Source organism: Melozone crissalis, unplaced genomic scaffold, assembly GCF_028551555.1.
Source record: "Melozone crissalis strain CALT ecotype California unplaced genomic scaffold, PUWL_Pcris_2 ptg000002l_1, whole genome shotgun sequence".
In the NCBI taxonomy this organism is placed as follows: Eukaryota; Metazoa; Chordata; class Aves; order Passeriformes; family Passerellidae; genus Melozone; species Melozone crissalis.
In genome coordinates, this window is record NW_026535780.1 from 7,906,240 (window position 1) to 8,050,418 (window position 144,179).

General features: G+C 38.8%; 1 protein-coding gene across 7 annotated transcripts; it reads right to left on the reverse strand.

Annotated features, from left to right (window-relative positions):
- Window positions 1-997: 997 nt before the first annotated feature.
- Window positions 998-76,067, reverse strand: EFR3A (EFR3 homolog A). 7 transcript variants are annotated; one of them, XM_054272896.1, is made up of 25 exons: window positions 75,976-76,067; window positions 71,540-71,593; window positions 65,848-65,928; window positions 53,315-53,391; window positions 51,379-51,506; window positions 49,898-50,048; window positions 41,395-41,516; window positions 39,562-39,711; window positions 35,009-35,146; window positions 30,340-30,418; window positions 29,193-29,328; window positions 27,850-28,014; window positions 26,252-26,366; window positions 24,379-24,430; window positions 21,496-21,668; window positions 20,932-21,007; window positions 18,125-18,286; window positions 16,807-16,938; window positions 16,260-16,327; window positions 14,913-15,040; window positions 10,320-10,408; window positions 6,952-7,000; window positions 5,906-6,009; window positions 5,244-5,293; window positions 998-2,204 (listed from the first exon to the last, which is right to left on the reverse strand). In XM_054272896.1, the coding sequence occupies exons 3-25, from the start codon at window positions 65,858-65,860 to the stop codon at window positions 2,087-2,089; spliced, it is 2,475 nt and encodes an 824-aa protein (XP_054128871.1). In that variant the 5' UTR covers window positions 65,861-65,928; window positions 71,540-71,593; window positions 75,976-76,067; the 3' UTR covers window positions 998-2,086. The 7 variants fall into 7 exon arrangements, with proteins under 7 accessions (XP_054128871.1, XP_054128952.1, XP_054129117.1 ...); XM_054272977.1 differs by lacking the exon at window positions 65,848-65,928; XM_054273142.1 differs by lacking the exons at window positions 65,848-65,928; window positions 75,976-76,067 and adding an exon at window positions 71,718-71,939.
- Between the last annotated feature and the right edge of the window lie 68,112 nt (window positions 76,068-144,179).

Genomic DNA, 144,179 nt, shown 5'->3' on the forward strand with positions numbered 1-144,179 from the left:
CCAAAAGCAGACAACTAATTTATTAACAACTAATCTACAAATATTTCCTACTTCAATATTTTAACTTTTTAATCATTGAATTCTTTGCCTGCCCCATGGGCACCGACACCTTTCATTAGACCAGGTTGCTCAAAGCCCCTTCTAACCTGGCCATGAACACTTTCAGGGATGTGGCAGCCACAGCTTCTGTGGGCAGCCTGTTCCAGTGCCTCACCTCCCTCACAGGAAAGAACTTTCTAACATCTAAAGTTAGATCTAAACACACTCTTTCAATCTGGAGCCATTCTTTCTTGTCTTATCTGCATGCCCTTGCCCAAAGTCCTCTTCAGCTCTCCTGAATCCCCTTTAGGAACTACAAAGTGCTATAAGGTCTCCCCAGAGCCAGGGGAAATCATGTTCCTCCAGGATTAACAGCCCCAACTCTGTCTCCACAGCAGAGATGCTCCAGCCCCTTGATCAACTTTGTGGCCTCCTCTGGAGAAGTGAACATCTTTCTTGTTTTGGGGGCTCCAGAGTGGGATGCAGGAGCTCAGGTGGGGTGTCCCAAGGGCAGAGCAGAGGGGACAATCCCCTCTCCTGCCCTGCTGCCCATGGGGCACTGGGTGCAGCCCAGGACACATTTGGTTTCTGGGCTGCATCCAGAGCTTGTGGCTGGGACTTGCTGAGCTTCTCACCCACCAACATCCCCAAGTCCTCCCCAGGGCTGCTCTCTCTCCATTTTCCTCCCAGCCTGTGTCTGTGCTTGGGATTGCCCTGTCCCCAGGAGCAGGACCCTGCACTTGGCCTTGCTGAACCCCATGAGATTCTCACAGCCCCATCTCTCAAGCCTGTGCAGGTTTAATAGTAAATAAATGTAGCAGTTTAATAATGATGCAATGCTGTAAAATCTGCAAAAAACAAATGGGTGTGCAAACTGAGAGCTATTTTAAATGCTAAAAAATTAGTAATTGACATATAAATTGTGAGCAATAAAAATTAACTGACACCTTAGAAAATATTAATTTTTAAATTTTGGTTTATTTTATTGCTTAAATATAGATTGCACAGTGTGTTCTTACATTTATTGAAACTGGTTCATTACATACAGTACAGAATATATTACCATTGGAACAACAGACAAATTAGCCCTACTCTGGTTTTGGACAACAGGCTATTTCTACCTTTTAGTATGACCATGAATTTATCTTAAAGTGACTCACTACCAAAAGCTATATTTTTTTCAAGATGACAAAATAGGAAAGAGAACCCCAAGCAACAGCTGGAATACATTTAAACTGGGTACCAATTATATCCATTAAGACAGAGTGCTCAGTGTGTTGCAGATAACACAGGGCCAGTTTGCATAAGGAGCTTTTAAGTTCTGCAGCTTGTCTGAAGAACTTAAAGAGAAGTGAAACAAAGCAGCTTTGTACTGTACAACAAACAGCATTCTTAATTCTTTTGGCTTCATTCATTGGCTCATATAACAGTAACTACCAAACCAATACATTTTACAGTCACTCCCATCTCCCATGTGTCTAAAAAGGCCAGAGTGAACCAATTCTCAACTTACAGACTCCTCAGTGAACCAATTCTCAACTTACAGACTCCCTGAATTTCCATAAAGGAAGAAATGAAATACCATGTGAGCACACAGAGTGTTACAAACTCTTCACTCCCTGCACTACACCTGAACAACACCTGCATTTCCCAAACTGAACACTGGAAACACAGAAACCTACCATTACCATAAAGGAAAAATACTTCATTAACAGAACAGAAAATGAAATGCTGAATCTAGTTTTTTCACATGCAGCATTCATGCAACAGAATTCAATCACAGAAACAATCCTGTATTTACAGCACAGTCTCCATACTGCACAAGTGCAAACAGAAGTACATTCTGTATTACTTAAGACTCCTTCTTTTTGTACAAAAGTGCCAAGTGTTATTCTTAAAAAAATGACAGAGTGGGTAGGTTTTTTACATTGTATCCCTATGTTGGATTTACTTTTTAAAAAATTACAGTCTTTATACAGGCCAAAAACTCTTAGTCTTACCTTAAAAAAAAGGAAAAAAAAGTGAAAACTAAAAGCTAGAGTCCTATTTATGTGTAGACTGTGGTCTGATCAGGCTGACACGCTGCAGCAGTAAAAATCACAACGGAATGCTGTAGATAAGGGGTTGTTTCGTCATCCACTAACAGCTGTGATTGCACTGTTAAACTGAAAAGAAGGTCTCAATTACCTTTTGAGCTTTGTGAATGCTTTCTGAAACTCAGCATGTCATCTCATAGGTTTAAGTAGCTGATATTTCTCTATGTCATGCCACATCAGGCCTTTAAACATCGTCCACTACAATACTGGACTACTGTTAAAAAAATTTAAAATCCTTTTTACAATGGGTTTGCAAATGCTCCAGTCAGCAAATTAGCAGGGCCAATAATCCTTCAGAACATGAGTTATGCAATCAAAGATTAATTTAGGTTGGGACTTCTGAAAGTCATCTAAACCAAGTCCCTGCTCAAAGCAGGCCTAACTGAGGTTCAGTTACTTTCTTCATGTTCACTGTTCATCCAAAACACTCAATTAAATGTCTACATTTATTATAGATATTTGAGAGCATTCATTCATGTTTACACTGCCCAGTCAGATTCAGATAAATTAAGGGACTTCAGATTTAATGTTCATGGCATCAATGAATGCTGTTTATCTTTTTTTGCTGGCAGGATTTAGTGAGTCATTAAGACAGCCTTGATGATTATCATCAAATGTCCATGATTTACTTTATCAGTTTTACTTTATTTACATTTGAATAGTATATGCTCAGATACATAAACCTATGAAATTTACCTTAAAGGTTTGAGAAATGAAACAAAAACAAACACAGAGATGCGTCTCTAAAAATGCTTTTGCTTGAAAATATATGTAATAAATTCTTGATCTTTTAATGGTTTCATTGAGTTTACTTTCAATTTCTAAAATATCACTAAAAAGCTGTTATAAACTACAGAGAAATGTCTCACAGAATATAGTTTTAGTATTTATGATTTAAAATGCCCTCAGTTTATTTTCTGCTATACTAAATATATCTCTCCTGTATTTATACTAAAGCAGACAGTAAAATACTACAGTGTTTTCAAAAGTACAGTCTGTAAACCATACATCTTAAGACATGAAATATATTGCACAATTCCGTGCTTCAAGAGGAGATTTCTCCTCTCTTATGCAAAGCTTAAGATTTAACTTTTAGCAAGAAACACAGTACATATACTGGATGTAGCTATCTAAAAAGCATGTTATGTGATGCATCAAAATATACTTAATAAGTGCTCATTAACTCATTCACTGTATTTGAACACATGTAAGGTATTGGTTTTTCCAACCATTCCAAACCAAACAAGTTGAGCAGCTGTGACAGCAGGAACAAGAGGGAGCTCAGGCTGGGCTCCCCTGGTTACACTGAATGAGATGAAGCAAGCCAAAAGCATTCTAGTTTGACAGAGAATTGAGGAGGAGAGGAGTAAAAAAACAAACAAACAAACAACAAAACAACCAACCAAAAAAAAACCAACCAAAAAAAACCAAAAAACCAAACCAAACAAAGGCTTTAATAGGTTTTTCAGTTACAATATCTCAAATTAAAGGAATTTGAAGCAATACAAATTCCTAGAGTAACTGAAATATTTACCTATATGGCAAGACAAGTTTTAAATCTTTTACATGTACTCAAATACGAAAATGAAGAAACATGGTCTGTGAAAAACCTAACTCAAAATATATTACAGAATAAAACAATTCAAGACAGTTTCATGAATTTGGCTAAAATAATCTGTATTTGGCTCATGTCCATCATTATATTAAAGTTAGATACAATAAACAATAAAATTTGAAAACTCATCTTGTTCTTTCTATTGTACTCTACTCTAAATAATGTCCAGCAGACTTCAGAAGACACTTAATACACACAAAGATCTGGAAACTTCATCTCATAGACTGGAACAGAATGGTAATGAGGATGTCCAGCAGTCATGGTCATCGTTCCTGAGGGGCTGGGTGGAGGACTGTGTGAGAAGCACAACCAATATACAGAATTTACACTTACATGGATTGCTTTTATATAAATTTACACACTTACAGGAGAGAAACAAGATTAAACTACCCTCCATATATATACCAACAGTATATAATAAAATAATAAAATACCAACAGCATTTTATCCTAGTCCTCAAATTCTAATTAAATTATCATGCCCTGAGGATTTTTATATTCTTGTCTGCATCATCAATTTCACTGATGTTACAGAACTATCAAAATGCATCTTACTGCTAATAAATGCTATTTATTCTGCATAATGATGTGCACAACTCTCTATAATAACACCATGTACTGCTTGGGGTGGTCAATATCTAATTATTTTCTCAACCAGATGCAGCATTGAGAAAACAACAGCATCCTGCCATACTACTGATGGACACAGAGATACTGTAAGACACAATGACATGGTTTCTGGATATTATCCACTATCAAGAAGATTCAAAGAAGTAAGAAAATCAAAAAGTACTCTTTTTCAGTGTGCTTGTTTTGACTTGGATAATTATTTTTTTACAGTAGCTGATATAGGGCTGTGTTTTGGATTTGTGCTGGCAACAGTGTTGATAACACAGAGATGTTTGTGTTACTGCTGAGCAGAGCTTACACAGAGTCAAGGTCTTTTCTGCTCCTCACACTGCTGGGCCAGGGCATGGGCTGCAGGTGTGCAGGAAGTTGGGGGGGGGACACAAATGGGACAGCTGACCCCAACTGATCCATGGGATACCCCATGTCATATGGTGCCATGCTCAGCAGTAACAGCTTCAAGGAAAGAAGTAGGAAAAAAGGGACATTCAGAGTGATGGCATTTGCCTTCCCAAAGAGATTAGCTGGAAATGGCTGAACACCCGCCTGCCCATGGGAAGTGAATGAATTTCTTATTTTGCTTTGCTAGCATGTGTGACTTTTGCTTTTCCTATTAAATTGTTCTTATCTCAACCATGGTTTTTCTTCTTTTACCCTTCCAATTCTCTTTCTCATCCTGCTGAGGGAAGTGAAGCCAGTGGCTACATGGGGCCTATCAGGGCTAAACCACAGCATTCAGTTACAGCAATTATTTTCTTCCTATTACATGTGTTTGAGAACACTATGACATAACCATCTGAAAACAGCCACAATTCTTTAACAATGATAATTTTTCAGGTATGATGTTCTTCTTGCATAAAGCCTTACCGGATGGTGAGTTCCAGTATCTGTGCCAGTCTATCATGAAGCAAGTTTGCCTAGGGGAAAAAAAAAAGTTAAAAATGCATTAATTACTCCTAGATAATGAACTGGGCTACAATGAGTGTGCCAGGCCACACTCAGGTGAGTGTGTTCCACACTGCCACATGTAAATCTAGGTCACATTTCTTAATTTCCTTTCTCACTGCTGCAAGGATTCTGAGCCTTAAAGATGTATTTGAGATTGGGTGAGCCTGTCCTGGAGTGCCAAGAATTATGGAGCAAATTCTGCTGTTGCAGACAGGAGTTTAACAAACCTGAAATACATTTAGTTATTTAAAATACATAGTGGGTTAAATGCTGTTCCAGTTATCCCAGAATGAAATAGGAATGGACTGTGAACCTGGATTTCAAACAGAGCAAGGAAGAGGAATTAAGGTGGAGAATGTACAAGTTACCCATTACCTTCCAAATGGTCTGGGAACAAACAAAAACACACTTAAAATTACTGGAATCTCCCACCATTGATAGCAGTGGAGACAAACCAAAGAACTGAACTTCTAAGCAAGTAACAGCAGCAGTGACACAACAACTCAAATCACCTTCAGTCAGCACATGCCCACTAATGCCTACACTGATATCCTCAGTGCTAACATTTTGCAGAAACTCACTTTGGTTTCACATTGAGCTGCAATTTCTTCAAATGGTGCTTTTTGGAACTTCTCAATCACAAGACGCCTCTTTTCCTTTTCCTGTTCTTCAAGTCCATTGTTATCTTAAAAGAATAATGAAAAAAAAATAAAGACAAATGCAGTCTTTACCTATGAAGTACAAGAAATATCAAATGTGCACTGCAGAAGGAATAAGGAATGTGCATGAAGTGCAACCATTCTTAAGTGATCAGTCATCTGGCATTGCTCCTAAAGCAAAACACAGATAAAGTTTCAGGGAGATGGTTTGAGGACCCAATTTTTCCCCTTTCTTACTAAGTCTTTAATTAAAAGTAACATCCAGGCTCTATTTTGCTTTATTGCCTGCACTTCTCACTTACTGCACACAGGTTCGGATTCAAGAGGAAACAAGAATCTCCCAGTATCATGCTGACAGGTGGCCAGACTTTTCTTACTGTTCAGAAAATATCTCCTATTCTTAACATCAATGTTTAATCCAGATTTTAAACAGGATTTTGGTAGACTGAAAAGCATTAATTAGCAATTACTTACAGTAATATGAAATAAGGAATTTGGATAATTCTGTGTTCGCACAGCCATGTCACTTGTCAGAAAAATAATCTTTTAAAAAATCTTAGTACTTTAAAATCCACAATGTGTTATTTACAACCTAGGTTTTGAATGCATTGAAGACCCAAAAATATTAATACAGAAAAAATACTTATAAGTTACCTCATAAGTAATCACTCAATGTAAATTGAATATCTTACATTTATAGCTTTGTCTGTACTGCAAATGTAATAGATGACAGACATTTCCAGATGCTTTTCATTCAGCCCCATTAATTTCAGAAAATGAATTCACTAACATTATCAAGGTATCATTTCAGAGATTTAGAAATAAGTAACTGGGGTTCTTAATAAATTTATTAGCTGCAAAGAAAAAAAAAGTAATATTTTATGTTATTCTGGCCTCTCCCTTTTCTTCAGCAATTCCATAGTAATAGTGAACTATGCTGCACAAACACAACTGTAAAAAAGTCTTACCAATGGCTTTCTTCAAAGCTTCAAAGGTGATTTCTTCAGTATTATCAACCTAAACACACAGAAACAAAACTCCTTAATCATCACATATAACATACAAGCTTCTAAAAAATGAAGAATATGATAAACACAGAAGGCCAAAACAGCCAGAACTTTTCTGCCTTACAAGTCTCCAATAACTTCATTTGGACTTTCTGTGACAGGCAACAGAACACTAATTCACATTTTTAGGCCACTGCAGTTAGTGAGGAGATTTTTATCAATTGAGATCACGGAAAACTTTCCAAATTGTACTCAAGATGCTCTATGGCAACATCCTTTATAAATGGATTTGGATTTAGGCAGAGGAGTCCTTTAGGTCAGGAATAAGCTGTAGTGTTTCAGTACTGTAAAATCTCAGTACTGGTTCTTAGGCAGCTGTTGCCAATAACATCAGCTGCTTCCTGAGGCTCGCTGAGTGTTGTCTTGGTTCAGGGCAAATTTGGGAGAGAACCCCCAAAGGGGTTCCTCTAGGAAAGCAGATTCAATTGGCCCAACTCAGCTACCAGAATATGATGCTAAAATGGGAGCTGACAGTGGAGTGCAGAGCAGAGAATGGTTCCTGCTTTAGGTTAACTTGGTACCACGATGGATCCAAATCATTTGGTGCTTACACCATAAACTCCGGAGTTAAAGGGCTCTTCATAATGAGCTATGGCTGATGCACTGAGAAAATCTGTTCATCTGCTGATAGGAATATCCATTTGCTGCTGCAGATGCACTTCACCAGGAATTGCTTGAGGATGCAAAACTACTGAAGTGTTTCAATTTGCTATAGACCTAGTCTCTATACCAGTAAATACAGTTATAGTGAAGCCACCCTCTTGGCATTAGGGGAGAATGTTTAGATGGCAGAACAGTCTTCACCTGAACATAACATGGTTTCTTGGCTTGAATTTCCCCACTTCAATCCTTCCAACATGTGAACAGGCAGCAATTTTATTCTTCCTGATAAACACTAACTCTTTAGAATGGTCAATTATGATTTAAGATAAGGGGTAAGGCAGCAAAAAGTTCCTTTATTTCATTAGGAAGATTATGGTTCTTTCAATTTTTTAATTTATTGGCTTGAACTGCTGTTAAGGGAAAAGGAAGTAGCTGTTTCCTTTTTACATGAGTTATTTCATGAGCTGCAGCTGTAAATTATATTTTTCTAACAGGTTTTAATTAATAAGCATGTATTCTCTACCACTAAAGAAATAAAAATTAATAAATAATTTTTTGACAAATATTTGTGGATATGGCTACAGATCCAGAGTATCCAGGTTCTGAAATCATCTTTTATACAACTCACATTTGGTAAATGTTAGCTGTTTATGGCTGCCTTTCATAGTGCTAGTTAACCTCCACATTAGTTGCTGATATTACCCAGAATTATACTTGGTTAATTAATACCCCAGAAGCACAACCTGCATTTACAAGTGCTTTCACCTTATGAATGGAGATAACTATGGAATAACTCACCTTCCTGAACAAGATTCACTAACAGACTTGGCACCACAAAAAAACTTTGAGTCTCCTGACAGAAGAATTGCATTTGCATTTTATAAAATAACAGCTATTTTATGCATAAACAGTCTTCTATCTCAGTGCAGAAATGATATCATACATCATTATGTCCTAAAACTTCCATTAATGAAGTAGCTAATCCTCTCAATCATAAAGATTTATACTTGGGTTTTTTTTTCAATTGAGTTCTGCTGATGGTTATGGATTGCTATACTGACTAATCTACACAGCAAGAAAACCAAATTTCATATACAGATATGAAGGTGCAGTCAGCTAACTGGAAAATTCTGTTTTATCCACTGCCTTGTAAACAAAGCTCATAAAGCAAGTAAAGGAGGAATACTTTGCTTCCTCTGTTCCTGATGAATAAAATTCACATTTTTAAGAGATAAAAAGGAATTCACTATCTAAGACACTGGACTACATTAAGATCACATTAAGCTGAGAATCCATAAAAAGATTTTATCTACAACCACTACATCCACTTCAAAATAGTCTATGTATCAGTGCTTGACATAACATCAGCACAACTTGAAATCTGAAATGGAAACTTCTTTCATTTAACTCTACTTACAAGGGAGTTGTTCAATCACACATAAACACATTTAATGAGTGATTTTAAAAAAGAATACTTATGTCAAACAGCCTCAGTCCTGTGAGGAGCATTTACTAGCTTCAAAAAGTTAGAGATCTGATTGTCTCATTTTTCAAATACCTTTTTATTCTTTCTACTTTTATCTGTATCCTTGCTAAAGCACAAAAGCAAGAAGTGAACACAAAAGATCATCTGAGGTATACTGAGCACAAAGCAGAAAGGAATAATAATAGTAATAACAGTAATAATAACAATAATAATGTTAACATATCACTTCTGTCTAAAGTAAAGCTTGCTCCTTTGCTATAGCTTAATACTGAATTTTTAACTAACACTCAGGTTGATTCAGTCCACACATTTTGCTTTGTGTCTCCAGGCAAGTTGTGCTTGAAGATGTCAAAAGTAGGAACCATCTGTACCTCATCTGAGGTACACACACCTCCATTTCAACAGCTCATCTCCACTGCAGTAGAAATCTACTTAATAAAAATCGGCAGAACCTTGAAAAATATCCAGTAGAAGTAGAAATTTATTTTAAGAAATATTTCAAATGAAGTGTCAAACGATGGGGGATAATTTTAATTATAATATGGTCTTCCTAAGGGATAATTAATATCAGCTCCTGTACCCTACATATGAACTTTTTGTTGCTACTTTATACTTCCTGTGCTGCATGTCAAACTCCTCTGGAGAGGAACAGTGACACAGGTGCACACAGCCTGCCCAGTCCTCACTCAGAGACTGCAGGTCTCCACCAGGCTTCTGTTTCTCTAGGCTTGTATCTCACAGCCCCAGGCTGCTGAACAAGTCTCTCAAATACTTCAAATGATACAGGGATACAGATGCTGAAATTTATTGTATCCCTCAAAAGGCAAAGAAAACATTTTAGAATATCTACTCATAAAATGCCAGTTGTTCAGCATGTAAATAAATGTGTTGCTACGCCATAATCTGTAAAAACTGTAGTGACAAATACTCGAACCTTTTAAACAATAAGATCTTTACTTTTATGTTTAATTTTTATTTATTTATATTTTCTATTTATTTATTCAATAAGAGTGTCTTTGACAACACATTTCTGCAAATTCACAACTTAAAAAAACAAATCCCCCAAAATGTTTAACATTGCTAGAATAATCAGGTACTTGACTTCCTGGGAATACTTCAATTACATTCCCCCCTCCCTCCAGTCAGGATGCTGCTGTAAAATAATCTGTGATTTTCATACCTTATCCTCTACGCCGCAGCCAGACAGAATATCCACCTGAAGAGACACTGTGTCCACAATACTCTTCCTCCTGGAGAGTCTGTCCTCATCTAGCATAAGGAGAAATTATTTCACTTTTTGCATAACACTCTTGAAACAGGTTCGGTCAAATTTCTACCCATTAGATGCAGATTTATTTCCATATGCCTGTTTAACCCAAATCATCTATTTTATCATTTGAACTGTGAAAAATGATACATTTAGAGTTACTGCTCTAAATTACTAAATATGAAGAAAAATAACCTTTTCATAGTCCCTCCCTCCTCTTATTACAGATCTTTTCAACTTTCCCTTGAAAGTCCAGAATTTTAAAAACTGATGTCTTATTCAAATGCATAATAATAATAGAGCACATGATGATACACAGCTCTAAAATCCTTTACAAAAGCCTGCCTTTTTTTTTAATTGTGAAATTGAAATATTAATGTCTTAATTTTAAGGTATTCTGAAACAGAAAAGGGCTTATGGAATACGATTCATTGACAGAAGAAACAAAGATTTCTGAATCGAAATGAACAACAATCCTTCCTTATTCTTGTTGCTACAAGTACCATATTCAGCAAGTCTAAAAATCTACTGGGTGAAAAAAAATTCTCTCCATTTCTCACTTCCTACAAATATTATAGCAGGTCCAGCTGGCCTAAAAAGTTGTCAGAATAAGACCAACTGTGCTGATACTAAAAGAAGCAAAACAATTTAATTAATGCATAAGGAGATTATGATCAAATGATCCATCATGATGGAATCTCCTTCTGTGACTGCAGTCCTAGGACATTGCACCACTAGTGTTTTCTCATTTTTGACATTTAAAATATTAACAAAAGATTCTCATGAACAGTAAAAATACATTTTAAGACTTGTCACAAAGATCCTCTGACAAACAGACACTTGAGTGGCCTGACTTCTGTGTGTGTCATTTCCAAAATCATGAATTGCAATGTCACATTTTAGATCTTAGCAAAGATCAAGCCATTTGGACCTTGATATTATTATCTGGTGACTTGCACTGCACAGTTAGAAGCAGCTACAGGCACTTGATACTAAAAAAAAAGAGAAGAACTGCAAAACACCCCCATGACAAGGCAATTTATGCTGGTTCTTCTGCAACCTTTGTTTAAACCACTTCTAGCCAAGCAAAGTGCTTTTGCAGTGCAAATATTGAGCATGAACAAACAGAATTCATTCCAGCAGAGCTGAACATGCTTAGCTTTTAAAAACCAAGAAATAACTTTCAGAAGTCACATAAATGAAATGTCATTTTAAGATCAAGAGGCAGTGAAAGAACAAGATTAGTGAAAAACACCTGAATTCTACCAATATTTGCCAGGTTCTCAGACACCCTAAGCATTTGAAATGGCATTCTGAAGGATTTACTGAATTTTTAATTCCTGATGGCTCACTGGTACATGACCCAATACACTCCAAATCTGAGGAAGGCACCTCAGCCTGCAAGAGAAAACACCCAACAAAACCACATCTCTGCTGCCATCTTGCTGCTCTCTCTAGAACTGACACACAAACACCAGGAGATACATTTCAGGAACTATTTTGGACAGAATTCATTTTTGTAATGGATGCCTCACTAAACTTGCATATGAAATATGCCTATTTATCTCTAATTTCAACATATTAAGTGGGTAAAAAATTGTGACAATTACCATTTTTTTCTGTTATAAAATACAGTGTTCATCCACACACATGAAGGAGCCCAGGGGCTCAAGGACAGTGATGGAGCCCCACTGGCCCAGCCCCTGCCAAGGCTGTCCCAGAAGCCATGGCCCCATTGCCTGGGCAATGGGAGCAGCTCTGTGTGTCACCTCACTGACCAAGGTGGGCTCCATCACTTCTGACAAGGGACAATGGCTTTAAACTGAAAGAGGGTAGATTTAGATTAAATATTAGGAAGAAATTCTTTCCCATGAGGGTGCTGAGGCACTGGCACAGGCTGCCCAGAGAAGCTGTGGCTGCCCCATCCCTGGCAGTGTCCAAGGCCAGGTTTGATGAAGCTTTGAACAATCTGGGATAGTGAAGGTGTCCCCTGCCCATGGCAAGGGCTTGGAACAAGATGACCTTTAAGGTGCCTCTTTTCCTGGGTGAGGGACTCTGTTCTTTGTGCAGTCATTATCTTGAATGGCCAGTGATTAAGATGAATCATCATTCTTTGAACAACTGAGAGCTTCTTCCAACTTTCTACAGGTTTTGTAATGTCACTCAAAGAGGTAATTAGTACCATCACAAAAATGATACCTATGATTCTAGTACCTGCTCAGGAAAACAAAACAGGAAACTACTTTTTGGTAGAGTACAAAATCATGAGCAAACACAACAGCAAACCCCACAGCAGCTAACATTGCTACAGGCAGGTCAAAGGGAGACACAAAAAAAAGCATAAGGAAACACTAAATCCACTAAGTACAACACAATTTCTGGCCTAAAGCTCTTTAGGCCTTCTAAAGCATTTTTTGACTGCACATCCTATAGGGACACACCACAGGGCAGGAGAGCAGGCTGACCTACAGCTCATTTTTACCTTTTGACTTGTGTTTGCATTTATGAGGTTTTTTGCCTGATGGAAATAGAGTCAAATTAAATATATATATATATATATATATATATGTAAGTATATGTAGACAAAAAATGACTGAAGACTTTTAAATTAGTTTTCTCCCTCAAGTAAGAAAGAGAAACAGGTATAAAAATTTGCAAATACGAAAGTGTTTCTAGTTGTTAAGAAGTATCAAGACATGAAACAAAGACAAGATGAGAAAATTATGTTCTATAAGTCATTGTTAGGCATCATAACACTGATATTTGGAAATAGAAATAATTAGGATGAAATATTGCCTGGCATTTTGGTTCAACCCTAGGTTTCACAGGAATATACAAAAAAAGGGATTGTTTCTTTATTAAGATTAATGATCTCTTTTGAAACACTACATTCTAGCTAATCTTAATAGCAGAAATGTAACATTTCATTGCTGTAAAAAAAGAAAAGCTTAGGAATTACAAAATATTCACTTGGTCCTGATTCAGTTAAATGAAAAGCTTGGGAAGCTCAATATTCCACAGGATCAGAGATTGATGAACTTAACTGGCTACGGCAACAGTCAAGAAACAAGTTTTGGTTGCTGCTCTTTATAAAAAAATGACAAAATCCCTGAACCCATCTGATTCACATTTACTAAGGATTAAATATGGCAATTTCTCATCACCTGCAGAGGCAGTTAATCACACTTGCAGCTAAACTCAATTAATGTTGATGTCAGAACTTGCGTCTCTTCCTGTGTGGGAACGCATTTTTAGCAAAGTGTACAAGAAAATCTTACTAAGGTCATTTGGGTACAAATATATCTGAGCTTCTAGAAGAGGCTTAACATAAATTTCAAACCAGGCTATCTTCCTCACTCCATTCTCATTCACTCCAAGCCTGTAACATTTCCTCACTTGCTGCCCACCTCTTCTGCCCATACTAAAATATAATGTTAACTGGTTTTAGGTGCCAGAAGAAATAAGCATAGGAACATTTTTTTTCTCAGTAGACAGCCAGCAACAGAAAACAGACACTGTGGCTGTGCTGGAACATATCACTAATGTGCCTGCTTGCATTTTTGGGACAAAACCACATCTGCTGTCTGGAGAGCCCAATTCCTCCCACAGTAACTATCCAAAAGAGAGATTCAAGAGCAGGCAGCAGTGTCTCTGAATCAGACTCAAGAGAACACATCTGGCACTCACTATCTGTATGTACTGTGGTTCTTTCTATGTGTGAGCTACAGAATACAGAAATCACATTTTATTGCCAGGTACTTTAAAAAGGCCATGCTTTGGGCTGGGATATCCCCGAGTCTATTACAATAGCAACCCATTTATATACAGTCACCAAACACATGTGTTTAAGAACAAATTCTTCAATCACATAGTTTTCAATAATTTGCTCAATTGGCTGTTAAAAACATATTAAAAGCCAAAACCACACAAATGTCCCATACTAGCTAGTCCTTGTCACATTATTCACTCAGCCTGTGCAGCACCAACTCCCACAAACCTTCCTCAGGCAACTTTATTTCCACTGTTACACTAAGCTTGCATAGGTACCTGATATAGGAAAATATCTCATTCTTGCTTAAATTAACATCTGCTCATTGACAGTTTAACTAAGACAAATAAATCAGCACAAGACCATATAGCAAAAGGATGGAGTATCTTTCATCCAATGTTAACATGAAAAGCTGACTTGTATATTCTTTTCTCATTTTCTAGATAAGTCAGTACAGGTATTCTTTTGAAGCAGAGACTTCATTAAAAAGAGTCAAAATGTGTTCTAGGACCTTCTGCCTCACTTCCATTCCTTAAGGAAAAAAAAAAAATCTTTGAAACTTCTTAGCAATAATACAGTAGCTCATGAGAAAAAAAAAAAACCACCTTGAGAAGACAAAATGATCTGATTAGGTTTTGTTGGCAAACAGTCACATTACATTTCACTGGCACACAACACATTAGGAAAACATTCTTAATAATTGCTACTAAGTGGTGTTGCTATTAATTACCACTTACCTGTTACCTGGGGCACATATGGAACTGACAGTCTTTCCACATTGTATCCACTGCCTCCTAATGATTCTGCAATCTTGTTGGTCAGGAAAAACAGATCTGTTTCATCCTTCTCTAAGGATTTTGGAAGACTGTCAAAACATATGTTTGAAGTTATTGTCTACCAATAGATATTTGCTGGTTAAGTACAATATTTTTCTAACGTCTGTGAGCAACCAAGAAGGGTCAATGGTAATGATTTGATGGAAATAAAGCTTGTTCAGTTTTTTAGGAATGAATACACACCTAAAATTAGTCCACTGAAAACCTCTGCAGTATTTTAGATTACTTTAACACTTCTTGTTTATCTGAAATATGTTCTTCACCTGTTCTGCTACATCTTGAGAGAATATGATCTCTGTTAAATTTTAAAAAAATGCCAAACCTGCACAGCAACACTAATATTAATAGTAATTAATTAACTCTAATAATTGTCATTTGTCAGTATTGTGCTCTTGTGGCAAAAAAGACTGAGGGTATCCTGGGCTGCATCAGGAGGTGGAGGGAGGAGATCCTTGCCCTTTCTTGAACTGTGGTAAGGCCACACCAGGAGTGCTGAGTCAGGAGCTGGGCTAGCCAGGACATGTAGGGAGACCATCACAGGGCTCCACAGGGTCACAGAGGTGGATTATGGGGCTGGAGCATCTCTCCAGTGAAGACAGAGAGAGCTGGGCCAGTTCAGCATGGAGAGAATAAGGTGGATCTCATAAAGTGTACAGCTCCCCTAAGGGAGGGAGGGTGGAAAGGCCTCAGAACTAGGCACCTCTCAGTGCTGCTCTGTGACAGAACCAGAGGCAATGGCCACAAACTGACACACAGGAGGTTCTGTCTAAACATCAGGAAACACTTTTTTGTGTGAAGGTGAGGGTGACCAAGCACTGGCACAGGTTACCCAGAGAGGCTGTGGAGTCTCCATCCCTGGAGATATTCCAAAGCATCTGGATGTGGTCCTGCACAGTCTGCTCCAGGTGACCCTGTTAAGCATGGGGCTTGGACCAGATGACCTTGAGATCCCTTCCAGCTTCACCCATTCTGTGATTCAGTAAAAATTTATTTTGCTGTTATTTTTTATTTTGCTGTGTTAGCATACTGTGTACAAATGCCGCTGACTACTATAAAAAAGTCTGAAGCCCACTTTTTTTTTTCCCTATAAGTGTACATGCTTTTAATCCTTGGGATTCTTCTGCCTGTCCAGAACATGATAAAACCTCTGATTTTTTTCACATATGGAATATTTCTCAATGATGTATGATTTTTAATAGCAAAATAGGGGCTTCACTGTCCACTAATTCCCATTTTGTATCAACTTACTTGGATTTGTCTTTGAAAATTGTTTCTGGTAGAAAATAAGCTGCTTCCACACTTCTGGTTTCAATGACCTGAAAAAAAACCCCATGTCAAATAGTACAAATGGAATAGTTCCATAGCTGTTTTCTTCAACACCTAACCTTCACTAATATCAACCACAACACAAATGAGACATTTGGAATTTCTTTTAACCAGAGAAAGAGACTCTCACCCTTTAGACTAAAAATATGATTCTCATGATCTTGTGCATGTCAATACTATTTTAGCAAAGACAGTGGGGCCATCAAGTATTATACCAGATAGAATTTGGCCCTTTATATATGGCACCATAAGCAAAATAAAATGCTGAATCTTGAGAGAAGATTATTTTGTTTATTATCTTAAGAGTCAGCAAGTAATGCCACGAGAGACTGAAGATCAAGAACAATGTCAGTGGACACAAAGAGGGGAGATCAACACAACAAGGAAGCACCTGACACAAGTTATTTACTGATTTTACAGCAGACTGTGTATTGTTCTAAATGACCTGCAGTATTTAATCATGTCTTACCTTGCTGACATGCTGACAGAAGGCAGGCACTGCAATCATCTGACTCAGGAAGTTTAGATACGCTGCAACCAATGCCATGACACCACAGCGATTAAACATTGGCAGATTATCCTCATTGATGATGGCAATGTCCTGAAATAGAAGGGGTAGCATCATGTTTACAAAGTTAGCAGGCTGTCCTGAATACATGGAAGTCAAATTATCATTGGTAACACTATCTGACATATGATGTTTATCTGATATTACTTAACATTTGGTATCTCTCATCTTAAAATTCTAGTCTTTCAGCTCACTTGTGAAGTAGGAATATATTGATCTGAAATTATAGAGCTTAAAGATTCAACCATTATGAAAGAAAATAAATTTACTCAAAATTTTGTTTCTCAGACAGGAAGTACAGGTTAATGACTGGTAGTCTCTTGTCCTTACCACCTGTTGATCATAATATTTTCTCAGGAAAATTACAAACAGCAGTTTGATAATAAAGATCACCAGTGTGAATCACAGATACAGCACAATAGAAGGAATTATTTAATGCATATTGGCACTTCTGTGTTTATTCAGATTGCATTATTTTTGCTCTAGTAAAACTCCTAATGTCATTTCCACCAAGTAAGGATTTGGTTCAATTACATATTTTAAAATTAAGGATGCAAACTACATTTCAGATATTTTATAATACAGCTGTACATTTAGGAATAAGGTTAATGACAGAATATACTGCAAATACAGGGCCTGATTTCATCAAATTCCCAGGGCACATGTTAGCAGTACTTTATTTTTGATTTCAACACAGATAATAAGTTATCCAGTTTTCCTGAGGACTGTATGCAAGCATGGGTTAATATTTGAACCTATTAAGGAAATGTTAAGGAATAAAGCCTAAAACACTGACAGAATATTACTCTAAGGTAAGATTTAATAGCGTGGTTTAGCAACTATTCCCAACCAATCAATTAATTATACAGAAGTGCAGACAGTCCATACATTTTATACAGAACACAAGATCATAGGTTGAGAGAACACCTTGTCAATCTGTTAATGAGTATCAGTGATTCTATTAAATGTTTCAAAAAAATTTCACATCTGTTGTATTTCCTGAAGAGCTCATGCTGTGGAAGTTTGTTACAAAACTAATTAGATGAAGTTTCCCCATCAGTAAGTGGTACATACAAAGTGCACTTCCTTAGTGACCAATCAAGTCCAGACCAAATTATGGGATTTCCAATTTGAAGATCAATACACAAAACCCCCCAGTTCTTCACTTTTCCAATCACACACTGAATTGTCAGTCAATGAACCCAACACAGAGCCATACCTGCAAGGCAATCGCTAATCGAATGAGGTCAATCACCACTTCTTCATTGGCCAGTTCTATTGTGGTAAGAGCTAGGGATGTAAACAGGAGTTCAAAGTTCTTCTGGACATTGTCTTCTTCTTTGCAGCCTAGGTAGATGTGTCTGTACAACTGCTGACCATGCTATGAAAGACATAAAAGGGAAAATGAGTATTAATAATAGAGTAATTTAGGTTAGAAAGGGTATTTGAAGGTCTTCGGGTCCATCTATGTACTCCAAACAGGGCCAACATTCATGTTAGATCAACTGAGAATTAAAAAAAACAAACAAAAAAAAAGGATAAAATACATGATGTACACATAGATAAACAAGTACAAGTCTACTTAATCAAGTAGACCTCAAGTTTCTAATAACAGCTTCTTTATAAACACTGTACTGTTCTATTTTATGCACAAATGTACAGATAGAGAAGATGATACAGAGAATTGCATGACTACTGCCCAGTATCAGCTGTTAGAATTAATTTCCTGTTGAAATATTAGGAAAAAAAAATGCCCATTAATGAAAAGGAGAAACCAAAAAGCAATCTTGAAATATTTTTCAAGAACATTTGAGACATTTCAAGAACTCATTTTCAAGAACTGATGAGCTCCAAGTGTTATCCTTGTGAAGACATCAAATTTGTTCATTAAGCAGCTCCCCTCAAACAGCAAACCAAGAAAAAATTCTTGTTTCAGAAGGTGAGCAGGGCTCATTCACTGACATGTGTAGGGAGGCTGCAGCTCTAGTGAAGAATACAGGTCATTTAATGAAAGACTCTCTATTTCAAAAGTGATTTTCTTCTCATGATACTGTGCCTAAGCAAATCTCAGTAAATAAACTATTACCTCAGCACAAAAGAAAAATGCAAACACAAGAAACACAGGATAAGCAGCAGGTGCTGTATGGAACACAGAGCTCAGTACCACCCCAGCACTCCTAATCTGCAGGGGGGTACAAGTCTCTATTCACCTGACACAAATAATTTTCAAGATCTAAATACTAACTCTAGATATACTAATTCAGCTCTAGAAGTAAGCAGAAAAGTGATTTTCAACCTCTCTTTTTCAAACAAGACATATTAACTTAAGAAATAATGACATTGTTGGTCTTTTCATTACTTCTAAAATCAAAGAGTTGCTCAAATCCACGTTGTGTTTAGAAAAGAGGGAAACACAGCTATCAGCAAAGTAAAGAAGCTACTACAAAATAAAGGTTAGTTGTTTAAAGACCCAGTATATTTGGAAAATGAAAGTAATGACTTTTTTTATCCCACTGATAAAGAATAGCACTTAAATAAGAAAAGAAATCATCATGTGGATTTTTTCAATATGTATCTTTCTAGAAGACTGGAAAATGCCAGAAGTTAAATATTTCCCTTCAAAACTGAGCAACTGGTTTGAGACAAAGAGATTTGTGCCTATGTTTGGTTCCATTCCACCTGGATGTGATACAAAATTGCCTCAGCATCCCCATGTAACATCAAACAAGCCCAAATTTATAGTCTCCAGATATTAATGAACTTCTGGAGATAACTCATCCCTGTCCTTTGATTATGCAGAGCAACTGGCAAGAGCAGGTTGCTAACGTGCACACCTACAGCAGGTGAGTAACGGTATCACACAGATGATCATTGACTGACTTCATTTCCCTGGGTTAATATATTTTTTAGAAGTTTGTATGCTCTTTTCTTGACCTGTGAAGAATCTCTTTTCCTCTTCTGCCCTTTTTTCAGATCAATATTAACAATTCAAATATTTAGTTTGACAGCTACAACTTCAATCTAGCAAAATACATCTAATCCAAATTGCTTTAAATCATAGATATCAAATTATTGAATTAAGATTTAATTCACTTTTTAAAAGACACATTACTAATAATTGTCAATATTGGAATATATTTTATATTTGTATTATTCCAGTTGAACATATACTGGAAGAATATTAACTGGGCTAACTTATAGCAAGAACATTTATCTTGCAAAGTTACTTGAATGCTGTACAACTCTAGTTTGCATACCATTACATGCAGTATTTTGGCCTACTTCAGTATTTTCTGGTTTTTGTTAACATACCTATGCAGATAAACCACAGTCAGGAACGACAGAGCACAGTAACAGCTTTATGCATCTTTCCCACAAAAAACCCAAGGTATCTATTGTAAGCCATTTCACTCCACTTAAGTATCATCTAAAAATACCCTGGTTTTCTTTAGAGACAAATATACTGAGAAGTCACCTGGTAAAAATTCCTGTGAAAATAATCTTTTAAGAAGACAGCTCTTTTGTGCAAAGTTATCTTTCCTTGACATCTTTACCTAAAACATAAGATATAAATGATATAAAATATCATTTATATCAAAGATATAAAAGATATAAATATTTTTATAGCTCTGTACTAGAGCTATAAAAAAATTTCTAAATACAAAATTGTCTAAAAATACAGCAAAATACAAGCCAAACTAGTGAAAAAATGCTACTGAGCAAAAATTAAATGCTGTGCAGGAATCTAACACCAGGGAGATCTTTTCAGAATCATGGTTTTGACATATGCTGTTCTAAGTTCATGCATATAAAGGTTTTAACTGAAGACATAAATTAAAATTTTATTGCATGGAATCATCTTTCAAATATCTAGAGAACCCCAACAATGAAACCACTGTAACTTGATTACAATAATTTGAAACTGATCTTTGTGCCTTGTTGCAAAACCACAGCTGTAGAAGAAAAGCTAAAGCACTGGTTCAGTTACTTATTTCCAGATAGAAAAGTGATGTTTCATTCCATTACCTTTTTCATGAAGCTCACGTCCTGCCTTGAAATCTTGTCTCGTTTTATCTTTAGATCAGAAACATCTGGTATTATTCTACAAATGAAAGAGATGTATTGTTTCAGAAAAAAAAAAAAGTTGGAAATTAAGAGAATGTGGAATACAGGAGCTATTCAAACAGATCTTGACGCAATTCGCATTTTAATTATATCCATGCTTAACAAGAATATTCAAATTTCAGATGAAGATGGAGAACCAGAAAGAGAATAATCATATATATAAAGAGAATAATCATGATAATCATGTATTTTTTTATCTACATAAAATAAAAATAAATATTAAATTCTGTCTTCTACATGGTAGAATTTGTGATAGAACTATGATATTTGTAATGGTTCTTTAAGGTACTGGGCTCTGAGGCTTACCTGTAAAACTCTTGCCATGAATAAATGACACTGAGCACCGTGCATTTACCAAAACAGTACATTAATAATTCATTTTAGCAAAAACATTTAAAAATCAACAGCAGTTGTCATTCAAGTGATGCACTGGAAGTTAAGCAGGCCATAAATGCAGAGCAGTACCTGATCCCTCTGAGCTTGGCTCTGTTGTCGTGCCGGTCGATGAGGTTGTGCAGGATTTCCAGCACCAGCTGCCTCAGCTCCGAGTCCTCCATGAGTGAAGGAGACAGCAATGGGTCCAGAAAGGGGGCAGGAAGGGCATTACTTATTGTTGTGGCTTTGTATCCTGAAGTCACCTGTGCATTGTTTGAAATAAAATTCATGTGGCATTACTGCATTGTAAGAATTAATCACAGCTGTCACTTTTCAGTGGGATTGCTTTGGCATCCACAAGGTAGATTCAAATTGAAGTATTGTATTAATTTTGTAAACTCCTGACCTCAGTATGAATTTGGAAGGATGTCAGGATACATTTTCAAATTAAGTCACTCATGCTAAAAGGATTTTTCAGGATCCTTTCTTGACAAACACACCCCAAATAAAAAAATAAAGGTATGATTTATGATTTGTTTTTTTATATGGCCTATGAAAAGTTGCAGGGCATAAATTGAAGATGATAGGAATTCCAGTCAATATTTACAATAGAGATTTTTCCATTTCAGGTTATGAGCTGTTCATATATGGTAGAGTAAGCTCATGTGAAATAAAAACTGAGAAATCAGGGCCTATATGTACACCTCAAAGATTATGGATACTATTTTATTGCAAAACATGAAGTAAGCAAATATCACTTTCTTAGAAATCTGGTGCCAAAGTGTTATTTTAAAAATTAATACTACCTCTGACTTGTCTCATTCAGTTACTTTTAACTAAGCAAACTCTGCAGGTACATAAAGAAAAATAAACTTCTACCTAACTACTAATTCAAGTTTTAATTAGCTGAACATCTACAGTAGCCAGAAATATTTAAAATTTACTATCCCTTAAAATGGAGGTTACCAGAATATTACAATCTCAAAATATATTACAAAGTACATTTAACCTGTTGAGGATGAGAGGAGTAAAATTATCCAAATTTAATTATAATAAATGCAATAGTATTTTTATCCAAGGCTTACATAACAATTTATATATATTCCATACCTTTACAGTTTTTACATGTGAGCTGTGTTTTACTGGTGTTGGCTGGGATAGGTCATTTTCTTGTCAGCAGCATAGATGCTACTGTGTTCTGGATTTGTGACCAAAGCAGTGCTGGTAACAGAGATGATTTGGCTACTGCTGAGCAGGGCTTACACACCTCCAGAGGAATATTCCATATTGAAATGTGCCATGTTCAGCAGCAGAACAGGAAGCCATTTGTGAGGGCTGCCACTGCTCAGGGACTGGCTGGCTATCATTTGGCCTGTGGTGAGCAGTTTGGATTTTATTTTATTATTACTTCTTTTTCTCGTTTCTTGGTTTTGTTTTTCTTGGTTTCCTTTTTTACTTAGTAAACTGTCTTCATCTCAACCCACTTCTCTCACTGGTGCTGTCCTGGTTCTCTCCCCAAGCCCCTGGGGCAGGGTGAGTGAGTGCCTGGGTGCTCCCTGGTGCTCTGGGTTAAACCTGAGTGAGCACAGTGCCCCAGCTTAGCTCAGGGCTTCCGAGGGACGTGGCTGACAGGAGCACCAGGGGACAAGAAGGCTTCTGATCAATCATTCTGAACAGGGAAAATGACTGATATCACAAGCAGCCAGGCTGCAAATCTAAGTGCACACTTCTAATGAAGTGCCAGATTTCAACTGCCTGTACAGCATTCACTTGGCTACCTGTGTATGCATGACAATAGACTAATATTGTTATGAAATATTTTTCTTTAGTATAGAATACATGATGTACAATGCTGGATTTCTTTCACAATATTTATCAATGACTAATTTATTAAGCATGAGAACAATGACTTTCACACCTTTGAGCCAAGATGGGATTTTATTTTTTATTCTAAAAGAGATGCAAACTAAAATTCAGTGTCCAAAATGTTAAATCCCTTCCACACTCTGACTCCCCTTAAAGCAAACTTACAGGCTACGTAGCACACAAAATCATTAGAACAATTCTTACCTATTTTAATGGAATTTTAATAGTAAGTGAGATGAATATTGTCAGGAACAGTTTAGACATACCTGAGTCTATGTTTAATGAAGACAATGTGCAAAATGACCACCTGAGGTCCTTCCTAACAAGTTTTCTATCCTTAAATTGCAACTCTGAATGCCCAGCTCTTCTGCAAACCAGAGTCTAAGGTTTCAGATTTTGCCTAACACCATCCACGAGTTTCATGTCAAAGCAGGGACAAAAACTCATTTTCCAAGAGGACATTCTTCTGCTTTAGTTTGTGAAATCATTCCCCTGTTTGAGTCACTAAACACTTCTCAGCTGCTGCAACAAAACAGGCCAGGATTCTACAGGCAAGAGCCTCCTTTATTAGCCTCGTTTTGATTTTTACCATCTGGGTCTATTTCCAGAAATACTCTTTGAAGATTTACAGCTGAAAAATGTATTTGTGATAAAAAATTCAATCAAACGTTACAAGAAATTTGGGAAACATTAGGAAGGAAAGAACAATTGTGTCTGAGGTATCCATTCCTATGGTTTTAAAAACATTGGCCATTCTACTAATTACCACTTTTCCAGGCTCCGAGATGAAAGTGATTTCACTTTGATGTTGCCAGTACTGCTGGCAGAACTCAACCCACTCTAGGATGTTCTTTTGGATCTGCAGATCCAATTACAACTGACATTCACTGAAGTGCTCTAAGAGATGGAGGTGTATTTCTTGTGCTGTTTGGAATGTAAGTTGGAAAAATGCTTTCACAATATTACACAATAGAATTATAGGTCTATGCAATATCAATATATATTTATTTTCATAGTCCAGTGTTGTGGAACTTTTATATGTAAATATATACATAAAGTGAAACACTGTGTGTTTTTAACATAGTATACTGATCACAAAAGGCTTACCATAAGTAAAGATCTCAATAACATGATTTGAATCCTCCTTGTTCCCAAATCTCTACAATTGGAAGAAAAAATTGCAAATTAGGTTTTCTTGCATATCTTTGAAATATTATTCTACTCTAGACATTATTCTCATTTTTGACAAGTGAATACAGCAGTCTTGGAAGGAATGCTGGATGATCATAGATAAAGGAAAGTATCTCCAACTGTGCTGCAATAATTAAATGTTTTTGAAAGACACATTTATAGGAAGGCTGAAAAAATGGAGCACAATCAGTTGAAGAAAAAATTAAATTGTATATGTGAAGGAGGCATAAATCTTTATGCTTTATTCAGAAATCTCTAAAATGATTGATCACTACAAGCTTGACAGCCTGTTATTTTAACAAGCATCAACACCGAAAATTTCTTCTGGATTAAAATGAAATTGAGTCTTTTAAGAAACACAGACATTTCTTCTTTAAGCCAGACACCAAAACTTTGAGACTGGAAAAAAGTTATTGGCAAAATCAGTAAGAAAAACTAAAATATTCCTCAGCTTTCATATCACAGGAAGGTACATGAAACACTACTTGACCTGTTCTTCATCTGTTTTCATTTCCCTCCTGCAGGTACTAAAAGGAGCCAAATAGCTGAAGGTACATAGCCACTATTCTTGCAAGGTCATAGGAGATAAAAGTGCACTTGGAATAAATTGCTCCATTCACAGAGATTCTTTCAGGAAAGTAAAAAAGGTACAAGCCATTTTCCCCATTAAATAGTGTAAAGAAAGACCAACCCTCTTCACAAAAGTTGGCCATTACATAACAGTGGAAGCTTCTACCTTAATGGGCTACAAACTTGGCTGTCTGTATCATTCAAATGTCTTGGGTAGATGAACCCAAAATTCTAAGTAATGCCAGACTTTATCAGCAATCTCAGAGTGACATATGCACATCATGCTAACACACTGCTCAGACACATGTTTACACAGAATCTCACAAATGGAAAATTATATAGTTATTAAAAAAAAAAAAAAACCACCACCCTCAACTGCTAATCCAAGTAGAGAATTTCATATGGATTGGTGCTTCAAATACCTCCACAATGAGTGACAACTGCCTGGCACAGACTTGTATCTTCCATGGAATAGCATCCCATGCTGCAGGGATACTGTATGAAAAGCTATAAAAAACTGGAGAATGATGATGACTTCCTACTTAATCTATGAGGGGATCACCTTTGTGGTGCAAAGTGTCTGTGTACATCTGGAAAAACAGCTGCAGCCTTTTCAGTGACTTTCCCATACTGAGGAAATACAGTCTTTTAAACAAAATTATTCCTCTTATAGGGAAAAGTATTCAGTGTAGAGTGACTTTTAAATTGTGGGTTTATTAAGTCTGCCCACTTACAGCTTTTTCCTATTTCTGAATACATAGGAAAAATCAAAAATTCACTGGAATTTCTGCAGCTATTTCTTAATCTGATGTCAACTTGTACAGAATTTTAAGAAAAACAAAACCTTAAAAAGAGTTTGTAAACTATGCAATTTATAATTGAATTCCTCTCATTCTCAAAACCCACATATAAAAAGTTATGGAATTAACAAACATGAAGGACATAATTTCAGAAAAAATTGTACAAATGTAGAGAGAAAGAGTGTTTTAGTGAAAAATAAATGACCTTGCAATCAGGTAACTTTTATCAATAAAATGTCTGTAGGTTGATTTCATATTGCTGACACTGAGGTTGTCTTGGTTCTGTATAGTATTTCATATAGCCCCAAAGGAGTGAGAATTTGCATTTCGCTTTTCTTAATGTTTTTCACTTCTTAACTGATCAGGATTCTAAAATCTAGATTTGTAATCTGAAATTTAAAAATACAGGATATACAAACCCAAGGTTACTGGGATCCAGCGATTGTGAAGTTGCTCCCAAAACAGGTACTTTGCTCATAATGAACATCATAATCTCTGATCTCTGGTAATCTGGAAGATTGCTTCCAAAAAATCCTAAATAAAAACAGAAAAAATTCACAGAAGAAAAAGAGATATAGGGCCCTTCTCTTTATAAGAAAAGCCTTTAAAATACAAGGAATATATTAACAGGTCAAAATAGATGAGGAATAAACATATGACTTGTTTTAGGGCATAATCTCATATTTATTTTTACTGAATGATTTTAGTGAGTCTCTTTCATGATACTTTCATCTTTGAATACCAAAACCTAATTTTATCCTCCTCTAAATATACAATTTAAAAATTAAATATCTGGAGTCTATTAACTTGTACCTAGTGAAGAATTGGAAGTGTTTCTCATGGCACATAGTATTGTCTGTTTATTGGAGAATAAATATTACAAGTGAGGGGACAGAAGTCCCAGAGACATATAAGTATTTTAGGACTAAATCAACAGGAGATGCTGATTTCTCTCTGGTGACTTGTGACAGGACATGAGGAAATGGGATGGAATTGCATCAGGGGAAGTTCAGATGGGACATTAGGAAAAGGTTCTTCACTAAAAGGAAGGCTGGCCCCTAGATCAGGCCCCCCAGAGAAGTGGTCACAGCACCAAGCCTGACAGAGGTCAAGCAGTACCTGGACAATGCTCCCAGGCACATGGTTTAGCTGAAGCAGTCCTGGGATGAGCAGAGAGCTGGACTCACTGATCCTTATGTGTCCCCTCCAACTCCAGATAGTCTATTTTATTACTATGAAATAGTATACCATTAGTTTCAGTAGAAAGAAGCTTCACAAAAGGTTGGTTTGTGGGATTTTTTTTTTGATGGGAGTTGAATGTTTTCACTTGGGAACTTTACTGAAATGGTGAGAAACAATGTACTATATACTTGTTAGTGCTCTTCAAGGCAAGCAAACGTACAAACATTTCAGCTAATCTCCCTTGTTCTTTAAGAATAGGAATGCATATCATAAATGCACCCCAATATACAACATCACTGTCATAAGGGAAAATCTGAGAAACAGAGAGACATTGTTGAGAAAATAATTTCAACTGCTGTGCATTAAAGTACTTCAGTTAAGTCGTGGTAGCACAACTGGCCATTAGGTGTCATTGTTGCTACTATGTTTAACATTGATTTCTATCAATTTTAAAGCACTACCTATGAAAAAATGTATTATTACTGTATACAACTTTTTGCAGTGATTTTCATAGAAGGACTAATAGTAGTTCTGCACCAAACATAGAGATTTCTACATTTCAAGGGCCACATAATAATATAATTAAAATTAAGTCCACCAGCATTTTTAATTTTCATAACCTTCTTGGCTACGTGTTCAGTTAGCATTTAAAAGAAAAACCTTTCAGAAATCAAACACATAAAGCAAGCCTGAGAATGAGAGGCAAATACAATCAGACAAACCACATTTGACAGTAGTATTGCTTCATGATTCAAGTTGGTCCAATATCATCTCATTTGGGGAGAGGGAAAAGTGGAGAAATTTTAAGTGAGCCTGTGCCAATTGTATAACTCACCAATTGTTTGAATAATTGCATTCTGGACAATCCTCTCATCACTCTCCTTGGAGCTGATGCTTAAAGTGGAGCTTTCACAGGAATTGCGCCGGTCACTCAGCTCAAAGTCAACGCTGATGCGCAGGTGCTTCAACAAGGTGTTAAAAACCTCCAGAACTGTTGGGCCTGGAAACAACAAATAACACTGATTGCACTTGTCAAGGGGGAGATGTCTGAAAAAAATTAAAACTGGGCTTTTCAATCCATTTTCACAAGTAATGAGAGTAGGACAATGAAGAGAACAAAGTGAATTATAGTGTTTGAGGCATCACGACTAGAGAAAAACTTTTGAGGTGTGCCTACACTTTGATACTTTAGAAATTAACTTGGAATCAGGAAATACAGTCAGGTATGTTTGTATAATCCATTATGATTCACTACCGGTCTGGTCAGGATGGAGGTAACCTGATTTTCCTTGTGCATGCAGCTTTTGTTCCACCCATCTAACTGTCCTTATCTTGATCCATGAAACTTCTCACTTTCTTTCTACATTGTCCCTGTCCTGTGGGAAAGGGGAGTGCAAACAGCCCAGAGACAACTCACCATGCAAGTTTCAGGTTCAAAACAGAAATGGTTGCTGAAATTAAGCACCAGGAATGGATTTAACTGCAGGTACTTGCCCCTGAACTTCAGTTATTTCAAAACCTGCTACTAAAATCCAGTTCTATACATTGGAGCAAATCATGAGCTCTTTTCATCATATGGTAAAAGATTTCACAAGTCTGTGTACGCAAGAGGAAGGACACATTCAGGCTCAAGCTAATGAAGCAAAACAATCATATTTCAGCAGGACACCAAAGAACTTCATGAAAAGAGCACTAGAGCATGCATCTCTTCATAACGACTCTTATTTCAAGGAACTATCTTAATTTTAAATGACATTATTTCACCTTATTTCAGCTTCTTCACACTCAATAAGGAAACATTTCTCAAAGAGCATTCTACTCCTGCAATATTCAGGTCACAGCTGTATCACAAAGCAACAGTGCTCTTGACATTTTGTAGTGACACACAGTTCTCTCAGACTTTATGATTTCTTTCCACACAGGAATATCTGCCTTTCACAATTTTTTCAATCATTTTTTCAATGCAAAGGATTATATAAGAGTCAAATAATCAAGTGTATATGCTTGGAGCAATTGCAAACTAAGTAAGATTTCAAGCATTTATCAGCAAAAAGGAAAAAAAAATTATACACAAAACCTTTTCAAAATGTTTCCAATCAATCTGAAATCAAAGTGAAAATGAGCACTACCCTGCAAATTTATCCTTTAACCTGATGCCTTCAATTTAATACAACTTACCTATTGATCCTTTAGCTGCTATTGCAACTGCTTCCAGAAGAACCTGAATAATGCCAGCACGAACTCGTGCTGAATCCCTTTTGCGGACATCAAGGTGTCCAAGGATTTCTTGTATTACATGATGGGAATATTGTGCCTATTAAGAATACAGACAGAAAATCTTCATCTGTGACTTTAACAAGAATAAGCTCATTCATCACTCAGCTATGATCATGACCATGTTCCCATTCAGCAACATTTTCATTCAGAAACTTATCAGAAGTACAATCAATTCATGACTAAATATGGATTCAAAAAATGCCATGACAGATGAAGAAATACAGGTTAATTCAGCCAGCCCAGTGTACAATAGAGTTCTTTAAAATATCCAGGAACATCTGCAAGCACAGAGGAAGCATGAAATTGTCCCTCACTCAGCTAACTGCAGTTCAAAGAATTCAGTACCATTGCTGTAAATGGTGAGAAAACTCAGCTTTCTCCCACAAACCTGGAATTTTACACTTTTATCTTCTGGGCCTCTGAGTTTGATGCAATCAAAGAATAATGCCTTGAGGTTTACAGCAGACAATGAGAGCCATAGAATGGCTTGAGTTGTGAGAGATCTTCAAGACCATCTTGTTCCAAGTCCCCTGCCATGGGCAGGGACAGCTTCCACTAGCACAGGTTACTCAAAGCCCCATCCAACCTGGCCTTGAACACCTCCAGGGATGGGGCAGCCACAGCTTCCCTGTACAACCTGTTGCAGTACCTCACTACTCTTCAGGTAAAGAATTTCTTCCTAATATCCAATCTCTACCTTCCCTCCTTCAGCTTAAGGCCACAATACAGGTTGTACACTGTATTGTGAGGATTAAAAATCCTCAGCACAACAGTTGTATGTGAAGTTGGTCTCTTGGGTTGGAAAATCAGCACAGCTCCATTGGCATAGAAAAATAACCAACCTGAGAGATTTCTTTGTCAAGCACCATGTCACACCAACACCTTGCTCGTTGTTCTGGAGAAGGACCACCCCACTACCTTCCCTTGAATATTTTGGATTCTTTCACTTCATCTACTGTCTACCATTAGCATAGTGAGATGAGCATTGAATTTTCTCTCAAGTGCTTGAAACATGTATGCAAGGAAAAAAACCAGGAGAAAATCCTACCTGTATAGAATACATGATGATTTTAAAGCAGGAAACAGCAAATTCATTAGGATCCCACAGCTTATGATGGTCTAAATGCCTGTAAGCAAAAATTAAGACATAATGAAGAAATTATATTATACAGATATAATAAATGGTATCTTATGAATTTTCTCAAAATTCACCTCAAAGGGATTATTTACTAACATAAAACTTCTATTCAATAACTTATGAGAAATTTAGAACTTCAGAGAAGTACTTGTTTTCTAGGTTTAGGATATGATCACAAAACATCTGGTTGAAAAGAAATTCCTGTTCTGGAAATTTAAGGAACCTAGATACACCAAACATATATAGTTAAGAATACAGTCTTTCCACACAGATGCTTTGTTACATTAAAGGAATTTGCTGAAGGTTGTAACATCTTGAAAATTTATACTTTACAGAGGATAAATAAGTTGTTTTGAATTACAAGCTGCAAAATAATTAGGGCTGAATGCTCCATCCAGAATAGAAACTCTGAGAAATATTTTTGTTTTCATGGTGGTTTCCTAGATAAAATATATGGAAAACAAAAAAGAGCTGCTCTTCGTGTGTATATGTCTTTAGGCTCTGAAGCATTTCAACATTTACTGCAAGAAAGATTAAAACAAAATCCCAATAAAAATGCATCAGATTCTCTATAAATGGAATAGGAACCACAAATGAGAAAAAATTTATCAGTGTTTCAAGCAAATACAAACAATTCTGCTTAAGCAGAAATGTTGAAAGCTATGAATAGGACACAGATTTTTGCAAAAAAAAGATCTGTGTCCCTGAAAAAGCATTAAAAAATAACTGTGTTTTTTCATTCTAGAAGATTGAAGAAAAGGTAACTTTGGATGCATTTTAATTGGTATGATTTAGGTTTTAAAAAAAATCAAAACAAATCCACAAACAAATTCACCAATGAAGAGCAAATATGCCAAATCAACAAAAAAACTTTGTAACAGAAGATGAATTTAAGTTCTGTTCCTCAACAGGTATCTCAGCTACAGAATCATTACTGCTCTCCCTTTTCTCAAAGAACTTAGGAAATATAAAGTTGTTTGAAGCAACAAACTGAGAAGCTCTGGAGGTGAAAGAAGCCAGCACTGTGAACACAGGAGGACTGGCTGGATGCTGAAACTTACTCTGCCTACAATCTGGAGATCTCAATTCCCTCACTAGGCAGCTGCTCCCACCCCAGTCACCTGTACACAAGTCTCCTTCAAGGCTGATTAAACCAGGTGACACAAAGCATCTCCTATGCCCTAAATTATCTTGCACTCTATTGCAGAGATTAAAAAAAGTTCTGCCATCTTGACACATCACATACCTTTAACAGAAATCCCTACAAGAAAGAATGGCAGGAATTTTAAAAGTATTTGCCTGCCAAGATAACAGCAGATTTACATTACTAAATATCCAACTTGAGTACCTATTGGGAATAGCTGCTTTTCTTGTGCACAGGTGTCATCAAATGGAAAGTCTTACTCTCCACTATCTTCTTCTGATTGGAACTGATCCTTTAATCTTTCAGGGCACTGTGTTCTCTGTTATCCTTGACAGTTCTTATTCATCTGCCCCAAAAAGCCATTCAGGCAGATTATGGTCAACTGCATCCCACATCACATTAACAAACAAAAAAAAAATTCTCTCTAAACAAGACATACAGTTTTATATTGCCAGAAAGGCCAAGTATTAACTGCTTCAGGTAGATGAACTGCTGGGAAGACAGCAGGGAGAAGATGACAGACTTGGCTAAAGCTTTGTGTAACAGCTCAGTGGGCAGCATACTTTGTATACTGGAATTTTCCTCCTAAGGACACCAGGATTAGATTCCTGTAGGTGATGTATTTTACTGACCATAACAAGTGCATTCAATGTAGTTCTGTTTTTGCAAATGACAGTAAAGGGTATTTTTAGTATGGTGCATTTACTTCAGTTAAAATCAAGTCACACCTTAACTCCTTTTTTTTTTTTCAAATTACATTTCTTTCAATAAAGAATATCTACTGAAGATTGTAAAACATTCTATTGCTGGATTAACAAATACCAAACTATGCCTTCCATTGAGATTTGCTGCACATATGTAACAAAAGTGCCTAAGTAGGTCTCTCAATTTCAAAGGAACAGCAGAACCAATAATGCAAGTTTCTGGAGAGAGAGCCACTAATGATCCCTGAATTCTTTCTCAGTGCCACACATGCAAGTATTCCTTAAAGTAACAATGATAAATTGGTACCGAGGATCAGAAAGCATAACTGAGTCATGCATATATGGGAATGTATAAAATATTCTGCTCATGCATCATGTTTGCTGAAAGAATATTGCACACCAGTCTGTTAATATTCCAAACCCCTGCACACGTGATGTGATAACTGACAAGAATGGAAATACAGTTGTTGCACTTGGAAAGTTTCACCAGATTTCTGGATCTTTCTGAATCTGTCTAATCTATTCACCATTGCAAATCCATGCTAAGTATGTCTCAATAGCTTCTGACTATTGACACAACAGAACTTTTTGTCAGATAATATTAATGTAACATTTTTTGACTTTCATTAAGCAATTAGTGAGATTGATCTATAAGATTTTATTGCAAATTATTATTTGAGAGTTTCTAGCTACTGCATGCAGACATAACCATAGAGATTTTCTGCCTAAGGCAAGGAGAATTAATGTCAATCCAAATCTATACCAGGAGACTGACTTCAGATTTCTACTATCTTCATTATAGTTAAGCCCCTCAATCACTGAATAAACCCTGCCTCATGATGCAATCAGCACTGTTTTCTCAGTTTTGCCAAGAAGTGGCACCATGTTCCCTGATATTAGTGTCACATGAAGCAAGCCTTCAGGTGGGGAACTGAACCCGCACCTTCATGTTAGCACTGTAATAAGAGGCCCTATCTATATTTCCAGAGTTTCCTTATAACCTGTGAAAGAAGAAAACAGACAGAAACACTGAACATTGTTATAAGAAACTGTTTCCTAGTTAGAAACTAGGTCAGGTTTTTCACAATAAAGTGCAATAGACTCTCTATCTCAAACTTTCACTCTAACTGTTCTGTCATTCACAAAGTGAAGCTCATTAGATAGAGCACTCCCTTTTTGTTTAGGAAAAACAGCTTGAAATTGCATGTTCTGCATCTCTTGTTCTTCAAAAATACTAAACCTTTTACAGCAGTCATTTGTACAGCAGTCATTTGTAAAAAGACACATTTGGCAATTTGTCCTCAAAGTGGAATACAGAAATGGTGACTACAAAACTCTCTATTCATAGAGGAGATAACATTCTGAGTAACTGGTCATTATCCACTCATTTCAGTGCATGAATGCAGCATGTGGAACACTGCTGTGCACACAGAACCAACTGGCCCCTTACAGTCATAGCATGTGAGAACTGAAAATAGGCTGGAAATAAACTTTAGAGACATAGGCTTTAGATCAGCCACAGAAAAAGCAGCTATGACACCTTCTCAAATCCCAAAACAAGCACTACCTCTAGTCTGTGGAATCAGGAATTATTCATAGGAAACTTCCCTGCTCCCAAAATGATTCAAAAGACTCAAACCACTGCAAATGATGATAAAGTTTTGAGATAAACCTACTAAAAGAATTGAGAAGTGGTCAGAAAGCAGCTACAGTATAGTACCAAGTAATCCATCCCAACTGTGTAGTAACGAGGTGTTCACTGTGATCACAGGTATTTGGGAGGAATGCACATTTTAAATCTAGGAAAGAATGAGTGTTTTTTTAATAAAACACTCAACTTTGCAACAGAAACTCCTCTCAGGTTGGTATAAGAGATACATACAGAAAGTAAGGGAGTGGTACAGTTCTTTGTAGTTGATGTTTTTCAGGACAAACAAGGGGTTAACAAAAGTTTTCTGCCTTCAACACCAACCCTATCTTTTTTTTGTTAACACTAGTAATTTGAAAATGGCTTTTGATAGCTTGAAGGTCTTTCAGTGTATAAATAAAGTACTTAATTTCTGTGGGAAGAACTAGGCCATCTAAGAGAATGTATTCCTGTATCTGGGATGTACCTTGAAAAATCTACAAGAAGAAGCAAGCAGGTGTCCTCATCACCAGGAAAAGCCAGGGTTTGAAAGTGGTATCACTGAGCGTTAATACAAGAGGTATAATTTGTACTGTGTGTTTTTGTGCATAATGTGCATACTGTGTGCATATCTGCCACTCATCCCTAAATGAGCTGTTAAAGATATTCATCAAAGAATATCAAAACAGGTCCTGGAAGAAAATGGCAGGAACACATAAATTGTAACTTTATGGGACACAGTATTCCTTTGTGCTACTTGTACTTTACTTGGTTTGTCTCTCCACTGATTGTGACACTCATCTATAGGACATGAATAGCCTGGATAGTTTCACATTTAAAAAAAAAAGCCTGCTGAAGCAACAACTCATGTAAGTTATTGTATTTTGCATGTAAAAATCAATAAAGCAGGACATGCATTCCTCCATAACTTCTTTCAAGTTTATAGATGGAGGAGAGAGAAGAGGAGAGGTTAAAAGAGGGGCAATTTTTTAAGAAATGTGAATGGAAACCTTTGAACTGAAAAGTAGAAAAAAATTTAATGCAAGAGAATTGAGGATGAAATAAAGAAAACCTCTTCAGATCTTCCACAAATTTTCAACTTACGCAAAAACTGGTCTGACAGCATTGTTCATATTTCCATAGGTTGCTCGTCCCAGTAGTTCCCTGAAACAATTCTCAGCCAGCACAGAAGGATTTTCTTCTTTCACTCCTACTGTAGGAGAGGATGGGGGGCCTATTCTGCTGAAATAAGACAAAGTGCTTTGATTATATTATTGACTAATATTCAGGAAACCTTTTCTTTACTGCATCCACCCTTGGTATTAAAACATTCATGAGTCACAATCTTCAACTAGGCAAGAACTGCATTTCAAATATGCATCAAACCGGAATTCTGAATAACATATTTTATTCTTTTATAGCAGGACCATAGATCATCATTTGTTCACTCAGTACTTACCACTGCATCAGTAACTATTTATATGGCAAACACAAAAGCTGCAAATATTCAGTTAACTTGTTACCTATCACATTTTGACAAAACACTATGTATTGCTAACAATGAACAAAGGCTGTGAAACCACAAAAAAAATTTAGACAGAATCTTAGTAATATTGCTCAGATTAATGATCTCACTCACCTGCCCACTACTGAGTCCACACTGTGTGGGTGAGCATTAAATGAAACTCCAATACTTCTGCACAAACAGATGGCTTGTGAGTTGAAAAAAAATGTCTGAGTGAACTGATTAGAACATTATCACCCACACAGTTACCTCTAAATAGACAGTGTAGAAGTTGGCCACCCTCTAAGTGTCTTCCATCATTACTCTGGACAGGTCACAGGGTGAACACAGGTTTCAGAAAGGAAGCAAACAGCTCTCCCTGAGCTACCTCCATTACTTACCAAGAGTCACTGGACCTACAAGTGGCAACTTTTTTTTTCCTCTCACAAAACATTATAGGAACTTAAGTGAGGATTCATTCATTTACATTAACATTATGCATTTTTAATTTTAGACTGCAGAAACCAGTACATTAAACCCTTAAACATAATTTCAGTTCTGCAGTGCAAGCTTGTGTGTTAAATACATTTGAAAGTGTCAACCAACAGCATTCAGTTTACTTAAGCATCATAAAAGCTTTAGAGCATTATAGAAAATTGCAAATTGAAATATCAGTAGTCAAATGGACATGTTAACATCACAGTTGTAATATAGCTTTTGATGGCAAAGATTTTCTGTGTTTCAATAGTGTTTCAGTACTACTGAAATCTAAATTTGGCCATATGAAAACCCTGTTGCCTCTGGAAACATCAGTGTTTCAGGAGTTACCACAACAATGCTAGCTTGTCAGATTTTAATAACAGAAGAGCCTCAGGAACTCTGTTAGATAAGGAGGAATAATTTTACAAGAGCAGCATGATTAGAATTTTAAAAGATATGAGAATTTGTACATAATCCACCCCATGAGTACCACAAAACTCCAGCTCTATCAACTGCTGTGCCACCCATCCTCCCTTTTTTTCCTTCCCCTGTACTGCCTAGACTCTGATCCAGGGAGATGGGAGAGAAGGTACAAGAGACAGTATAGGACTGTCATTTCCATTGCTGTTTTGACACAGATTCCCTAAAATACAACAGCACTGCAAAGGTGGGTGTGTGGGGAGGAAAGACGAAAGCAGGCTGCATAGCACTCATAGCTTAGCCGGTCTGAAAGAATTCCAGTTAAAATGAAGTAAAATAAGTTACATTTTAAGTGCTTGTATATGCAAACCTACAAAAGGTGACTTCTCAGCACTGCTTGGGAGTCCTTTTTTTAGATGAATCTTCCTTGTATAAAATGTTATTCTTTGACTGCATCAAAATGTTTAAAATTATCCTGTGTCATCTGTGGGAGTAGCATTTTATTTGAACTTTAACAGCACCTTCCTCAAGGTATTTCTCAGTAAGCATTCCTTAGAATTGCAGATAATAGACAATGAATATTGAATACTCTAGTTAGTTTTATAGGAAAGCTTTGTACAGCCTCTTAAATTTCTAGATTCAAATGAGTATCTCATGCTCATTTTGTTTCACTGACTTTGTTTTTACAGAAATATGAGAAAAACTCTGAAAAATCCAACTGCAACAGTTAATAAAAAAACAGTAGTATTCCTCTGCACCTAAACCTTTTGTAATACCACAAGAGGGCTGAAAATGTGTTTTACAATGAAGTGGGCAAGGACAACTCCCTGTAGCTGCTCTACTGGCTTTTTTGTGGGTAATCTCTATCAGCAGTGGCAACAAGGAACTGGAAGGAGGATGTGTTGAACTACAGCAGTTTCCATAGCAAACACCTAATCACAGACTAAAACTAGCTCACAGTAACTCAGCAACTTAAGCATGAGACTTCTTAAATGCCAAAAAAACGGGGTTGGCCAAAGATATGACAGGACATGTCAGTAAGACTGAACAACTACTTCTGAGCAGAGTGGGTACAGGAATGTTTCACTGTGATTCACACACTCTGAGAAAGATATAAATTTTAACTTTCATCTAAAACAGAATTTGTATGAACATTACAAATCAGAAGGATTTGAAGTCAAGTTTACATTAAGTGGTAGTGTCCCTCTGCCTGAAATAAGGCTGGCAGGTTTAGCTCCACAGCTATAAAGAACGTGTAATAAAATAAAGGAATTACTAATTTCATACATCCCCTCCCTATCCTGGAGATGCACATAAATAGATATACACATAACACAATGTCTGATAGGCATGTAACTAAAATGTGCATTCAGATATATGAACAAATAATGACATTCACAAATACAATTATATTTTTAAAATGTTATTTAGACAGTAAATTCTTAACTCCAAGAAGTGTCTCATCTCATATGTGCTCAAAACAATCTTGAATTAAGCTGAGTTCCACAAGCTAAAATTACATAGACTTCCAAGTTAAGTACCTACATGTACATCAGCTTTAATAAAAAATGGTTTTTCTTCTATGGATTTAAGTTGGGGGTATTTTCTGGAATTTCTGCTCTTTCTCAAATAATGCTTTGACTCCATCTGCCAGAACAATATGCTTCTTACTCCTACTCTTCAAGATGTCTCTGTGCTCCACAAATATGAAGTCACACAAAAAATAAAATGAGAAATTGTCTGCAATATCATTTAAGACCAGCAGGTAGCAATTTACAAACACTGTTTCCAGCTTTTCTGTCATATGCACATCATAAAAGACCCCTACTTACCACTAGGAAGATCATTAGTCTTTTTTTCTATGTTCAATAGGAAAAGTTTCAAGTACAAGAGTTCAGAAATTTAAGTTGCTTTTTGATAGATTTGTTTTTCTACCACTACTATTGCCTTATTCCACAGATGAGAAAAATCATTCCTGCAGTACATATAAACTGATCCACTCTAAGTGGTTAATCCAAATCCTACTTCAGTCAGTTTTTCCAGCAGTAGTTAATTTACTTCTGCTATAAAAAGGAAAGTGTATGCCTGAGGGCACTGTAAAGAGGACCAAAGGAAAGGGCCCACCTGCAGTTAGAAGCTCTGTAAGAATAAGCAAAGGCAAACCAGGCTCTCCTTGCTCAAACAGCAGCTTCAGAAACCTTTGTCTCTTACTCAGTTCACTCTTCAGATGTGAAATTCAAGTGGATATTTCTATAAATATTGTGTGGGCTCTCAGTTATATACAGTAAATAGATAAGGCATGGACAGACAGACAACTATTGATTTTAGCTATTTGGTCTGAAAATTTGTTTTAGAGATGAGACAGGCACTGGCAGTAAGAAATAACACAACAAAAATAAAGCTGAGGAATTGAAAAATAAATGCCAAAACTCAAACTAAATAAAGAGAAACTGACAGATCTAGAAAGCTCTGTGAGTGAAAGCAAGACAAGCTTGTTGTTATAGGAAGGCTGCTGAGCCTCTTAGCAGGCAAGTTTTGAAGCAGCCAGAATTGGACATGGAATTAGTATTTCATTTGCTTGCACTGCTGAAGTTCATTTTATAGAAATTTCCCAGTGTTACCAATAAACAGTTTTTACACCTACATAGTGTTTAAACAGGGACCAAAAAAAAGGGACTTTTCAATTGTAAGGTGAGTGGCATCTCCTCAACCTTAAATGTCACAGGATCTTTTTGAATATATTTTTGCAAATGTGGCAATATGCGTAGGAGTCACCGAAAGCAACAAAGAGAAGGTGATTCACATATAAATAAAACTTTAATTCCTTACTCAAAGTACTGTTTCAGCCAGGACAAGTTCTTAGTTATGGCTAAAGGAATTAAAATCTCAATTTCTAACAAATCTAAGTAGCAAAATCATTTGAGTCACCTAAAAGCCTTTGCTTACTCATCTCTGCATCTGATCCACTAAAACACAGAGTTTATGACTGTTATCAAGTCAAAATATGGCTATATAATTTCTACAATAACTTTTAGACCAACAGAATCTTGAACAAGTGAATAAACATGGTTGAAAAGATTTTAAGACAAGAAACATTAAGAACCATTATGCAAACCTACACTATCAATTTCAAGGAGCCTTAGCTAGTAAAGGTGAGTTGTTGCTTCCACTGAAAAGAAAAAGGATATCCACCATAAAAACTTAGCCTAGAGACTGCTTAAAGAAACCACACCAGTGACAAAAATACACTTACCTGTCAATATCTTCTATTTTCTGCATGTTGAACAGCAGGGATGGCACTATCTTGTCCATGTGCTGGGGTTCCCATATGGTTGCTCGAAGCTCATCATTAACTGCTTTTCTAACCACTCCCTGGATGCCCCTGATTCCAGCAATTCGGATCCTGAGCAAGGAAAAGAGGAATTACTGAAGCTGAGCAGCACAGCACCTCCCAGCAGGGCATGAAGTACTGTGGAACTCCAGCAGGTTCTCACAAGTAGCAACTGGGAAAACTGGCCAACCATTAAGATTGCCATGCTTTCTTTGAACACCTTTGAAGCCAGTAAGGAGCTAAAAAAACAAACAACTGAACAGAAGATGGCCTGTAAGGATAAACCTGACAGCACTCAATGAAGACTCAAACTTTTTGCACCGCCTCTGACAAAAGTCCCCCAGGTAAAACCCACCAACTCTACCCAATCTACCAACCATCAGCTGAAACTTGGCACAATCTCAGCCCATTCCAGAGCTGAAGAAAAATAGGAAGCTACCACAACACAGCTGAAGTAATATCTAGCACAGCCATGTGATTGTGCTATTAGAAGTTGTAATTAAGGCCATGGATTAGTCAGAAAAGATCTTTAAAGATTTCTGAAAGATTCACAAGATGGAAAGCAAAGGATAATTCTGTCTACTTAAGCCTAATGGAGAAAAGGAACAACCACTTTCATTCTAAAACCATTTGAATGAAATCAACTGAGAAGTAATCAACAACAATGAAATAATAAAAAAGAAAAAAAATAACATAAGTTCAAAAAAAGACTTGGTCTAGCTGCTAGCTGTTGTCATCATTTTATTAAACAAAAATAGCTTGCAGGAGAATTTGTGCAATGACATGGATAGCAAAATGCTATTTTTTGAAATGATAATAGCCAATTATTCATTGTAATAAATGGTAGGAAGAGAATTTACTTCCTGAACACAAGTAGAAGCTAGTACAGCTATCAAATGAAATAAGCACAAGCCTCACTAAAATTCTGAATTATTTCTCTTAAAATCCACCCCTCATTTTTTAAATCTTGATTCAGGTATGGACAACACTTAACCCTTGCTCAGTCAAATTCCCTGAATTAAAAAATTTCTAAGATGAACTACAGAGGTAACCAAGGTCTGTAATTATTTTTGTTTCGATTTCAATTTGTAAATATCTAAATCTCTAACTGCTTGTACCTTAACTATTTCTGAACTAAGTTTTGTGCATTCAAGATGAACCCAATTTCATTCTAGATCTTTTGAGATAGTTTCAATAGGATTACACACAAAGCAGGAGACAAGAGGGATGTACAAACTAGGAGAAAAACTGCTGCAGGGAAGGACACATCCTGCAGGAGGGAGCTGCAGGAAAACAAACTGTGGCACTTACGTAACAATGGGAAAAATAGAATTCCCACTCATGGAGGCTCTTGAGTTTGACACACATGAGCATACTTCAGACATTTAAGAAATCTCAGTTTTAATGAGTAATTCTTCTCAAAGAACACACTAAATATATACTTTTGCTTTTCGTATAAGTAGCCTCATTAATATCTCAAGAAAGTTATGAACTTGTGCATTTACAGTAATTAGTGGTGCCTTTCTGGAGAAAATCCACACAATCCAACATGCATTATTAAGGTAAAATTACCCCTAAATATCCTAGGAGTTCCAGCTACCTAAGATATGCAATATTCAGTGCTACTCAAAAAGTCAGACTGTCATTTTTTTCATATAGAATGAAATAGTCCAATAAACACCTTAGTAAGAGCTGTATTACAGAGAGCATTAATGTGTGACCAGTTTTCAGTAATTCCTGCAGAATGACACTTACTCATTTTGTATTTCTGGATCAGGGTCACGGGAATGACACATGGCACTGAACCGCGACACGAAGAAGTCGTAGCGCCTGTGGTATGAAGGTGTGTCTTCTTCAATGTTGGCAAATTTGACAAACTGGAAAATGAAATACATAAGAAAAAGCTTTTAATACCAATTTCCTAAAATAGAAAAATGAGTAATAAGTTTAATCTAAGGTTAATTTAACAAGTAACATGAAGCAACTGCATTAAGAACCCAATTTTGACAACACTTTAGAACTTCAGAGAAGAAAAATCTTAATAGGAGGGTTTTCTTTTAAAAGTCTTCCCACAAGAACTTCATTTAGATAGCTATGGAAGCATGAAACTGTATGAAATGCAATATACTATGCACTATGGAAACATCTAACACTTGAACAGTGAGCCATCAACTGGCAGAATTATTTAGGTTAGGAAAGACCCTCAGGATCATCAGGTCCAACCATTTCCCCAACACTGTCAAGTCCATCACTAAACCTTGTTTTACATAACTCCAGGGATGGTGATTCAGCCACTTCCCCAGGCACCCTGTTCCAATGGTGGTAACTCCCTCAGAGAAGAAATTTTCCCTAATATCCAGTTTAATCCTCCCTTGACACAACTTGAGGCCATTTCCTCTTGTCCTATCTCTGTCAGCTTGGGAGCAGAGCCTGACACCCACCCTGCTACAGCCTCCCTCAGGCAGCTGTAGAGAGCAGCCCAAGCAATCAAACACAACCCTGTCACTACCAGGTTACCTAGCAACATTCTGATGTACCAAAATTCAAGGGAAATAAACTTGGAGGCATTCTGTCAATTCTGTCTAGACAGAAGGGAAAAAGGAGGAGTCAGGGAATTATAACCCAGTCAACTCCAGACCATTTGCAGAAAAACACTGGAAAAAAAAAAACCAATTTGCCAACATCTACAAAGTCTCAAAGGGGTAAGTAACAGTCAACATGGATTTATCAAGAAAAAATCACATCAATCCATCTTATTCCTATGACAAGTAAATAACTTTTGTGAACCCAGATGAAGCAGCATCTGTCAAAACTTCAGTGATGCTGTTGACAAAAAAATACACAAAATTCTCAAAGGAAAGCTAGAAAAACACTGTCAAAAGAACACTCCCCATAAGAGAGATGTACAAGAGTTTGGAAAAAAATAAGGAAACACTTGCAAATCATCACAGCACAAAAATATGATTTGAGCTTCACTAGAGACAGATGAGCAGACTGGGCTCATCGAATTTGCAAAGAGCACTAAGCTGGCCAGAGGTGCAGGCACATTTGATGCCTGGTTTTTGAACAATTGGAAATAGGACCTGAAAAACCAAGGAAGCAATTTGAGAATGGTTATTGCAAAACAGCATTTTAGCCAGAAACAGCTGAACGAAGAAAAGGAACTTAGTCAATGCCAATACGATGGCATGGAAAACAGAACAATACACCAAGATACATCTGCATTACTCATGGCACTTATGAAGAAACTTTTGCTGTTTAACTGGGCCAAATAAGCCCTTAAATGAAGTGGTGCATGGAGCTGAAACATCACAGCCTAAAATGGTGACTAGTTCTCAAATAATTCAAGAAATAGACAAAACTTTACATAAACATCTGTAAAGGAAGAATGAAATACACCAAATTACCCTAACTACAGCTGCCTAAAATGTATCAGTCTTAAAAGGTACAGAAGACAGCTACAAAAACAGAAGAAATAGTTTTCTTTGTCCAATGGTAATAAGAAAATCAATAATAGGCTTATATTGAAGAAAAGCCTAGGTTAGCCATTAAAACCCCTCCTTCCTAAAGTGAGCAGACTGCCTAAAGACCTTTTGGATTCTCCATTACAGACAGTTCTAAGAACAGACTACAGAGGGAAATAAAAAGCAAAACAAAACACTGTCAGGAAAGGTCAAACACTGTGCTGGCTGTGCCCTGAAGCAGAGTGATGTTCTATTAAGATCCTTCTGCTTTTACTCACACCATTTTTATCAATTCCTAAGCACAGGCTGAGGCATTTCCTTTGTATTTTTCATAATGTAAAACGTGCTTTCATCAGCACATTACCCATAGACATCCAGAGGGGCCCAAAGCCCTTTAGCATAATCTACAGCACACTGATTTGTGGAGGGTTTGAAGTTTTCAAAGCTGTGTATTTCAGAAAAAAGAACGCTACCATTTTTTCTAGTCTTTTGTTTAGTCTTTTTTTCTGTTTTATCTAGAACAGTTATCCCTTTCAGCTGCACTACCAGTTCACCCTCTAAAAGCCACAGGAACAACTGAAAACTATGTAGTTCATAAAACTACATTCTCAGCTGTTACTGAAAACGGAGCAAAATTGTATAGTATGAGTACATTTTACAAGTCCTTCAGTTAGGAATATCCTGTATTTCAGGTGGCAAAAAAGTGACAGAAGTCAAAATCTAATTCTGTATGATCCACTGCCATAGACTGAAAGATGATCTACAAACAGCACTCATATTTTTCTCCAATAGAGTGAGTTATACAAATGATCATTTTCTTCCTAAGAGACCCTGGCAAATGCTTCATATGTACTGTGGCTCGCTAGCTTGTTTCATGAAATTGTTACTAGCAAAACAGAAATTTTTTTTCAGACAAGAATTTCATTAGTCCTTACATCTCAATGAGACACCAAGACCAAGGATTTAGTAAACCCCACACAATATTATCTTAATATTTTCCAGACATTCAAGTGCTCAAATCGACAAATGATTCACCCAGAAATCTCCATAAAAGCATGGAAAAGAACGGAAACAAAGCATGAAGAAGACAAAGCAATGAGTGGTTGTAAGAATATTAATTCATGTTGCTAATTTAGTATCAGCCTTTAATATTATTATTATCTGAAGTACTAATTATTTGATTGACAGGATCTCCCAACAGGAAAGCTTAATACATTCTAGTAACTGTTTTGCTAGCAGAAAGATTTATTGTAGCAGGAAACTGCTTTGTAAGAAGAAATGATGACTTTAGGCCAAGCAAGTGTCAGGGACTCCCTCATCCTGAGTACCTCTCTGTACCAGGGGCAGCTTTGCAGCAGGGACACAAACACATGGAAGTTACACCTTTCAAAATGGCATGCACAGTAAGAGATCCAGAAAGGGCAAAGGTTTTTTATGTCCCCATGTCTATAACAAAACAATTTCCCCACTGAACATACAGCATTTCTGAAACACAATCCAGGACTAGCATTCAGGTGACTGGGCATTGAGGCCACAGGAAAGCTCTCTGTGGTAACAGTTTAGAGTTGTGCACTGTCATTCAGTAAAGTGTAAAATTCCATTCCATCATAGAAATGTTAAGTTTTTCCAGTAGACATCACTCTGTACTTTGCAGTGGTGATGTTGTTATTGTTGATACAGAATATTTTACTCCTTATCCCATGTTTTCAAACAAACTTCAAATACAGCACTTATTCAACCTAAAAAAGGATAAAACTCTTATGAAAATCCAAGCATTTGCCTAGGGATTATTTACAAAGCTTTTATAGATATAAACATGTCATTCACAGTAAATGCTTTAAAGCATCCTATGGTAACTTATGGAAGTTTTACCAGTACAAGCATCTTCTATATTTTATAATACAGAAGCTACAGAAAGGAATTTACATTGGCAGTACGTTATTTCCATTTATTTTGAAACCAATAAAATTCAATCAGTATAAAAACATATAAATCTACCACAAAGTAAAGAAGAAACATATTATTTATTCAGAAGATACTTGTTCCAGACTGAATAGAGAAATTTGGATTATATTACCAGGGAGAGAGAGAGAGAGAGAGAGATTGTGCAAGCCCTGTAAGTAAATCCTAAAATTTCCCAAGGACAAAATTTCTTCTATGCATTTATGCTGTTTTATCACTGTTATGTAGCAAATACATGAGGAGAAAAATCATAACTTTTAATGGGCCCTGGATGTCTTTAAAGAAGGTCAGTTTTATCCAAGAATAATCACCATGCATCATATTTGAGTTTGAGTCATGTTACTTAAAGTATCTCCCTGTGAGAATACTAAGCTCACCCTGAGAATTATTTTTTTCATATCTGAGCTCCCCAGTCTGTCTTCTGCAGCCTGCAATTTTCTCTTGTTTCAAACACAGTGCTGATACTGGCAGTTATCACCTTTCACAGGCCAAGGCACTGTATTTCATTATTATGAAACTGTCACACGGGAAGTCATGATCCCCTATAAATGTAATACTCTTACAAACCACACAGCACAGCCTTAATGAGAAGTGTGAATGTTATGTGTGCACTACAACAAATAAATGCCAGAAGAACAAGCACTTCAATTTTCCTGAAGAGAAAAGCTTCAAACACTGGATACATTGACTTCACACTGGATACATTAACTTTACAAAGGCAGCATGAAAACGATCACAAGGCTCTCAGCAATGAAAACTGATGATTTAGTTTATTTATTAATACCTGGGATCACATGACACTTTCAGTTTTATCAGAATAGGATGGAAAATTTCACATTCTATTTTAGTTTGTGTCCCTTGGATAAAAATTCTCCTGACCACCACATGTACAGTTGTGTAACAAAATCAGCAATGGAATGTTGGCTTACAGGGTCACAGCAGTGTGGCTGTGGAACTGCAAAACCAGAGAGCACAAGTATGAGTGGGGGAAGCAATACTTAACTTTGAGTGACCCTAAAGCACTTAAATTCTAGCAGATGCAGGCACACAATTTCCAAGATAATTTAATAACTCACAAAATGAGAAAGAGTGCTGTGTGTTAATCTATCTCCCTGAGATTTAAATCCTTTTAAAAAGACAGAGGAGGCATCCTAGAAAATGAATTGTTCCATTGTGTATTAAATTACTACCAGCATAAAATTCTGTATTGGTACATGGAATGAAAGAAGCATCTTGCAATAAGGGTAAATTTTCATTGCCTACTTCCAGATTAGCAAACTGAGACAAGGCAAACAAGTAAATACCCTGCTGGGAATATGAATTCTGACATGGCTTAATTTCAAGTGTTGACATTTGATACTATTTTTACAATACATATGCACTTAATTCTGCCCAAAGCAACTGCTTTTAAAAGCACTAACAAATATGAAAGTAACACTAACAAATATGAAAGTCTTGTCTCAGCCACTGGTTGATCACTTTTCCATTTGGGAATCTGTCTGTCTTCCTTTAAATTACAAATGATGACAACCAGCAATAGCAGCCACCTTCTCATGCACAGGAAGCTCAACACTGTCACTGATGGGATTATTACTTCACTGCTCCTACAAAGAAATTGCCTTTATAAAGGGAAGCAGCCCATCAACTAAAGAAACATTTGTGGTACATAATTAAAATGTAGTAATAATGGGTTGCACATATTATCTGCTATTTTTCACATGAAACCCCAATACCTTACTGACAAAATACAAAGAATTCACCCCATCTGCACTTGAAATTTGCTTAAAATGTTTTGTATTTAACTGACTCTTGTAAATATAGATTAAGATGAAAGTTTTACTAAATTATGTATCCAATTGTTCTTGACCAGCTGCTCACTAAAGAAATTTTCGGAATGTTCTTTAAAAACTTTAGAAATAGATATAAACTGGACATAGATTAATAGATATAAATTGGATCTTTTATTCCAAAAAAATTTCTATCCTAGTTAAAAACACTACAGACCTAAGCAATACATTTAATTCTTTGTATTTAAGCAATGGAGATGCTTTACATGATACTCAGTTACTGAAATTCTGCAAGAAAATTAGAGAGGGAAATACAGTATTGTCATAAATTTCTAAGGAAAAGCTTACTGCAATCAGCCTTCAGATCCTTAACACATAAGCCAAGGAGATATCACTTTTTCCCACCACATTTTTTCAGTTTCCTGGCCAGCATATGCTATCCTAGCACATGGTCTATAAAAACATCTTCCATGCTAGAAAAAGTTATTTTGAACCTCACAGACATTAGCAATTTGAAATTTGGTCTATATAAAAAAAAAATCTCAACACCTATTCATTATATCCACTATTGAATTTTACTGTTTTTAAGTATCTGCCTTATATAAATAGATTAACAATTATGTTATTAAAAAAAAACAAACAAACAACTGCTGTAGGAAATAAATTACCATAATTTATAAATGCAATATATAAATGCAACAAATTAATTATATGTAACCTGAAGATCAGGCTTAAAAATGCATAAATAAAACCCAAACAATTATTTATCTCAAATAGCCATCCTCAGGTTTGCTTTTCAAAAACAAATTGACTTTTTATTATAAAATAAATGAAATTTAAATTCCAAAATTAATTTAAGATGACAAACATCTAAGTAAAAGTTTTGGGGTTTTTTTCCTGAAATATAGGGAACAAAGTAGAGTAAGTTCTGCACCCAAAATCAAATACCTGGAAGTCAGCAAAACATAGTGGAAGGCAGTGGGAGCTTCCAAATCTTTCCAAGCCTTTAAACCACCCAAAGATGTTCTGTACAGAGATTTTAACCTTTTAACCAATCACAGCTGAAGCAAAATCTGTGAGGCTGAAAAAACCCTACAGCTCAAGCAAAGAGGTTTGAATTTTACTTCAAAGACATCACTGCTTTTCTATATCAATGAAGCTTTGGGTAGAAAATAATCAAAAGCTACTTAGAGCCACAATCATACTCCATATATTTTAAACGTAAGCAGACTATAAATTTGTAGGGGCCTTAAAGTGACTTTCCTAAAAATACTATGTAAAATTTTCCAAAGGTTGCCTGACTTCTCACCAGTTAAAAACATTTACTTCACATACAACCCATTCCTGTCTTGTAGACAATCCCAGTTCACACTCCAAAGTGGTTCATCAGCTAAAGCACATGAAGCACTATTCAGTCACCAGACCATCTCCCTTGCTTTTTGGTTTTTGTTTGCTTATTTCCTTCTGAAGGAGAGAAAAAAGGCTGAATATGGCAGTAAACTTTCTTTGTTAATGTAACAAAATCTATTTAAGAACACAGTAAGGCAGTGCCCTTGGTAACAGACAAGCTGTTACCCTTGTTCCTTCTAAGTCAATACAAATAGACTTGCATCCTTTGTCTTCATTAACTCTAGAAGGCACCTAGGGAAATGAACAGTTAGGCTAAAATAAGGTTTTGAAATGCTGTTGAAGAGCCATAAAAATTCTCTCTCCTCACAGAGTTTCTCCTCTCATTTAGGGAAACCTTTTTTTTTGTGAGTTTTATAGAAGACAAACACAAATTATCTACTAATTTAGCAAGTCCCTAATCTTCTCTACTCACAAAAGACTTAGGAACCAACAGGAATATCAAACAGATTATCCTAAGTGGAGTCCTGTTCAGTAACATGCATTTTGAAGTGACACATGACTTGTACATCAGAGTGGAGGCTGACACTAACCAATGATTTTAAACTGGAAAGTGATGCACACCTTGCCTTTAGCAGCCTAGGAAACAAGTTCCAAAGTCATTTCCCTAAAAGGACTTGCCCAGGCATTATTATACAAACAAGTCAAAAGAAGCAGGGTAGCCTGGCTCAGTGATATTTAAATAAATAAGCAAAATTTTATATGTACAATGAGATATAGATCTTGTTATCCTCAGTACAGCTGCCCTGCTAGTGGGGGAACAAGGGACACCTCTACCCTACATTGCAGCAAAACTCTCTTTATTTCACCATAACAAGAAATCCTGCTCTGGGGTAACATCAGGTTACTGTGCCCTCCTGTCTTCCTGAGCTGCAACTCCATTTAATTTCATCAGCTGGGAACCAAACCCAAAAGCCCAACAGCTTTACTGATTCCACAAAGAAATCTCCCCTCTTAGCAATGGCAATAATTTACATGAAAAGCAAGTACTCTGTACTCATGTAAAAGCAATAACTCTAAGTGAAAACAGTCCACATCACAATCCTGGAATTTATGAGATTCTAATATTACCAGCTGGACAATACAGTAGTTAGAAGGCAAGTATTACAGAGCTATACCCTTGATTGCACCCATCACTCTTAATTGGAAAACTGGATCTCTAAATCTTCATTTTGACACTTTTAGTTATGCCCTTCAAGCCTGGATCTGAATCCTGAAATATTTAAGCAGATAAGAGGGTGAGATTGCAATACTCAAAGTTACTTTTCAGCTAAGAAGAATCTTTCTGTGTAGCTTAAGCTGCCAGAAAACAAAACACTGTCTTACCTATATACTGGCTCCAGGAGGGCTGCTTAAAGACCCAAACCATGAACTCACAGCACAGCTTTCCTGCTCCTTCCAGAAGTTATTTTTGGAGGGAATGAGCCCACACATCAAAAGAATTTGGGATACTGCAGGGAAACAGTTTATCTGCCTCCAGCTGGTATCTGCTCTGTGTCTAGGCCCAAAGGATACACCCTGCTACAGACAGCATCTTTCAACTGATGTCAACTGGCAGACCCTTTAATACCTCTCAAACTACTTTTCAAAGCAAAGATTTACTTACTCTGATTTGATTTATCATCTGAGCTTACTCACAGAATTAGTCCCAAGGACTTGCAGCTTTGGTTCGCCCGATTCCAGAAGCTTGGCCACCATATGAAGGAAACTTTCCACAAATGGTTTTATGCTTTGAGAATGGCAAGCCATTAGAAGTTGGTCCAGTGCCTCCATGGCAATTAAAACATAACTGAAAATTAATTAGAGAGACACATAAAGATGTATTGCATTTATCATTAACTCAATTAGTTCAACTTAGGATCTTACCACAAAAAATAGAAAAGAAAGAATGGAAGGTGCATATTTCTCATTGCATAAAAATGACACTTGGAGCTATTTTCTACATCTATATTTTCTCTCTTTTTTTGGGAGGAGATGGGGTAGTGTAGGAGGGAGGGAAGTATAGAATTGAGTGTTAGCTATTTATCCTCTCTATAAAGTTATAAGAACAGCTTTGGATGTCATGAAGGCCAAAAAATGGTGGTCTGTAATGGATGCTGCTTTTCTTTAACAATTCCTGCCACTTCTTGGACTTAAAATATTTCTCACTTAAATATTTGATTTAGCCAAAAGGGCTGAAAAGAAAGATAATGCTGTTTTCCTATATCCTCACTGACATTCAAAGGTGTTTTGGGCTTACCTAGCCAGGTTTTGTCAGCAAGGGGCTGCAGGGGTGGTTCCTGTCAGAAACCAGGAGTTGTCACCATGACACACACAGCCAGCTCCAAGACTGACCCCTAATTTCCCAAACCTGAGCCCCTCAAGGACACTGGAAGTGCCCACAGGTAATCAGATCCACAGTGCAGAGCATGGAGGAGCCCCAGCTGGAGCAGCTGTGCCTTGAACGAATCTGCTGCCCACAGAAAGGCCCAGCTGGAACAGGCACAGGCCCCATGGAGAGCAGCCCATGCAGGAACTCTTTTGGCAGCATCTGTGGTCCCATGGGGGACCCATGCTGGAGCAGCCTGCTCCTGAAGGACTGCACCCTGAGCAAAGAAGCCATGCCAGAGCAGTTCCTAAAGCACTGCCTACAAGGACAGAGCCAAGGCCAGAGCAGGGTAGCAGGAGACACAAGATGGTATGAGCTGACCACAGTCCCCAGTCCTAATCTGCACTGCTTGGTGGGGTGGAGGAAATGGACTTGTGAGTGAAGTTGGGCCTGGGAAGAAAGATGGCTGGAGAAAAGATGTTTTTAAGTTCTAGTTTAATTTCTCATTATCCTACTCTGTCATTAACTGCCAATAATTAAATCAATCCTCCCCAAGTTAAGTGACTCAGTTCCATCATGGACAAAAAGAGATCTCCCTGTCCTTATCTCAACCCATGAGCTTTCCATTTTATTTTCTTCTCCATCTGGCTGAGCAGGAGAGTGAGAGCAGCTGGATGGGAGCCTGGCAGTCAGACAAGGGTAACTGACCACAAAGGGACTGGGTCTGCCTTGCTTTCCAGACTTGATCAGAACAAACATGATGAAATTCCATGACTAGCTGGCATCTATTTTTAATGACTTCTCTCCTTACCCATAGCGATGTCTGGCCACATCCCTGGTCAGTCTCTCTGCCAGGTAAGCCCCAATTCGATCCAGCTTCTCTGGTGCAGAAACTGCATAGAAAGTCAGTTTCTCCATGTCAGCTTTAACAAGACCATCCTAGAAACAGAAATACAAAATAGAAAATTAAACAATTCATAGGAAATATAAAGCTAATTGTTCTTCCTTTTTTTCTAGTTAATATTTAAAGATCAGAGCAATCAGAGCCTTACAGATGGAAATAAGCTACTGAAAAAACTCCAAAACTATTGAGCAAAACTGCCATAACCTTAGTTCAAAAATCAGCAACATGAAACAACTAAAATATTTTTAAAGGAAATGATGCAACTAGCTTGCTCCACCCTTTTTTTGTGAGGGAATGAGTATTCTAAGAGAAGATCTGTAGTAAGATATGTGACCAGTTCTAAGACACACTTCTTTCCTAATAGCACAATGTAAATTTTTCCCTTCCCATCCCCCCACCAAGTATATTCAATGCATAATTTTGATAAAATATACAAGCAAGATTGTTTAAATATTTAATATTGTAGTTTAATGTTTTATTTTTTCTGTGTCATATCTTGAACAAGGCTGGCACCCAGGCATCTGAGGGCTAATTGTCAGAACAAGATCAAAGATTAAGATATTAGTTCCAATATGAACTGTAACACAGATCTGCTCAGATGAGGTTATGATCATAATTATCAGGTAAACAGGATAAGGCTTTTTGTCTTTTTTTTCCCCTGGAATTTCATAAAACCATTTATTTTTCAAATAAATTACTTAAATCTTTTAAGACATTAATTATTGATTAATGCATTTTATCAAGCAAATCTTCTGATACTATAGAGAAGGTGTGCAACTGAAGGGAAACATCATGAACTGGCCTGTGTCCTCCACTGACCCAATGAATACTAACCAAAGCAGTGACTAAGAAGTGCCAACTCAGAGCTACTGAGTCAATTTATTAAACTAAAACACTACAGCTGTAGCATTTCCAGGTGTTTCTACATCTGTATCAAAAACTAGATTAGAACAAATAAACCTATAAACCCATACTGTTCCATGCATTCAATATATTGTATACACAGAAAAAATTTCCTTAAAAGCCAGTATTATGCACGTACATAATACCTGGCACTGAGTAACATCATCATTTAAAAAAAAGCCAACATACTTTGTAAACATAAACCAAATATTATGCAAATACTGATTGTGCTGCTTACTTCTACTATAACAAAAGATATAAAAATTTGGTAACACACTTAAGAAAACAGAGCAGCAGAAACATAAGCTCTTGATCTGTATGAACTGTCAAATGATTATGTATGGACACATGCATTTCTCCATGGTAAAGTGAAGTTATTTATTTTCACAGAGAGTAAGAGTTAGGCTTTAATATAGCTCCAAGACTGTTACAGTGAAATGAAAAAATAAAATTGTAGATGAGCATCTGGAAAAATTTTTAAAAAACACCACAAAAACCTTTTTGGGTCAGAACTATAAAAATGTTCACAGTCAGTAAGTCAAGAGTTAAACAGTTAAAATCCTGTAGAAAATCAGAAAATGTTCACACCTGCAACCACAAGAAAGCAATTGTCTGGGGTTCTAAAAAGTGAAGTTAAGTGCTACCTCTGCAGCAGAATACCTTGTTTAATGAAATCTCTTTTTCTCTGAGCAAAACATATTAATTTTATTCTTCAGTGTGCATCCCTGCTTTAGAAATGGAATTAGATCAGATGATCTCCATGGATCCCTCTCCAGATAAATTATTCTGCTAACCTATCTTAAAGCTATTAAGCGCTAAAGAAGAATTTATGATAAAATGTTAAAAAAGAAAAAAGAAAATGAAAAAACCTGCTAAATCACAAGGTATAATCACAGACTTTCAAACACCAATCCCTTAAATTTTTAAAGGCATGACTCACTTTTGGATCTTCAGGAAAGATGTTGTCTACCAGCCGCTTGTAGCGAGGTCGCAGCGCAGCACAGCAGCAGCAAACTCCTGCGGAGAGATTTACCCAACGGGATTTAGGATGCACTTCTGGGGACTCATTGAAGGGACAAGCTGACAAGCATGGAGGAAGAAGATAACACTGAATTCAGCTTGCTATCAGCAAGAAAGCAAAACCAAGGGAACTGAAAGTAAGTCCAAGTAAGTCAATAAGGAAAATGACTGGCACACTGCAATACACGAGAAAATGTGCGAGGATCTCGGGTACCAGAAATGCAGCTGCCATCCACACTTCAAAACATGCAGAAAAGTCAAGGCATTTTAAAATTGAGTCATATTAAAACCAAAGCTAGTTCATTTGCAGGTTTATCTTCACTATGAATGACTGTTTCAAAACACCCAAATGTGCATTATGTGCATTATTCTAAAAAAAAAAAAGAAAATAAAAATGAAATTTGTTTTAAAGGCACCCATATAAACCAATATAAACCATAATATACAAAACATGCTCTGCCTTTCTTGTCACTTATCCTTCCTTTTACCAGGCATCAGTGAAATGAGAGTCACTTGAAACAGAGAAATTAGATTTTTTGATCTCATTTCTACTCTACTACTAATCCATATAATCAGAACAATGCATGTAACTTCAATTTTAATCATTTTAAAAGTCATAGTACCTGCTTTAAAAAGGTAACAAACCTGCAAAGCATTATTTGGTCCTTTTTCTAGCACTAAGAACTACTAGAACTTTGGAGTTAGGTTAAAACTCAGCACAAAAGAAAAAAAAAGAGTCTCTAGATATCTATCCAACTGTTTATCAGGGTAGACTTCCTTGTTTTTAATGCAGATTCTGTCTTTCAAGTTGCAACACCTGAAAGATTCAGAGCAGCTAAATACCTTACAAATGTCTTAGTAAAGATACCCATTTACATACTCAGAAAAATCTTACAACACTGCTAAAAACAGTAAAAAATGCAAACAATAAAGGGTATCTTGGCAGAAACTTTTGATGATTACAATTCCTCTGCAAAAGCATCAAGACTTGTATTTCTTTACTTAAGATATTCAAGTAATCTTAGTAGTTTTTAACCACCCTTATCAGAACATAAGGGAGGTTCATAACAAAGATTTCACCTGCTGTGCCCAGTTTTAATTACAAGACTCTACAGGAGTAGACATTTTCCCTCAATTACATCTGCTTTCTGATACTATTGTCTCTTGGATAAAAAATGTATTCTGCTCATACTTTGGCAATTCTTGCCACTTATTTCATCACAGACAATTATTGAATATAGATCTATGATTTTAAAACTGTGCCTTAACTCAAAGTTCTTCCCAATGGATTTGAATTGTGCCCAGCTTATGAATTGAGAGTCCTGTGCCACCAGTAACATCAACACTGACTCATTACTTCAATACATAATTATGAAAATAAAAAGCATTCAAGGAATAAACAACTGAAATATTGAGAATTTTTTTGTTAAATGGTACTTTGTAATACTGTCAAGTTCTTCACATCACTCCTGCTGATGTCTTACTCATGGAGCTCTAACAAATGTAAAAATCAACATTTACAAAAAAGCTGCAGGAATGAAGTAGATAAAATCAAAGTTCTTCAATATGCTGGAAAATGCAGGTATGAAAATAGATTAAAATCCTACTTAAAATAGAAATAATCTAGACAGTTCTACAAAAATATTCTATTGAGAGCAATGTTATACAACATCTTAGAAGTAATGAAAATCAAAATAAGAACGGAGTACTGTATCAGTGTCTTGTATATCACTCCATATTGGGAAATTCAAGTAAAACTATCAAAATCCACCAAACCCAACATATTATTGCTAAATATTTTTTGAGATAGGTATGCAACTCTGCAGCACTCTGTGGCTCAGTGCTCTTTGTACTTGGCTTTCTACCTCATGGTTGACCATTAACTTTGGTCCATGGTAAACAGTGTGTTTGACCAGTACTAAATGTAACAAAATATTCTAACAATAACTGTAGCATGCAACTACCTAAAACGTAAGAGAAGGAAAACAATCTAAAATATTGCAAGACAGGCAATCAAAATACTTTTTAGAATTATTTTCTGTCTTTTTAAGTGACAGAACAAGAAAATCTTTGCAAAGAACTGCAATTTAAATCTTAAATTGGTGTTTCAAACCTGTGTTAATTACACAAATTTAACACAAAATCTGGATCCAGTTACTTCTTTGAGATGGATAAAAAAGATCAGGTAACAGTACCAACTCATTCTGACGGCCTTACCACATGGTTTCACTTAGTGGAAACATAATATTGCTCTTTTGAAATACTGCTCTCCAAATTTATGGAACATAATGAATTTTGACACCAAAAAAAGGCCTAACAGTAAGTATGCACAAGACTTGAAATTTCTTCCTCATCTTGGATTTTGCTATGTATTTTTTACATTGCTATGTATTTAATTATAGAACTGTTTACATGGAAAAAAAAAACCCCATAAACTTGTCAAAAATTCTGTATCATCCAAGTATAAACTTAAAAAACTATGATGTTAATACCACCAAAAGAACTTCCTACATTAAACAGAACATTCAAGTATCAGAAAATGAGATTTAATCTGTCAGTTTTCAGCCTCCAAGCAGAGCACTGTCAGAAATAAAACTGACAGGCACTCCAAACAACACAGAAATAAATGACAACCTAAATCAAAAACCAGAATAGTTAACAGTCACGACACAGATTTTGTGGGAAAACTACTAATCATTGCTCAGTTATATCATTTTGAAAAAAAATCATAGGAATAGGTTTAAAGAATGTGTGAATATTTCAGAAACAATGACAACAAAAAAAGACAACAGAACAAAATTGCCACAAGATCAAGCCAACAAACTACATTAAAAGTAACCCATAAAATTTAGGAACATTTTACTACATAGACTAAAAATATGAATCTTGTCAAAGATGAACAGAAGCTGAGCAACTGAAAATGGATTCTCTTGGATAGCAATTTAACACAGATAAAAATTTATTTGGATAAACACATTCATTTCACATTGACTGTTTTGTAGGTCTATAGAACACAAGTAAGAAAAAAAAAAAGCTATTCCATTTTATGAAGGTTTATTGAGGAAAAATCTTATGGCAATTTCTTTTTAATGTCAGACAAAATTTACATTTTAATGGCCTCCCCCTTGCACACATCTTTAAATCATTTTATGCAAGTAAATATAGAGGTTAAAGCAATATCTACAGAGAATTCTGCACTGTAATGTGAAAGTTAATGTATAAGGTTTAAAAAATATTGTTTGCTTCTCCAATAGTGAGATTTTTATCAAGTTCAAACATGCACATTCTCTTCTGCTAAAGAAGTCTGATAATCTGCATTTTTCATGTTAGAACTGTACACATTTACCAGCTGCACAGGTATTTCTTTTTACACACATTTATTCTACACAAGAGCAGTACGACACAGCCCCCGCCATCAGAAAATGGGAATTTCACCTACCCAAACACATACATGGCCTCGGCTGAAAAGCAGAATTATAATCATACGCTTTTTCTTGCTCAACAGTTGGAACTTGCACATACTGCCTCATCCTGGATATGGATTCACTCTGGGGGAATTGTCTCCTTTCCCAGAAATGTTCCCTCTCACACTCGCACAGCTGCGGCTCCTTCCCACCAGGGCTCTGCAACACTGTAAGCTTATCTGATCAGCTCAGTGACATCTGCATAAAGGCACCAAACACGTGAAAAACCTCAGGATCAAATTCTGGTAACAAGGCCAGGCACAGGAAAAGAGCAAAGAATAAAAGATATATTGTCAATGTGCGATTCACACACGTTCCTCCAATGAAACTGCACAGACAGTTTCATTACTTCAACTCGCCTGGAACACACAGCTCATTATTTCTCTGACTAGAAATAAAAAATCCATGTAGTTTCAGGTAAAACTATCCTCAGACAGCTGCCACATATCACTGTAGAGTGATAAATATTTTAGCAAAACGTCCTCGCTTGATCTTCGTGGAGAACGGACATAGAGTAATGTATTTAAGGCAGACTACTGACCAAAACTACTTTCTTAGAAAGGTTTGCACTTAAGATTAAACAAACAACCTAAAAATAATGAAATTAACATTATCTCTAATAACACTTCCTAGTTTAGGAAGCAAGGATTACAGAATTTAAATCATTAACATGATTATAATCCAGCAGGTAGAAAATCAATTTTCAGTTAAGCAATTCTGAAGTTATTTTCCAGCTTCTCATTAATTCTCAGCATTTTATTGTTTCACTTCCTACATTACATCCACTTGGGATACACAAATAAAGGATTTGCATAAGGACATTTTTATAAACCCTGGAAATTATAAGTACTGCTTTTAATAAAAACACAGCTAATAATTTCCACTACATAAAAATTCCATACCCTTTCAACGCTTAAAAGATGACTGCTAATAAACTCAGAGAAAACACTGAGCTGCACAGAAAGTGTCTCCACACAGTTTAGTACAGGAAATCCTATGTTGTAAATTAGAAAAATCACATTACAATAAAGCTGCATTTCAAAATAGTGTGCCTGAATATTTGTGCTGTATCTTACTCATACAAAATTACAGGAAAACAAAAGTTTCATAAAACGTAAAAGACTAAGTTCTGCCAGTTGAGTTTAAAACTGCCACATTTTCTTCTATCAAAACCTAGGAAATGAAATAATCTGTTTTATCTAATGCTGGAATTTCTTCCATAGTTTGTCATGTTGTCTAATATTGTTGTCAACTGTTTACAGAGCATTAATAACCTGAAACAAGATTTCATGTTCACTCCCTGAATATTTTTATTATCTCCCAAGCTTGGATGTGGTCATTCCTAACTTGCAATTGTCCAAGTTTTTTTTAAAAAATCATATTTTATCAAAAATGGTGCAATTAACATAGAAGTTTCACTCTACAGAGAAATGCATGTTTTGCTAATATCAAGCAACACAGCAATATTAAGTTGTTCAATGTACTTAAATATAACTATGTAAAAATTTGACTGTAATACATTTAACTTCCATTTTACTTATTTTTCTGTATCTGAGATGAGAAATAGAAATAAAATAAATTTCTTTCAAATATCCTGATGAAAGTGCATAAAATAACACTTTAACCATAACCACTTACTATACTGGGTTATTTCTGAACTGTTAATATCAGTTGATGCATTTAATTCAGAACTAAAATGACTTTCAAGGGTACTCTCATTCCACTATAAAAAAGAGATTAGACATTTTATAACAAGGAAATTATTCCAGCCATATAAGGGAGTTAATTAAAAATATTCTTCAACCTGCTATAAAAAGAGCAGCTGCTGTAAGGACACAGGGCTCAGCCATTGCAATGTCCCTGGAATGCACTCCCAGAGGGCACAGGGGGATCATCACTCAGAGAGGAAGAAGAGGATGAAGCCTCATCCCCCAGAGGAGCCTCTCCTCCCCTCACCCAAAGCCAGCTGACTCCTCAGTGCCTGGTTCCCAGCCTCTCTCCACCAAAATGCACCCAAGAAAATGTCCAAAATGCAGATGAAATTCTTCATCAGGATATTCCTCTTGTGATGTGAACTTTTGGTCCCCATGACAGCAAACCTGCAGTAACTCCTAATGAGGAAGATTCCACCCATACCTGGGTTTGACTATTTTACATTTATTTTTTAAAATATTTTGGTGCTCAGTTTATTTGAAACAAATGAAAACTACACCCAAAAAACCCCAGCTTTCTCCTTAAAATTTATCATAGTAAGCTAAAAAGTTCAAGTTAATTCTGGTGTGATATGACTTCAAGAGTTCTTCTAAACTGGAATCATATAATCATTAAGGTTGGAAAAAGACTTCTAAGATTATGAAATTCAACCATCAATGAAGCACCAACACCATGTTCACCATTAAACCATGTCCTGAAGTGCCATATCCATGTTTTTTGAACACTTCCAGGGATGGTGACTCCACCACTCCCCTGGGCAGCCTACCCCAGTGCCTGACCACCTTTTCTGTGAAGATTCCTTTCTTAATATCCAATCTAAACCTCCCCTGGTGCAACTTGAGGCTATTTCCTCTTGTCCTGTCTCTTGCTACCTGGGAGAAGAGACCAAGCCCCGCCTGAGCACAGCCCCCTTCCAGGCAGCTGTAGAGAGGGACAAGGTTCTCTCTGAGCCTCCTTTTCTCCAGGCTGAGCACCCCCAGCTCCCTCAGCTGCTCCTCACACTTGTGCTCCAGACCCTTCCCCAGCTCTGTTGCTCTCTGAACACACTCCAACCCCTCAGTGTCTTTCCTGCAGGGAGGGGCCCAGAACTGGACACAGGATTTGAGGTGTGGCCTCAGCAGTGCGGAGTACAGAGGGAGAGTCCCTGCCCTGGTCCTGCTGGGGACACTGTGGCTGATACAGACCAGGAGCCACTGACCTTCCTGGGCACCTGGGCTCACCCTGGCTCATATTCAGCCACTACTGACCAACACCCCCAGGTCCTTTTCTGACAGCTTTCCAGCCACTCTTCTCCAAACCCATAGAACTGTGTGCTGGAATCAGCATGGAGGGATGCACATTTTGCTATGGTGAAAAGCATGTAAAAATAATTTGAATGTAAATGTAATGTTTTTATGAAGCAAAAAATGACAATGCACATGAAGTTACTAATAAGAAGTAGGAAAAACCCTCAAGCTAGTCAAATAATGCCCACCACCAAGCTTCTTCAATGAAGTATTCTTTCCAGAGCCAGTAGCAATTAGAACAAATCCCCAGGAAGATATTGTTTTTGGGATGGTGTATTTTGCAGACCTCTAATGCATTAAAAGAAAGTTTTCCATTACATCAGGGTCTCCAGTTTCATTCCTGAAGTTCTACCACTGGCAGTGTTTCCATGCTACCTCTCCTTTCCCCCACCTTTGCTGGTTTCACACAGTAACTTTGCTTTACTTGCTCATTTCTGTCTCCTCAAGACAACCTCTTCCTTTCCTGCTTTGAGATAGTACTGTCACTCTCTATTTTTAATACAGCACTAAAATTACCTAAAACTAATCTGGTTCCAGTGGAAGAAGCTCTATGATATGAGTTTTGCTTCTTAATTCCTGTCTTTACTTATATTCCTACTAAGCTGGCCAATGTCATTGATTTCTCTGACTTCTATCACTGCAGCAATACAAAAAAGAGACTTTAGGAGACAAGAAAGACACATTTACATAAATCTCCCTGACCCCTCTTCCTCACAGCTGGCACTGATAATCTGTTCAGGGGAAAAAATGAACAGGCAAAGTCCAGCTTTCATTCCTGCCTTCAGGATTTAGTTTGCAGTTGGGAAATGAGTTCTAGGTGATAAATCCAGTGAATAGAAAAAAACACAGTGTTTTTGTTTCATCGTACCTTTATTTCTAAACACATACTGATTTCATAACAAGGTGTTTCATAAATCAGTGAAAAATGTGATGTAAATAAACAACTGGACTAAAGGAAACAGAGAGTGGAAGAGGTTCACAGTGCTTTGTGTGCTCTCTGAAGAACATGAACTGCTTTTGTTCCTCCATCCAGGCAAAGAGCAGAGCACAGAGCACTCCTGACACTGCCAAAACACCCACTGTGCACATCCAGTAACACACTGAGCCAGCAGGACATTCTTTACCTGCTATTAAATTCTGAATAAAAGAAGTAAAGAAGGAGAGGCATTATCACAGTGCCCTTGTTCTACTCCTGTTACTTAACCCACCTATCTGCTTGTCCAAAAGCCTGGCTCCTCCCAGCATCCATGGGTACCAGGGAATGGAAAATCCCCAGCACAGTGACGATTCTGGCATAAAGCAGCCTCTGAGCTGCAGACAATCCTGCTCAAAGCCTGCTTTCACTGTGGCCCCAAGCTATTCTCTTACCCAGATGAGTCATTTTCAGAATGCTGCATCCTTGAACACTTGCCAGGCACAGAAGAGAGTTGCAGGTGATGGAGAAGAGCACTGTAAATGTCATGTGTGCCCAAAGGCCAAGCCACCTAATTCGCTAAACACTCCAGTGAGAAGAGGGGCTGCCACACCTGCACCTCTCCTACCACCTTGTTCCCTGTTTGTGGCAGGCTGGGGAGAAACACAAGGCCAGAAGAGGGTGGTGCACCTCTGGATTGAGACAGACACTGAAGGAGAGGAAAGACTCTACACAAGGCATGGTTGAAAGGTAACAGGCGAAGCAGCAACACTCAGCCTATCTCCAGGGTGGCCAGAGGTGAGTAAGAAGCAGCTCTAGAGGGTTGCCAGAGGCAAAACTATTCCAAAAGGGTCACTGGCTGCCTCAGGAGCCTTCAAACCATACTTCTGATCAGCAGGTTGGCCAGCTACTGGTAAGAATATATATACTTGTCTAAAAGGCTCAGTACTTTGGTGACTAAGTCCAGGCTACAGAATGCCTCCAGATGCTTGAGCTGGTCAGACTTTTCCTTCTCAGTTCCAGCCCCAGGCAGCACAGCAGACTGCTGACAGGGACTTTCTTTGTGCCTTCCTGCCCATGCCCAGTTAGTCTTACACTAGTCTACATGTTCCACAATTCCCCTTCCATTGCATTTCCTCATACTACTGGACACAGCAAGGAGAAGAGTTGTCTTTTCCGGCAAAGAAAAGAGTTATTTTAACATTTTCTGCTTGGTTCTGTTTTGCTACAGGAACTCACATAGATTAAGCTACTGCCTTTAGAGGAACACCCCTTTGTATACATGAGGATGACAGCGGAATCAATGGGAAGCTAGACAAGAGCACAGAGCTAGGAGTTACAATTAACTGAACCTTTAGGTTCTCAAGCTTAGGGCAGCAGCACATAGGGATTACTTGGCATCTCAGAACACAAACACCATGAACAGTTCTGCTCTTCAGCAGCTGTTTTAATTCCAAGGTCAGCATCCCAAGAGTAACTAGAATACCTCCTGACACAGGAAAATTGCCAAGATGTCTAAAGTTTTATCTTCTTGGTCAACTGAAATCTGCATTACAGAGTAGTGTCTTCTGCTTTGAAAGCTGTTGTTTCCCTACACCAAGAAACTGATAGAAAAGCGTCAAACACTCTCTACTTTTAGAATTTTATGAAGATTTTGTCAATACTACACATCTTTATTACTTGAAGAGAGCTGTAAGGATGGCACTGATAAACTATCACCTGCCCTACAGACAACAAGCCCACTTCAAACCAATGGGTAACTGGTCAGCAAGTGCCCACCAGGGCTTCAAATCTTCTTTGAAGGAAAGCACCTGAAGCTCTGTGCATTGAAAAACCTCAATGTAATGCCACATGAAGAATTTTTCTGATGACTCCTACTTTTTCCATTTCCTTAACATGATGCTGTTTGCTTTCTTAATCCAATTCACAGGGAAGGAATCCCGCTGTAGTGGTAAGAACTCCCAGACTCTTATGCTGCTGCCCATCTTTTTCCTTAGAAAAATGGATGCTCAGAACCATTGTGTCACCTCCTCACTGCAGCAGGTGGGCTGGGTGGATTTAATTCTCCACTCCTGCCCCATGGTGCCTGGCAGCTCACCTGCCCAACCCCAGGGCTGAGACAGACCAGGGGAGCAGGTACCACACTGCAACTTGAAAAGCAAGGCATGAGAAGGTTTCTGATAGTGAAACATGCAGGAATGTCATGATTAAAAGTCCTGATGGTGAGGAAGCAAAGGTTCACAGGGCTTCTCTCTGGAGCCCTCAAAGCTAATAGAGAAGATAAGCTTAGCTCAGGAAACTAGATTTTAACTAGTTCAACATCAAGCACTGAGCTGTTTATAGGACATATAAGAGTGTTGTTCTATAGATGCTTTCTTCTATTAAAACATCCCAAATACCAATATAAGCATGACCAGAGCTTCAAAAACAAGTTTTACCTTCATTTAAGCAAAGCCAGCTACAGGTTTCAATAAATTTGCACAGATTTTGAAAAACATTTCCTAATTAAAAGAAAAATGCTCCGTTCACAAGTAGTTCAAGACCACATTACATACATTTTATTTCCTGCACACACACACAATGCACACAGAAAGTAACATAAGAGTGGATGAAAGTGTTTCTGTGAATCTAGAATTATACTGTGATATTTATGCTGAAACAACAGTGAAGCAATTCCGCTGAGGCACATACACAGAGCTCAAAACACAACAAAGCATCTGTTCCTGTTCAGTAACAAAAGTGTTTGAACTGAATTGACATTAATGAAAAATAAAATGCTAAACAAAAATGTTGTAATGTTACTTTGAAAACAGTCACAGAGGATACTTAGGCTTCAGAATTAAAATTCTTGTTTAAATATCACCAATTTTTAATTAAGTGCTCTGCTTGTGTCTATTCCTAGCTGTTTGAATTTCCCAGAAAGCATTTACAAAATGAGATATTGCCATTTGGACATGGAAACATACGTGTGTCCATTAAAAGAAAAAGGACATTAAAAGAATATGGAATCAAAAATTTGAAAAAAAATAATCTCTTTATATATTATCAGGAACAGGTCCTTGGTGCTGCCAATACACTCCATGTTTCATGTCTTCCTTTCTCTGCAAACAGTTTTACCTCGTTCATTCTGCCCTCACAGAAGAGCAGCTTTTGAACAAACCAGCAAACAGAAGTATATGCAACAGTTTTAAACATAGACATGAAAAACATACAGTTTCACTGAAAAAACCCTCCTTATATGTCAATAGGAATTATAAAATATCCTCATGGTTGTTATCGTTCCCATTAGCTCTAAAGAGTACTTCATCTTGAGTTCAGGTTTCCCCCAAGAACTGAAATGCAGCTCTTCTCCCAGGCAGTGGGATATAAGGGTGGAACATATCCCCATCCAGAACCACATATCCCAGCTGGTTAAAAAGCAATTTCTCCCTTCCTGTAATGTCTAATCAGTTAGAGAGGAACAGACACAGTGATTTGCTCTTCTGGGCACCTTCAGTACCTAAAGACTGTGCAGGTCCCTTTTCCACCACAACTTCTGTCTCCCACCAGACTGAACTGGCCAGTCTAGAAGATGGTCAGTGGAGGAGACAGCTTTGCATCTAGACACAAAGAAGTCATTTTAATAATACATCTTACATCTAATAAATACATCTTGTTAAGCAGTAAATCTTGAGTGCCTCAGCTTTCTGTAGAAACCAACAGGACATCTGTGGGCACCCAGGCTCACTGTTTTTTGCAGCAGTTCAGCAGTTCTTGCCCACAACCAGCACTTCTAACCACACTGCAATTCCAACATCGGACTCAATTTGCACAAATTATGTTTTGTCAGTTCTGAGTAACTTCAAGCTCATGTCTAAACCAATGTCAGTAATGGATCACAAACTCATTTAATAGAAAAACCACAAGCACCTAGAAACTCTTGAAAACAGCCTGCACTGCATTTATTATGAGACAAGAGAACTCTGCCAGCTCAATCATGTCAGACACAGATCAATTATAACTATTCATATTTTATTACATATGAAGTTCACAAATAGGGTATCATCATCCTAAAGTCCTTTTCTAATCATTACACAGTTACATCCTAGGTTAATAAACACAGGAAACTTTTTTAATAGCATAAATTATTGGGTATTTGTTAGTGCACTTGTAACAAAATATCCATGAAGCTTTATCTTCACCAATTTCCTTATGCATTAGCAGCTTTACAAAAGAATCAGGAAGGAGCACTGATTTAGCATAATTATACAGCTTAGTGTGAGATTGGAATTCCTTTCTCATTCTCTTGCTAAGGAATGAGTAAGCATTCTCAAAGCACAATTAAAGACTCAGGGTGCCCATTTCCAGCCAAAGTACAGACTGTTATCAACAAATACCATAACAGGTCCAAGTACAATTTAGAATCACAACTGTGCTCTTGAAAAATGAAAGGACTGAGACCTTCAACAGACCTCGAGCAGGACACAAGTTACACAAGCACCAATCATTTTTGAAGTTTTGGGATCTACAAGTTGCTACACCCGGAATCACAGAATTGTAGAATATTCTGACTCCAAAGGGTTGCAACAAAGATCAAATCCAACTCCTGGCCCTGCACAGGACAGCCCCAAGAATCACACTGTGTGCCTCAGAGCATTGTCCAAATGCTTCCTGAACTCTCAGAAGACCTGGAAGAGTTTCACTCATCTACCTACCCCACCCTCTTATTAATTTATATCTAATTCTTGCATGAGTTACTCTTGAATAATGTAGCTTCCTAGAAATGAAATAGCATTCTTTGAAAGCCAAAAGTGGTATACACAGCTAATTTTTAATCTTCAGCAATCCACAAGGAACATGATTCCCTAGAGAGCTACTGAGGTTCATAAAGGCCAACAGTGGGAAAGAAAGTCCATAAATCAAGGAAAGGGAAAGCCAAAAGACTTTTAAAAGGAGTTCACCCTGGCTTTCTCAGAGACATGCATTTAATCACATAATGGAAATCTTACCCCACTCCCCAAAATCAATTTTGCTTTGTTGCCATGCACAAAAAATAAAACAGGACACTTGCATGCACAATCAGCATGAGCCTTCTTACCCTTTCGTCCCATGATTCAGAAATCAATAGCAAACAAGGCTGCACATGAAGATTAATCGACTGCTAGCTGCAAAGGCATTTCTGTAAATAACAACGACAGCCATATTTTAATAAAGCCCCAGAAAATTACTAAGCTACGTTTTAATATTTGGGGAAATGTCCACATACAGTTTGAAAGCACACAAAGGCTGTGATGAGCACTGAATGAAGCTCATCTCTAAAGAATTTCATTTTTTATTTTAGATGCCCAGATTGTGCATACAGAAGTAACAACAACTGAAAAAATTATTTCTTCATGTTTTAACAAGGAATGGATGAAACACCATTGTTCATTTCTTGGCTACAATAAAGTGTGTTCCAAATGGAAGAAATGGAAGGATGAATGATGATAATGATACCACTCATCATGTCTTGTCTTAATATGAGTGGTTTTGACTCTCTATGGAACTGCTGCTCAACATTAACTTTCCCAAACAAGGCTAGGATGATGTGTACATAGAAATGACAGCTAACAGAAAACAACAAAAGGAACACTTGCTCCAAATCCACAAGTCTTAAAGAAATCCATGAGTATTCATTAAATAAGGAAGCACCAATTTGGTGGCACACAAAGTTGTTTAAGGTACCATGAGTTAAATAAACAGATGCACAAAGAGCTACAGTTTTCCAGCTCCAAGTTCCTGTTTTCTTTTTCTTAGCTCAATCAAGGATACATTTAGAGAAGTTACTACTTTTTCTTTTCAATGCAGTCACCTAAAAATCAGCTGAAAAAAACCCCTGTAGCTGTTTTCGTATTGAAAGCAATTCTTGCATATTAGCATGCAAAGAATCTATTATATTCTGCATCCATAGCATTATACTAGTTAAAGTCATTCTGAAACAGTTATTTCCCTTTTCTGGCCTAGTCCTGGCAAGTGGCAGACTGCCAAAGGAAGCCCAAGCCCATGACCTTCCCCTGGCAGCTGTTTTCCAAGTTCCTGTGCTCCCTTAGGTTAGTAGTTGAAAAGGACATGATACAGAGCCCCTGATGTGTCTCATCCTAAAATACCAGAATCAAGCAGCAAACAAAAATGTCAGATACCCCCTGATATAACTCTTCTGTAATAGCTGAAATATGAAAATGTTACAGAATGATAACCTATGTAACGCTGTTTTAAGTAGTCAATAATGCTGTCATAAAATTAAGAGGATTTCTCCTGCCTAAAAAATAAACTAAGAAATTACACAAAGTGTTTTATTAAGTAGCAGGTCTCACTGTAAAATGTGAAGGCTACACAAGAAACATATTCCAGATAAGGAAAAAAGTGTGATGGATGGAAAGAGTGGAGACAGTAATTAATGAGAACTATGGCTTGATTTTCACTAAAAACATTAGACAGTTTAGTCCTTGAAATATTTTTACTGACACATTTAGGAACACATCTCCAGTCACTGTATTACAGAGTTTTATTTCACAGGGTGATAAATCTTCCCTTCCCATTACCAATCTTGTTAATACTTATTTATTATACATACACAATAAAAACTAGAATCACAAAATACAAATAAATGATATTTCTAAAATTGCTGGGAGAGGAGAAACCAAAATGAGGAAGTTATCTGCCTCTTAAAATGTGTTAAAAATGTTAAATGCCAGTTAAGAATTCACTCATTTCAAATTCCATTTCAAGTGCTGTTTTCCCTCCTACACTTGGCAAGGAAACTCTATGCACACAGAAAATTATAATTTTTAAAGTTTGATGGGTATTTTTGGGTTTGAGGGAGGAGTGGGTCATTTATTTGTTTGAAGACCATGAAGTAACACAAGGAAAGAAGCAGCATGCCTGAACACAGAAAATGACAGGCACAACTCAATTGTTCCATTTGTGTTTGTTTTCACCTTGCACAAAGCAGGGCAGCCACCACACACTCCACCTCTGTCAGAGGAGCTGCCTCTGCACAGACAAGGGGCAAAAAGCCACATGGTGTTTGGGAGGCCAAGGAAATAAAATATTATGTACTTTAATGAGCATGCTTGGAGCCATTGTGAAGTCACCAAAACTGCCTCTTCACTGCAACCAAGAACAGGTAAAACCATGGAATATTTTCTACATAACTAATATATGTACCTCCTAAATCAGAATGGTCCCTTTCCAACTGACAAATATCTGACAGAAGAGTGTGGGAGGTGTTCATATTACTACATTTCACAGCCATAAATCAAAGGAAGAATGTGGGAACATTACATTTGGCAAAATCCTCATTTTTATTTATTTCTTCTCTTAATTTATATGTTAGAGTCAATCGTAAGGATCTGCCAATCAGTAAAAAACAATTTAACAATTATTATTAACAAAACCTTGAAAACCAATGATACAGTTATGCTAATGGCATAAGCCAAAGGAGAAAAGAATAAGCTAAGAAAAAGTTTAAAAAATTCAAACACAGAGCTACCACAGTAAAATATATTTTTATAGTCAACAGGTGCTCTCACCTGCATTACATATAATTCTTCCAGTTCAAGAGATTTCATTTTAGTATAAAAGCTGCCTTTTCAGTTAAACATTTCACTGAAGTCAGGGAATACATCCAGTAAGTAGGTCAGCTGTTTCTAGAAAAGAAAAACCTCACTATCTACCAAGCTGTGTTTCAAACATCTGATTAAGTGTGAATATCCAGAACATAATGTTCAAAAAGAGAGTCTTCAACAAATATTTTGGTATGACTTAGCTAATGCTTTTTCTCCTTAGCAGAAGCATTTTCAATCCAAATGCAGCCAATAAAAAACACTACCAAAACCACCCATGTTCCATAACAGAAGTATGCTAAATGAAATTATCTGCACAAATTATTCAACAGGGAAACTGAGAGCACAAGAGGCAAGTGAGAAACACATACTGCCTCTACTGCAGAGGCTATCTAGTTATATATTCTTTGGCTTCACTTTTAAATAAAAGCACTATTTAATCTTTTACTCCAGCTTCTTTGTGATAAAGCACACCTTAAACAGTTACTAAAACACCTGTGGTTCAAACCTACTCCTACTGTACTCAATCAGAAATGAGAAAACACATTTGCTTAATCAACATTTCAGAATTTGCATTTCAGCTTCAGCTGAAGACACCATGCATGTCTGTAAGCATCTGTATCAATATCCATTCCATTTGCACAGGAAAAACTTGTAACAAAGTTAAATATAAAAAGTGCAGGGAAAAGCTACACCTTGGCAAATTTGATCCAAGTGCTGCAGCAATGCCAGAGCACCTCACCTCCACTGCAGATGTCAACACAAATGCCAGGTCATGGCTGGGCAAAGCCAAGCACTTTCACTTCTCAAGGTAAAGAGAGCAGACTGAACATTTTCTATTTGGGCTATTACAACTGCATTGAGACTAAAATCTTAACATTTTTAAGGACTTAATGCAGCACTAAATCCCCACATTCCTAAGTGGGACTGCTAAGCAGAAGCATCAATAGAAAATGTGATAATCCAAGCATGCAATGAACAACTCGTGCAGAGCCCAGCAGCCGTGGCTGAGCTGAGGCTGAAGGAGAAGAGCATCCATCCTCCATCACCTCTGGCTCACGACCTTTGCTCATCTCCCCCCTCAGTACCACAGCCCAGTCCTGACTCATGCCTGTTTTTCCACAGTTAATACTGAAGGAGTTAAAAAGCACATTGTCCTGCCAGTGCTTCACACACAGTAACTTCAATGCTGACCTCTGAAGTATCACCAGGTACAGCTGAATTCCCCAGAAAGACTAATGAAGCTTTTACTCAGTTTTTATGTAATTCCAAACATCTGGATCTCTCATGATATTTCAGAATACTGCCTTCAGACCTATACATTCATTCAACTACTGTATGAAGGGAGAGAGGGATAAAATTGCCACCAGGAACTGCTACACAGACCCAGGAAACAAAGCAGGACAGTAGTGGATATGGAGTTGGTCAGTATGACCCAAGAAGTCTATCAAAATTTCCTGGTAACTGGATGCTGTTTTTCTACTTCATTTGTAAACAACTCATTGCAACATGACAGAAAACATTTTTGGAAAATATCTCACCGTAACAACCTTTTGTTTAGGAATAAGTTTTATATGCACTTCCTGATGTGTGGGATGAGAGAACTTCATGTGAAAATAAAATAAAATAAAAACAACACACAAAACCCCCCAGCCTTCAGAAACAACTGAGTATTTCAGATTTCAAGGACAAATACTTTAAAATTTCAAAGTAACACTGTAGCAGCAGCCTGCTTCATCAACATGCTCTGAAAAGAATCCTATGGAACCTTTGGGGAAGCCTAAATTAGCAGGCAGATTTCCTTTCCACATGCAACGGAGTTGAATTCCTGAAGGCTTTACCTCTATTGATTAGAAGGACAACCAGCCACAAAAGGATGCTTGCTTGCCTTAAAATCCCATTGTACTTCTTCACTGCCATAACTTTTGGAAGTAAAATATTATGAAAATACTGTTGTTTCACAAGAATTGCAATGCACACATCTGTTAGCTTTCCTTTTCTTCAGCCATGCAGTTACACTCATTAACACAGGCAAAGAAAATAAATGGCTCTGTAGTTCTGAGTGTCCTGCACAGATAAACATTGCAATCAGTTCTTTTGGTCTCCTTTAACTCCCATCTGACTGCAGTAATGCAAACTCTACTTGCATTGATATCAATGACCCTAAACATAAGCACTTCTGGTTTAAACAAAAAACAAAACAAACAAAAAAAAACAACCAAAAAACCCCAACCAAACAAAAAAAACCACCTTACTTTTTCAGTTTAATTGGTTAAAAAAATTCCACTCACTCCTTCACATGACAGGTGTGACAGATCTTACTTACAGTAAGGTATTTGACATGACCAGGGTTCAAATGACACAACACAGAACAACTGCAAGGCATTTCTAGTGCCCAGTCACAGCTTATTACAAATCACAGCAACGAACAAAGGCTCAAAGACTTCCTCATGAAATTAAGCATCCATGAAATTCACTACAAACCTGTATCAGAATGCACTCAGTGTGACTGGTACTGTAACTTTTTTGATAAAGCAGACTGATTTATCCAAAGACTGGTGTTAGCAATATTACTACAGATCACACAGAATTTTTTCTAAACAGAAAAAATTATTAAAGGAATAGGTAATTTTATATTTTTCTAACACATTTTATAATTTGATCCTTTGTGTTAGAGAAATTTGCTACTCTTGAAGGTAAATAATTTGATTCTTAGAAACATTTGCCTCAAAAATCTCACTTAACTTTGAAAGTCAAAAATTTTAAGTCTTATCACTTTTTATCCTAAATAGCAATTCTATCTTCTCTAGACACTAGTTGTCATTTTCCAAAGATAGGATTATAGCTATATCAAAATATAGTTTTTTAATATCAAAAATATCTTTCTCTTAATTTTTGAATCCAATTATTTCAGAACACAGTCTAAATCATAAAATTCAATGTTATACTGTGAAGCTGTAATCAAAAAGGCAAATGGAATGCTCATATTATTATTTGTAAAATATATGGAGATCTAGAAATTTAGAAAGCAGAGACTAGATAATATTAACATCTTAAAATTCTTATAAATGACAGAAAGTATAATGCTTCTTTTTCCATTTTTTTTTTAAATTTTTAAACCCCAAAGAAAGCAACAGCAAACACTCCTATATATTGTATTAATGTACTTAAGATAAGAATACTTACTGCCAGGCATTGTTAATCGGGGATCTGTCTTCAATTTTGTAAAAACATAAGAAACTATGAAGAAAACAAACAAAAAAACAAAGTCAGGACCATAGCTTAAGACAATTTACATCCAAATATGCTCAGTAACCCATGCAGAATGAGCATTCTTCAGCTCCAGTACCAGAGGGGCTGTTAGCACAGAAATGCAGACATCCTCTTAGCTGACCAGACTAGATGTAATTTTGCCTGTTCCTGAAATGCAGTCATTCTGTTCTTGCCTTTGATGCTGGAGTAAACATTTTCCTGCTGTGTACTGTGACCTTCCCAGGTGCCACTGTTTGGGATGGTAAATCCCGCTCATCTCACAGGATATTTCCACTTCAGCTCTGAACCACAGCTCTGCCCTGCTAAAATGCCTGAGAGAGGCTTCTGCTCAACACTGCAGAAAACAACTGAAAAACCTGTGTGGCCCTTTCTAGAGCATTTATCTCCTACTATCAAAAAGGCAGATTTCAGATCAGAGTGCAATCTCCTGTACACAATAGCAGCTCAAAGGATTTTTGATGCAATTAAACATATTCATAAAATGAACTCATCTGTAATTACAACAATCTATTTTGGATATAAAATAGCCAAATCTACTGTTCCTCTAATTAGCACTAAAATGCAAATTATTGGAAGATTTTTCTGTATTTACTAATTGTAAAATGGAAACTCAACACAAATGTACTTTTCCACAAATAAGAACAAAATCTCAGTTAATGATACTGGGTGTTGCTTGCTTCAAAAATAAAATAAATTTTAAAATAAAAGATATTCAGCTAATATTTGCATGTATGCATACACCAAAAAATTGTAATTCTACAGATGGATAATGTGAGAATAAGCATTTCATTTGGTCAACATATGTTTTAATGACCACATATTAAAGCAATGTTCATAGTTGCTAAAAATAAACTTTATTCTCATATATGCATTTCAATCAAGGGTTACAATTTGCTGACAGCAACTGGGATTAAAAATAGTACTTCAAAGTAAGTTATTTAAAATATGCCATCTATTAGAAAGCTGTATGTCCCTCTCCAAGGGCAGCATGAGAAACAGTGTAATTTTATAAAGGGAAATGTGCTGCAGATTGTCATGTCCAACAGACACATGGGGAAGCAAAATCTCTGGTTCAGAATGCAGTTATGGACCTAGCTGAAACATTACAGAAAACAGATTTACTGACATAAAAGAAAATAAAGAAGTAGAGAACCTGGTGAGAGTTTCAGGGAGTCAAGTGCCAGAGATTCAAAAGTGTTTTACTGACCATCTCCAGCAATCAGGAATTCAATACATTTTCCTAAAACACAGCCACTGCTGCCAGCAAAGCCAACTCACTTGTACAAGATTTTAAGAAGAGTTTTCTGCAGAAATTACTAGAAAAGTTGTAGCAACTAAGACATGTAGAAAATATCTGTTTTAAAATAATTCACTGGGGTTTTAGTCATTTTATGATCTGCAACAGGACCAAAAATTCACATGGAGGTGGCCTGGCCTCTACATGCAGAACAGAGCACACAATTTCCTCTCCATAAAGTCTTCAATCTCTGTCTCTCTTGGCCTAGGACAAAGTTTCATCCACAGCTGCTGTCACCTGTTACAGCAGAACAGAAATAACCAAACCAAGAAACTCCCCACTCTGAGTTTGCTCAGCTATTTGTCACTGAGCTACAATTTTACCTAACTAAAGAGGGAAAACCCTCTCACAGAATTTGATGAAGCAGAACTTAGCTAATTCTCTAAAAGAGAACTATGGAAAATCATGTGATACCATTTAGTTTTCTGGCCTAACACTTGCTGTTTAACACATTCCATGTCAATTAGTGACATGTGACAGATCACCAGATGCAATTTATGGATATCAAATACTACACTGCTTTCTTCACCAAAACACCTGACTCCTGGATATGAAGAGGGTAAACAAAATCACACCTACTTTTCTGTGGAGGACTAAGAGTCATTGTGTTTTTTCTAAGGATATAACAATAGTTCTAAAGGTAATTATAATCAAAGTGCAAAGCTAGTGAATGTGCCTTAAAAGAAAGAGGAACACTTTCATGACACATAAAATTGTTTTCTACAGAAAAACTTTTAGTTTTCTTTTGAGATGATTTTACACCATTTGGCAAGGAAACCCAAGGCCAATTTATTGTTCATCACAACAAGGATAAAAATACAGTTTGTTCCATTTGTTTTTCAGTAACTAACCCAGGAGCTGAAATTAAAGGATAGTTTATAAGCACAAATATTTCTTATTATCGCAAGATTCCAGAAATGGCATTGAAAGGCAACCAGAAAAGCAGAGATTGTTTTCCTGTATGCCCTAATACAATGGACCTCTTAAAGAGACCTAAAATGGAAAAATTTCTATAACCTTGAGGTACAGGTAAAGAAAGAGAAGTCAGCACACCTGAGATTTTCTATTTTCTTCCAATAAGCCCTCTGTTATGTTATTATGTAACACCATAAATATTTAACTTGATTTTGAGTCTCCAAAATGAAATTGCCATCTGGGCTCCTTTCCCTTCCTCCAACTTAAGCCAAATAAAGGCAGACGCTTAAGCACCTCTCACAGCCACACAGGCATGAACTGAAACATTAAAATCCACTGCACATTTACTTTATAAATCACTTAGCTCCCCACTCATATTTCCTCTTTGAAATATTAATCAATGCCTTTAGCTTTGAAAGTAGGCAAATGGCCAGTGCAATGCAAGATTAATAAATCACATGTTTATTCCTAAGTATAGGCTGTTAAGCTCCAACTGTGATTCCCAGAACCCAAAAAATGTAATATAAAATGGATTTACATACCACAGTAATTCTGGGAAATACCTGACTTTAATCTGAATTATCTGATTCTCATCTGGAGAGGAAATGCCATGTATGAAGCTGGCTCAACCCTGCTCTCTTATCCAAGACAAAATGCAACTACAGAAAACATGATTTGCTTTCATTTCAAAAAATTACATATCTTCAAATTGTTTAAAAATTGTGTGGTAACTTGACAAGGATTGCTCCATTATGGAGCTAGGCTGGGCAGTTAAAAGTCATTGACACCAATCAAAGCTGTTTCTAACCTGTACTTTTCATAATTTAGATTTTATCATGACACTTCAATTGCCAACTCTGGTGAGTAATTTCACATCCCCTTCAACTTTCATGCAACATAAAATTTGTTCATTCTTTTCTACTGCACAAGTTTGGACCAAAAGTAGAGAGAAGTTACCATCCATCATGAACGGCAAACATTGGCAACATCTAAAACAGATGTTGAAACACAAACTGTATTTTTATTAGATTTTCGTAAGGTTTTTCCCTCAATCAGAAGTCAATCTCCTTCTAGCGGCCTTTTTTAGACAAATATTAAAATTGTTGTCAAAAGGCTTAAATAAAACCTATGGATAAGCCTTTAGGCCTATCGGGGCACTACAATCAAGATCTCAACTCCAAACCACCAATTTCTCAAAGAAATTTTATCATATGTTTAAGAGCATTAACACCAAGATGTCCCAAACTTACTAGAAAAATATTTCATATTATTTAGAATTAATTACAAGTGCTTTAGGAAGTAACTACCTATAAAATCCCAAAACTTTGGCTGTTAACTCCGGGTTTAGCTTACCTACTCAGTTTGCACAGCAAACACTGATGTAGCTTTGCAAAGTGAAACACCTGGGCTGGCAAACTGGGTTTTGATACAGCAACTCAAACTCTGGTTTAAAGTTAGTTATAGGCTTTCCCACAAGTGCTACAGCAGCATAGACACAATGTAAACCACAATATTTTCTTCCTTGTATCTCAGCTCAAAGGACCACGGGATAACTTTCTGGATGTATCCAAAAATAAACGCCGTACTATGGTTTTCAGCAACAGGATTTGTGAACCCACACCTCAATTACCTACAGCATGGCTCCGTGATGCACAATTAACTTTAAAGACGAAACCAAGAAAGCTCACAGTGTCGCCCTCCTGTCAATTTACATTGTGTTCAGTTATTATCTCGCTGTCTTAAGGTCCGTTTGAGGAAAACCTGCTGAGGGAACTCCCAAAGCCACAGCCCCGCCCGGGGAAAGCGGGGAATGCGCTCGCTGTCCCCGGAGCTCCCATGGCGAGCAGACCCGTCCGAGGCGGAGAGCCAGCCTGCCACCCTTTCCGCCGGGAGCAGCGCCCACAGGGACCGCCCGAGCCGCCACCACGGCGGGTCCAAGCTGAGGCCATGCCCAGAGGCTTCTCCTCACCGCCAACCCGGCGGCCCGAGCCTCCCGCCACTCCCTCAGCGCCCACCCCTCCGGCGCGTCCTCCTCGTTCCCAAGCGTGGAGAAGGGGAAAAAAAAGAGAGATCGCAACGAGGAGGAGACTGCGAGGGTGAATACGAGTGGAGCACTGCCCAGCTGTCCCAAACTCACCTCAGCCTCCCATCCGGCTCCGTTTAGCAGCCGCCATCTTCACCGGCTCCCCCCGCCCGGTTAAGTGCTCTGTAGCGCAGTGCACGCCGGGAGTTGTAGTTCTACCCGGAGTAGTTCCGTCTCCTTTTCCGTCCATCCCTCCCACACAGCGAGGACACCGAGGGGTCTTGGCGACGAAAAAGCTTCCCAACATGGCACGGAGGGACAGCCCCGGGTAATGGGGCTGGCTGAGCCCCGCCAGGCGTGGACCGGGCGGGCGGAGGCCGCCGAAGCGGACTACAACTCCCAGAAGTACTTGCGGCGTGGTCTCGCCGGCTGCTGGGGGCGGCGCTGCCCGTGTCCCGTGTCCCGTGCCCGGCCCCGCGCCGTGAGGGCGGCTCGGTGCCGCGGGCGGGAGTTGGTGCCGAGTCCGGTTGGTCCGGCCTACACAGACCTCACACCTCACACGTGTGAAAACTCACCTACACAGACCGTGATACCAAACCCCAGTGAAGCCCAAGGCAGCACAATCTCTTAGTCTGTTTTCCTTGAAATAATACTGCCAGCTTCCAGATCTGATGCCTTTGATGCCAGATTTTCCAGACAAGTAAAGGGAAAACGGGTCTTTCACAGAATCGTTGAGGTTGGAAAAGACCTCCAAGATCATTGAACCCCACCTATAACCTTGTCAAGCAGACCAGGGCACCGAGTGCCAAGTCCAGTGGCTGAACACCAGCAGCTCCCTGGGCACCCTTTTCCAATGCTGAACCCTTTCAGTGTAGAACATTCTCCTGATGTCCAACTTGAACCTCCCCTGCTGCAACTTGAGACCGTTTCCTCTTGTCCTGTTGCTTTTTGCCTGGAAAAAGTGACTGACCCCCACCTGGACCCAACCTACTTCCAGGAACCAGAAGGTCCCCCTGAACCTTCCTTTCCCCAGGCTAAAAACTCCGAGCTCCCTCAGCTGCTCCTTATCAGACTTGTGCTCCAGCCCCTTCTCCAGCACTGTTGTCCTTTTCTGGACATGCTGCAGCACCTCAATGTCATTTTTGTCATGAGGAGCTGAAAACTGAACACAGGAGTTGAGGTGTGGCCTCACCAGTGCTGAGTACAGAGTGAGACTCAATGCTCTCACGCTGTTGCTGATACAGGCCAGGTGCCATTGACCTTCTTGGCCACCTGAGCAACACTGGCTCCTGTTCAGCCACTGTTGACCAGCACCTCCAGGGCCTTTCCCACCAGCATCTTTCCAGCCACCCTTCCCTGAGCCTGCAGCTGTTGTGACCCAAGTGCAGCACCTGGCACTTTGCCTTGTTGAACCTCATGCACTGGTCTTGGTCCATTGATCCAGCCTATAGCCCTAAAAAACCCATTTCCTGTTGTAGTTCCTTCTAAAGGAGAACATGTTAATCCATTTGAGTTTATATCTTTCAGTTTCTTCAGTTCTGCTATTGTTTCATCTGTTAAAAACTAGCCTTTCATTTTCTTACGCTTTTGAAACTACTTGAAACTTTCCTTTCACCAATAGTAGAAACAGGATCAGTGTTTCACTTGTGTTCCTTGAAAACAATCCCTAAAAATGTGAAACTGAGGAACTGAGATGTCTACACGTCTCACAGTTTTCAGCAGTATCCAAAACATGTTAATTTGCGAAAATTGGACAGGCTCTCACATGTGGGTGCAACTGAGCAAGTTAAAAGAATAAACTGTAGTCTTTCTTATTCATTTATATAATTTCTGAAATACAGCTTATGGCTTTGAACTCTTGGGGCCAAACATAATGAAAGTGATAAGACACAGTGAACATTCAGCCTTCCATAAATATGTGTATTGAGTTACTGCCTGCAAAGCAGAACATGTTGGCATTAGCAGCCAATTTCTTAAGGTTTCTGCCAACAACAGTCAGAACTACACAGATCTACATTTGCCCTTTGTCCTTTAAGTCCAGCTGGTGATAATAATCCTCCTCATTTTCTGAAACCTAGAGGAAAGTTTTAATTTTTTTTTAATCAGCCAAAAATTCAAACGCATTATTATGGTTTTAACTCATTTCAGATGCAGCTTTAGTTCAAAGATCATCTTTCTAACCATCAGCTACAGTCTGCTCTCTTAACTGAAGTGTTTCATTCCAGCTATTTTTCTCATTTTTCTTTTCTCTGTGCATAAGGGCATGCAGGCTTCAACATTCTCGTCATGCCATATGGTTTCAGCAGAATGCTGGCAACCAGTGCAATTGCTAGATCTTACTAGTTGTCTAAACAAAACAAGCAGCAAGCCAGGTTGGAGCCACTGCTCACAGATATTAAATGTAACACTGTGAGTAGCATCCTGATTTCTCTAAAACAGTTTAAAACCAATTTAAGTTGCCTGACATTATAGTTCCTGTTTCTGTGATGAATAACCTTTATTCTCTGAGGGTTTTCAAAATGTTTTGCCCCATTTTTATTGTTCTAAACACATCTGTGTATGTGGAGTAGCCTTACAGAGTTCAGATAACAGAATAAATACAGTGTTGGGGTTGAGGTTTGTTTGAAGACAGCTGATATGTTTCAAAGCAGGCTTCTTTTATTACATTATTACATAAACCATGTGGTATGTAATACTTAATAAAAGTCAATAAAGCCCTTAGCATAATTGTAGTGCTGTTGTTTAAAACAACTGTTTTTTCTAATTCAGTTTCAAAACAGAGGAAACAGCTATAGTCTATGAATATATGTGTTGATCTCTTTGAGCTTCCTTATGTGTTATGTAATGGGTAGCAAATTTAGTTGTGAATTACAAGAATTTTTCATTTAATGAGGACATCAAAAGAGTATCTGGACACCTTTTTGTCCAATGCCAATTTTTCATTTACTGTCAATGAAAGATGGACCTGATACTTTGACCACATCTAGGCTGACAATCAAACTACCCAGTAAGATTAAGAAAAAGTTGAATTGCATATATAAAACATTGTTGCATGGGTAATTTGCAGCCAAACTATCTGGTTTTACACCCCCTCATCCCAAGCCCATCAAAGTGGACTGGCCAGTTTTGCTTGAATATCTCCTAAATCTTCTGGAGCAACAGTTTGTACACATGCCGGTCCACATATGCACAAAATTCCATGGCCCAAGTGACCTGCTTTAAAAAGTTCTTTAAAAAATGATGCTCATCATTTTGGAGCAGGTCCAGTGGATAGCAAGAGAGGTAATTGGAGGGAGCTGGGCCTGTTCAACCTGGGGAAGAGACAACTGAGAGGGGACCTCATCGATGTCTGTCTGTCTGTCTGTCTGTAGGGAGGTGTCAGAGGATGAACCAGGCTCTGCTCAGTGGTGCCCAGCAATAGGACAAGAGGCAATGGGCAGAAACTGATGCACAGGAAGTTCCACCTGAATATGAGGAAGAATTTCTTTACTGTGTGGGTGACTGAGCAGTGGCACAGAATGTCCAGAGAGTTGCTGGAGTCTCCCTTACTGGTGATATTCAAGAACTGTCTGAATACAATCCTGTGCCATGTGCTCTGGGATGACCCTGCCTGAGCAGGGAGGTTGGAGCAGATGACCCACTGTGGTCCCTTCCAGCCTTACCCAGTCTGTGATTCTGTGATTATTATATTAGCAGAACTTTTAGAGCTTTCACTTGAGTAGTATCAAAAGTGTGAGACTGAAACATCTTGTTCAGCAGCCAATAATAAAATGTGAATTTTATGAGTAATTTGGTTGCAAAAGGTTCTTCATTTTCTGATTGGATTAGTAAGTCACCTAAGACTGCAATGAAATGTTCAGTATTTACAGCAAGCAGCAATAAGTACTTCAGTTTGAAGTGCTCATGGAGGTTCAAAAGGTATCAAGAATTAGTTAGCCTTAAATGGTCTAAGAGAATGAGCTCTTCAAGAACTTTTAAAGAAAAAAATAAAGTAAAAAATCCCAAAAAATTAACGTATCCCAATAACAATATAATGCAGGAATAATAGAAACCTGATAATGGTTTTATACCTGTGTAAGAAGGATAATGTTAATTGTAAAATGTTGCAGATAAAAAGAGATAAGGGAATATTCATTACTCATTCACAGAAATGAGTAATGGGTGCATTAGTGAACATTAATAATCCAGTTGCTGAGCAGTTATAATCCATTATAACATTAATTTCAGCTTTCAGTAATGAAAAAACAGGAGTTTTCATAGCAATGACTCCATTGCTTGCTCAGCCACCACTAAAGAAAGCCACTCAAAGTCATTTAATGAAATGAAAATGAAATGTTGTAATTATATAATGAGACACCAAATAATAATTTTGTTAATATGTTTTTTGTCGTATTTTTCCAACCTTGCATTTCTATGGTGATTCTATAAATGGGTGGCAACTACAACATTTTATTACCATCCAAATGTGGTTGGTGATATAAGATGTTTCCACCAGCCCCATGTAGCCAGTGGCAAAGTCTAATGGGGAGTAGAGGCTGATGGTGGATTGTTGTGGCCTGAATGAAGTCACACTGCCTCCAAATGCCACCATGCTGGATGTGTTGGAATTCCAATATTAGCAGGAGTCAAAGGCAGCCAAATTGATATCACTGATGCATTTTTCTCAGTCCCTCTGGCAGCAGAGTGCAGACCAAAGTTTGCTTTTGCTTGTAGGAGTGTCCAGTATACCTGGAATTGACTGCCCCATGGGTGGAAACACAGCTCAACCATCTGCCATGGACTGACCCAGACTGCACAGGAAAAGGTGGAGCCTCAGAACACCTGCAACATATCAATGATGTCCTTGTGTGGGCAATACAGCAGAAGAAATTTTTGAGAAAGAAAAAAAATAATCCGAATTCTTCTGAAAGCTGCTCTTGCCATAAAACAAAGTAAGCTAAACAAACCTGCACAGGTGTGGCAGGACTCTCCCCCTACCACAGAAGAGCTTATCTGTTCTGTCAGCTGGTGTGATTCTGGGCATTCTCCCCCTCACATGAATTGGTGAGATCACCCAGGCTGGACATTTGTCTGGTAGGGAGTCATCTCTGGTGCCAGAGGTGGAATTCCCAGCTGACAATAAACATCTGGCCTTGAGAACAAGATGTAGGGAGATAAGCTGGAACTTCTGACTGACAGACACTTCACTTTACAAACTATAAAAGCTCCACAAAACTTTCACCAAATCAGAAATCTCCTACACACACCCTGAAAACATGTAGGGCTTTTCCCCAAAGTTTGGATGCAAACTTTGTGGTTATTTTTCTGGAAATTGAGTGAAAGGATTCTATGTGTACTCCATCATCAATTTAGTGGTAGCATTTTTATCGTGCACTGTATTTTTTATCTACTCATAATTCTTTTTGTTTTGTCCTGCTTAGTAAGTATTCTGTTTAAAATCTTGTATCTGTTAATCTTGTATCTATTCAATAAATAATTCATTTTATAATAGACTTAATCAGCCATTCTTAAGAACTTGCAAGCGAGAGCAATTTGGTGTGCAGGCTGCATTGAACAGAGCTATTGCCAGAAATCTGAGTCAAAGGCAGGACTTGTCTAACCTTTCCCTCTCTCCCTCCATAACAACAAGAGATCAAGTTCTTGGGAAATAAAATGGTAGGATAGATGCAATCCATGGAAGTGGTTTGTTGGAGAGTTTTTCAAGAATGACTTAAAGAAAAGGCCATGAGACATACAATTGAGAGAAAAGTATAGGGGAAAAGTAAAAGCAGTTTCTAACAGCTCTCAGCCTTCTGATTTGTATAAACAATTAGACTCTCTCAGGCATCATTCTATAAACAATAGAGTTCTCTGACTGTCTTCCCATAACAAGTAGAACACCGTCTCTGGGAAGGCCTGCCATCCTGAGAACAGATGTAAAAGTTTTGGGAACACTGGTTTCTGTTTTAGTTTCTGGTTTCTGTTTTGGTTTCTGTTTTTAATAAACAATTGTAGGTATTCTAAAACAAAGGGAGTGGTTAGAAGTTTCTCTGTTAGCCTATCATGACATTGGATTACAGAATATGCATGAAGTTCGTTAGTACTGTTATATAAGGTGATTGATTGATCAATAAAGTTGGAGTTCGATGCATTACCAGGATGGTCGTCCTCCCCTTCACTTCAATAGTGGTTAACAAAATAGCTGTCCTTAGTGGCTAACAGGAAGGAATCACAAGCTTTCCTAGGCCTAGTGGGGTTCGGGAGTGTCGTGCTTTGAGGGGAAGTGAGTTTTTTGGGATGCACATTCCAGGTTACAGTCAGCTTGTTGGCCCCTTTAGCAAGTGATCCAGAGGAAGAAATATTTTGATTGTGGCCTTGAACAACAGAAGGCCTTTGAGCAGATCAAACAGGAAACAGCTCTTGGTCCTGTATTGACAGGACCAGCCATGCAGAACACGCTGTACACTGCAGCAGGGGAGCAGGGTGTCACCTGGAGCCTCTGGTAAAGTGTACTGGTTTGAAAGCAAACCAGTGGGAGAGCCCAAGTCAGAACTACAATTTGATAGGAAAATTAAAATAAATGCAATTGTACAAAACACCGACAGAGTCAGAATACAACCTGATAACCCTGTTAGGGTGTTGGTAGCAGACCAATCTAATGGTGGCTGCATTTCTCTTGGAGTAATAGATATGGTTCTGTTGCAGCAGTGATCCTGTAGAAGGATGTGGTCTTCCTCTGATGGCTCAGTGGTGATGTAGATGGGCTGGGTCTTCCTCTGGGAATCCAGTGGATAAGGCTGCTTGTGGTACTCCAAACCTCAGGTTATATCCAGGTAGGAATGCTTGGCTCCTCCCTCTGGGCAGAGCATCTCACAATGGGAGGATATAATTTTATCAGTCATCCAGAGACTTGATGGCCCATTAACAGAAGATATCCCCCCCAGAGAGAGTTATGAGGGATGGGTCATGGAAGAGATAAAGAACACTGGCCCACCTGGTTTTAACAGATAGAATACATACTTGCTTAGATCTTACATTGTAACCTAATGCACAGAGGACCTCAGGGGAAACCCCAAGTCACTCCAAGAGGCCAGAGTTATCAAGGATCAGAAGCCCACTGTACTCCAAGTCATGGATCCAGAGGGGTGAAGGAAGCTCATGAAATGGAAAAATAATATTTATCTGTGAAAGGATGAGGGACAAAGGTTAATGAAAATGTGGGTCAGGTATGGAGATGGTTTAGGGACATACTTTAAGTTATGTGTGTGGGTAAGAATGGGTCCCAGTAATGACAAATAAATAGAATGGAACACTTGGAAGATATATAAATTATGTGGGATTTGAGTATGACTCAAATGGTACGGAATAAGGGATGGAGACTGCATTGGGCCTGACTGAGGTAGAGGTCACTTTTCCTTAGCAGCCCTCTCAATGCTGTGCTCTGCATTGGTAGCTGGAGGGGTGTTGATAACCCACGAGTGTTTTGCTACTGCTTGTCGCAGACATTTTTTCATAACAATCCTTTCTTTAGGATTTTCCCTTCTGGGAAGCTGAGGCCCCAGAAGAAGAATGTAAACAATGGTTATCTGCTGCTGTGGAATGCAACAGGTGAACTTGTGATTGGCCCATGTTGGATGTGTACAATTAATGGCCAATCAAGGACCAAGCTCTCTCTGGGACAGAGTCGGAGAGAGCTCCTTTGTTATAATTATTTTCTATTCTATTCTTAGCTTCTGAGAACCTTTCTTTGTTATAATTATTTTCTATTCTATTCTTAGCTTCTGAGAACCTTTCTTTCTATTCCTTTTAATATAGTCATAATGTTATATATATATCATGAAGTAATAAATCAAGCCTTCTGATCATGGAATCAACATTCTCGTCTCTCTCTCAACCTGAAAACCCTTTGTGACCACGGTCACAGCTGCCGAGCACTGCTGGCACAGCAGCTGTGCTGTCTGTAACATTCTTCCCCTGCTCCCCTGTCAAGGGCCTGGGAGTGGGCAAGATCCTGGGAGGGGGCACAAGCAGGCCAGCTAACCCAAATTATCCAAATGGGTATTCTATGGCATCACCTCAGATATAAAAGCTAAGGCAGGGTGGAGGAATGGGTGGTATTTGTTATTTGACAGTGTCTGCCTTCCAGAGTAGCTGCCCCATGTGTTGAAGCCCTAATTCTTGGGAAGTGGCTGAACATTGATCACCAGTGGGAAGTAGAGATCAATTTTTGTTTTCCTTTGCTTATGCACTCACAGACCCTCAACTGCCTTATCTCAACCTAGTAGTTGTTTTCCTTATTTTTCTCTCTGCTGCCCTACTGGGGAGTGATAGAGCAGCTTGGTGAGCACCTGGCATCCAGCCAAGGTCAACCCATTACAGCATTGTTAAAGTGCAGAGATAAAATCCCCAGGGCGTGTTAGCACTTTCACTCTGCCATTGTTAATTTTGTCAGGAGCCATGGTGAATGCAAAGTGACGATATTAACCAGCCGTGAAAAGCAAAGCAGAGAGTTCCTGCCAATTCCAGACCATCCAACAGTTCCTATTTGATATCAGGTTTTTTACCCAGTTTCATCTCAAGTGAGAGTTCTCAGTGACAGCTCTGCTCACTGGGATGACATCTGTCAGAAGGACAGCAAAAATAGATTGGAATGACTACATTTTTTTTATAAATTCCCAGGAAGAGCTGAGCAGCCACTGACAGAAAAGTCTCACAGATGTCTTAGAGCAAAAATCTTAAAATTGCAGCCCAAATCCCCACATACCTTTCAAAACCATGGCCATATATACTTGGAGATTTAATTCCACATCATGTCAGTATTACAGAATACTCAAGGGAGTAAAAGGTTCTCATATGACATATATCTACACAGATATGTATTTGGTAACAAATAAGAATAAATCCTCTGAATCATAAATGATTAAGTCATTAATTGCCTTAAAAATGCTTTACAACAAAATTATTCAGAGGAAACATTCTTATTTCATTGGATTACATATTTTCCATCCTTTCTGTCATCAGGAATGTTCATAATTATGATTTTTTTCTGGCAGAATCTTGATAGATTTTATTTTTAGCATAGGCAGTGTTTCTATAAATTTAATGGGGTTACAGTACCATATCCAAGTGAGGTCTGTGTGATTAAAATTTAACTTGTCCAACTGAGGGCAGAAGGAGGAGAAAGTACAGAGCTTTCACCAAAGGAGTGGATGACAATGTCATGCCTCAAACATTCCATGTGAAACTCTGATTTCCTGAAATGCTATCTGTAAGGAGAGCTAGGCACATGGACAGGTGTTCACACTAAAGTATTTTATGCTCCAAAATCAGTGACTTGATGTTTTAGTCAAGTTCCCACTCCATTCTACTGAGCTGCTGATGTACCTTGGCATATTCTGTGGATCTTCACTTGAAGTATTCTCTTCCCTTTGCTGTAAAAAAGGAAAATAGTGTCAAAATTTTTGATTACCATACAATTCAAAAATAGAATCTAATTTTTCTCTTTCATTTTCAGTGTTGGCTACATTATATATTTTTTTTTGGTAACCAATTAAAACCTACTAGAAAAGAATGAATGTGCTCCAAGAATCTTTGCTTTTGCCGCAAAGCCTGTTTATTCTGTGTCATTTAAAGTACTGGCAACAAATAATGCACATTATGTCCCATAACTTTTTTTTTTCCCTTGGTTTCTAAGACTTTTGCAATCACATTGACCAGTCTCTAATAAGTTGGGAACCAACAGGTCAATTTTAGCCACACTGGACAATGCCAGAAGTCTTACAGGTAAAATGGTTCTGGAGATTTTGTGAAAATCTCTAAAATGTGGGAAAAGTGAACTGAATTAATGACCTCACTGAGAAAAAAAAAAAGCCTCACACGAACTCAGTATTTTTTTTGTGGTTTTTGGCTTGGCCATGCTGTGCCTGAGAGCTACAGACACAACCAAGAGCAGACAGAACAGATAGAACACCAAGCCAGGCCTGACTGTGCTTCTTTCTTCCCAGATGGCAGTGAGGGAATGTGGGGGCTACTAAAATGTCATGGAATGAGATCATTATGAACATAAGAGAAGAATTTGAATTATCACAGTGCAGGTGCAGGTACAGGTACAGGTATGCAAACCCATGCAAAATCAAGATTTATTGTTTCCATTGGTCACAGAAAAAAAATGTTTTTCCTGTTGATACTTTTTGGATAAAGACATGTCACATCCATAAATTAACCAAATACATTTCTAAACGGCCTGTGGGTGACAGCCTCCACTGACTAAAAAAAGACCTAATTTCCTATCACAGTGGGCCAGATTCTCAGCCTGTGTGAACTGGCAGGATTAACATGAAATTAATTGAGTTGTGCTGACCTAATGCCAATTTGCCCTCTGATTTAGGATGTTAAAAATACTTCCTAGGAAATACATAAAAAAAAAAGAAGAAGGGCAGGAATAAGTCTTGGGAAAATGGATATAAAATTATGCTAGGGAAGTAAAATATTGACTATTTTAAGAGTATCAAGATTAAGTAGGATATTCACCCCTTTCTATCCCAAAACATTTCTCAGGTTTCTTTACCCTGTGTCAGGAAACAGGGTCTGTTTGGAGAGGAGACCTGGGCTGGGGCAAATGCCAGAAGTGTGGACACAAGGAGGAGACTGGGACTGTGCAGAGGGGTCGGTGATACCAAGACACACAGAGTGGCACTGGGACAGCAGGACCTGGAACCCCTCTTGGTTTAAATGCACAGGTTGAAATGCACAATATATGCTCACTACAGCATTCTCCCTCCTGTGCTTGCAGTAGACACCAAGGCACAGGAATCCCACTGCCTCTCTGCTGATGCTGATACCTTATCTTCATAAGAAATGCTGCCTGACTTGAAATACCAGGGTTAAGAGTAGGTAATGAATGTACTGGGTCAACTCACATAATTTGTTTTAAAAAATAAACTCCTCCCTGTTCCAATTGCTGATAAGTCCAAAAGATTTTTCAGCTGTATTATAATGTTTAACCCACTCAGTCTTTTTAGATAAAATTTGAAATAATGCTACATGGAGCAAAATGCGCAGGAGATTTTATTTTGAAAATAACAGAGTAGATGTATTTTTTTTTTTTTTTTGCAGTCATTATTATTCGGCTCATATGTCAGATTTGCATTTTCCTGCAAAGTTACAATGTGGGCAGTAGATAAATAAGTCACACGCTCTGTTTAAGAAATGCCAGGAGGTGGCGTGTGCCTACCTAATTTCCTTCCTCAGACTCAAGCACGGAGTTTTGGTCTGCACGTACCTGATCATATATATATATATACATTTGCTTCCACTTGGACTTCTGCCACATTCTAGGTACACAGCAATTAGTGTTTACCAAATGAGAAACTGTTCTCTAATTTGTTTGCTCATTGCTGTTCAGTGTATTGCTGTTCATTGCTGCCCCAGTGGAATATTTGTTAACTCTTCAGATTTTCCTTTTGTAACTTAATTTCCTGGTGGACTTTTGCCTTAGTGCTCATCAATATTTATTTCCTCACTAAATGTACATTCTAATTTGCTTTTTACAGGCCCATTTTGAGATGAGTGGACAAGACACTTTTACTTCATTTGAATTGAGGCACAGGCAGATTAAATTTTGGGACATAGAGTTTGCAATGCAGAAAACTTAGGTTTTTCTTTCTGGCATTTTGTTGAGGAGGGCTGTTGTGGCTGCTCTCCCAAACGGCCCCTTGTAGAAAAGCAATCATTTTCAATACCTATCTACTGATTTCCCATGCCTCCAGAGGCTTCCCCTCTAGTCTTGTCTCCTAGATCTAAGGTTCATCTTGTTTTTTAATCCCTCTGCACCCCCATGAGTGGAGAAGAGTAGGTGTTGTTGCTTCTTTCCTTGAAAAATTTGCAAAACTGTAACTACTTGCCAAGGACAAGATAGGGTTTTTGTGTTATGGCAGAGGTGGGCAGACCCTATAGTTCAGGGGGACTAAGGAAGAGGAGTCTGGGTGGAGGCAGAGTCCCTATGGCTTGCTGTATCTCAAAGGCTTCCAGAGTTATACTGGCATCTCTCAGCATTCCTCGCCAAAGCCTACAAAAAAAAAAAAAAAAAAAAAAAAAGCCCAAAAAGCACGGGAATTCCCCTGCATGCCTCACAGCCCCTTGGTCTTCGCAGCTCCTTCATTAATTTCTCATGGTTTTCTTCAGGCATCTCCTCCTTTCCTTTTCCCCCCTTCCTGCCCACATTGCCACTGTCATCAAGCTGAATTTTGCCTACAGAACTGAAATGCTGACTAAAAGCTGCTCCTACCAAAGACATAAAGTATTCCCCAATCCTCTCCTCTCCTCTCCTCTCCTCTCCTCTCCTCTCCTCTCCTCTCCTCTCCTCTCCTCTCCTCTCCTCTCCTCTCCTCTCCTCCTCTTTCATGTATTTAGTTACATGAATATGCCAAGTTCAGAAATAGAAAACTGTGCTAAAGGTGTTTTTTTATCTAGTTTTTGTTGAATGCATCAGCCTGGGAGGAGGTCATGCCCTGATGTGACATCTGTTCCTGCCAAATCTGGGACTGGTTTCAGCTTTGCTCTCAGGTGTGCCAGCTGGTCCTGCACACTCACAACCTGATTCTGTGAGCCATATGTCCTTCATTAAGGGTTCACATTAGGGGCCACCCTGAAGACAAAATTCATTAGGGCCAAAACTGATCAAAAAGTTGGCAGCCAGGAAGGGCAGCATTGCCACAGCTGGGTTACTGCTGTCTGTGAAGTGACCTGATGCTATCATTCACATTCTTTTTCTTTAAGCACTGAAATTTATTAATTTTGCCCAGAGTGATCTAGAACTTGCCCAGCCAAGTGCCATATCTTAATCCTCTGAGCTTATTCCTGCTCTCTGGGAACAAAGTAATCTGATTTTCCCAAGCTGACTGAGATGCCCAATGGAAGAGTGAAGGACTGAGTCTGTATTTAAATACTATTCAATCTGATTGAAAAACCCAAACCACACAAAAAGTATAAAGAGGACATAGTTTTAAAATGCAGCTTCTTGATGTTCCTGAACTCTAAAACCATTTCAAGAAATGCTGTTCACAAAATCACTGGCAGAGTTGCTTTCTGACATTGCTTTGCCTGACAGAAGGAAATTCAGTGAAATAAGAAAGATTTGTGTACATGTGAACAGACAAAATTTAGCTCTGAGTTGTTCATCTGCTCTGACTGCAGTAGAAAATATTATCTGACCATATTCTGTTCTTTATCTTGGGATGATTTTGACAGAAGAGAGATGACATTTATCCTGTATTTAACATGTCTCAGGAAATTCTGTAAAGTTTTAAATAGAAAAATATCTATAGCCCTTTCTAATCAATCCTGCCTCTGTGAATAGGTAATTACTGAGATTAAACAAGTGTCTCTAAATTGCTTATCCATTCCAATTGCTTCTATTTTCTGCTGGCTTTATGATTTGCCTTCTAAAGAAAGCATGAAAAAGATACTTCTTTTGCTTTTGAAATAGCTTGCAGAAGATATGACTTTCATTTCAGGAATAGCAACAATTTGTTGTTTCTGAGGAATAAAAACTTTATTTTGCGATCTTAAACTGGTTTTCACTTATAAGTTTCTGAAGCAAGAGAGCTTGTATGTATTTTTAACCTTCTAAGTTGAATATCTAATAGTACTGAAGAAAATAAAAGCAGCAAAAATAAATTCTAGTTCAGTTAAAATAATAATGTGACTCCTTTCTCCAAGAAAAGTGTCATTAATGAAAGAAATTGCTGTGCCTGATCCTCAATCCTTGTTCTCAACACTTGCAGCAACAATAGCAGTTAATTTTTTTAGTCCTTTAGATTGTACTGTTGGAGATGTTCTGTCCTTACCCTAAGACTGTAAATATGAATAAACCATGATCCTGCTGACAGATATTCCTCTGACTTTAGCAGAGCAGTGATTACATTCACAAGTCTGCAGCCCAGATGTGAACAGGACTACGCAAAAACCTTAGGTCTGCTTATTTCTGTTTCTGAATTTTACTGAATTCTAATTACTGAATTTGCCAAGAAGAAACTGTTCATTTTTTTTCTGAGCTTTGTGAAAATTTTCTTTCTTTGTTTCATTCATGAACCACAAAAAACCATGAAAAATGCTGCACAGTATTTGTAGTACTTGTGCCTAAATTTTGAGTAGAATATTTAATATACCTGAATGTATCAATTTAATACACCTGTGCCTGGATGGAACTTAAACAAAGGATGAAGGAAGACTATTTACAAGAGCATGTAGTGTCAGGATAAGGGGAAATGGGTTCAAATTGAAAGAGAATAGGTTTAGACTAGATATGAGGAAAAAGGTCTTCACTGTCAGGGTGGTGAGGCACTGAAACAGGTAGTCCAGGGAAATGGCCCATCCCTGGAAGTGTCCAAGGCCAGGATGGAGAGTGCTTCAAGCAGCCTGGTCTGGTGGAAGGTGTCCCTGCCCATGGCAAGGGTTGGAACAGGATGATCTTCAAGGTCCTTTCCAACCCAAGCCATTCTATGATTCTATGATAAAGCCTTTTATCCAAAGAAGCTGGATAGATTTTACGAATATAGACTCTGCAAGAATCTCTTTCCTACTACTTTGTCTTCTAAATATTTGTCAGATGCCTTGGGCATGTTAATAGTCATTTAAACTGTAAATGGGTGAGGGGCTAAAATGCAGTTGGATCATGCTCTTTAAGTATCTGAATTTTTTGTTTAGGAGTTCTACTTGTGTTTCTGTATGGACACAAGAAAAAAGTGAATAGCTCTTTGCTTCCTTTACAGGGTATTGTTCACAACCTGTTGATATATGAAGAGGAAAGAAAATAGGTGTGACCATTGGAAGCACCATTCCTTGTTGGTCACATGAATTTTTTTTTTTTTTTAAGTATAGACTTTAATCCCTATGTAATGTTTTGAATGTTCAGAAGAACAAAATTAAGTAAATTAAATATCTACTTTTATCTTGAAGGACTCCTAGAAGCAGCATATCCTGTTGTAACTATAGCAATATCCTGTAGACTTGCTTTTAATTTATGGAAGTATAACTGGTTACTCTAATAGCAGTCATCTCTTTCCTCCCACTAACATGTTTTGTTGTTCAGATGAGTGCATGGAATCAGCTGACAAAAATGGTGTGTAACTTTTACTGTGTGTTGTATTTTTACTCTGGCATGCAGTGGTTTGTATGCATCACTAAAATGTGTGGTTCAAAGGCAAAATATGCTTTAACAGGACTATTATGTGGCAAACATTTGTGAAGACAAGTGTAGGTCATCTGGAGCTAAAAGGTTCCTTTTCAGGACCATGTTAATTTTTTTTTTTAAAGTTACAGAAAAACCTGTTTAAAATACTTCTGTGTCCAAGACACAGGAGTGGGATTCTAATTTACCACATAAGCACTTGCTTGGTGATTGTGCACAATATATTACAAGTGAGATGCATCTGATTTTTCACTTGTTAGTCTTCTACTGACATTAATCAAATGTTCAGGACTACAAAATAGTCCTGAAAATATCCTGAAGTTCTGAATAGATCTGTCAGATTTGCCTCTTTCCCTCCCTCATTCCTTTCCTCCTTCCCTTTTCTGTGATGCCATTCGCTCTGCAGCTGGAAAGTAATTCCATCATGTGTTGCAGTAGTATGACTAATCTTAGGTGACAGTACTGTATCCTTATGGTTTTTGAAAACAGAAAAGCTGATGTCACAAGGAATAAAGCTTGACAAAATGGAAGTTCTGTCTTATGCTTATCTGGTCTTTCATGTTATGTTTAATGGATCTTGTTATCTATATTCCAGTGTAAAAGAAGAACATTGCTTATAGGAAGTGTATCTCACTTAGAGCTAACTTAAAATCTGCTTTGCTTGTAACATGGAAATAATTATTAGAAGTCAGTTATTTGAAATAAACCACAACTATCAACATGTATATTGAAGAGTAACCCACAGATACAACCAAAAAATACTGTGCCCTGGTGTGATTCTGAGCCACTGCAGTCATTTCCTGACCACCTTCAAATGTCTTGCAACAAATACACTTGCAAATAAATCTAACCAGGTTTAGCCTCTACAGGCATAGGATAAAGTGTTTGCTTGTCACTGCTCATAGCTGATGTGTGTCACCAGATGCATTAACAGCATTTGCAGTCAAATCCATCTTCAGTATGATTTATACTGGCAATTCTATTATCTCCAAATGCAGGAGCTCATTTTGGATGGTGTCCAAAGAATTCATTTGAATGTTTGATCTGACTTCTGTCAGGGATTCTAAACATGTTCTGGTCCCACACAAATGGGCTGTGCTCTCAGGCATCATCCTACAGCTGCAGTGTCACTCTCTCTGTATTTTAAAAAGCTACAGAGAACAGGCCTTAGTTAACAACTAGTGCTTGTGCACTTGATTCTTAAGTGAAAGCTGAGTAAAACATTTTTTTGTATTAACATTAAAATTTCTAATGTCAATATTAAAAGAGAACTGTACTTTTTTCCCCAGGTATTGTATAAAATGCAAAAGATTAACATCTTATCCTAGTATTTTTAGACAGATATTTCTCTTTAATTGCAAACTTCTAATGCAATTACTCAGTCACTTTAATCTTGCCTCTACTTATTATTGGCTCAGAAGGTGCTTCATTATTCCCTGTACTCTTGTTCCCTTTCAAAGTGTAGATGGAAAGCATCGCTGTCACATAAAGCCATTTTCATGGGAAGGCTTCATCTCCCTATTTGACCTTTTCTAAAGGAACAGTTTTGCATAAACCCCTCTTCCCTCCCAGCTATAGAAGCTATGTGCTGTAGGACACTTAGTATTTTCTACCTCATCAGTCCCATTCCCCAGAGAAGTGGTCCATAAAATTATATCTTTCCACTGTGACAGCACACTATCACTTTGCTCTCTCTCATGGAGCAAAACTTCATAAAGTGAAAGGAGGAATAAAAATAAATGAACAGTTGTTTTATTTTTTTTCCAGGAACTCTGTAGTGACAAGAAGCAACTTTACTTACAAGTCAAAAGAATCATAGACTCACAGAATGGTTTGGGTTAGATTGGACCTTAAAGATCATCTTGTTCTTACACCCTGCCATTTGAGGCAGTATCCTGAATTTGAAGCCAACTGAAATTGAAAAAAACCCAAAAGTGGTTTGGCATTTATCCTTGATGTCAACCATCCCTTTTCTTCTCAAAAAAGACTAAGAAGTTGAAGGACTCCAGCAACTTTTCATCTTCAGTCTCTTAGGCTTGTGTTAGGGAGGTCTGTAATGGCTGTTCAAAGCAGATGGGAATGGTTGTGGTTGTCATTTGAAGTTGCTTTTATTCTCCCACAGCATTCATTAAAAACACATTTATGTGATTACCTGTCCAACCTGAAATGTATTTTCCCACAAGTCTCTCTGTATTTGAAATTCTTGACAGATAACAATTCTGATCAGCAGAGCTTGATCAGCAGGTCCTTTCTTTAATTCTGAGGATAGATTACCATGATATCATTAACTAAACTGTATCTGGGTGAAGCTATGGCAGGGTCAAGGTAGGATACAGGAGGTGAGGTAAAGTTTGGTTGGAGAACTTGAGGAATAGGAATTTCTCTGTGCTGATTTCTCTGTGCTGCTCCCTGAATGTTATCTCAGGCCCAGCATTTCCTCCCAGCTGTCTCCAGGTGTGATGGCTGTCTGGAAAGGTGACCTACTTTCATTCCCATCCCATGCCTTGCTGAGGAATAACACCCAACAGATCAGGAAACTGCTACAAGAAAGGAAAATCTTAGCTGAGCACTCGTGCTGTTTAGGCGATGGGGTGGTGGATTTCCTGTGGTGATGAGTATGGTGAGGAAAATAATTGAGGACAGTAACTGATGTCACCAGGCTGCTCTACTGTGACTTTGAATTCAAAATGAAAGGAGCTCAAAAAGGCCACCCATTACAGCTTTTCCAGGCTGTGTGAAGTCTCCTTAAATTTCAGGCTAATTCAGCATACTATGGGATGTACTAACAAATCCTGTATTACAGACTTCTGTGTTTATAAAATAAATAGCTATGGATGCATTGTTACACCTGCAGAAGTGAATGGAGCATATAGATGATAAAAGGTAGACAATTCCTGATTTGTAAAACACTGACTCACCCTTCAGTGTTACTCTGAGTGTTAGAGAATTGGAGATTATTCTGATAACTTCTGTCTCTGGAGAGAATCCAAGAAAGATGAAGCTGGGGTGAGAGAAACATAAAGGAGGAAGGAAGCATCAGTGCCATTCTTTAATCACCCACTTCTACAGATCCTGCAAAAGCCTGATTTTGGCCCCATCAGCAGGTCTCAGGCACCAGGAAGGCTTAAGACCATTCTGCACAGTACTTCTGGCACCCTTCAGGGACTGCTGTTTGATGGGAGTAAGGGAAGGGGACAGCCAGGCAACAGGACACTCTGCCCACCAGCTGCGAGGTACATTCAGAACTGGCAGATCAAAAGCAGGAAAGAGTCACCAGGTTTCGAATATTTGCATTTTACAGAATAAATCCCCAGTGTTTTGCCCGCAAGGAAGAACTGAAATTTCAGAAATATTTAAGGGATAATAGCACCCCTCTTCCAGGCATAGATTCTGCCTTTGCTAGGGCTGACCCAGTTCTGTTCCTCCTTTAGTGAGTCAGTATCTCTCTAGAATAGCAACATGCCTCAGTTCGTACACAACGTCCCTTGCCATTGCTAAGATTCAGAATATAATTTAGTTATAAATATAGCTATTAATTTCAGGATCTCTAGAGACATGCTGAGACACTGATGCCTAGTTCCTGCATTACTCTATGATGTATTTTACACACTCAGATTGCAGAAACATTTTTATACATTATGTAGTTTAGATTAATAAGTGTATTTGCGGGAAATAAACTTTATATCAGAACATTTTCCTCCAAATTTACCCTTCTCTTAAACTTGTTGGCTGCCTGAAAAATATAGTTTATATAAAGTACTCTTGTTATAAATAAACATGTTCTCCATGAGCAGGGACTCAGGACTCTGCCCCTTCCTTTCTGTGTTCTTAGGGGCATCTGTTCTTGGGTTCCCCATATTTGGGGCAAGTAATTGGACCAGTAATTGCAACATCATGTGTAAGGAATATTCTCTTCCTCTATACAAAGAAATTGTACCACAGCAAGATATTCTGATAACATTGCAAACTGGCCATCCTCCTACCTGCTATCTTGGCTGCTATGGTACACATAGTGTCAGTAATCCAAGCACTGAAAATATGTTCATCTGCTGTGATTATTTTCCTGCTTCTACTAAATCATGAGGCTGGCTTAACTATTATCAGATTTAAGCAATAATAGCAAGAATTAGATTCTTCTCATTTCTCTCAGATATCTGAGACTTATTTTTACACCTATGTCTTATTTCAAGCTTTTATTCATGGCAGTCGGAGACAGCTTTTTATGTGGAACTTTATTTCTAAAACCCTGTAGTGAGGGCTTTGCCACGTCAGTAAAATTATAGAATCACAGAATGGTTTGGGTTGGAAGGGAACCTTGAAGATTGTCTGCTTCCAGCTCCACTGCTGTGGGCAAGGGACACCTTGCACTAGACCAGGTTGTTCAATCCAGTGTGCAGCCTGGCCATGAATTCTTCCAGGGATGGAACAGCCACAAATTCTCTGGGCAACCTGTTCTGGTGTCTCACCATCCTTACAGTAAAGAATTTCTTCCTAATATCCAATCTAAACCTACTTCCTTTCAGTTTGAACCCATTCTCCCTTGTCCTTTCTCTACACGTTCTTGTAGACAGTCTCTCTACATCTTTCTTGTAGGCTCCCTTTGGGTACTGGAAGGCCACAATTTGATCACCCCTAGGCCTTCTCTTTTCCAGACTGAAAAATCCCAATTCTCTCAGCCTTTCCTCATAGGAGAGATGCTCCAGCCCTCTGATGATCTCTGGACTCACTCCAATAGGCTGAAGTCCTCCCTGTGCTGGCTTGCAGGTGGGGTCTCACCAGAGCACAGCAGAGCAGAAGGGCTGAATCCCCTCCCTCACCTGCTGCCCACAGTGCTCTGGATGCAGCCCAGGACACATTTGGATTGCTGAGCTCCCAGGTGCATGTCTGGGTCATGTCCAGTCTCTCATCCACCGGCACCCCCAAGTCCTTCTTGGCAGGGCTGCTCAATCTGTCCACTCATCAAATCTATCTCTCCAATTTATAGAGAGGGAAGTTGTGGAGGTCTGTTGTGTCAAAGCCTTTACAGAAATCCAGATAAATGACATCTGTCTTCCCTTGTCCACTGATGTAGTCACTCCATCATAGAAGGCTACTGGGTTGGTCAGGTAGGGCTTAGCCTTGGTGACAATGTGCTGGCTGTCCCAAACCACCTCCTTGTTTTCCATATACATTAGCATGGCTTCCAGGAGGATCTGTTCAGGCAGAGAGGTGAGGCTCACAGGTCAGTAGTTCCCAGGGACCTCCTTTGTATTTTTAAAGATGGAGACAATGTTTCCCTTCCTCTAGTAACCCAGGACTTCACCTGATTGCCATGAATTTTCAAATATCATGAAGAGTGACTTAGCAACCACATCATCCAATTCCCTCTGGACTTATTTCTGCTTTCACTTTCTCAGTGATGTCCACCAGCTGGTGGTTGTTCTTCAGCATCCCATTGGGCATCACAAACGCTTTTGTATCCTAAAACATCTTCTCACAGTTTTCCAGTTTTTACATTTTCATATTTGGCCCATATCTAGGCCATCACAGCTGTGAGAAGCATTGGGTCAGTCACTGGGAGGTTCATGTCCAAATGGATCTGAGATCATGGCTATTCAGGATACGTTCCTTAAGGAATTAATTGAGTTCTAGCAGCTTTTTTGGTTTGCTATGAGGTCTTTAGCCTCACTCATGATCCACTGCCTGAAGGAGCCCACCTTGAGTTTCACCCTGGATTCACCCTGAGCAGCAGGTTAGCTCTCCTGAAGCCCATGGTTACAATCTTATTTGCTGCCCTGCTTTTTCCTCAGCTGGAACTGAACTCCACAATCTCATGGTCACTGCAGCCAAGGCTGCCCCCAACCTTCACGTCTCCAGCAAGGCTTCCCTGGTTGTTAGTGTGAGGGAGCAGCACACCATTCCTTATGGGATCCACTATCTTCTACATATAACCTCCATTTTTCTTGTGTATTAAAGAGACTTGAATGCCTAAAATCCGACCTTCTATCTTCAAGTTTTGTAGTCAAACTGCCTATAATGATGAACTATGCCAAGATGCTTATGGAGCATCATTTCATTAACAGAGGTTTAAATTTGTATCTCTGACAGCAAAAACATGCTGCTGAAGCTGTGGAACAGCTCAGTGGAAAAGAAGAGTTCAGAGGTCATTTTGAATTTGAAACTGATGTGAAGTGCAAGAGAAAATCAGCTGATGCACACTTCATGCTGCACAGATCTCAGTGAGAGTGGGAATAAATTCTGTTGGCCACAATAGGGAAAATAAATACTGTACTGTTCTTGCAAAGAAGTGGTTTGAATGTAACAACCACGTTGTAGGGAGATAGCACTTGCCTCCCTCCCTCTCTTATAACCAACACTTAGCAGAAGACAGAACTTCACTGTAAAATGGACGTGCAGCACCACCTCTCGTTGGGATTGCTTTCTGCAATGTGATCCTTGCAATCTCCTTCCTCCTTCCCACCCCCTTGAAAAATGTAACAACAAACTGGGACAAGCAGCACAGTATTTTGCTTTTATTAATCTGTAAAAGTACAATTATTCTGCCTTCCTTGAAGGCTACAGGGTCAATGTGTTTGCACATCTCCTGTAGAGTGTTAAAATGTACATCCCTCAGATTAGATAGAACTGTCCACTTGGTCAAACTGCCTGCCAGAAACCTTTGTGTGTTGGCATCCCAAGAGTACTCCAGATATGCCAAGGTGTGATACGCCATAAAACCTCTGCCATGGTTTAACCCTGGCGAGCAACTAAGCCTCACACAGCCTCCTGCTCTCTCCCCCAGCTGGATGGTGGACAGAATTGGAAAGGTAGAAGTGAGAAGACTCATGAGTTGAGATAAAGTTTAATAGGTAAAGCAAAAGCTGAGCACACAAGCAAAGTGAACCAAGAAATTAATTCCCCACTTCCCATGGGCAGGCAGGGGTCAGGTGTCCCGAGGAAAGCAGGGCTCTCTTGTGCATAACAGTGACTTGAGAAGACAAACACTATCACTCTGAATGTCTCCCCTTCCTTCTTCTTCCCCATCTTTATATGCTGAGTACAGCAGCAAAGGGCCTGGATATACCTGTGGCCATCTGGGGTCACCTGTCCTGGCTGTGTCCCCTCACAGCTCCTTCTGCTCTTGTTTCTGTGAGGAGCAGAAATGGCCTTGGCTCTGTGTAAGCCCTGCTCAGCAATAACTAAAACATCCCTGTGTTATCAATGCCATTTCCAGCACAAATCCAAACCTCAACCCTGTAGCAGCTGTAACCTTTATCCAGCCAAAGCATACCATACCTTAAATGAAACTAGGACTGGGACACTGACCCATTTTCTCTACTGAGAGGTAAGAACGCACATTTAGCTGCTTTGTCAAGGGGGTAGAGTAGCAGGGAAAGGAACATCTTAAATTGGATCTCTTAACATCAAAAAACTGATATGGGTAGCAGGCTTATATGGAACTGTATTTTTCATAGAACTCAGCCATCCTGATGATAACTCACAGTAATTTTAAATTATTTTCTTCCTTGAAAGTCACTATTTTAGTAGAAAGATAGATCATTGTTTTGGGCTGTACTCTTATTTAAAAAACATTAAAGGGAAAAACTCCCTTAATAAAGAGGAGTTGTTCTTAGAAAACACTTAAAACCTGTTAGCATATAAACAGTAAAAAACCTCAACATGGATCCACGGAATTCAGGCAACTACAGATATAAACAATCAAAAAAGCCTAGAAAACTTTAGAATTTTCTAGAGACTATGTGAGAATCTCTTTCAACTTTTGGTCTATTTTTCTGTAATATTGTCAAGAGCTGGTTCTGTTTTAACAGCAAAGGTTAACAGGTATCATTGCAGACTGACTGGTATAAATCAGTGTTTTAGGCAATTTCTTCTCTCACTTTGAAATTAGTGGTCTTTAACAAAATTTAAATAACAAGAACAAAACAAACTCCAAAGATGAGGCAGTATCTGTAAATAATCCAAAATGTTCAGATTCAGAAGAAAATTGATTGCCTATATTGCTCATTTCTTTCACAAGAAACATGAGCTCAGAACTTTGATGATTGGATGCTTAACTACTCAGCCTCCTTGCTGAGTAGATCCTCATAATAGCATTACTTTTCTGAGAAAGTCTAAGTGGCAAAGAGTTTTTAGAGCACTGAACTCCATGTTGACTTTCACTTATTGAGCAGAATAAAAGAATATTTTCTCTCTCTCTACTATTTCTTTGTACAGAGCCTGCTGTGGGAAGAGGTAAATAGGTGCTTTTAGGTAGCATGAATGGTATTGTATAATGATATAATAATAATAATTTTAATCTGCTAACAAAACATGACACTGTAGGAATTCAAAATTCTTTGCATGTTATCCATCACAATCCAGTCTTGTGCAGGTAACAAACTAAAGTGTCACAGACTGATTTACACTTTAGAGGAAAAGAGTGCTTTAGAGTTTATGTACCAAGCCTTTGGTTGTGGGCTCAGAAAAATTAATTGCTTTTCATTTTTATTTTGTAGGCTATTAAAAATATGATGACTAATTAGAATGAAAAAATGAAGCTTCATCATTGATTGAACTGAGCTGCATAATAATGCACTATCAAAAGGATTTGGGAAGAAAAGATGCATTAAATTAGTAACACAAAACTTGAAAGTTTCTAAAAAGTGTTTATAAATAATTAATCTCAGAGATTATAAAAAAATAAAAATAACTCAAATCTTGTGAATATGTGCAGTCCTTATGCAATCAAAAATGCCATAGGAGCAAGAAGTCTGCCTATGAGAGGGAAGGCTTCAGGGCTTAGGAAATGAAATCAGATGGAGGAAGGATGTGCATTTTATTAAAAATTATCCTGTCTGAAAAACCATTTCTCAAGTTGAAGCTGTTGTCTAATCCTTCCTAATAGACACTTATTATTTTCTAATCCTGTTTTTTGCACCTTATTATTTGAAACACTAACAGTGCTTTACAAAGGAATATGATGCCACAAAAACTTGCCATTCTAACTCCTCTAAATTTGTTTGACTCCTGTAAAATGGATTAATTCCCATGACTTTATAATCTGTGTTTTGTTTACATGAAGCAAAGAGATAGGAGGGAAGTATGAACTGTTCAGTGACTTTTCCTCCACTGCCCAGCTCCAGGGAAGAGAGAAATTCACATCTATCCAAAGGTGATGGGCTGAGGCACCCAGGTACTCACTTGGGTGTTGTGCAGGGCTGGTAACTGCAGGTGATTTATGTGCTTGAGACACAGCACAGACCCCTACCACTCACTTATTTCTATCTATGATTTGTGATGTGGTTCCTGCCTTCAACACTTAACTTACAACTGTCTTTGCCCAGAATAGCTCCAGCAAGTCCAGCAGGAGAAAACTTTCAATTGAAGGAAGAAAGCTTAAAGTTCTGAAGATAAACCTGGTTAGCAGAGAAAAAGGATAACAAGACTATTGATTCTCCCCATCAATAGCAGCTTGCAGCAGAAACAGAGAAATGTGTCAACAGCTGGTATGTGAGCTTCAAACAAGTGTTGAAGTGTTGAGCTCCTCTTGAATCCCCTGCCACTGCTGGAATCGTCCTCAGTCACTCTCCTGCTTATTTATGGACCTGAACATTTTCTGGTGGCCCTCTTGCTGAAATGCCCATGTAATGAGATTCTGCCAGCTCTGCTCTGTTCCTTGTTCCTCAGATGAGGAAAATGCCACCCTCTGGAGGAACCAGGTCTGATCAGTCGGTAGAAAACACCGAAATTCAGGAAATAATTTGGAAAAAAACCCCCAATGCTCTCATACATACATGGGACTGTACTAGGAGAAAGTATGGCTTTTAATTGACTCACTGACTTAGCAAAAAAAAAAAAAAAATCCTCTTCATGTCCAGTTGTTGCAGACCTATGCACTCACCAGGAGCAGGAGGATGGAGTATGACTGGGGTGTAACAAGCTCATGCTCAGATGTGCACAGAGGAGGAACAATGCTTCCTCACTCCTGTAGCTGTACCTTTCTCTTGGAGCTTTTCCAGGTTGGTTTTCCTTGTTTGCCATAGGGGTAGAGGAGCACATTCTTGCTGGCCCTTCTGAAATCCTCCACATCTAAGGCAGAAGTAATAGGATTCACAAAAGAAAACAAATAAGGTTCAGATCAAGCAAAAATCACAACCATTTCTAAAGAGGAATTATAAAATTATTGCCTTTTTCTGTTTTAGGTAATGGTATAAAAATCTATGAAGATATGGCCCTAAAAATCAGTAGAAGAAACATCTAGTTATTGTCTCATAAAACATGCTGTTCTTCATTACTGCTTGAGATTTTAGAAATATCTGTGAAGACTTTTCTGCTTCAAAGTGCAAAATAAATTGGATTGTATAGAGCATCAGCCGTCTTAGGCAAAATTAAGCTTTCAGGGAGGCTTAATGGCAGAAAACATAATGGTATTTAAATTACAGGGCCATAAAGGACAGAACTATCAACAAGTGAACAAAAAACAGAACCCATGAAGAAAACTCCCAGAGCAAAGTACAGTTATTTCATCCTATTAAGGGATTCAGCTTCTTCTCTAATTTTTGAAACAGATGGTATGACAAGATTGGCAATGCTTTGCAGCATGAGCATCATCTAGCTCATTCAGAGCCAAGCTGAAAATAACAAAATGAAACTCAGTACGGAAAAAGACTCAAGCTAACCTATGCATGGGGAAAGAAATTCAAAACAAAGAGATGGAAATGAGAGGAAACCTGGAAAGCAAGAGTGCTAAAAAGCAATGGGTGGCCCACAGATGATGTCCACTTAAACAAGCAAGGGGTTTCAGCTGTGCAGGCTGGAATTATTCAAACTGGAACATGACTGGCGCGTTGTGACTTGAACTTTTACATTTAACTTATAAATTAGTTATTGCATGGCTTTTAATGATGAGAACTCACTGGAGTTTCTATGCCTTTGCTAAAACTTTCCATACCCTCCCGACCTTCTCCATGGCAGACATGAAGAACCATATTTTATGGTTCAGAAAGTTTGTAAATTCTGTCAGAGTTGCAGGTTGCTCTTTTTCCCATTTCTTTCCCCCCAGAAGGTCTGACTCAGTTCCACAGTGCTGCCTTTGGAAACACCAGCACTGAGCACTGCGTGTTTGTCTGTTTATCATGAACAAATAAATACTTATCTGGTCCATCTGGGTGAGCAGACAATGTGACAGAACCCTCCTTTTCTGTCCAAAGTATTTGGAGGAACTTGTGTCTTTCCTGATTAATTTTTAAAAAAATTTTAGCAGTTTGTCAGCACTTACTATACATGACATTCCCTCAATACATTCTGGTATAACTGCTTATGTGTAGTAGTCAAACATAGCCTTTACTAATTTTCATGTGGGTGAAAAATGGAGCTAATTATAACTCATGCAAAGATTTGATGGCTGTGAGTAATTCCAGTTTTTAAGTTTCAGGACTTATGTTGTTTTTTTTCCTTTTACTGTTTGCCTCCTTAACGTGTGAGCTTCATATTGAGACCAGCCAAAGCAAAATCAGTGACAAAATGATTGGAAATGAAGGAAATGAAGGAAAAGTGTTTAAACCAAAAAGCACCAGCCCATGGGACCTGTCAACTTTTAGGAAATTTGTTTTGGATATTTATTAGATTTCATTTTGTTTTGAAAGAAGGATTATAAACATACACAGTAAAGAATCTGAGTGAAAGTTATTTCCCTTTTCAATTCAAAGTATAAGATAAGATTATCATGTGCCAGGGTTTAGATTTTCCACAACACAGCAGTTACCAAGGAAAAGCTTTGTACTAGGTTTGTAAAGAATCATTACATGAATAACAGATATTTGATACTTTCTGAATAATACCTCATGTTCCAAATTAAAAGCAGTCTTTTACAGAAAGTTTCTCTTTCTGACTTGGTTTCAAGTCATTACAGTGACTCATTAGAATACATTGTTTTTGAAAACTCCCTGAAGCAGCAGAGGAAGTGTCATTCAGACGGATCATCACCCATAAGGTACTGCTTTGCAATTTATATGCCTTCTATAACACAAATCTGGTTTTTGTTTTTAAACTGACAACGTGTCCTGGACTTCTATTTTTTTGCAACATTACAGGCAGCTTTGAAGTGCTGGGGCTTGCTTTGGGTATGTGGAAAGGAATGATCATGGGGATACATCCCATCATTACCTCTCAGGGTGTAAATGCTGCATGTCTGCCCTTGTCAGCACAAAGGCTCACCAAGGGAACTCGTGTGTACAAATGTAAGAAACTGCTAGCAAACCCTCTTGGTGAATTTAACAGGATGTAGCATGTGGAATACCCTGCTTGGCTGCACAGCTCCTCCATGGATAAATGCCTGTGCTGAGGCAGGTCCTGGACAAAGATATCAGAATGTTGCAGGGGTGTAACTGCAGCATCAGTGCAGAGTGGAGAGGAACATCAGGGTAATTTTCACCTGGTGCTTGAGGAGACTTTGGTCCAGCTGTGTCCTATGCAGGAGTATGCCCTTCTACCTTCCTAGAAAGGCTAGAGGCTTTCATATCTCCTGCTAGAGCCTTCCATCACTCCTGCCCATACTTTTAAATACTCATGTTATCCCCGGATATAGATCTAGCTTAGTGTCACTGGAGAATGTTTCTCTTAGTGCAAAGTATAAAAAGGTCAAACTGAAATCATCCTAAATGAGGATATTAGGTGTATTTACTTACAGCCAAACATAGCATTTGCCTAAAAAATCCAAAACTGTTCAAATACTTCTGTCACACAGATCATTTTATTAAGAAGAAAAAGATATTGGTTTGTTTTTCCAAACTGCCATGTTTTCCTGATCTGTTTGTTCAGCTTATGAACTGCAATATCTGATGGGTCACTCATCAAGGCTGAACCAACCAGTCTGTGCTGAGGATGGCACCTCCAGATGTCCTGAACTGCCCCCTGGGAATGCCACTGTCCCTTCCTAGGCAGGGGAAATCATCCTGCTAGAGCAGGCAAAGCAGGCAGGGTAGCACACAGCCTTTCCTTGCTGCAGTCCATGCTCCAGTGGGGCTGGGATCCCCAGGGAATGAAGCCATGCCTAAAACTGGTGAAGCAATGTCTCAAAGCTCTCCTGTGATCTTCTCTCCCAGTAATAGCTGGGCCATCTGAAGCCCTGCTGCCACTGCTGGACCTCTGCTTGCAAAGGGAGCTTCTATCTGGCAGGTTTGCATGACTGAATAAAAAGTTAGCTGCTTGAATTCTTTATTCCTGCTGCTTTCAAAGTCTGTTTGTTCTGATGCTGTTACCAAGAAATTATGAAATACCCTCAGTAAACACAATGATTTCAGGACAGGGGGGAATTGTGACAGAGACAGAGGAATTGTTCAGGACAGAGGGGAATCATACCATAGTGGCTGCACTGTAATCTTTGCCCTTCTTGCTGACTGCCTGGCTGCTATCTTCCTCCTCCCTCCTTCCCTCTCAGTGCTCAACCCCTTTCCCTTCCCTCCTTTCCCTTATGAAAGGATAAATATTCCCTCTCCAATTCTTTCTAAACTAAGGGGAGATATTGCATACAAAGTTACATTTAGTATTTTGTATCTAATCTAACCAAAACACAACCAAGGAGGGTTTTATCCTCCTCTAGAGATCTTTATGTGACTCCAGGGACTAATAATGAATATTCAGCAGCTCAATTATGTACTATGGAAACAGAGGTGGATAACCCAGGGGAAAGAGAAATAAAAGGCCTAATCAAAGGGAAGAGATAACTTGAAGATAAATGTGATAGAACCATGAAACAGAGAATTACAAAAGACTCTTCCAGATTGCAGAGGTGTGGAGGAGAAAGATTTTCCCTGCAAAAGATAAAACATTGTGAAGAAGAGTCACAGAGGTCAGGACAAAATATTCCTGCTGTCACAGGTATGGCCCTCTAATTAAAGGATGCTTTGAGGTTTGTCCCATTGGGATGCAGACATCCAGCTGCTGCCCTGCTCCCTAGATCTGGCTCAGCCATCTCACCCAGGACAGCTATTTGGGAAGCAAGAGGAGCCCTAATCCCTGAATCCTTTCAAGCCAGGCTGTCCCTGGCCAGAGCACACCTGAGCTGGTCCTGCCTCTGCTTCCTGAGAGTGTGAGACAGGAGCAGACCCCTGCTTGCACAAACAGCTGGATCTGTCCCAGCTGAAATGGCTGGGGCTCTCATATCCGTGTTATCTGCAAGGAAAAGGAATGTGCCCTGCCCTGCAAATCTGACCCCACAAGTAACATATTTAACCTACTTTTTAAAGCTGTTGAGCTAGATTACATGGATTGTCCACAACAAAGACAGCAGCAACAAGTAAAAAGCTTTCCCAGCTGAAAACCTGGTCTCTGTGCTGTTCTGTGAGGTGTCTGATTTGAATTCTATTTCCTTAACACATTAATAACAGGCCACAGCCCCAGATAATTACTCTTTCTTTGTTGTTAGAAATTAAACTGGAACATTGTGAGCCTTCTGTGCCTGTGAAAGGTTTCCTTGCTGGGTCTTGGGGGACTACACTGAAATTACTTTGCAGATTCTTCTTCCTCTGTTTGGAATTTGTGAATGATCAGCAAGTGGCTTTGGACATCAGTCAGAAATTTACCTGAATTATTTAGATGAGAGACCCAAATCATGGTCTCAATTTCTCTTAAGGAAAATCTGTAAAAGCTCTTTCAGATTGAAATATGATGTTTCAGGTTTTGGGATTGCACCTGAATAGCCTTGCAACACACATTCACCAATCAGCTGCACATCTGGGGAGCATGCCCCCAGAGCCTCTCTGAATTTAGAAATTAAAAATCAAAATCCATTTACTCAAGTCCCCAAGCAAAGCAATTTGGACTTTGATTTCTTGTAGCATCTTTTTTGGCTGATTTATGCTATGATTAAATTTGTTGTTGCTGATAATGCATTATGCATGCAGTTGCTGATGAAATAACATCACAGTAAAATCTAAAAATAGAGCCATTCAAGTATCCTTTAAAGAAAACCTGACATGAATACTAGCTCACACATCAATGAAACTGAGCTGCAAAGGCACATTCCTCTAACCCACACTTCATGCAGAATTGAAAGCCCAGACAGATCCCTGTTGTGCACAATTCTACCATCTAAACCTCGGAGGTGATTTGATTTGATTTAATTTAATGAGACAGGAAGAGTGGTGAGGCATACACTGAGTTCTGCTGTGCAGCACAGGTGGATGGTTTCACCCATTTTGTCCTTCCCAGTGAAGGTGTTGCAGTTGGGTGGCTGTGACTGCTCCTCAAGGCAGGGGTAGCATTTCAAAGCAGCTTTTACTTTCCCTCAAATAAGAGAATGAAGCAGCTCAGCCTTATTGATAGCAACAAGAGGAAAATGCCTTTCTCTGTTTCACACTATAAGCAGCAATGTCCTAAACATCTGCTCTCTGCCTCAATCATTTATTCTCTCCCTGATTTGAAAATGTTCATAGGAGGATTCAGATTTGAGATTGATAGCTAGAACCTCCTTTTGGTGTCATAGCAGAAGGACTGGCTGCCTTTTTGAGTCATTGGGGACCCTAAAATTCATTGTTGTGCCCTCTTCCCGTGGAATGGACACATTTGAGGAGGGAGGAAATTCATTCAGCCTCTTTCATGATTATGAGGAAGGTAATGAGTGTGTATGTGATCAGATAAAAAGAGCTGCACACTTGTTTTAATCTGTGTATTCACTGAGTGAACATGCTCTGTGGGTCTGACAGCTGTGTAGAAGATGATAGGGAATCCACTCATCCTCAGCAGCACATCACTTCAATTGTGCCTCCTTAATGGAGCTTGAAAGAGGAAGAGAGATGTTAAAAAATTACAGAAAAGAGATTCCTCAAGTTCAGGCACAGAATAATAGGGGTGAAACATACAGAAAATGTGAATTACAAGCAGACAAACAAATATTGTGCGTAAAGAGAAGAGTGGTGGAAAAATCAGTGTGACTTCTGGACTCTTCCCCTCCCAGAGCCCAAGCAATCTTCAAAGTTTTTCCAGAGTGTGTTTAAAGTTTGACTCCATTCTGACATTGCTTTCCTCTTCTATGCAGTTAACCCTGAAGGATGCAGGTCTCCTTTGAAGAATGCTTGCTGAGATTTATTATTTTGGCTTCAGTGTGAGAGTAAGTGCTGTCAGCACTGGGGGATCAGCAGTGGGCTTTGGTTTTGAGCACAGCAGTTATAAACAGAGCAGCCTATAGAGAGCAGGGAGTTGACCTTGCAAACATTGTGCACTGTATTGAGTTCAGCTCCCTCCTTAGTGACAGGATTTATTTGTTTTACTTCTCTGTCTTCAGCAGTGAAAGACTCTGACAGAATATCAATGCAATGGGTTATTTCTCAGGCATTTCAAGACAGCCTTCCCCTGCAATCGAGATTTCATCACTTTGAGACTCAAGAAAAAGGAACTTTTTTTTCTCTTTTACCTCTGCAGCACTAGTGTCTCTAGCTGGATCATTTGAGGCACATTTGCAGCATTTAAGTAAGCTTTCACTACTTCACACACAGAAAAGGTACAGGCTTCCATTAAGTGTCTGTGGGACAATTAGCCTATTAACATTCAGCAAAGCAAAGCTGACTTTAATTATTTCATTTGCAGTTGCTGCTTCCAGTGTGGTTTGTTTGGAATTACAGAGCCGTGGTGGCTAATGATTGTAGCACAGCCACAATGAGGCAGACGTGCTTGCAGGCTGCAGAACAGCCTCTCTTCATGCCCTGCCTGATTCCTGCCCTTTAAAAATGATCAAATGAGGGCCCACAGCCTCTGCTGGCACCTCCACGTTTAATATTATAACCAGTGTTTAATGCATGCAGATTGGCCCTCCCCATGGTGAGAACAGTGGCTGCAGCAGCCTGTTATTTAATAGGATGTGACAGAACTGCTCCTTCTGCTCACATTGTGTGGGCCTGTGCTTGCAGAGCTGAAAGCTCCAGGTTTATTCCCAGTTAATGACAGCAGCACCAGTGCCTCCACATATGCATTATTTACATAAAAACAAAATTAAAACTTTGACAGAGGGGAATATTTTAGGCAGATTGTTTCTGCTTTCAGCAAGCAGTAGGAAGCAGAGATGCCATAACTGAGAGAATAACATGGTTAAAACCATCTTTGATACACACAGAAGTGACAATGCAATTTTGCCCAGGGTCCAAGTATTCCAGCCCTGTTCCTAACTAATGAGCTAGACATCCATCTCCCATCAAATAAGGTACTTCCACACTATGAAATTTTGAGAATTATGTGAAATCCATAAAATGTAACTGCATTCTGATAATTCTTTTTAAATTATTCACATCTATAGAGAAGATAAATCCATCAGTCAGAATGTCAATTATTTTTCTGTGAATCTGACAATTTAAACAGTATGCAGTTGAGATTGCAGTAAGTTGGATTGCTTCCTGGTTTTGTCCTAAATTTATAGAAACCAGATAAAAGCTCCTTTCTAGTCTCAAAAAAAGCAGTACTTCCTTTGATGTACACTCTTAAACATTGGAGGAAAATATTTCCTTTAAAGCAGCCAAGACAAGAATATCAAATATCTATTGGGAAACTAAATTGAATTCCTGAAATGTTAATATAAACAGAAATCCCTCTAGTATTAAACTCATATAAAAATTTCAGTAGTTTTAGAAGTAAAACTTATGGGCCTATTTATTGGAAAGTCTAGTCTATTATTGGGAAGGTAAAAAAATTATTCACCCATGCTCATAATGCTCATACAATCTGCAACTGTGTTTTTATATTTGGACTCAGCCAGCTATTAAAGTACAGCTGTTTATGAAGATTTACATTAAAAATCTTTTTCTGCTCTAATTCCTTCCCAGAAAATGGATTTTTTTTTTAGAACCAATATTTTCATAAGACTATTTCAGGTAAGATGGCATTTCCACTCAATTGCATGAGACTCATTCCCCAGCAGTCCTCAGGGACATGACAACCTAAACATTGTTCTTAAGCATTCCTGATTCTCACTACTGCCCCATGTTCTGAATTTTTCTCTTGTTTCTCCCTTCTTTCCTTCCTTCCTTGTATAAATCTTGGCTTTATTATGACCTGAACTGATTTTAAAAAAAAAATCGAAAAAGCACTTTGATTTTTAAAAGAAAACATTTTTGCATCCATTTTGATTTTATAAGTTAAATCCCAAACTACAGAGAGCAGCCAGAATTTTACAATGGTTTTAAAATATGTACTACAGCTCAGAAACCCAATGATATAGTCTGTGATCCAGTTCCATTTAAGGTGCTACTTTTGTGCTCCAACCTCATTCCACTTAAATGATCCTTGCTATGATTACTCCACCACTTTTGACTATCTGTAAAAAATAGAGCATAATTTGCTGTTTCAAGGCAAAATGTTTGGACTGTTGGGGACACACCTGGAGAGAGGATTCTGATGCCAACCAGTCCTCAAGGGAGAGCAGTGTCCTCTGACTCCTTCCATAGGAGGAGGAGGACATGCAGGAGAAGACAGTCCTCTTGGACACTGTGTTTTAGTATTTTGGGGGATAAACATCAAATTCAACACTTCATCCCACAAACTGCAAATCCCTGACAGTCAGGTCACAGAACCATGGCTTGGTAAGGTTCTGTATTTGTCATATAGACTCTTTACCAAGCTTTTAGTTTTTGGTGTAGCTGTTATAATATGTGAGATGCACAGAGGAAGAGAGTGGAACCCCCTGTCCTGCATTAGGGCACAAAGAGTTTAGCTAAAATCACTCTGAAATTAGCCTGAGCCTGTGAGGTGTTTTAGCACTGCAGAAACACAGTTCTACTAGAACAGAGTGAAAGGGAATATTTTCAAAGCTGATCTGGCCATAAATGCCAGAAGGTCACTTGTGTAGGGACATAATTAGCTATTGCCAGGTCAGGAAAGCACCTGTGTTGTGATCACACAGCACCAGGTGCTTCAGAGTGGCCCTAAATAGGGACAAAGCTGCAGACCCAAGGTCTCTTTGGGCAACTGGGCTCTGACACAGCACTTAGCTCAGTGTTTATTAAAAGAAGGCAGTCAGGTATGACAAAAAGTATCAAATTTTGTTTATCATGGAAAAGGAGATAAGTTCCCTCTTTTTCTGAGCAGTGCTTCAGTTATCTGGATGCTCAGCACAAGTCAGAATTACACTGGAGGGCAGAATTCTGCTGCTGCTGGATCAACAAAGCCTCTCTGAGTCTGATAGCTGAATAATTAAGAAAGACAGTGTTTCTGTCAAGCCTCTTTTAACCATTAATTGCTTCAGTGCTATATTTACAGCTGTTACATAACCTTAAAGGTTGCTTCTGATATAATGAAGAAACCCAGCAGGTTGCCAGCTTAAATAATTTTCATGTGTGTGTTAAAATGAGTTATCCATCCCTATTCATTTATGCTGTTACAGTCCTGGGACTTGGGCAATCTTCATTTTGGTTTATTTATGGTTTTATAATAAATTTTGCTGCAGTATGGAGCTAAATTATTTTTTAAATACTGATGCAGATTGGATTATTACTCAAAAGTAGAACCAAAAATCAACAGATGTAAGAGATATATTTAAACTAATTCAAATCACATCACAGCAGAAATAGGCACATGGCATGTGGATTCTTTTTCCTCTACCAACCATCTGATTTCTGCCTGTGATCATTACTTTAGCACATACTGAATTGTATTTTCAAATACAAATGAACACATGCTTCTGCTTTCAGACTCCAATCATTCTGCTGTGAGTAACCTTTATTTTAAGGCTATCTGTACCCTGACAACCAGCAGCATTATTTATTATTAAATGTCTAATGGCCCAGTTCTGCAGATGCTGAAATTTCTATGTGATGGTTGCATTTTGTCAGCAATCACTGTCCAGGGTGGGCTTTAGGAGCTGTTACAAATTGATCTCTATAGCAAGAGGTAGGTGCTGGAACAAAGGGGGTGAGACTGTGCCCCTGCCATGGGTTGGGTGAGCAGCAGCACCTTATGAGTTGTTTTTGAATCTCCCACCAGCTTGACTTCTAGCAACTATCCAGCAAAAGCATAAAAAAGCAGATTAAATTAATTAGGACTTGCACAGCTAAAGGCTGTGCTATAGCTTCGTCTTAAAATGTGTAATTATAAAGAACTAGACAATAACAACTCCTGAACATTGTGAAACAGAGCAAATAAAATAGGAACAAATGTAATTCTCTGAGCTGTTCCCTTCACATTAGCAAGATGGCTCTCAGGAGTCTTGTTACTTGCACTAAAAGGATGTGCAGTTTGCAACTTTTGTTGGAAAGGAAAGCTGTCTGTCACATGCAGAAATTGCATATTTTTACACTTATTTCACATCCTTGCAGAGGAGGCTTCTGAGTCATGCAGCTTTTTATTTCATAACAACAACATTGCTACAATGAGTGATATTATAACTACATGAACAGCAAAAATATTTGAAACATTATTGGCAGGAAAGACAGCAAATTTGCTGCTGCTGGTGTCTGTTCTAGGGCCTGAAAATGTGGGCTGAGCAGCTGCTGCTGAGGGAATTGCTGACATGGGTATAGAGGCTTGTTAATAGTTACTGTGGGGCAGGTAAGGTGAAGCTTTCTAGCAATATTAAATGCTACCCTGTCTTTATAACTTCTCTGAGGTTCTAAGCTTGCATCTCTAATGAAACACAGCTCTTGATCTTCTTTCTTTATCTGCCACTCAGCTTCTGAGATGGTGGCAAAATAATGGACAAAGCATGGAATCTTGGAGACGAGGGAGATTTCCTGAGGGTTCTTAATGCAGCTGCATCACTGACAGCTGAAAGGCAAAATAAAACTCCCATTAACCCAATCACATATAATGGACCTGTGCCTGTTTTCTAGTATCTGTATGAATGTAGTAGTGTAGACCCAGGAAGGAAGGAGAGGAAGGAGAGGAAGGTCATTACTCCTGCCATATTTAGAGAAAATTGAGATATATGTTGAGATATATAATTGTGAGATTGAAAATCTTCCAAAAATCAAGGACTAAGAAGTAGATTACAAGATGTTCAGGCTGTTTTGGAGAGTTGGCGAGATCTTCACAGTGGGACTGATGTGGAATAAAAGCAGCTTCTCCACAGCCCAGCTGAATGTTGTGCAAAGAGATTTCTGCCCAACAGACTCAGGCCTGCCCTCTGGCTTGGGTGGGCACTCTGCAGGGTGTGGGGAGTGAGAAAGATCCATGTTGGAAATTATTCCTCCAAGCAGTACCACAGTACAAACCATTTTAACATCACCTATTACCTACTGCGGCTCTGTCTTTGGTGGCCTTTGTGAGGCCATCTCATGCTCTCAGCATTATGAAAGCACAAACCTTACAGTTTCTCCAAACTCTCAGTTTTCCTCGGCCCAGGGGTGTAGGGGATACAGTATGGGTAAATGAAGGTGGTATAGAATGTAATGTTATCCCCCAACGAGTTGCAGCTGGACCAATTACTAAAGATTAGGAGCAGGCCTGATCTTAACAGGCCACACCTGTAGCCAACAAGATCAAGTGGTATAAAAGAGCAGATTGGGGGAATCTGGAGTTAGATGGCTGCTGCAAGGGTCAGGAATAGTCAGTGCTTAGAGGAGCTGCCTGCAAGAGACATTGAGGAGGCATGAAACTCTGGCAGTATGGAATCCTTGTATGGAATCCTTGCATTATCATGATGATAGAACTTTTGATATATAAGACAACACAAGGGAGCTGCCATTTCCACAGCTCTCCCTCATTTGGGGTTTCCTGCTTCCTCATCAGAGGAGGAAGGGCACTGTGTGAGGGGAGCCTCCACCTATACAAATGTGAACGTTTTAATAGAACTTGCTTTTAGCCAGGGTGGAGCAGGAGCTCTCACTGCAGCCATCCTGGCTTTGGGAAAGGATGGATTGTGCTTGCTGCCTGCTCCTCACTGCAGCCATCCATGGCTTTGGGAAAGGATGGATTGCTCTTGCTGCCTGCTCTTCAGGAGCATCACTGTGGCCAATGCCTCTGCCTCTGACTGGCATGGAGGGCTTTGCTCTGAGCCCTGCAGCTCCACTGTCCAAGGATGCATCAGGGACAGGAAGGAAAGGGCTGCAGGAGAGGGATGTTGCAGATCAAGGAGTTTCCCCTCAGCCCAAGACCCACCCAGCACCAAATTGTGACAGCAGTGATCTCATTCATCCCCAGGCTCTGCTCAGCCTCTGCCCCTGTTCATACTGACCAGATTGAGAGCAGCAGGCAAGAAGGTGGGTGGTGGCTGAGGGGGGAAGATTAAGAAATGGCAAGCTGAGGTTTAAGAACAGTTAAGAGAAAATGTGGGGTCTTTGATATTTTAAAGCACAGTTCACAAGGAACCCACAAAACCACAGTTTCAAGGCAGATGCAGCACATCATAATCCTGTACAAATGCTGTAGCCTTTCTGAAATGCAGAGATAATTTAGAAGGAAGGTATATTAAGTGTCCTGGCATTGCTGTTTTTAACAGCTGTGAAAGCCTCTTTGCATCTCTTCAAAAAATTGCTGCTTATATGGGAAAACTGACTAAGCTGCCTTTTGTTTTCAGGCAAGCTCTGCAGTGGCTGTGAGGCAAACAGCAAACACGACCTCCACATGCTAGGCTACAAAAATGCTAATATGTCAATATATCCATATCCAAAATTCCATGGTCCCTAGCACCATAAAGGCTGTAGTCTGCAAGGATGTGACAGCTGAGATCTGCTAAGTTTTCAGTGCCAGAGTCCACAACTTTCCACTAACAGCCCTAAACAAATATAAACACCCCTTTCCTTCTGTGCATGCCATGCAGACTGACTGCTGGCCAGGAGTCATCCTCCTGCACAGTGGGCTTCAGCTCCAGGCACCAAGAATTTGCCTCATTTTTCAGGGAAATTATAACAGGAAAAGGAAATGAATACCAAGCAGCAGTGGAAAGGTCTGAGGTAGGGAGAGTAATGGCAAGCTTTAAGAAAATTTACTGTTCTCTAAATTCTCAATCAAAAGGTTTTGTTGCAATGCACCAGCTGGTGGTTTTTCATGGCACAGGTTGATAGGCTTCCAACTTTTAAAATTATATTTATCTCAGACATAAAAAAAAAAAGTTAGAAAGGAATTTGAGGCAGGGAGAAGGATTTAAATCAACAACAGCCACCTAAAGAGTAAAGGAAGGAGCCAACCTGGGTGCTAACTGATAAGAAGGGCAGAAGTGACTCGAGATCTTTGAAAATGAGGAAGGTAAACTGGGATATGCTCTTGGGAAGGAGGATGTGAGCAGAATTGGCAGACCCAGAGTAGCACAACAGGATGGTAGTTGCAGCATTAGTTGTGCTTTAAGCAATACTGGTGATAGCATCAGGTCTGGATAAAAACCAGGCACAGGCAGCTCCCCACTCACAAAGCTCCTCACAGTGGTGCCACCAGACCCAACAGTGCCAGACTGAGCCCAGTGAGTGTTTGCAGTAACTGCACTGCTGATAAAAGCTCATTCTGAGCAAAGTTAACCACCTCAAAATGCCAGACAAAACTGAATCTCTGGATCTACTCATCTCTTCCTGCACTCCTGTCTTGGCACAAGGCAGTGTTTTTAACAGCAGGCTGCAGACAGCCTCCAGCCAGATTCTCCTAAGGTAAGTGCTGTGTCTAAAGGACAAGTAAATCATTTAATAAAGCTTCCTTCCAGAACTTGCATGGAAGAAGCTCCATGGAATTGTTAGGTTGGCACTTAAGGGACCCTTTCTCCATACACGCTCCCCAGTCTCTTAACAGACTCCAATGCCCTCCTTTATCTCCTTTATTAATAGAGAATTAAATTCTGACTTCACTAGGGCTTTCAGGTTTGGGGTTTTATTTTTGGTTTATTGGTTGGATTTGTTTGTTTGATTGATTGATTGTTTGCCTCCCGGTGAGGACAAAGAACAGTATGTTCAGTATAAAAGAATAAAACAAATGCACTTCTTAACTATACATGAGAAAGGAGAACCTGCCCCTCACAGCACATCATTGCCAAGGGAGTTAATACTGCTGATTCATTTTCAGGGCTGTTTTAATGATGTGGGAGTTATACAAGAAGAAATAAACTAAAAAAAAACACTTAAAAAAGCCCTAACAACCCAAAAAAAAAATATAAAGTTTTGCTGTTTAATCTTGGATACTTTGTACATAATTTTGGAGTTTTTATTTTGCTTATGTGGATGATGATCTATCATCCCACCATTTTAAAAAGTAAGCTCTTTAAAGATACTCTGTGTAATGTGTTAAATAATACTTTGTTTCAGGCAGGTCTCTTTGAGTCTAACTACTTACTGAGAAGACTAATAGACCCTTTCAGACCTTGAAAACACATAATTTTAGCAGTGTAACTTAATGTCATAGCAGGAAACTATATAGTTGCTCTGGGAGAGAGTAAAGGTCCCTCTGCCTGGCAGGGTTTGTCCAGTCCTTGTGCTTGACCTTCCCTAGGGCAGCCTCTAATCTGTTTTCAACAATCCCAATATTTTTTTTCTGCTTTATCCACCTAGATTTGGAAGCAATGTGCACATTTATGGATATGCTTGCCAGCTTCACACTGAAGGTTGTTTTCTTTGTTTTCTTTGACTTTATCTGAAGGAGAAAATCCCAGGGCAAAACCTTTACTACAAAGCACACCCTGAGCTATGAAGGTGACTTTTCTCTTTGCTTTTTCTGGAATTTTTTTAAACTCATGCAGAGTCATCAGATGTTTGTCTTGACTTTTTTTTTTTTTTTCCCCCAGTTTAAAAAAGTAAAGGAAACACATTATTTGTTTCTTCACTTTCCTTTCTCTTGTATGACTACATAGTACCCACTTATACTGAAAACCTTATGGCACTGAGACCCTGACCAGCAGTACCCTAGGCAGGAACTGGGTGTTGAAAATGTGTTACAACAAGGTAGATTTTTAAAAAAAACAAAACAGGAATATGAGCTCTGAAAGAGTGAAATGCATTTTTGCTTCTGGGTTTTACTATTGCTTTAGGCAAGTCACTCGGCACTGACCATTTATGGTTAGATAGTATTTATTTTACTGGTATCATATTTTAGGGAGCAGGTTTTCCTAAGAAACACTTTAATTAAGAAACAAATAGAAACCAAAGTCTCATTTTATTGAATATGACAGGTCCACAGCATGAAGTCTAATAAAATCCAGACCTCATGCAGAACATGTGAGCTCTGCCAGTCTCTGTCTCCCAGAGAATTTAATGAGGTCTCCAACTGTTTATTGCACCAAAACACATTCCAACTCCCCTTCTTCAAGCCAAATACTTTTACTGGTTTCCAGATTTTTTCAGATTAAAAATACTCACCCGAGAAACTTCTTTCAGTTTAAAGCTGACAAAAGCTGCTTTTTCTATGACAGACCATAATCCACAGCTAAGAAGCAGCCAGGCTCTATGGGTCAAACAAATAAGAACCCTGATCACATTAAGTTCAGAAATCTCCAGTTATACCAGACATATGGATCTGTCCTCTAATTATTTGTTTGACTTTTTAAAATACTATTAAAAAACAGAAGGAAAGAAGCAGTGAAAAGAGAGATTTTTGAGATTCTACATAACTGTTACTGAAAAAGATTAATATTTAATGAGGTCATTCTGTCAGCTTACCTTGTCTTGATGTATGCTTAAGTTCTTTTAGTGTGATTGGTAAAATAAAAATACAGTTTCACATTCCTTGAATGTCATACTGCAACAGCCAAAGAAAGTCCAGAGGCAACTTCTCAGGCTGGAGGCATCCAAAGCCTTTTAACCAGGAGCTGGGAGGAAGAAAGGCTTTACCCTCTCCACAGTGTGCTGCAGAGTGTGTGCCCCAGGTGATGCCAGTAGGGAAGGCTGCATCTTCCTTGCACACTTCTGTCAACCCATTCTCTTTGTGGTTTCATGGGCTGGAAATGAAACTTCACATGGAAACCAGATTTAGCTTCTCTAAGTCCCAGAACACCAGATATGGCCAGATACTTACATTCAGGTACAACATGTCTGGCTCCCACTTTTAGCATAAATTCCAAGCTTTCCCTGCTCTGAAGTTCTTTCTCTGCAGTGCAGAGCAGTTGTGCAGGCCTGCTGAACAAGCTGGTCAAATCCTGCAAGCTCCTCACTGTTTTTCCTGTAGCATTTGAGGTTGGTTTATAGGCCCTCAGTTCTGCTGATGTCCATTCATGAACCTGTCAGGGAGTGTAGCATTCACACTCTCTGAAAAAATCCCTTTGCCCAGGATTTTTCTCCTATGAAGCTGAGAAGCCTCAGAGAAAAAGAAAACAATTCTTATCTCATTTGCTTCTCCTGTGTTGTGCTCATGTGGAATGTGTTTGGAGATTGTTCACCCACAGGTGATTGTTTCATTGGATTCTGGTGTGAGTTGTTTTTGACTTATTGGCCAATTGGGGCCAAGCTGTGTCGAGACTCTGGAAAGAGTCACAAGTTTTCATTATTGTCTTTTAGCATTCACTAAGTATCTTTTCTGTATTCTTTAGTATATTATAGTATTTTTTAATATAGTATTATAAATTAATATAATGTAGTTAGTAAATTAGTAATAAATTAGCCTTCTGAGAACATGGAGTCAGATTCATCATTCCTGCCTTTGTTGGGACATTCCCAGCAAATACAATATGGGAGCACTGCTTGGTCCTTGGCCACTGACGCCCCGAGCCCTTGGGCTGTGGTCATTGGCAATGGCACTTTGTGCAGCATTGCTGATTTCACCTTGGGCTCTGAGAGCACTTGGAGGAAATCTATTGGAATAAATCTGGCTATATAAAGCTAGAAATATTTGTCCAAGCTGTTTCTACAAAAATGAAAACAGCAGAAATGTTTTCAGTAGGGAAAGAAAAAGGTGGCAAATCATATTTTCCAATTATGGACCTCATTTGCACTGGATGGATCTCTATGAAAAAGCATTGGACTTACATCAAGGGAGTTTAATTGTGCCTCTGCCATGGCCCAGTGTGTTTCTTTTCCTTCCTTTCTTGATTACTCCCTTGTTCAATATGATTTCTAGTTTTCAATATGCAGCACCCCAGTTGAGCTATGTGCATTCATTAACTTTTCAATCTGGTTTTGGATTTTGGTTTGACTTTACACCTTTGGTTTTATTCTTTCTTTTCTCTTTCTCTGCTAGATTCTTTTCCTTCCTCCCCTTCCCCCTCCCTTCCATCTTGAACTGAAGAGAGAGTCAGATTTGGCTAAAAAGAGCACAAGTTTTAAAAAGTAACTCACTGTGCAAATGAACCCCTCAGACAAACCTTCCCCTGTTTTTTAGTGCATTTATTTCTTGGATGTTGTCAAGTAATTCTTTGCACTGCTATACCTTCCCTAAGGGTTTCCCCTTACAATGCTCCCTTATTTTTCTTTTCCTGCTGAAACCTCTATTTGTCTACTGGCTGCAGAAGAACAGGCAGAATTTTATACCACTGCATTTTTCTTCAGACCAATACAAAGTGATAATTCTAATTGTGTCTCAGTCTCAATGTTTCAATTATGTTTCCTTGTCCAATAGTTGCTATCAGCTGTTCTTGCAGTTGAATGTCTCACTGGAGTGAGAGCTGTAGCAACATAATTGTCCTTGTCATCCTGTCTGACTTTGAATGCTTCACTGGCAATAGGGGACTAAAATGTCATTTGGACTTCATGCAGATACCTAATGATGCTGGTCCTCCCAGTCATACCCTTCTTCCCATTCACACATTCGAGGGCTTTTCTTTGTGTATTGTTTTTCACTTTTATTCAGATGAAATCTCAATCATTGCTGTACCTGCTGTACTGAAACAGGATTTGCTGCAAATCTCAGTTCAGCAGAGGGGTCCTGACTCATAAATTTAGGAGACATCTCACCACTGACAACAGGTAACAGCTACACCACTTCTGGCAACTGAGTGAGTTCAGGGCACCTCTTCTTTAAATGCACCTTTCCCTAAAAGCACCTCTTCCCGTGGGGAAGTGCTGTGGGCTCACTCCAGGTGGGTGCCTCCACTGAGCAAATCACATCAGCCTCTAAAATATTCCCCAAGTGTCTGAGAGTTCCTCTTCTGTTTGATATTGCTTTCCTGTTCCCTGATGTACGAGGTCAAGTTTCTGAGACTGTGTTGATGACTGTGAGGATTTCTCAGGGCTGTTCCTCACAGATGGGGAAGGGCAAGAAAGGAGACCAGGAGTGGTTATGAGAGGATTACTGTTCAAATCTAGCTCTCAGTTTGAAAACTCCCTCCACAAACAACAAAACCCTCCAAAGAACATTTGGAAACCTGAAGGAGGAGCTGCGAAGATCAAGTTTTCAATCTGCAGAAATGCATTTATGCTCTTTATGTTTTTCATTTCTGCACTGAAATTTCCCTCTGGCTGGTGCAGTCTGGCCTGGAGTGATTTCAATCCATTGAGAAAAACTTTTCTTAATTTGCTTCTGCTCACATCTCACTTTTTCTTCACTTCTAATGAATAATTCCTCTTCCAAGGGAAAAAAACCACAACTTTATATGCTGTCTTGTAACAATCTTCTTATCCTCTCATCACCTCCTGTGTGACCTTCGCTGTTGGAGTCTCCAGCCATAAGTCAATGGGAGACACTTGCACATGGCAACTTGGCACTTACTTCTTGGAGCAAGACAATATCCTTGGAGAAAAATTCCAGCCAGAGCAAATGTTAGGAGATATATATTAAATAGAGAGAGAGAAAAATGTGGTAACTCTGTGTTTTTTGGTAGTTTGTAAAGAAGCCTTTTTCAAATGGTCTTGTGTTGGTAACATGAGAGGAGATGACCCCAGCTCCAGTACATTTGGATCACTGAATTAATTCCTGCTAAATGTAGGATCACAGCAAAACTGAAAACTTTTGTGTGTACAGTAACAGACAGTTTACTTATCTGGTAAATCACCTCCACCAGAAAATAGCATGGCAAATCTGAATGAGAACTGAGCAGAGTCCCTGTTGTTTCCTTTCAGCAGTGAAGAACATGGAAATGAGGTTGCTGAAGATTCAAACAAGCCTCAGAAATGCAAAATATCTCACCAAGGAGAGGTAAACCAAATTAAGATAATGATACTGGAATAAATAGCTTTCTCCTTTCTTCCTCCCATTTTTTTTCCTTTTAAATTTTGCAGGAGAAGAAACTTATTTTTAAATGTGTACACAAACTCCTACCTAATCACACATAGCTGTCACTCCAGAAAGAACAATGTAAGTAGCAGGAGGCTGGGGATGGGACTCTGGGTGACATCAGCATGACATGGTCAGACCTTTGTGGCCTGGCCCAGGGCCAGGACCAGGGTGACAGGAACAGAGCAGCCCTATTGCTGCTGCTTGCACATGGAGGCATTCTGCCCCTTGGCTTCCTGGTTTTCTCTCACTCCTGGAGAAGGCAGAACCTACTGCTCGAATTTCAGCAGTTCCCCAAGATTGCTCTGGGCCTTCTGAGCTCTTACTCTGAGACTATTTACTGTCTAGGGAAAGAAGAAGTTTTATAGAGGTATAAAACTCTAGAGAACCAAGTGCAAAGAAGCAAAAGAAAGCATATTTCAGATTTCTGTTATAGGCTGTGGCCTGTTATCTACAGTTCTGAGTACTACATATTGCAGATTAGTTACTTTTAGATAATTTTGCAGCTGAATTGTGTAAAATTAGCCAACAGCCCTCCTCAATTGCTTTGGATGAAGGGTGTTTTCATTTGGGTTTTTTTTTAGAGAGAGAGAGCATATGCTTTTTAAACTGAAAGAAAATCTGCCTTTCTGCCTGAGGGTGTCAGCAGATATTTGAAATTCTCCTGGAAAAAAAAAAAAAAAGAGCCTCTGTGTCTTTCTTAAAAACAATCTGCACTTTCTGCTGTCTTCTGAAGGAAAGAACATTTCTGCACCAGGAATTATTTATCAACTGCTTTAAAATATTTGGCTGGGAGATCTGAAGGAACAGAAGGTTTCCTGGAGTCTTGTGCCACTTTGATTTGTGTTTTCTGGCCACCAGTGGCCCCCACTTGACTTAAAATCCTTGCACCCTCACTTTACTGATAGCTTGCATAAGGTTTTTGCCATCAGTGGTAGTCTCCAGCAGCCCAGGGTGTATGTGAAATTTGAATATTATGAATTATCTATTTGGATGCCTTTAGTCTTGAAAACTTCTGTTCTGAAAGATGATGTGATGGCAGTGGCCAGATGTATCAGGGGCTGAGCTTTCCAGACTGGGAGGATTGGGATTTCAAGGCAGATACTCACAGATCAAAGCACAGCTGAGAACAAAGGCTGTGGTTTCCAAAGGAGGTAGTAATGTTTGAGTAGTCAGGTATTTCCTCTTGTGCTGGGGCAGGAAACTCCACAACCTGCTCAACAGAGTGTTTCAGTGTATGGATTACCCATCCTCAGGCTCTGTTCAGGCTTTGCTCTTGTCTAAGGGCTCTCAGTGGGAGCTGCTGGATGCACTCCAGGAAGAAACACCTCCCAGTGGGGATGGTGCCTGGACCTCCCCATCCCACCAGCAGGCATTGAAACAGAGCCATCACTCATGCAGCCACTGCTGCAAACAGGGAGTCTGGACTTTCTCCCAAGCCTGTTTTGCAGCACATGGAATTCATCCTCACCCCTCAGCTTCACATGAGAGTGAGTGCCTTGCCACTTTCCCTTGGATTTTGAAAACAATCATCCCCTCATTCCTACGTGCACACACTGACAGAAAGAAAAACAGTGACGTTAACTGATGTATAGAATCAGGGAATCACAGGATGTTTTGGGTTGGAAGAGACCTCAAAGAAATTTAAAGCCTGGACTTTGAAGGTTCCAACCCTGCTGCCATGGGCAGAGACACATCCCACTGGACCAGTGGCTCACAGCCCCATCCAGCCTGGCCTTGAACACTTCCAGGGATGGGACATCCAATTTCTCTGGGAGACCTGTTCCAGTGTCTCATCTCCCTCACAGTAAAGAATTTTTTTCTAATATCTAACTGAAATCTCCTCTTTCATTTTGAACCCATATTTTGTCCTATCACCACAATTTCTGATGAAGAGTCCTCCTCTGGCTTCCCTGCAGGTCCCCTCCGGATGCTGAAAGGCTGCTATGGGATCTCTACACAACCTTCTCTTCTTCAGCCCCAACTTTCTCAGTCTGTCTTCACAGAGGAGGTGCTCCAATCCTCTTACCAACTTTGTGGCCTCCTCTGGACTTGCTCCAACAGTTCCATGTCCTTTCTGTGCTGGGGGCCCAGAACTGGATGCAGCCCTCAGGGTGGAGTCTCACAAGTGCAGAGTGGAGGGGAGAATCCCTGCCTCAGCCTGCTGCCCGTATCCTTTTGTTGTAGCCCAGGGTTCATTTGGCTTTCTGGGCTGCAAGTGCTCACTGCTGGCTCAGGGTGAGTTTCCATCATCCCCAAGCCTTTCTCTACAGGGCTGCTCTCAACCACTTCTCTGCCCAACCTGTGGGTGTGAATATAAGTGCATGTTGTTTTCCCCACACTTATTTTATATCATGAATAGGACACTGTTAGTGTACATTTTAGTTGAGGAGGTTTTCTGGCTTGAAGTGTTCAGTAACAAAGAGTTACATACAGGGAAACATCTCCCTTGCATTTATTTTTCACTCAGCAATCCACTGTTATCTTTCCAATCTGTTGATTCTTTCAAGACATCACCAAAGCTACTGGAAACTTCATCTTCATCCAAAAGCCTTTTCAGTTAGACGTGCCTTAAGAACTTAGAAAGAAGCATGGACAAAATTGACAACCATTCTTATAGAAAATCCAAAGTACCTTTTGTGCATATACTTTGATTCACAGAAAGTAACACTGTGAGAAACTGAGCTTCCTTAGGCTCATGATAGTTTTTTTTGCCACTGTTGTGCTTTCACTGGTTTTGTAATGGCTGTAGCTGTCACATTTTTCTATGAGCAAATTTTGTGTATGAGTAATTTATATGATTTTAATCTGAATATTTCTGTATTCCCAACTGCACTTAATATCCTTCTTTTAAAGTATTATCCTTATTTCTTCTCTCACAAAGTATATCATTCTACCCAGAAATGGGGTATGACTTCATATAGAAATAATTTCAGCTTACATCAAGGTTCAAATTGATTTGTTGTCACAGTATACAATTTATATACTTATTCTACAGATGGCTTGCTTAACTTCATGTAAAATTTTTGTAAGCTGTTCTTTCTCCTCTTCTTCCAGTCAAATGCATGCTGAAAATGGAAATAGTGCATCAGGTATATGGTCATAGTTTATTTTTCATGCTCAGTTGCTGGGATTGCTTCCCAGAATGTAGCTCAGCTGCTTCCAGAAATAGTTCTGCAAAATCACACTCAAGCAGCAAATTCTGAAGTGCAATCTGACAGAAACTAAACCAAATGAGACCAAAAAGAGGTTTTCACACACCTCTGTGGATCCAGCTCATACCATTTCATACAACAATCATTAATATTTTCCCCTATGTTTTCATCTTTTTTATATTCAATACATATTGCTTTTATTCTTTGCTAGACATTTTATTTCACTGTGAGGAAGTTCAGCTGGATATTTAAGAGCATTATCTCTCTCTCTTCTCCCCAAAGCACATTTATTTGGGGGTAGAAGGGTAAATTTCTATTCTGAATCTATATTGAGGTGTTGAGCTCCTCTCTAGACAATTGTAAACAGAGTCACATATCTAGAACATGAATCCCCTCAGAGAGAAATCCTGCACCTTTTTATTCTTTATGCACCTGCTGTACTCTAGCAGAGCACATTCTGGTGCCAGTCTGGGCTTTCTGATGCAGGAAAGTTGGAAGAACAAAAATATTATAAAAATCCTAATTGATGGGTGGGGGTGGTGGTTTTTTGTCACCTTTAGCTTCTTACCAGTCATTTTCACTCTTTCCCAGCCAGCTGGCCTCCTTGAAAGAAGTGCAAGTGAGGAATACCAGTGTGGATGAACCAGTAAGAATGGAGGGACAACCAAGGATGTTGCATTTGTGGGGCTCCCAGATGAAGGGAGGAAAGGATGAATCTCACTCTATATTCTTAGAAGGCTAACTTATTATTTTATGATACTAGAATATAGTAAAGAATACTAAACTTAACTATACTAAAAAATACAGAAAGAATACTTACAGAAGGCTAGAAAGATACTAAAGAAAAACTCGTGACTCCTTCCAGAGTCCCAACACAGCTTGGCCGTGATTGGCCAATAAGCCAAAATAATTCACATGAAACCAATGAAACAATCACCTGTAAACAATCTCCAAACACATTCCAAACACATTCACATGAAACCAATGAAACAATCACCTGTAAACAATCTCAAAAAACACATTCCCAAGCAGCAAAACACAGCAGAAGCAAATGAGATAATATTGTTTTCCTTTTTCTCTGAGGCTTCTCAGCTCCCCAGGAGAAGAATCCTGGGCAAGGGGATTTTTCCAGAAAATATGACATTGACACAAGGGAAAGGAGATAGTTTGGAATGTGCCAAAGGGACAATGAAGGCAGGACTTTGTACAGAATGGGATGCACCACTGTGTTAAAAATCACTGCAGGTGAAGCATTATCAGCTTTAAATGTTAGGAGCACTCTTGCTGTATTCATCTGAGAATATGGCATTTATTTAACAGTGAGGCTATATTTGACATTAATCAGGTCCTGCAGCTTTCCATAAAAACAAGCAGGAAAAACTGGCTCTTGCAGCAGGTGAAATAATTTTCCTGGTTAGTTCCCAGGGACAGGATGGGGACTTGTGTTTGGCCATCACTAACAGGTCATCTAACATGAGGCAATTCCAGCAGAAAAACTTGGATACAGGAGAGAAAGCCAACATGTGAACCATGAAGCATAAATAGCAGGATGTGGAGTGAATGTTCTCTAGTGTTGCTAAGGGATGTGCCAGGCGTGGGCAGGAGTGATGCTGTCCTGGGAGTGCTCCAACTTTCCAGCCCTTAATGGAATCATCTTCTGCCCAAAATGCCCAAAAAGTAAAAATTCATTTGAGAATGAGGGAAGAGCAGTGCAGGGTGCATTAGGAAACTACTGAAGAGAAATAACAGCTTTTGAAGTGTACATCCCTTAATAAAACATGTGGCAAAAGCTTCAAATGCCCAAGTGGAGCCAGTTCCAAAGGCACAGGAGAAGTTTGTCTCATTTCTTACCTTAGAAATGTTTCCATGTCTTCTTCCCCTCAGAAAATTTCCTATTTAATCCCAAAACATGGCACAGAAGCCCGTGCATTTGGTGGTTTGGGCATTGAAAACATGGAGCAAGATTCCCCAATGCTCTGACATCCCAGAGGAAGCTGCAGAGAGGAAGAACTCCATGAGGCTCTTGACACAGCTTTTTCAAAATTTAATTGGTGTCTTCTGGATGAAAATCTTGCTATAAAAAATGAAATACTCTGCTAGCCCTGGGAATAGAGGGAATTAGGAGGACTTTGCTCTTGAAACTTACACCTGTATGAAGGATATTCTTGAAGAAACTTCTCACAGTGAATGTGAAACAGGCTGTTCATTATTTTCCATGAGCAGTTTAAACTCTGTCTCCCCTTTTGATGGATTTTAAATGTATGGAGATGTATTTTTGGTCTCTTCAGTCCCAATTAGTTTTATGGCCATATCCCAGCTGTGTATAAGGACAAAGGACTGTCACTTCCCTCACTTTCCTGAGAGCTGTGGTGCATTAGCCCTGGTAACAGCCAAAGAGCCCCTCAGCTGCTTGTTCTTCAGTTCAAATTGATGAGAGAAATTGGGATAAAAATGCTAATGGATCAAGATGATGAGAGGGCAATCATTTGCCAATTAACTTTGCAGGAAAAACATTGCGGAAAATCAATTTATTGCCCCTGCTGCTCACATGGGCAGGGAGAGCCCAAACTCAGGACATGCCTTCAGTAGCTGCCTGGCACGCCGAAATGTGAGTAATCTGCACTTATTCTCATGAGTTTGATCTGACTTTTAAAATTTCTTTTGAAATTGCACTGGGAATCAGGCACCTGACCCCCTCAAAGCCCACAGCTCTTGCCAAAGAGAATCAGCAAGCTCCTCTTTTCTCTTAAATAACTCAAGGTCCAAGGTAGAACCACGTACCTGCTTTTTTGCACCATCAGAAATTCTCAATTGCATCCTTCCTCCTTTAGTAAGAAACTGCTACACCAGGAAAATCAAATATGCAAAGGAAACTGACACCCAAGAGCTTAAACAGGCATTAGCCTCTGGCCATCAGCAAAAGTTCATGTACAAACAATTAATTCCTGTTGGATTTTATCAATTAACTGTACAGGAACTGACTAACACCAGTAACCTCTCAGACTAATTTTTTTGCATGTTTCCTCTGTTCAAAGGGTTTTTCTTCCACAAAGGAAGGATATTTTCATAGAAGCATAGATAGGCAGTTCTCTAGGTACTACACAAAACAGAAAATCCTTGTCTCAAAGGCTCCCCTATTTACCAATCTCTTATTTCAGTTATAATTTGATTTCAGACTAAGAATGCTGATGAGCATCAGCTCAGTAAGACTGTGAACATTCACATTTTTGTTTCCATTGTCAGCCTGACAGGTTAAAAACAAAAAAAAAGAAGGAAGTATTGGGTACATTTGCTTGTGAACTAGAGAGAAAATAACAATCAAAAAGCACAATCTGCAGTGAAAGGAAGGGTGGAATTCAGTTGTAGCTACAAGGAACTGTATATGCATTTTACATTTATGGGACTTGTGTTGTTTAACATCTTTGTTGGCAGCATGGACAGTGGGATTGAGTGAGTGCACCCTCAGCAAGTTCACCAAACTACAGGAAGCTGTGTGATTTGTTTGACATGCTGGAGGGAAGGAGTGCCATCCACAAGGGTCTCAAAAGGCTTGAAAAGTGGCCCATAAAATCTTCCCATTAAATTATGTGAACCTGTTGGAGTGAGTCCAGGGGAGACCACAAAGACGATCAGAGGGAGAGAACACCTCTGCTATGAAGACAGGATAACAGAGCTGGTGGGAGAAGAGAAGAGAAGAGAAGAGAAGAGAAGAGAAGAGAAGAGAAGAGAAGAGAAGAGAAGAGAAGAGAAGAGAAGAGAAGAGAAAAGAGAAGGTTCTGGGGAAACCCTCTAGCAGCTTTCCAGTTTGCAGTACAAAGGTTTGTGATGTGGGTAAAGGACACAAATACAAGGTAAAGGACAGATTTGTTCCCAGATCAGATACAGCTCTTTGTAGTTATTTTTATTGCAGATTAACACAAGGCATAGACTGCTGGCTTTTAATGTCCCAGAGCCATTTGGGTGAAGAGCTTTTAAGTGTGGAATGGTTCATTGACCTCATATTTATTCTGGTTCTGTGGCTACCTTTGCTTGTCTTTCTATTTAAGCTTTCTTATTATATAATCTAAGAACATTGCAAAGCAGAGTAGTTCTCCTGTGCTGGCACTAGCTGCCTTTTCCTTTCCAGGCCATCAAAGGCTAGTCTATTCATGTCACTTGTTTTTTCATGCAACTTATTGCTGAATTGTTTTCAATTTATCTTTTTAATGTTGCCTCATGTTCTTTGATCCATAGATGTTTGTGTGATCCCTTTAGAAGGAGGTTAATTGGTTGTATTTTGTTCTCCTCAAAAGAAAAAAAAAAAAACAACCTAAGGGGAGGGTCCTGAATTTTCACAATGGTGACTAAATTTAGCTTAATTTTTAGATGGCTAAATTCCCATGATGTGGGACAAAATCTGACTGAGGTGCAATGTCTCAAAGCTCCTGGTTTTAGTAAGAATGCAGAAGTTCTGCTCTGAATTCTAAGCAGGCAGAGACAATCCTGCTTCTCTGCACGAGCTCTATAGCATTTTTTTTCCTTCTTCCCTACCTCCTGCAGCTGATTTCTCACAGATATTAAACTATCCACAGCCCCAACAAAATACTTCAATTTTCTGCTAAGAAGCAGTTGCTTGCCAGCTCACATTTGTTATATAGTAATGGCATTCTGGAGCAAACTGAAAATGGCATTCTGCAAAATTGAAGTTTTTTGCTTTCCATCCCCATTTTCTCTTTCAGTAAGAGTGGTCGTGGAGAAATTCCACTGTGTTTTGCCATCATGTTGTCACATGAATGACACCTCTGTTGGATTTGCTCATCAAGACATGGAGAATGTAGTAATAGAAGTGCCAGTCAGCCTGTTTTCTCACTTAACAGAGCATATGGTAGAGGGTGGACTTTTAGATCTTGATCACTGATGTAAATCTGGGCTTCTCTTGATGTGGGACTATTGGAATTCAGATCAGAATTAAACCTCTGGAAAAAGAGAAGCGTTTCTGCAAAGCTGAGTGTTGTGACAGTTCATTGACATCCCTGAGCTCTTACAGCCATTCCTGCTTAATGGAATATCTCATTTGCTCCAGGCCCAGAGGAGATGTGTGGGATCAGTGGGCTCATCCTGCCACCCTTCACCTTGGTGCAGTGCAGAGCCCTGAGTGACCATCCAGCTCTCTGAGTTTGCACTCTCTGGGTTCCTGAGCTGTGGGAACACAACTGGGAGGGTTGGTATTCCCATCTGGGGGCCTGTTTGCTCTTGCTGTACATGCGGAAGCAACAAAAGTCACAATCTCCTGCAGGGTCATAAAGATTTTATGTCCTTCAAGTCAAAAACCGGCAGTAAGGATCTGGAATGCACTTAGGGCCACAATTAAATCTACCCTTGTAATTAATAGTTCCAAGAACTGAGAAAGGCATTCAGAAGTAAATGAGAGGGAAGAGGGCAGTGGTTATTCAGTATTGTATATAAGCTTTCAGAAGAGCACAGGCACAAGATTAGCTTTCTCCATACTCAGATGAATTTCAGCCATGGTTTGTTTGCAGCCTGCTGGCAGAAGGCAGCAGTGTTTTCCCTGTGAAGCCATTTGGTTCAAATCCAAATGACAGCATTTCTCAGAACAAAGCATGAAGCCATTTACTTTCTTGAGACCACACAGACCATGCTCATTTCTATGGCATCTTGCTGACAATCGAGTGCTATCTTAAAAAACCCTTTGGTGAGGGCTGAGAACACAATTAAAGCAAGCCAACTTGTTATTTTCCCACAGTCATAATTTGAACAAAAATGTAGTTCTTGGTTGTTTTGTTTTATTCCTGCCTGCTGTGAAATGCATCACAAAATGTCTTAAAACCTAGAAGTTCAATGTCTCTGTACTTATCTGGAGTTAATGAAACATTTCACATCAACCAAGATTCCCAGGACAACAGTTACTGACAAGAATAGGGAGATTATTTCTATTACCTATAAGAATATGTATATGTATAAATTTTCTTATTCTTAACTAGTGCACATCAAAGAAAGGGAGAGAAAAATGAAGGTAATTCCTCTTTACTCTGTATAACCATCTCTGTTGATGGCTGCATTGTGGGTAGTCAGTAAATGATACAATTTCAGTGTTGTTTCAGTTCATCTGGACATCCTCAAAACCACCAGGGCCTCACTGAGCCAGGTGCTGTACAACACATAACAAAGAACATTTCCTCACCTTGGTTGTATTTTCAGGATCAGAATGGGTAAGGCTGGAAGGACCACAGTGTGGTCATCTGGTCCAACCTCCCTGCTCAAGCAGGGTCATCCTGGAACACATGGAATAGGATTGTGTCCAGATGATTCTGGAATATCTCCAGTGAAGGAGACTACACACCCTCTCTGGACAACCTGTTCCAGTGCATGATTACCCACAAAGTGAAGAAGTTCCATTTCCCTCTTGTTAAAATTGACTTTACCTTCTGCTAGAGTTAACCACAGCAGACCAGACTAAAGACCAAATATTTCATTAACTTAGTTCATAGTAACTACTATTCATTCCTGGAAATATATAATGAGTGATGGTGACTGCTGCAGGGGAACCCTACTCAATTTAAGAGGTTTGTTTCACATCAGGATCAAGGATGATTAAAGTTATATTAATGATAGGTAATTAAGAGACAATCAGTGAACTGGACATTCTGGATCAGTATTAGCAATGTAAGAGATAAAGCACAGCAAAAGGTCTGAACACCCTACTATAAATAGTCAAAGGGCTGCTTTTGGCAGTGCTGAACCAGGGTCTGCCCACAGGTGTTTCAACCTCATTTCTCTCCCCAGTGCTACACATTTTTCATCCTATTTCACTGTATCCCACAGACATTGTGCAAAGATTCCCTGGAACAGGTTGACCAGAGGAGCTGTGGCTGCCACATCCCTTGAAATGTTTGAGGCTGAGTTGGATGGGGATCTGAGCAATGTGGTTTAGTGGAAGCTGTCCCTGCCCATGGCAGGGGACTTAGTTCTTTTTGAACTAGGGGATCTTTAAGGTCCCTTTTAACTCAAAGTATTCTGTGATTCCATGATTCACTGCTGTGAGGTTTGTGCTTGTGATAACGAAACAAAATAGTACATAATACAGCAAAACCAAAGTCAGTTTTCTCCAAGCCTGAAACCCTTCCTCACTTTTGGTATTGTACACAAATCCAATATTTTATTATAATATAATATATAATTATGTAACACAATACTAAATTAGTATGCTATGTACCAGACACATCCTTCCTTGTAAAAGGATATATATTTCCAACTCACCTCATGATTAACTAGTAATTATTTATCAATATGACAATATTAGATGCCGTCCATTTGTGAATTCTGCAGATGAATTGATAGCTGCTGCAGAGAACACAGTAAATAAAGTAAATAAAGTACACAGTTATATAATTGTGGAGTCTGGTGAATGCTCAGGGGAGAGAGAGAATTATGGATTGTGAAAAAACACTATTTCTTTTCAGTCCAGACTTTCTTTTTGAGCTTAGCATGAATATGAATAAACAGTAAGAACTGGATTATTCTTATGGATTTGAGTAATCAGAAGCTAAGAATAGTAAAGGATTTGTAGATGAATTATCTGGTGCTGCTTATTTCTTCTCCTGTTTTACATCCTCTGACAACAAAAGAGAAGAAAAACCCCAAATCTTGGAATAAAAGCAGATTCCTGTCCCCAGCAGACAGCAGGGTCTTAGAAGCAGCAGAAAATTCCTCAGGTTCTCCAGAAGAATTTTTAGTGCAAAGAAAACATAAAAATATTTGTGCTTAGCAGTGTAATAATCTGGACTGCAGAGGAAAACATAATGGAAATCAGGTACCTCTGATATTTGTCATATTGCCAAGGAACAACTGCAATTTGGTAAAAACAAAGATGACATATATCAGTATTTTCCTGAGGAGACTTAAAGTGTACCAGGACACAAAAATACTGGCAAAGCTAGTGAGTAATTCACATAAAAATGCAAAGTACAAGAAGAAAAGACTCAAAGATGCTCATTCTGACATGAAAATGCATATAAAATATTTGTTAAGCCAAGGGTCTTTAGGAACTAAGCTTCCATGGGAAATGTTAGAAGAAGTTGTCTATCTGCATCTCATTCTACAAATTTACACATTTGCTTGTGTGAAGGAGGGGCTGCAAAGCCACATTTCTGTAAAGAACACTTCACTTTTTATATGCAGACACACTTTCATCTCTAACAACAGAAATATTAAGTCACTACAGAACTTTGCTGGGCATATCTCTGAAGGATATGCTGAAAAAAGTGTCCCTGGATTGCTCAATTTTTCCCACAGTGGTTCTTATTGTGGTAAAATTTCGTACTATTTTCTCTGAAGAAATATTCTGGAAAGGAAATGAGTATGAAACAGTGTTGCTATAAAGAGCAAATACTGTTATAAGCTCTAAAATGCTTGGGCAATTTATGATCTTTCCTGGTGGTCAAAAGATAGGAACAACCACGGGTTTCAAATGGAACTAAAGAATTTTACCTTTAATCTTTATGACTTTGTAAAGGAAAAAGTGAGAGTTTTAAAAAATGCCCTTTCTTCTTCCTTTTCTTCTGTCATTGGTAAAAAATAGGTTTTGTCAGCAAAAGAATGGTACCTGTTAGGATGGCAGCAGAGAAGCAAAGAAATACAAAGGGTGACAAAAAAGATAAAAGTGGAGACATAGAGGAAGCTGAATTTTTACCATCTATTACAATGAAGATTCAGGAAGGGTAGCTTATATATAACTTCAGAGTAACAACAAATATAAAGAAGATAATTCTCAGTGGATGATGTGATAAGAAGTAGTGGCCTGAAACTGAAGGGAAAGCTTTAAGATACACATTAAGAGATGTTTTTTAATGACAAGAATAATTAAGGGGAGTGGAGAAATCCTTCCCTCAACAATATTATCATGGATTTGAAATCCAGAACTGATTGTAAATTGGCTGATATTAAATCAAATCCAAGAGACCAGCATTTCAGCTTTTCTCAAGAGCAGTAATGAATGTCTTTCCTTTCTAGAAGAGTCTTCAGATCACTGAGACTTATTACAAATTCCCTGATTTTTTAAGGAGAGGTAACAGTACCTAAATGTTGTAGATCAACTTCCTGTATTATATATGCTATGTTTTGGGGTTTAAAAAAATATTTTCATTTCCCTTTACCTGTGAATTGCACTTTTTTCAAGGCTCACAGACAATATTCCAGTTCCCTACTCCCAGGGTATGCAGATGTCTCAGGAACTGTCATAAAGCACATGAAAGTAGTGAATAAATTCCCTTGCTGTCTGTCAAAATACATCAAAATAGTTCCTATCACACAATGCACTATTTCTTCAAAGGCTTAGCCCTGCACTAAGAAAACAAATATCAGCACCATCTCATTACTGCTACTGGAACAGCATCTGAACGCAGCTGAATCAGAAGAGGGGAAGACACAAAGGTGCTGAGGCAGAGATGAGGACAGTGAGGAGCATCAGATGGGAGACAGCACTTTCCAAGGGATCCCTGGCACTACACATTCAGAGGGCCTGGCCACTGAAGTCTGTAGGAGACAGTAATTATAAACTCCTGGGTAGGATAAAAGGAAGTCTTTGACAGAGATAAATTCTCCAAAGCATAAAAAATGGCACCATGTCATTTCCAAGGCATTCCCTGTGCCTTGTGTATCCCAACATCATGGCCACGTGTCACATTTAGCATTGCTTAGAGCCTTAAGTCTTCATCTAAATCTTCCCTGGCAATGTGTCTTTCTTCACAGAAGCTGCCAAGAAGCACAAAGAAGCCAGAACTAACTCCAGCACCAACTCATTCACTGTGGTTTCACCAAAGGAGAACCAAATTCCTTGGCTTTGTGACATGCAGGCTTTATTCCAGTGTTGGTCCTACATGGAAACACCAGCAGGTCTTGCTGGGAGTCTTGCTATTTGACAGAAATAAAAGGTGCCAGGGACCTTTTTAAGTGTTTAGGGACCTTTTTTAGTGTTTAGTGAATTGAGATTATTCTGTGCTATCTTCGTAAACTGTAGCCTGTGCAGATGTTAAACTATATGTTCAATGATTTCAGAAGTGGAAAGCCATGATGAATCCATTTTGAAAGCAGCATTTGGATTGCTAAATGATGGATACCTTGACTTTTCAGACCTCCTTCCGTCCCCACAGACCTCAGTCCCAGAGCATTTCAGAAGGGGAGGGTCAAAGTTCTCCCTAAGAAAGAAGCTGAATTTCAAAACTGATGAAACCTTCACAAAAGCTGAATTTTGCCCTTTGTGGAAGGCTAATTATGCATTAATATTTGTCATCCCTTTCCTCCTTTGCACAGCCCAGGGCTTGGTGAGCTCTGGTGATCTCTGCTGGTGCTGCCTGAAGACGTGTCACACACAGGCCTTGCAGGGCACCAAGGTTCCTAAAACAGACTCAAATTTTTGCATACACAGACAGGTTCATAACTTCCAGTATGAACCTCGGGTGCCAATAATGCAATACCTGTGACTAAAAGCCTGACCTGCAGGCACAGGAATCAGAACTTAATCTGTTGATGCCTGCCCCAAGCCAGAGATGAATCTGCATTAAGAGATTATTTTGTTTTAGACCCATTCAGGCCCTTGGTGGCACATGGTCTGAAGGATTTAATTTTAACTGTACAAATTAAGTCATAGAGATGTTCTGTGAATGAAGATGACCAAGAGACAGGCTCAGATGAGCATTGCTGCCAGCCAGGAAAGGGGAAGCTGCTCATGCTACTACTTCAGACATATTAAAAAACCCTCAAAGTTAATAAATTACATTTCTAGGAAAGACTTGGGAATTAGCTAAAGACACATTTGAGGTGTTTTTTCTGAATTTGGGTTAATTTTTTAGTAACTTTTCTCACTTAAGCTATCAGCAGAATTGCATTTGGGGCCTTTAAAATCACAAGATCTTGCATTTGAGCTGAAGAACAAGTTTTCTCCACTGAAGTTTTTATTGAACTAATTCATCTTTCATGTGTACCAGCCTCCAAAGGGGAAATAAAATGTATAAACTTTTTCTCTGATAAAAATGACAATGCTCAGAACTGATTTGGTTGATGATTTCTCTCTCCTAGCAGATTGTAGGCTGTATTTTTTTTAAGATTTGATATATGTCAGTTAGAAGAAAGTTTTTCTTTCTTACAGAAAATAAAGCACCATGGACTGAAAAGCAATGAAGATGCACAGTCCTACACTGTGGAATGTGCATCTTTGAAGCTGCATCAATGAAAATCTCTGTTAAAAATGTGAGCTAGGAGTCTCCAAATGGTGTGGTAATTGCTTGTCTTAAATGAAGGAAAATTATTACAGAATATTAGCTGGAAAATTTAGGAACACGCCACTGGGAGGCAGGTTGTTGAGTTTTTATTTCTACTTTGAAATTGGAAACAGGCACACCTAATATTAATACTATCTGTTTGCAATTTGTAGTAATTTAATGGATCAGGAATGATCCAGAGCAGTGGCAAAAGGAGGGATATCTAATAACCTGAAAGCTGAGTCTTTCCAAAAATGTGGAATTAAGACTTTGTGACAAAACAGGGTGGATATTGTGCTGAGTGTTGCTTGGGCATCCATGGTTGTGAGTTTGCCTGTAAAAGGGAGCATATGGTGCATTGCATTAGCCATGCACTAGCTTGGGCACTGTTTTTGTGTTGCTAAGGCTAAATTTATAAAAAGTTACATAATTTTATGAAGATAAACAATTCTTACTGAGGATTGCCAAAATTTTGCACGTGACAGGAGAGATAAGCCAAGCAGCAAGGGTAGAAATTAGTTCTTCTTCTGGCATATGGCATCTGCCTGGGTAGAATTTCCTGAATAATCCATCAATTACCTACACCTGTCAAGCAGTCAATGGAGAAGCTCATTCCATGAAGGTGAATAGCTAAAAGGTTTTTAACTACTGTAAAAATCACATCTGTTATTATTTCATACAGTGGTTTCTATCTGAAGAGGAAATAACTGGCTTAATCATGACAAAATATTGGCTGTGACTTGACCTGTAGCATCTTTGTTACCAATGAGTGAAGAAATTTTCCTTCCTTTATTCTGTAATCTTTGGATATTGCTATCATTTTGCACTAAATTTGGACTTTTTTTTTTTCCAAAATGCTTCTAAGGCTTACAAAAACTGGTGCAAGTATCTGCCAAAATGTGTCAAATCCCCTGTAGTTCATTCCAATAGTTGCATGTCTAGATTTCAGTCACTCTGATGTTTTCTCTCATGAGGAGCTATTCTGGGATGCCTGCTGTTTTTTGTTTACATACTTCTGCCAGATGACTCGTTTCACAATCTAACTTGTGTTTCCATTTTTACTCTCGCGATACTCATCCTAATTTTTTTCTGTACTCCTAATCAAAGAATGATTTCATTTAATCATGAAGACTAGCCTGCAGGAGAATTTCTTGCAGCTAAATTTAACTATCTACAAGCTCATGCAGGGGATGAGGAGAGTGAGTGGGCTTGGGAAGTTGATTTAGTTGGTGTAGAGTGCCAGTCTTTTGCCCTATAACTTTGACCTTCTGGTTCAGCCATGCTTTTACAGATGTTTTATTTTTTACCTTCTTTCCCTTTCTTCAGAAGGTGGATATTTAAACTCAAGTGCTGTAACACATTTCGCTGATCAAAAGGTGCAGCACATCAGTGAATAGGATGCAGCATTCCTTGATAGCCTGAGGTAGACCTGAAGGTCTTTGCCAGATAATCTCAGCACATGTATTATGAAGAGAGTGGGACTGGCTGCAGTGATGGCCAGGAGTGTTCCATGTTTGATCACTGCCCTGGGGTCTGCACCAGCTGCCTTTAATGAGCACAGCCTGGACCTGGTTCTGGCATGATCCCACCACAGACCCGAGTCACCTCACCTGGTGCCACCATCTTTTTATTCTGATGGTGATGGAGAGTTTATCCACATGGATCACACTGGTGCAATGCTGCTCAGCCTTAGGGGCATTAAATGAGCATTGGCCTGTTTTATTTATTCCTGCTTATATAGAAACTGGTATTGCAGTGTGTGTTTTTGAATGTAATGCAGTTCTAGTAGTTAGTTTCATAATCTTTCCTATTTTGTATTGTTATAGCATATTTTATTACCAAAGGTTGTTCCTTTCTCCTGTGTTGTTGGTTTTGGCCTGGTTGTCCATCTCCCCAAAGACCTGCCCTTTTGTTCTGGTTCCTCCTCCCATTGAATGTCAATCCCTCCCCAAGCCTGCCCCTTTCTCTAGAAACTTCCCTATCAATTTTGTATCCTTCAAAACCCCATTGGTTTGTTTAAGTTGTTCTCCTCCCCTGTCACCCCCTATTGGTTTAAACATTGTATTCCCAGCCTTGTGTTCCACCCCCAGTTTCTCCCAATTGGCTAAAGATTGAATCCTCCCCTGGGGCCTCCCCTGTTTATAAATTGGTGTGTGCCCTTAAGTGTGCTTTTCTTCCCTTGACCATCCGCTGAATAAAATCCTTTGGAAAACATACAGAAGAGCTCTCCCTGTTCCTTGTCCCTGCTTTTATCACAGTCTATCCCCAATACAGTCCACCTGTGCCGTAGAGCTGCCTTGCCCTACAGCTGCACCCCAGATTGGACAGCTGTCTGGGGGTGCCCCACTATTGTTGTCAGTGTCAGAAGCTAATCGGGCTGAAGAAATCCAGCACTGTAGCAAACTGGAATTTACTTTATGCATATCTAGATTACAATAGGAGAACGTCCTCAAGTTGGTGACACCACTCCTTCTGAATGATGGTGCTATAAAAGCAGGGTTTCATTGCCTATTCCTCTCTGCTGAATGATTCCATGAAGAACATTGAAACCAGTTTTGAGGCTGGTCTGCACCTTTAAAGATGTAAAAAGATGAATTTTGGCATCACTTGTGGATGATCACAAAACTGTGCAAGGGACCTTAAGATATTACTCAACATTTCTTGTAACTTACATATGAAGACATCTACACCATCATCTCTGTTGTTACAGCATAGAATAGCAGCATCTCAGCCTTGGTTCATTGCTCCAGTCTAGGAAAGAGCCCCACAAGCCTCCCAGAACTCAACTACACACACAGTTCCCACACCTTGTGTGAGTCTGTTGATGTGATTTATCCTAACAGTAAGTAGGTCAGGGAGAAATAAGCAAGAGAGCAATGATGTACAATTAACTTCACAAATTAACTGCTCAGATTGTACAAGGAGTAGCACACATCAAGATAAGATGTCCTCAAGAGAGGCTGGGGGAGAGCAGAAAAGAACAGATACACTCTGTTCTGTACATTCATTCTGTTTCAGAGAAGACTAGTGTCAGAGAGAGGGAAATTCTGGAAGTGTCTGTGAAACACGTACCTGGGTGTTACAGATTCAGTGAGAAATGGAATGCATTGCCTGGGAACGGACAAGAAGGATTGCCTTAAATTATAGTAAGGGACATTTAGATTAGCCTTTAAGAGAAATATTGTGTGGGATGGTTAAACTCACCGAAAGGTTTGGGGATGAGATAACAAATCTCATCCATCTGTCACAAATGATGTCAGCCTCATGAAACTGCCAGCTGCATGGCAGGGGTCTGCATGGCTTCTTGATTTCTTCTTGACTTCTATGACTCTGTGGTTCTGTGATTCTTCAAGTTGCTTTTAGACCGTTTGTTCAGTGATTATCCTGTGCATGAAGGTGGGAATGGCAAATTTGGTTCAACCTTCATCCTGGAGTTGTTGTTCTGAACACTGCTTTATAAAGGTAGAATCAAGAATGGTGGGACTTATACAAAAAACAGTGCCAGCATTGAAAGGTCAAAACAGGAATTCAGACTACTGTAGGAAAGCAAAGTGTTTTGGAAAGGCAGAAAAATGTTAAATAAAAGCTTTTTAAGTTTTTACTCATAACCACCTCCAATACAGGACATATCACTGGCTTCCTGTGATCATTTACTTTAAGTCCTGGTTCTCACAGAAATCAAAGAAATATGATTGCCAGTGACGTACAAATCAATAGCAGAGAGCAGAGCCATGTCAGAGAGCAGCTGGTACTATGGTTAAACAAGCTTTGGGTCAAGATGCTCACAGGATGCAAAGGCCAACAAGCAGAGCAGATGCAAACTGCAAAAGGCAGCTTAGAGATGTTGCTCTTTTCACAGCCTTAAACCAGGAGCTCCTTGGCAAAATATCCCTTCAATTGCATCTGATTCTGGTTTGAGGTCAGTGGGAAATGACAGGGGTGATTATCAGAAGCCTACAAGATGCCAGGATGAGCTGCAGTGGCTAAAGGGCAAAAATTACTTGTGGATCCATCTCAAGCAGACTCAAAAAGGAGATCTTATTGAGAGAGCCTGCCTCTTACCATGCAAGAGGTAAAGGCCCAGGAAGGCAGAGAGACTGGTTTACAGGAAGGCTTAGACCTGAAATCTTAATTTTCTGGACACACGTGTATGGGATTGGAAAAAATAAGAGTGGTCAGTATATTATATGGCTTTGTCTGAATGTTCCTCCTTGATGGGTCTATGCAGAAGTATGAGAAGTTCTGTAACCCTTGTGGGAGGCTGTTCTTTGATTGGCATGGCTACACAGGCAATAGGCTACTCATTAGTTAAAAACCAGAGACTACTCAAAGCAGTATGATAATGTCATATGATAGAGGGGAAGGTGATCCCATAAAAGAAGATTTTGAGATAGCAATGTTAAATATACTATAAATTAAAAAAAATTGTTGCCAAGCTTGTAAATAGACACATAAACTTCCAACCTCTTCATTGCCATAATGCCATGACTATCAAAATATGCATCAGACACATTAGTGAGCTTTTTTCTTTTGCTTTGAGTCTTTATTTATCCCATTTCAATCACTGACTTGGAAAGCTCCTCTATCCATATTGGCTGAGCAAGTCAAGGGAGACACAGCAAGGGGAGGGCAGACTCTTCCATGGCAAAAAAGGCCTCTGATCATAGAACTGGGTCTGGACAGAGTTGGTCCCTAGGTCTGAACACAGCTGGTCCCTAGGTCAGCCAGCTGGAACATGAGAAGGATAGGTGTGCTTCAGGATTGCAGCTTGTCTTCAGAGATCTGATGGGATCTACTGCTGGCAAAGCCCACAGGACTTGCTGGGCTCTGTGGTTCATTGCTGGGGTCTTTCCAGCTTGGAAGCAAAGGCACAAATGGCATGAAACGCCAGTGTGCCTTTCTTTGGCCTACATTGTGTGTTGCCCATGTCCAGGCAGACAGGCAGGTAACTGCAGCTAGATGGGAGCAATCCACAATGTGCCTTGCTTATGGTGATGAAGAGGGGTGGAGGAAAAGTTAATCTTCTCTTATCAGAAAGCTTTCAGTCTCCTTTTTATTGCCTGGACCATGCAAAGCTGTCAGACAAAACAATCCATCATACAGAGCATCGCTTGCCAGGATCAAATAGCAATGTCCAGAATTCCAGCAGTGTTCATAGGACTTGTGGCTGCTGCTAGTAACTCAGCTGGGATATGGGATTCAGACAATTGCAGCTCTCAGGAATTATTCTTAGATGCCATACAAGAACCCCATCCATTGTATATTCTGCATATTATATGCATTGTATATTCTGCATTGTATATTCTGTGCTGTGTGTCCTGTGCAGCCCTGGCAGGACCAGCCATGGCCCTGCTGCCCAGGGGGACAGCATGATGACATCCTTTGCTTGAGAGCCCTTCTGACAGAAAACGTGGTGCTACTCAGTACAGCTGCTTCATCCTGGCATGACTCACTCCTAGTTAAAACTTTATGATTCATGGACAAGTTTTAACTCCATGATTCATTCAGGTCCATTTTTTTTTATTACTGCCCAAAACCATGTAATCAGTAGGTGACTTACTTTATCTAAGAAAAACTAAAAATGAGCAAAAGTTAACAGTTCTTCCAAGAGACGATTAAGGCCCTTCCTTTTCATAGGTATGCAACCAACACCAGGTTGAGAAAAATTAGAAACACCAAAGCTTGGGATATTCACAAAGTAAATCCATTCCAGCCTGAGCAATACAGCAGATTCATGAATATATGTTGTTATTATCAATGTATTTAAACTGAAAAGAGTTGTTAATTCTCCCTGGTTTTTACATTCCTTCTATACAAGTTGTTTTGCTCTGCAGTTTCCATAGCTTTTCTTCTTAGACATCTGTAGCATAAAAGTTTATTATGTCTGCAATATTGAGTGAATCAGAAGGAGGAGCACTGAAGGAAATAGGCTTCTGTAATTTCAGTCTCTTTCTGAAGGTTTTCATGCTCTCAGTTGTGCTGAATGCTGGATCAATTCTATGCACCCTTCCACTGAAAAAAGAAAAAACTTCACCATGAAAGAGAGAATGGGATAAGGCAGAGGGAGACATAACTATTTCTAAATGGTGGAAACAGAAAACAATATTCTTCTGCACAGACATTAGCTATAGTTTGGATTGTAAGCTGTAATGGCTCCTTGGCAAAAGCACAGAGATAATCAAGTTCATTCCATCATAGATACACCTTTTATTGTCAGATCTGCTAGCAATTCCACAGAACTGGTTTCTGTCTTGATGTTAAAGAAGTGTCCAAAGCCTGGTCCTGTGTGAATAAGCATTTTGTGTACTTCAAATAGTGTACATTTGAATTGCACACATGTAAACCCATTCTTTGATTCTTGGAAACACAAATAACTGCACTGCCTTTGCTGTGAAGCATTAGCCACTAGCAAAGAACCAGGGCCAAAATCACTCTTGGATTGCATGCTCTTGACCACAAGGATTACACCAAGAATGAATCTGACCTTTCATTTTGCAATAAAGAAATCATAGCCATGTGGGATTTGAGGGATCACAAAGGCAATGAATTTGTGTCCAGCTTCTAATCAACTGATTTGTGTGTGTGACCAAATAACCCCTTTAATGCTTCCCTAATGCTCTACAGCCACAGCCTTCCCATGCAGAAATCCCTCAGCTCCAGCTCTCTGGGTTCTTGTGGAGGAAAGGGTCACTGTGGTGGATGAGATTTTCAGAGGTTCATTTGTGGTTTGGCATGCCATGGGCTCGTTCCAGGCCAGGGGCCTTGGCTCCCAGCGCTGAGAAATCTTCTCTGTTTCAGCTCCCATTACAGTTACCCTGCTGCAGTCTCAACAGGGACCTCCTGACTGTGTGTGTGCCTGGAGTGAACCCTAAATCAAATCCAGATATCCACTTGATTGCTTCAGTAGCTTGGAGCTCCAGGGAGAGAAATGAGGTGCCTGAAACCATTGAATGTAGCATGAACTCCCAATTTTCATTTGGGGCAACAGCAGTCATGGTCAATCAGCTAGAGAGAAATTAAAAGTCAGTTTGATGTCCTTTTGCAGAAGTAATGAGGATAAACTTGCTTTTTTACAAAATCTGTACAAGAGAAGCACAAAACAAGGGGACTCACTGAGTCATCCTTCTGCAAAGAACAGGGCACAACAGCAGCAACATCTTATGTAAGCTGAGCTTGGCTTGCAGCCAAACAGAGGAGTGTAGAGATGTATTTAAAGCTTAGTCAGCTCTATCCAGAGCTCAGCCTGGGCTCAGCTTGGCCTGAGCAAGTTAGGAAAGAGACTGGAAACTGGCAGCAAAGACCTGTTACATTTTGCCCAGCACTGTATGTGAATGTTCTGCTTCTTACATAACCCATACTCATAAGGTCTGTCATAAACCAGAATGAGTTTCCTCCAGGACCCTTGAAAAACAAGCAAAAAAATACAAAAAACATTTCAATTTCTGATACAAACAATTGTGAACGTCCAAGAAATCAATTAAATGCACAGATTGTGCAATCAGGTCTCTGTCCATAAGGATCTGTGTCAGTCCAGGATACCCAACTCATACAGTGTGCACTGACCTCTTGAGCTTTCTGTTTCCATGTTCCAGGGAAATGTAATATAGTGGCTGATGCAAGCCTCATATCATGAATATCTCTGTTCAAAGTTCTTCTTTCTTAGACTTCAGTTAAAGTCTTTGCTGAGCATGTAAATTTGTGAAAACTAATGAATTTTAAAAATGCATGATACAACACTCACTTTCTGGTAAAAACTTGAGGAAACAGATTTAAAATAACCCTAAAATGTCATAAATACAGGTATATTATAGCATCTACCTCAAGAATAGGACCAAATTTTCCTGTCTGTGATATCCTTACTGTAAAAACATCTGAAAGTCAATGAACAAGGCTCAGCTTTCTACAGGCAGAGGGATTCTGAGATGAGTACATGCTTGGCACCTGCATCCCAGTAAGAAAAAAATATTTCTGACAGGGTGGAAGTGTCTCCTATTGTCCTCTTTCCTCTGCTACAAGAAGGCTGGAGCAGAGCCAGGGAGAAAGTACTGGGGTGGCCTGCTGAAAAATTAGTAGAAGTAAGAGGTGTCAAACTGGTATGGAGATAGTAATCTGAATCCATGGAAGAGGAATGGGTGTGCTGCTTCTGGGTGTCCACTTCCAACCCACCCAGAAGGTGAGACTGAGCCCTACTCCAACTCCCACTTGTGCCAGTGTGTCGCAGACATTTTTACACAGAAATCCTTTCTTTCAGATTTCTGTATCTTCTGGGAAGCAACGGGCCCCAGAAGACAAGGTAAACAATTGTTATCAGCTGCTGTGGAATGCAACAGGGGCCTCTGTCATTGGTCTCATGTGCATGTTTATAATTAAGGGCCAATCATCAGTGCAAGCTAGGGGACTGAGTCCCTGGACACAACTTTGTTTGAGATTCTTTCTTTTCTATTCTTAGCTTAGCAAGCATCTGCAACTTCTCTCTTTATTCTATTTAGTACAGTTATAATGTATTTTATATCATATATCAATAAATCCAGCCTTCTGATCAAGAAACAAGATTCATCGTCTCTCTCACCAGCAGTGACCCACTCAGGCGCTGTAACACCAGTGTAAAACCAACAATACACTTTTTAATTTTTTTTTTCTTTTTTTATCCATAGATGGACCTAGTTCTTATATTATTAAATTATCACAGATTTGGAGTAGTAAATTCTCTTGCTTACCTGCTGCCTCACGTTTGGCTCCCTCCACATTTTCTAAGCTGGGAAAACTGAGCACTGAAAGTTGAGCAAACTTCAGGACAGAGTCTGAGAAAGAATACTGAGCATGGGGCTCTTATAAACTCCCCCATCAGTATTATCTGTTGGCATGTGGTTGATTTAGTTCTGATTAGTTGTTCTGATCATCAGGGAGGGTGCTGAGCACAGAGATGTCCTCATGGAGAGAAAGGCAGACTTGGGATCCACAGAGGGTCTGTTTAAGGCAGGTGGAAGGAACTGAGCTCTCTGAAGGGCTATTTGGTATTTTCAGCACTTTTTGCTCTTTCTTTTTGTTACAATCTTAGGCTGTCCTGGACTCTTTTAACTGCACCTGCTATCATTTCTCAGGTTTTTGTTTTCTTCTCACTTTCCCTTGAATTGCATTGAAAACACTAAAGAAAACAGTCACTGTCAGGGAGCTCCTCTCCTTGAGATGATTCTGTCACCACTGTAATGAGAAGTTTTCCCAGGACCAGGAGAGAGTGGCTTTCCTGTACTCAAGTGACAGCACAGGTCTGGCTTTGCTAACAGGTGAACAATGGATGGCAGGTGGCTCAAAGGCTGTCTATAGCAGTAATCTCAGCAGGAGCAGGGGTGTGCATTGTCACACACTGGCTGTCACAAACAGAGCAGGGGAGCTCTCTCAGCCAAACAACTCTGCTTCATTGTCGTATTTGATGCTACAGGTAAAGGTTCTTGATGGACTCATTCTTTATTTCATTTATAACCAAGCTGGCAGGTACTGTGACAATAGAAACAATGGGATAGGTGCACACAAAGGCAGCTTTTTGTGCTCAGAAGATCATGTAACTGCTGCATTGCTTTGCCTCTGGTTCTTAGTTTTCATTAGGTGTTCTGTGGTTTTGTTCCTTATGCACACTGGGGTAAAGGTATACAGCTGTGAATTCAGTGGGAAGGGAGTATTCAAGACTGATAACTGAATATTAAATGACATTTACAGATTCTGACACCC

Excerpts from the sequence above, each read along its gene's own strand:
- EFR3A (XM_054272896.1), bottom strand. Across the intron at positions 21,669-24,378 it reads TATTGAGATCTTTACTTATG|GTGACTTCAGGATACAAAGC; the intron begins GTAAGCCTTTTG and ends AACAATGCACAG. Across the intron at positions 10,409-14,912 it reads ATATGTGCCCCAGGTAACAG|ATGAGGACAGACTCTCCAGG; the intron begins GTAAGTGGTAAT and ends TCCTTATGCTAG.